At 38.3% G+C, this 144,179-nt stretch overlaps 1 protein-coding gene and 1 long non-coding RNA gene across 2 annotated transcripts; one reads left to right on the top strand and one right to left on the bottom strand.

The window, feature by feature from the left end:
- Nucleotides 1-23,320: 23,320 nt before the first annotated feature.
- Nucleotides 23,321-109,075, top strand: LOC128314533 (uncharacterized). The gene is made up of 5 exons (XR_008296279.1): nucleotides 23,321-23,360; nucleotides 34,067-34,140; nucleotides 38,119-38,243; nucleotides 42,340-42,472; nucleotides 106,710-109,075. It is a non-coding gene; the product is annotated as an uncharacterized LOC128314533 (long non-coding RNA).
- GC (GC vitamin D binding protein) lies at nucleotides 108,898-140,446 on the bottom strand. The gene is made up of 13 exons (XM_027058158.2): nucleotides 140,233-140,446; nucleotides 127,520-127,589; nucleotides 126,833-126,965; nucleotides 124,378-124,589; nucleotides 123,122-123,254; nucleotides 122,735-122,829; nucleotides 119,502-119,631; nucleotides 118,215-118,417; nucleotides 117,355-117,484; nucleotides 116,805-116,902; nucleotides 114,892-115,024; nucleotides 111,303-111,357; nucleotides 108,898-109,072 (listed from the first exon to the last, which is right to left on the bottom strand). Exons 1-12 carry the CDS (start codon nucleotides 140,288-140,290, stop codon nucleotides 111,328-111,330), a joined length of 1,425 nt encoding a protein of 474 aa, XP_026913959.1. The 5' UTR covers nucleotides 140,291-140,446; the 3' UTR covers nucleotides 108,898-109,072; nucleotides 111,303-111,327.
- Nucleotides 140,447-144,179: the final 3,733 nt, after the last annotated feature.

Genomic DNA, 144,179 nt, shown 5'->3' with positions numbered 1-144,179 from the left:
TTATTATTACAATCCCAGAAGAGATTATCTCCCTTTCCCACAGCTGTTTGTGGTTGCTTAGTTAAGTACAACACGGCGAGGGTAACTAATCTCACCACTTCTATTCAACTTGATACTGGAAAGCCTAGGCAGGGCCAGTAGGTAAGAAAAATGAATAAAATGCATCCAAATTGGAAGGTAAGAAGTAAAATTGTTTGTAGATGACATGATCTTGCATATAGAAAACCCTAAAGACTTCCCCCCACCCCAAACTGCTACAACTAAGAAATGAATTCAGTAAAGCTGCAGGATACAAAATCAGCATAGGAAAATAAATTGTGTTTCTGTACACTAATAATGAATTATCTGAAAGGGGAATTAGGAAAACACTTTCATTTACAACAGTAGCAAAAAGAATAAAATGCTTATGAATAAATTTAACCAATGAGGTCAAAGATCGGCACACTGAAAACTACCAATAAGTGATGGATGAAATTAAACAAACACAAACAAATGGAAAGATATCCCATTTTTGTGGATTAGAACATTCAATATTGTTTAAATGTGCACACTTCCCAGAGTAATTTACAGATTCAATGCAATCTCTATCAAAAACTCAATATCATTTTGTACAGAAATAAAAAAGAACATTTCTAAAATTCATATGGAGCCACAAAAAGCCTGAATAGTCAAAACAATCTTGAAAAAGAACAAATCTGGAGACATCTCATTTCTTATTTCAAAATATATTATAGAGCTATAGTAATTGAAAAATATGGTGTCAATATGAAGATAGACACATGGACCAACGGAACAGAATAGAGAGCCTAGAAGAAAATTCACACATTTATAGTTAACTCACCTTCAACAAGGGAGCCAAGAGTACACAATAGGGAAAGGATAGTCTCTTCCATAAATGGCAAGGGGAAACTGGATATCCATCTGCAAGGGAACGCAAGTGGACCCTTGTCTTCTACCACACATAACAACCAATTCAAAGTGGGTTAAAGACTTAAACACAAGACCTGACAATATAAAACTCCTAGAAGAAACAGGAAAATCTCCATGACATAGGTCTTGACAATAATTTAATAGATATGATACCACAAGCATAGGCAACAAAAAAGCAAAATTAGACAACTGGATCTACATCAAATTAAAAAGCTTTTGTGAATTAAAGGAAATAATCAACGAAGCAAAAAGGCAACCTGCAGAATGTTTTCAATATCTATAATAAGGGATTAATTTCTAAAATATATAAGGAACTCCAAAACTCAAAAGCAAAAAATCTAATAACTCAATTTAACAAATGGTCTAAAGACTTGACTAGACATTTCTCCAAAAAAGACGTACAAATGGCCAACAGTCAAATGACAAGACGTTCCACATCACTAGTTATCAGAAAAATGTAAGTCAAAACCACAATAAGCTATCCCATCACATCTATTAGGATGGCCATTATAAAAAAATAAAAGACACCAAGTGTTCATAAGAATGTGGACAAATTGGAGTATTATACACTATTGGTGGGAATGCAAATGGTGCAACTGCTATGAAAAACAGTATGGAGTCCCTCAGAAAGAACTAAAAATAAAACTGCTAAATGATGCAGCAATCCCACTTATGGGTATTTATCCCAAGAATTGAAATCAAGACCTCAAAGAAATATAAGCACTCCCAAATTCACTGAATCACTATTCACAATAGCCAAGATATGGACACAAACTGCCACCCAACAGATGAATGGATAAAGAAAATGTGGTGTATGTACAATAGAGTATTATCAGTCTTAAAAAAGAAGGAAATCCTACGGTATGAGACAACATGGAAGAACTTTGAGAAAATTATGCTGAGTGAAATAAGCCAGCCACAAAAGGACAAATACTGCATAATTCACCTTATATGAGATATCTAGAACTTATAGATAATATATATAAATACAGGTAAATGGAAGTTGACAGAGACTGGGGGAAGGAGGAAAGAAGAGTTGCTAATCAGCAGGTGTAAAGATTCAGAAGTGCAAGATGAGTAAGTTTTAAGATCCGATGTACAACATAGTAGATACCACAGCTGTATTGTACACTTAAAAATATGTTCAGAGGGTAGATGATATATTAAGCATTCATAAATAAATAAGTAAATCCATACATAAATATAAAATTGGGCAGTTTTAAATGTGGTAAAGAATAGTTTAACAGCAAGATAATAAAGAATTTTTGATGTACCAGACAATTCTCTTAGTATTTTCCACACACCAACTCCTTTATTCCTCACAACGCCAGGATGACATTCTATTATTGTCATTCCTTTTAAAGATGAGCATTATGAAACTGAGAATGATTAAATAAATTAAACAATTATTAAAGTGGTGGGAGAGGAGAAACTGAGATTCAGCCAAAAAGTTCAAAGCAGGATTCTGGTTCTTAATCAGTACTACACGGGGCCTCTCAGGAGACAACAGAGATCCAAACTGAGAGCAACCAGTAAAAAGATTTTGTTTAAGACAACAATGTCAAAGAAGACTTCTCGGCAGCGATGAAGAAGAGATTACAATGACCAGTGATAGTTGTTGACTACTCACACACATTGCATCGAGAGGTCAGTAAAAAATAATCATTTCATTTACTGGATTCAAATTATAGGGTTCTATATTTCCCTCATTGTCCTTTCCAACATTTTTAGACGTCAGGATTGGGTACATGAGCGGTTCATGTTCTCTCTTCTTATTTGCTGGAGTTCATTCTTCCATCCCTCTAGCCCTAACCTCCCCTCCCCCTCCCCCTCCCCCACCCCCACCCCTAACCCTAACCCTAACCATAACCCTAACCTAACCTAACCTTAACCCTAACCTAACCCTAACCATAACCCTACCCTACCCTACCCTAACCCTAACCCTCTCACAGAAGTGGCCATGTTAACCCTTAGACAGTCTCACAGCACCCCCCAGCAGGGATATTAAGAAATTGAAAGGTGGACTTAAACTATAATTCCCAAATTTATGTGAGTGGCATGGTTCCAAGAAAATATACAAAATGTCTTCCTGATCTAGGCTACTGAGAGATGAGGTAGGGGGGAAGCAAACTCACATTTCCTTGACTTCACACTTCCGCTGAAGGGCAGCTAGGGCCATGCTGCTCGCACTCATTTTGTATGGAGTGGTGCTCACCCCACAGGATGCTGGCTGCAGACCTAGGGTTAAGAACAAGATAAATGAGGCAGCAACAAACTGGGTAGCTCAAACAAGCAATTGTGTCCCTCAGAAAGAAATCATTTAAAATTAGAATTATCGGACTTCGAATTAGTTTGGGTCTAAAAGGGAAAGGAATGTCTGCACAGAAGCTCGAGACGTACTATTTCTCTCTTGAGGTCGACAATTTTAAGATTAGTTGGGGCAATACAAGTAGACTTTAATACTTCTCATTTGTTCTGTCCAATAAATATTTGTTTGGCATTTGCTGTGTGAGGAGACCTCTCTTTGAGGGGCTCACAGTCTAATGGGGGAAGACAGATCTGAGCACACACTGCAGTAATAGATATTACCTTAGCTCTAAGTAATACCATTTCATCTGGGCTAAAGGCGGCTAGGAAAGCTTTCTGTCTTTGCTTATAATTCCAGAAAGCAAGCATGAGTTCCGGACTTCCTCATGCACAAGTCGGCTAGTATATATTTGTATATATGCATCTAAATATAGACTTGAAAATTTGCTTGACTATCTCTAAGCCTGTTGCCACTATTACAGTCCTTATCTTTACCCACCTTCCCAAACACCTTCTTCTATAATACCCCTCACCCCACCTTCCTAATTACCATACTCTGTCTCTGATTTGTTAGAATTCCTACGAAAGGGAATTTTCTGATAACTAAACCCCTTTCCAACGTATGTTCAGAGATTCTCTTCATCAATAACCTTTGTTTTATTAGTGGCTTTGCTTTAAGTTTTCCTTAATTTCAAGATTCTGAAGTGGTTCAAAGTGGTCAGGTTGTTGGCTCTCTGTGTGCTCCTCGCCTTAAAAGAGAATGCTGTGTTTACTTTTCCCAGCAGCTTGAGACCGGTTATCTTTGTGATGTTGATTCTGCTAAGAGAAACATGGTATACTTTTCCAATTACTCATTCCAGCCCATTGTTTCTGATTTCTAGAGTTCCCTTCCAAGCATCAGTGATCACGTGTGGCAAGACAATGAGGATATCTACATGGTGTGTTACTCAGATTCACCCCCCCCGTTGGAGTCTGCTTGAGACGTGACAAGGTGAGAGGACTCAGAGGGTCTGTTCCTTCCCTTGAGTGCACAGACTCCATATATAGGTGACTCTCATAGATGTCATGTCCCTTTACTTCATGATGATCATTCTTGCTCTGTGTTGCAAATTATCCCTAAACCCTCCACAAATGCCCCCCCAAATCTAGGTAATAGTATCTATGATTGCCCCTAATCACTGTTTACTTCATTTGCATGTGGTTTTCTTATCAGGAAGCCATTACAATGAGTGTTGATGCTAGGGCTGGAGTGACTCAGGCTTGAACACGGGCAGGACAGTCTTTTTTTTTTTTTTTTAAACGTTTACTTATTTTTGAGAGACAGAGACAGAGTACAAGAAGCGGAGGGGCAGAGAGACAGGGAGACACAGAAACTGAAGCAGGCTCCAGGCTCCAAGCTGTCATCACAGAGCCCGATGAGGGACTTGAACTCATGAACTGTGAGATCATGACCTGAGCCAAAGTAGGATGGCTTAATCGACTGAACCACCCAGGTGCCCCCGCCGCAGGACAGTTTTGATGGACATTTAACTCAGGCTGGACTCTTCTTGGCTACTCTATTGTGATTAAAGGTTACAAATGATTCTTCCTGATTTCTCTCTTTGTTTATCTCTCTCGCTTCCTGAGTTCTGGATGGCTGGCACAGTGCCTCCTGGATTTAGTAATCAACTCTTTCTATGGCTGACGTTGATACATTTCTACTTCTTCTATAGCATAGATGCCCCCTCTGACGTTTTCTTCACAGAAAATTGTGGGGAGTCTGTGATTTACTCTAGTGTTTACTCTCTATTGTTACCCTCAACTGTAATAGAACCGAGACTCTGAATAAATGCCATGTTTTTAATATAGCCAATCACTGACACTTTAATCACTTAAGGCTGTTTCCTTGAAATTTTTAAATAACTAAACCTGTAACACATTTAAATCATTTGACTCTGCTGAGAAGTGCACAGGAAAGCCCTGGACAAGGAGTTAGAGGCTTGGATTTGAAATCCACTTCTGGCAATCATTGCCTGTAGCTTTGGAAATTTGGACATGTTTCTTAAAACTCTTTGAGCCATGCTAGGATCATCTGTAAAGGTAAATAACAAAACCTGCATCACAGAAACTGTGTGTGTTGGAAATGAATGGGAAATATATGTGCAGGGTACCTTAGGTGATGATATTGCAGCTAATATATTCAGGCAGTTGAATGCATGGAATTTGTTGTCACACCAGGGTTTGATTCCTGGCAATGCCATTCAATGGTTAGGTGACCTTGAGGCAGGTGTTTTTTTTTTTTAAGTTTATTCATTTGAGAGAGTGAGAGGGGAGAGGAAGCATTAGGAGGGGAGGGGCAGAGAGAGAGGGAGAGAGAGTATCCTAAGCAGGCTACACGCTGACCACACAGAGCCCAACACCAGACTTGATCCCACGAACCATGAGATCATGACCTGACCTGAAACCAAGAGAGTCGGATGCTGAACTGACTGGGCCACCCAGGTGCCCTGAGAGAACTATTTATCTTCCTTCTGCTTCAGTGTTCTCATGTATTAAATGGGAATAAGATTTCCTGTGCGCTAAGGCTGTTGTATGGATTCAATCAGATGATGAAAGTGCTTATATTTAGCACAGTGCCCACCAATTTAGTAAATGCTCAATAAATGTTAGCTGTGTTAATGGGATAAGTTATTCCACATCTACCATTAACAGTAGTTCAATAAATGTAGTTACACCTAAATTTCACAAAAAGAAGCTTCTCTGAGAAAAAAAAAAGATTCTTTTGAAACACAAACAGGAGGCACTGTGAACGATCTGACCAGGAAAAATACTCAATTAGGCAGCCTAGCCCATGATCATGAATCATTTTACAAGGAACTTCCACAAATCTTAGAAAAATCAGCATTGAGAGAGAGTCATAGAGGTTTGCTTGCTTTTGCTTTTGCACTAGGATGAAACCAGAGACGCATCTTGTGGCTGGTGTTCCAATATTTGTGAAATACTTGCTGTTGTATAGCATGTGGGTCTTTGAAAAAGTTTCAAATGTATTTATCAAAATATATCTTTATTTCACATGGGTGGCAGGCATCAGGGTATGCTATTTTCCTTGGCAAAGACAGACTTAACAACAAAGTTATTTTTCCATAAATGACCTGAGGAAAGGCTGATATGGAATTTGCTCCAAATGAAATACCATGGTATACAGGTAATGTTTTTACAGAATTATCTGAATGTAGATTTTTTTTTTCTTTTCTTGGAACATGTGAATATTATTTTCCTCTATTAGAATGCTTGCAAAGTGAGTAAATGCCATGTAAAAAAAATTCCAAAACTCTACTTGGAACAGTCTGAAAGCAGGTGGAAGTTTTAAAAAAACCTTTTTTTTTTTTTTTTTTTAACCTTAAAGCTTTTCATTTTCTTGTCATGGGATAGCTAATGTGTAATTGTAGTTAAGAGACGACTTTAATCCCAGAATTTTGTTCATGAAAAACCATTGTAAAAGTTAATATCCCTGCTGTTTTTATAGACACTACTTGTTGGTTGCACTCACAGGGAATAAATCGGTCTTGCAGTAGCACAGCGGGTCTGTCCTCTGCACCCTTTGTCTTCCTAACCCCAGTCCTGTGGGCAAAAGCTCCCATTCAAGAGTTTCTGGTAAATATTTAACACCCTGCTTTCAGGAAAATTAAAAAAAGTATTGGGTTGTGGTGTATGCTGATTTCTATTGTGTAAACATTCCCACCATGGCTGACTTCAAGCCAACGCCCCTAAAGCTGGGAAGAGCTGCACAGTCCATGCCCAGTGAGCTAGAGCTGGCCCAACCCACATCACTGCTCCTACTCCTTACCCAACATGGACTCTGATGGGACCGACATTAGCGACACGAATGAATAAGACAGAGTAGACAAACGGATGAGACAGAGCCAATCTTTGTGTGACTGGCTACATATATTACAAAACTATTAAAGTGGTGATTTAGAAGTGTAATAATTCACACTTGTTTTTTCTATAATTACCATGAATTTTATTCAAGAATTTTTAAAAGTTCCTAATAAATGCTGGGGCACCTGGGTGGCTCAGTCGGTTGAGCGCCTGACTTCGGCGCGGGTCATTATCTCGCAGTCTGTGAGTTCAAGCCCCATGTCGGGCTCTGTGCTAACAGCTCAGAGCCTGGAGCCTCCTTCAGATTCTGTGTCTCCTTCTCTCTGTGCCCCCACCCCTCCACTCCCTGTCTCTGTCTCTGTCTCTCTCTCAAAAATAAACATTAAAAAAAAAATAAAAAAAATAAAAGTTCCTAATAATGCTTATGGATTAAAGTCCTATGATTTCTATGGCTTTTGGATCCCCCTGTCCCTTGAAAATTATCACTTAAGTGGGCCAAATGATCCATACCATGGACATATTAATTTTTCATTAAGATGGAAATATACATATACAAAACACCCACAAGTAACCTCAGACCCCAACCTGAGTTGAAGACATAGAGACCTAGAGAAATAATGGATAGAGATAACTACATTGTTTTCAAAAACCAAAACCAAAACCAAAAATCCCTTCTCCCAATACTGTACACATTATCTTAGAACATCTGTTTCCATGGCTGCTCTGATAGCTATATGATTCTTCTGGTGTCAGAAGTTGGGATTTTGATTCCAAAAATGTCCACAAATACCTCTTGCACATTTTTATTTATTAAAAAAGCCACCACAAAGGTCTGAATGGTGAGGCACTGTTGCATCGTGCTTCAGAGTCATGGCTGAGTCTGCGCTGTGGCTCAGCATCTCCAAGCTCTGTGACTTTGGCTTAAGTATTTAACTTAAAAAAAAATTTTTTTTTAATGTGTATTTATTTTTGAGAGAGAGAGAGAGAGAGCGAACGCAAGTGGGAAAGGGACACAGGGAGAGGGAGACGTAGAATCCGAAGCAGGCTCCAGCCTCTGTGCTGACAGCACAGAGCGCAACACAGGGCTGGAACCCGCGAACTGTGAGATCATGACCTGATGCTTAAGCACCAAGTCAGATGCTTAACCGACTGAGCCACCCAGGGGCCCTGGTAAGTATTTAACTTTAAGAATCCGTTGCCTTACATGTCAAATGAGAATATCTATATCCTAGGATGTTATGTTTTCATCTGCCCTGCAACCATGCCAGCACTTTTTCTGAAAATTTCCCTTTCCTACCTGTCATGTATGTGACTGTCCTAGAAATTGCCAAAGTGGTAAATAAGGGTGAGTTTTCCCACTCTTCAGCCCACTCAGATACCACTCAGAAAAGGGCTTTCCCTTTTCTACCACTGCTGTATTTGGGGAGTCCAGTTTCCTATGTTCTGTTTTGGGGTACTTATGAGGGTCCTGGACTGATGGTAAAGATAGTGCCCACAAGAGGCTTTGCAGAGTTTTGGGCACAGATGGATGCCCATATGCTGGGTAATACATTGCTGAAGTAGAGGCAGCTGACACTGACAACCATTCTCTACCCAATAGCGATGACAACCACTGACATGGCTTTTCTGTAAGCACAAGGAAAGTCCATTATCTTGGCTTCCACTCTGCTTCCTAGAGCTGGCCACTTTATGATGCTTGGCCATAATTTCATGCTAACTTTTCCCTCTCATCCCTAATTCCCCTGTGATCCTCCTGGCCTGGGGATTCTGTCTTCTTCTGAAGTCTTGGCTCCACCAGTCCCTTTATTCTTTCTCTCTCTCAGCCCAGGTAACCCTCAACCATCTCCATTCCAAGTGTACGAGTTGGTGTTTTAATCTTTGTAATGTAAACTCTTTGGCCCACTTTCTTCAGGGACTTCCTTTTGAGTCTCAAGAAATTAGTTAGGAAGCATTAAAAAACAAAACAAAACAAAATCCAACCAACCAACAACAATTAAGCCAAACCTACAAATGAATGTCAGTGTATTTTTTCTTTAAAAAATTTTTTTTTCAAAGTTTATTTATTTTTGAGAGAGAGAGATAGAGTGTGAGTGGGGGAGGGGCAGAAAGCGAAGGAGACCCAGAATCCAAGCAGGCTCCAGACTCTGAGCTATCAGCACAGAGCCTGATGTGGGGCTCGAACTCACAAACTGTGAGATCATGACCTGAGCCAAAGTTGGACACTTAACCAACTGAGCCACCCAGGCACCCCTGTATTTTTTCTTTTTACTTTTCTTGTAGAAAAATGCTAAAGCTTCTGGATTCCTCTAACTGGGAGAAGGATGAAAGTGTATGAAAGAATGTAAAATAAAAAAGATTGACATTTCAGACATGACCTACGGAATACTGTTGATGTGGTGTTAGGCATCTGAATAAATCTTGGCTGATAGTGTCCTTTCCAGGAATATTAGAATTGCAACTCAGAAAGAATAGCCTTTCTTTGGAATTAAAAATTTAGGATGTAAAACTTGAGAATTATTAGCAGTCTTGTTTTCTGTCATAGATACATAGGGACCAGAGGAAATCCATTAATAGACCAAAATAGAAGAATGTGGGAGACTTGCAAAGAGAACAGAGATGATGGACCCAGTGAGGAACTTGATAGCACTTCTAGAAACTGGTGCCTGTGATTTCAGAGTTCTAACTATGTTCTCATTTTACTGGGTGTTACAAGTTGGGTTTCTGTCATTTGGGACCCAGAGCCCTATTACAAATATCCATTTTGTGGGGTTTCTGTGCAATTTAGACACAGTAAGTAAGCTCTTTTGATTTCTCAGTAACTGGCACTTAATAAGCCCATGAGATGTTGTTGTTATTGTTTAAAACAATTCACTTTTGCCATCCGAATTGTGGTATCAAGATTTCCTAGTCACTGCCCATGCTTGTTCAAGACAAAATGGTTTACTTACCATCCATTCTATCCAAGTTTAGGTTAAGAAATTCTTCCTGTTATTTTTCAGCATTACAAACCCTTAGGAACTATTACCTACTTAGGGCAGCGTCTGGCGCATAGAAAGCAGTGAATTCATTTGGGATATGATGTAGGAATAACTGATTAATTTATGTGATTTAAGAACAAGCAAACTAAAATATCACTCCTAACTGTTGCCATGTATATTGAAATCAAAGTTTAGTGTTAATGAAAAAAATTCTTTCATTTCCTTGAAAATGTCTGATAAAACTTGTATTGAACAGACGATACTTTGGTTTTGTACTAATTCAGAGAACTGACCTACTCCTGAAAACTTGGAATTATTTAATTAAAATCCACAAAAGGTTATCACGTGCTGAACTTGTCTTAACCTAATGAAGGAAGATCAGCTTTACTAGGAATAAAAGGTGCAGAATATCACCATTTAACAAAGTTTGCCCTATATCTTTTACTAACACATTATGTATTTAAACTTCCTTGTTTGCAGATTTTAAGAGATATTTCAAAAATGACCCATGTTGTGCATTTGTTATGTGATTTATGGTAAGGAGAGGATCATTTTCTAGGAAACCATGTTAATATTAACCTCGACTATTTGAGAGAAATGTTGACCTAGCCAAGGTAGTTTCCTTATGATTTACCTGGCTTGACATTCCATTATGATTCCACCTAATACTATAGAAGGAACACATTATTTATCAGAAAGTTTTGTATGTTATTTTAGTGTTCCAATGTGGACATAAATATCTCTAAAGAGACTTAGACCTTGGCTTTTGTACTTCCTTTAAAACCATTCCTCTCAACTGTTATTCTTCCCAGTGAGGCCTTGTTTGTCTTTCTTTTGGAGAAGAGAATGTCAGGGTGTTACCTAATGAAAGCCTTCAAGAATAAATTATATAAACACAAGGAAAAAACTGTGCTCGGTCTTATCTGAAGACAGATGGAGAAGATCCAGAGTTTAAATTATGGAATGAAAGAATAAAGACTGGCTTTAAAGCAGTGAAAGTTTGTTTTGTGATGCTTTTGTTTGCCATGGATGCCTTCGAGAAACTGCTGAAAACTGAGTCCACTCCCTAGAGAAATCTGTACATCAATACATAGAAAATTCATGACATTTCTGAGTTCACAAACACGCTGAAACTCTTCTATGAATTCTATGTTAAAAACATTTGCTCTAAGGAACAAGTTCCAGGTTATAAAGACTGTTTAATACTTAACGAAGTTGTGTTCACAAAGCTTTGTTCAAACAGGAAATATGGCCTTTGTTGTTTTACTTTGGAACTTAATATCTGTAGCCACACTAAAGTCACTCTCTGCTCTGAGTCTTTGAAAGATATGCTTTTTGTGAAATGCATATCTCACATTCATATTACAAATGCATTCATATTACAAATACTGAAACTGACGGAAGCATCTGCTCTGTCTGAAATAGCACCTGCTATAATGGGACTTGCATCATAATTTTGGTGGGGGGTGAATTTGTAGAGAGGTGACTACATAGGTTTGGATGGAAACTTAAATTTAGGCCTGTTAATCATAAAGAGTCAATGCACTGACATTTTCTAAGTATTATCCTCGAATACCATAAATAAAATTGGGGTGAATTATTGTTTCACATGAGCTAGTAAATCGAGAACACAAAAGTGGCCTGGGGAAATTTGTTGCTATTTTATGGCCAGAAGACCTCTATGGGTGGTCATGAGTTTGTACATGGTTTCCAAGAATGTTAATCCACAGGGGCAGCTCAGCCCCTCCAACAATATGTATTTTTAAAAACGTGAATGAACATCACGGTAAACAAAGGATATTTGATGTTTTTCTTCACTAGTGTATGCTTAGAACAAAAGCACATTATGTAAATATATATAGATAGATAGATAGATGCAGATATAGATATATATGATATATATGATAATATAAGTATGCATAAGGTGCTTCTGGCATAGATACTAGCAATAAATAGTTACCTTTGATGATACACACTAAAATTTAAGAAGCCCAATTACTTTATTATGAGATCATTAGATCCAATTTCCTCCTCTTCGATTACCATCATTATAAAACACCATTATCTCTCTCACTGTCATCTTCCAGTCAGTGTTCTTATTTAAACACATCCATCCAAAGAATTTTAACCCAGTGTCTCCTACTTTAACTTGAAAAGCACACAATACATGCCCTTTAGATTCTTGCCTGAGATGCTACACGCAACTGTTTGCTTTTGGTTCTCAGATCAGAGAAGACTGATATTTTCACGTGAATTTTCATATTTTCATGTGAATTTTTCATGTGAAGCCCAGAGTAAAGATATGTATGTATGACTTGTACTACATGTAAACATAAAAATAAAAATGTCTGAAAAATATGCTTATGCTTACCATCTGTATTATTTAAATATGTATTTAAATAAAGTGCAATCCATTATTAACATTTAGTATTCTTTCTATTTTATTTTAATCTCTTGCATAAAAAATGCTGTTCCCCAAATTGATTTCCCAACCCATGAAGAATGAAAACAGTTTAAAACCTCCTACTGAAAGTTAAAGTTTCTCAAAATTTGGTGTGTAAAAGAAAACCTCAAGGAGCTCTTTCAAAATGCAGATTATTAGGCCCTCTTTCAGAGATTCTGATTCACTAGTGCAGTCCAAACATCCACAATATTTCAGAAGCTTCCAAGGTTATTCTGAGGCAGATTTTGAGATGTAGTTTCTATCTAGTAATCCGTGTCCTATTCTTCGATTAAACTAGATCAGCTAAAAATTATACACTGGCACTAGGCTGTGTTGGCTGACTGCAGGGTTACTTTTATGGACGCAAGCTTTGGTGTCCTACCCTCAGTCCTATCCTTCACTGCAGGATGCAAGAAAAAATTTAATATTGCACTTTCGTAAGCATGTCATTAAGACAAAAGTCTTCATAGCATAGCAGGGTTGCCTATGGAAAGCCTAAAGTAAAATTATTTTCAATACTATACATGTAGGAAGGCTTCACTTCCCTTAAAGACTTGCTATTTTCTCTTATTATCAAGAGAATCTCATAACTGACTATTTTGTGTCATGACAGCCAAGACTTTGTTCTGTTTTAACTCTCATATTCCTAGCACCTAGAACAATGGTTGGCTCATAGGAGAAACTAACAAAATAAATATTTGTTGAATTGAATTAAATTGAATTGAATTGAATGCTTCCCTTTCACAATGGCTTCCAATGATATCGGAGACAAATTCATAACTCAATCTCGACCTATGTATTTGCACATTTACTACCTTTGTACTTTTTGGCAATCTATGCCTATTTGTGTCCTTCTGGGCTTTATGTGGTAAACTTATTTACGTGGCAGTTTCTATATAAACATCACCAACAACTATTATGTTGTATAATATTATGTATAATACATAATATTTTGAACTTATTTTCATGTGTATAACCTTTTCTCCTCATAAGAAGTTAATACAAAAAAAATGGTTTTCCTGATTTATCCAATTCAGACTAATACTTCTGCCTATATGACTACTCATAGTCCTTGCCGTATGCTGGGGTTGGCAAATACCAACCATGGGCCAGTTCCTGTTTTTGTGTGGCCCATAAGCCATACAAAACATTTTTAACTGATTAAAAAACATTCAAGGAAGACTAATATCTTATGCCATGTGGAAACTCTAAGACTTAAACTTCAGGGTTCATAGCTACAGTTTTATTGGAGCAAGACCACACCCATTTGTTTACATACTGTCTATGGCTTCTTCCAAGCTATAATGGTAGGGGGGACTAGTTGCTACAGAGGCCAGATACCATATGTGTGACCTGCAAAACCCAAGATATTTACATCTGCAACTTTATGGAAAACTTCGCCAACCCCTGCATTTAACCTCCTGCTTCAACCAACCTACTTCTTCCTGGGAAAATGTTGACTTGCAAAAGAGGAGCCGCAGGTATGGTGGCTGTCTGTAAATGAGAATACTTACCCTGATTTTAGATAAGCTTCATAAAGAAATCTCTGCTCAAGTGTAAATTCATTCTGTTGGGGTTTTTTAAATTTTTAAACACTATTCCTTTCTGTTCAATGTATTGTGCTGGCCAAAATTTAAGCAATTTCACATTCTTCAGTTAATAGCCATCGTTCAAATACATTGACATTCCTTTTAATCTTAGTGGGTCTATGCTTTAGTATTTTCTCTAGGGGTGGTCTAGTTTCTATAACTTGACCTAATGTGTAAAGATAATCATGTTATCCTCTGAGCTACACATCGTTCCCAGTCTATCCTTCACATCAGGTCTATGGAGAGCACAGAGGCTGGGAGGGTCTGAATAGGGTTATCAGTCTTGAAACGTAGAGTTTCTCTTCTTTTGACCCTTTTAATATAGTCTCAACCTCATCATAGGAGGGAGGGAAAGAGGGATGGGGAGTAGAAAGAGGGAGTGAGACTAAAGAAAAAGGTGGAGACGGTTAGAGAGAGCTGAACAAGTGATACCCAACTCGTCTTCGTTAACTCCTATCGAAGTTTGGAGCTCTGGCCTTTACATGTGGAAATAAACTGTGTAAAGTAGTATTTACTCAAGGTCACAATCCCTGCTGCTCCTGAGTTCTTGGTTTCTACAGGCTACCCCTCTGCTATGTGTGTCTGTCATGAAACTCATAATCCTCTCAAGCCTTCAGGAGGGGCTGAGGACTTTGATGAAACCATTACAAGAACAGCATAAGCCTGCGGTCATAGAGTATTTGTTTCCCTACAATGTTGTGGAAACTTAGCCATTCAAGTTTGCTGCGGAGATAGAGCTGGAGACTGTAGTATGTGTCTAATTGTGCTCCAAACCTGTCTTCAGAATCTGTCCCCCTCCCTGCTCCCCATTTTGTGTGGAAGCACGTAAAAATAATGCCTTGTTATGCAATAATCTGGTGTTCCCAAGAAGAATCACTTAATGATCTGGAAAGATGTGTTATGGTACTGAACGAGATATTTAAAGATGTTAAGTCACAACCAAAAGGGTTGCATCAGAGCAGGAAAGTTAGCACCTGTCTCTGTTTTTCCTGTGTATTTTCCTACACTCTGCCATTAAGGTCTATCTTGTCACTCTAGTCTGAAAAAAGAAGGAATGGGGGTCAGAACTTCTCAATTATTTGGGGGTAATTTTGCCTTGAAAGGGGTTCCAGATCTAACATTCTTTTGGGGAGGCTAGCCTGGGTGTGTCTGAGCCTCAGGGGACTCATCTGCCTCATGGTGGCATACAGTCAAATCGTCCAACTGACCACTCTTACGTAAGTGGTTGTCAATGAACCCATCGTCTTTATTTGCTACGCCATGAATGACTATCAACAGGGAACTTGATGTGGTGGCAGGAAAAAGAAAAGATGGAAGTGAACATTTATCAAGTATTTCCTAAGTTCTGTGCGTTAAGTGCATTTTTTACTTTATTTCAGAACAAATTGCAAATGTGGTTAGCCCCTTGGAAATAGCTCTAGTGGATATTATTATTCTTCACACTTTATGGATGACAAAAACTACTTCTCAGAGAGGTTAAGCAACTTGCCAAAACCACATGCTAATGAGTGGGCAGCATGTTTGTCTAAATTCTTTGTTGCCACCAGGCCACAAACGCTCACAAATCCAAGAGCTGCCGGGGAAAGGCACCTCCACCTTCTCTGAGAGCAATAGTAGTAAATACATTGCTGGGTTGCTGTCATAGATTATCCAAAACTTGTGTATATACTCCTCTGTAGGGAAATTGTATTAGTGTTTCTTTTTCTTGTTCTGTACTGATATAATGAGAGTCTGAGGTTTTAAGTTAAAACCTGTTAAAGCACTGCTTGTGTGTTACATTGCTATTTATTACTATACAACGACCATTCCAGAACTTTTTATTGTACAGACCCTGGTCCCTTTTTAGTGTTAGTTGGTTGGAATATGTATCTGAACTTTCCAGACAGGCGTTTCTTACCTCTTCCCAAAGCATCTGTTTATTGCTTCAGATGCAGGCCTCTGAGTTTCCTCGCAGTTCTATGGACACTGTCCTCCTGACAGACTGTCTATAACATAAAGTAGGGCCCCGGGCTTATGCTACTTCAGAATTCAAGGAAGAAAGCATGAAAGCAAGAAAGGATAAAGGAAAGAAATGGTCTGCTCACTGGCAGAATAAAAAGCACGGATTGTGGTAAGCAGGAACACGTCCGTATTTCAGAGTATTCTTTGAAGCTCAGATATGAAGGCTGGTTATTACTGAACTCAGCATGAGGTTACTTTCCTTCCATCATCTTAGAGATTTACATAACCCCCAATGGCCACCTCTTTTTTTTGGTGGGTGGCTTATTTCTTCTTTATCTGTGTTAATTAAATATGTCATTTGAGTAAATCTCTCAACTGAGATTAAAAATTGATGACCAATGAAAGTGATCCAGTACCTGACTGATCACTAACTGGTAATTTCATTACTGTTCTGGGAATAAATTAGGTAATTATTTCATATTACACATGGTCCAAACCAATGGAGCCCAGAGTAACTTCTATTTTCCTATGCTCTTTAAAGAATGCCCTCACCCAAATTTTCATAAACACATCAAACAAACTAAGTAGTGGGATATCAAAAGACCTTTCAATCTTCATTCTGGAATAGGTAAAAAGTTCAACAATCCCTTTGGAGAAGTAGTAAGCCTTTTGTGACTGTCCTTTTTGGGATTACATAGACACTGGGCTTCTGGACCTTCAACATATGCTTTCCAGGTGAAGTGTGCTTCTATGGACTATTGTCATATCATTTCTGCTGAAGTCGCCTTTCTCTCTGCCCATTAGCACAGAATTCCACAGTAGTATGTTTCTGTGGTAGACAACTTCATTTGATTAAATCAGTTTTGCTAAGGCACTCAAACTTAGAAATATTTCTTTTTTTCTTTCTTTCTTTCCTTCCATTTTTTTTTTTTTTTTGGTAGTAAACATATATTGTGACTCCTGCAGGAATTTGAGGCTGGTGTTTTGAAAAATGTGACCAGTGATGTGTTGATACCAAGAAGCAGTTGCATGATTATGGATGTTTGTTTTTCTGTCTCCTAGCCTCCTTACAGTTTTAGATAAAATTTCTGCATATGATATTAATCATGGCTCTTTAATATCTTCCAATGATCCATTTATGCTGAATTTTAATGGCGAGTTATGAGAGAAAGAATTGAAGTAATTTTTGCCCCCTCAGAGGAAGGCCTTTCATTCATTTTGCCTTTCATTCATTTTGGCTGTGCTCACAGTCCTCAGCCTATTGGCCTCACCTGTTTCCCCATCTTTTCCAGGCCTCTCCCCTTCCTGTTGGAGTAACAATGGCCCTTCCACGTGCATAATTGGTTAGCATGGATCAAAGGAAAAGTAAAGAGGAAAGCAGAGTGTTCTGGGAACTCTCCATGATCCAGATAAAGTAACAAGGCATTAAATCAATACAGAAAGCAACTCAATGTACTTCACCCTTACTCTTTATTCCACAACCTGAAATACCTTCCACCATCTGTGAACATTTCCAGGTTTTATCAACATTTTGTATAATGTCCAGTCATGCTTCTCTTTAGGGCTACCTGAGAAAAGAATGCTCCTTCCAAACCTGAAAGCTAGAAAAGTCTGCCATGGTAGAGATACACTTTTTATACAGCAATATATGGAAATGTCTCACTTCTGCTGAGCTGTAGTCCCAGGTAAGAGAAATTTTGTATCATTTAACTCCAAAACCTTAGAAAATATATTGGCGTCATATAGAGAGAATCCTAGAAATAACTTTACATTTTGTCAATGACTCAACACTATCATTACGAATATTAAATCTCTGTACCTTTCTAAAAGAATTCTCTCTTGATGGATTGGTAAGTAGATCCTATACTAGTAAAGGGAGAAAAAGTACTATTTTCTGATAATATATTGAATTTGTTTGCTAGGACTACCATAAAAAAATAGCAAAGGATGAGTGGCTTAAACAACAGAAATGTATATATTTTCACAGTCTGGGGGCTGGAAGTCTAAGATCAAGGTGTTGGAAGGTTTTGGTTTCTTCTGAAGCCTTTTTCTTTGGTTTTCAGATGACTAGCTTCTCTCTCTGTCCTCACTAATAGGGACACTAAACTGAATGAGGGTTCAGACTGTGGCCTCATTTTAACTTAATCGTCTTTTTAAAGGCCCTCACTCCAAATATGGTCACATCCCAAGGTTGTGGGAGTAGAGGCTTCGACATCTAAATTTTGGAGGGACACAATGTAGCCTTTACCACATACCTACTGTTGAATTCTGACGACTGCGTTTGTAATTTCAAATCAACTCAGGAAAAGTTGTGAATAACTGAGATGTTAGGAAGAGTTGAGGAGAAAAATGCTGACTTGCTCTTTCCTTTAAAAAAGTATTTTTCAGAGTTATCATCTTAGTCTGGCCTTCCTCAAAAATCTGAGCCTCAGACAAGGTAGTTATTTGGGACACGATTCCAGGGGACAGGCGTAGGTAACTGAGACAAATAGAGAAGGAGAGAAAACCAGTACAAGAGTATGTTATTCATTCTGTCACCACCTTGGGCAACCGGGGCTCAGTCTTGCTGGGACCCTCGGAAAAGCCATGCAGAATGACTATTCCTCAGAATTTTCTCTTGGAGGGACAAATGAGGGGAAGAACTACCTAGGTGCTTTGAATCCCCATTGGTTAAGACTTGTCTGTTAGTTCTCTCACTTGTAAATTTTGCGTGCGTGGGTGTGCCTCGCCAAGATGTCAGGGAAGTCCCAGAGAATGCGGTGGAGCTGAGGTGATGAGTTATCAGGGCTCACCTGAAGGAAGCTCGTTGCCTCAGAGGCTGGAGTGAAAGGTAGGTGGAGAGGCTATAAAGTAGGCACAAGAAATATCCAAACCCTTGACAAACACCACCTCCCCCCACCAGCAGTGTCATTATTATTAATATCAACAGGACTGTCAACGTCCTAATATATAGAGACACCTACTGACAAACACACTTGAAATCCCCTATCTGCGGTTTTGCTTCAGCAGTTTAGTTACTGATGTGTGGAAGCAGGTGATCCTCCTTCTGATGAATCGTGGGAAGGTCAATAGTAGCCTAGCTCTGCGTCGAGGTGCCTCCTAGGAGTTTTATCTCCTCACATCGTCACAAGAAGAAGGGTGAGTAAAGTGCAAGGAGATATTTTGAGAGAGATATAGACAGAGAGAGAGCAAGAGCAAGAGAAAGAATGAGCACACTCGTAGAACTTTTATTGCAGCCCACAGACTTACAACATGTTGACTTTAGGATGGTGCTAAAGTGATACGTGTTCAGTAGAAACCCTACTCTAAATTTTGAATTTGGGTCTTTTCCTTGGGCTAGCTGGGTGGCGCCATACTCCCCTTTGAAGCCGGGAGTGGCAGCCGCAGTCGGCCACACCATCACGAGCCTAAGGGACACACTTACAAGCGTTCTGTACCCGTCCAGCCACTCTGTTCTTCCCTTTCCGTGCAGTGTTCACGAAATCACTTGAGATAGTCAACACTTTATTATAAAATAGGCTTTGTGTTAGATGATTGAACCCAGCTCCAGGGTCATGTAAGTGTTCTGGGCACGTTTAAGCTTGGCGAGGCTAGGCTGTGATGTTCTGTAGGTTAGGTGTATTAAAAGCACTTTTGACTTATGATGTTTTCAACTTACAATGGGTTTATCAGGACGTAACTGTATCGTAAGCTGAGGAAGATCTGTATTGTTATACTTGTTTTCTTTTATTATTAGATATTGTTAATTTCTCACTGGGCCTGATTTATAAATTAAACTTTATCCGAGGTGTGTATGTACAGGAATAAAACAGTATATATGGGGCTGGTTACTATCTGTGGTTTCAGGCATCCACTGGGGATCGTGGAATATATCCCTTACTGATAAGGACAGGGACTACTACCTAATTACCACATGCAGAAACTTTGTGCTACAACATTTATTCCTAAACTCTGGAACTCAGAACGTAATCTTACTATTTCAAATTATGTTAGGGGTTTGTATATGATCTACATAATCAGGTATGTTACCCTAACATTCACATACTCACGTGTAAAATCCATTCACACATTCATTTTATCAAATATTTAGGTTCTTCACCTGGTGTTAGGACTATGCGAGTTACAAGACTTAGAAACGGGAAGATCCAGCCAATGCTTCTAAGAACTCACACAGTAACTGTTGGGTTTATTGAATGTGAGCAATAGAAAGATCCCACATGTAGCTTATAGAAGGAACATGGGAGGATCACAAGCTTAAGAACAGGTATTGAGAGAGGCAGTAACCAGGGGCCCTGCAGACAGTAGGAAGGGAAGCATAGCACAGTTCCATAGCAGGTGCTGGTTGGTCAGCAACTGCCGTCATGATGGGCAATGGATCTCCAGTTGTTCCTTCCCTCATTTTCTGAGTCAGTCAAGATTCAGAGCCAGGGAGAAAGCACATAAGGGGCCAAGCTTAGCTTCTAGGCCTGTCCCTTGATTCCTTATGGTGGAGGGGAGACCTGTTTCCTTTGGTCTCCTTTACGAAGCATGGAAGATGGTCCGTCCTACCCAAGACCGCCCATGACCAGTAGGGAAAAAGCAGAGGTGTGCTAGACTGGCATGTACTGCCCATCACAGCCAACTGCTCAATTTTCAGGAAGTTTAAAAGCCACTTGTTAAAAACAATAATTATTTAAAATTAACTGATTTTAACTTACAATTAAATAAATTATATTAAAACAAAAATAGTACTCAAAATTTACCACCTCCTAATTATTTTACTACATTTTACTATTCTTTATGTCCTTAAGGTTATTTACATCTACTGTGGCTGTGGAGTGGAAATATGATACATTGATGTGCTACAAAATTGGCTGGGGTGGGACTGTTTTGTACCATACAAGTTCACAAATGCTACAAAATAGGACTTGATTTATTGTTTTGTTGGTTGTTCAGACTTGAGAAAATGATGGAGAAATAATGCAGATTAAATTTAAAATTGTGTCACAGCTGCAGCCATTACATTAGGAAGAGCTCAAAAAATTGAGGAAATATTTTGCCAGTAGTCAAACACCGTTATGAGATTCAGCAAAGAACTTAGGTCATCGATGAACCAGAAAAGTTCTGACACACCTCTTTGTTGTTTCCCTTTGCCTTACTCATTACACACATGACAAAGCCAGCAACATTTGCGTTGTAATTACACTGTCATCAACTGCAACTGCAGTTTGGCTACTAGAGTTACAAACACGACAAAAGCATTCTGGGAGAATTAATTGCCATACGGAATTTACAATGGAGAGGCAGAGTATTATATTCTTTATTATTATTTATAGATGGTTACATGCTCTTTAAATGAGTAAAAATTTATAGTAAAATGTAAAGTTTATGAATAAAATTTGTAATAGAAATTTATAACAAAATAACATTTTATTATTAAAAATACTATTTAAAAATGTATTGTTTCTCCCCCTGGAGAGCCAGTTTTTAAACATTTATCAGCACACCACTGGGTAGAAGAAATTACCCAAAAGGAAATCGAGGTGCTAAACAGCCAAAAATATAAATAAAAAATGTCTCTTGGAGTGTCCATGAGTAACAGAGTTACAATGTAAAGAAAACAATGTAAGCATAGAGAGAAGAATGAAAGGAGATGAAGACCTGAGTTGTGGGTAGGTTAAAGTCAAAGTTAAAGTCAAACAAGATACATTGTTGATCCTGTATTTCAATTATGACATATGAGACTACATTATATCCTTTGAAACTGTGGGGCGGAGGTGAGGAAGAGGGATTAATGAGAATGGCAAATGTTTGGAAGAGGTTTCCAGGTATCTTTTAGAGGGTGCTATATCGTATTATTTCCTGTAATACCCAGATAATACTTTGTGTATGGTAGCTTCAGTAAATATTTAGCTAATGGACGTATAAACCCACCATCACGTGTGTTATATAGTGACCCTCGATTTGCTATTTGCTAGCCGAGTGTCACTGGGCAAATGAATCTCCCCATCCCTCAATTTTCTCATCTGCAAAATGGGGATAATAATCTTAGCTAATTTGCTGTGTGGCTTTGAAAATTAAAAATGTTTGGTGTATGTAAGGCCTTAGAATCAGCAGCCTGTTTACTGCTGTTGCCGCTTCTTTTCTTCCTCTCCCCTCCTCCTCCTCCCCCTTTTCCCTCTCCTTCTTTCTCTTCCTCTCTTCCTCCTCTTCCTTCTCCTTCTCCTCCTCCTTCTTTTAGTTCCATGTTTTCTTCCCTGCAGTGGTTACTTCCTCTGTTTACAGTGTCTTCCTCTTACAGGCCTACTTATCCCCTATTTTTTTTTTTTTTAGTTTATTTATTTATTTTGAGAAAGAGCTAGACAGAGAGAGAGAGCATGTAGAGTGGGGGAGGGGCAGAGAGGGAGAGAGAGAGAGAATCCCAAGCAGGCTCCACACTGTTAGTGCAGAGCCCAGTGTGGGGCTCAGTCTCATGAACTATGAGATCATGACCTGAGCCGAGATCAGAGTTTGGACTGATTGAGCCACCCAAGAGCCCCTCTCCTACATTTTTGGTGAGAAATTGAAAAATAGTCCTGATGACAACCAGACCACAATGTTCTAGATAGAACATGACCGTTGCTAAGAACAGGCCATAGACAGGCCACTACATGACCGCAGAAATGACTAAACACCTCCCTCTTCTGACTAACGTGTATGATTGCTGGTTCTTTACCAATGACGATTCTAGGCTTGCCTAAATCCTCCATTTCTTAGACAAAAAATGTTAGGATTCCCAATCACTGAATTTCCCCTGCTTCTTGATGGCTTCCAATCCAGAATTTGTCCCTGCTCTTTTAACTCCTTAGAATCATCCAGCAGAAACTCAAATTCCATTAAAAGCCTTTCTCAACTCCCACTTACTGAGATACTCCTGTGGTTCCTGTGGGGTGCCTTGTCCTTTGCTACAGCAAGCTAAATACACTCACTTTATTTTTTTTACTTTATTTTATTTTATTTTATTATTTTATTTTATTTTATTTTAATTTTAGTGTGCTTCTAGTAATCTTGGTCTATCAACCTCAACCATGGTTATATAATATATATAATTGGCTGAAAGATTGAAAACCAAGTATAATTTGTTAAGAACTGTGTAAGTGAGAATGAACGTGACTTTTAGTAAGTTGCTAAGGGAAGTAATACATTGCCAGGAGTTCAAAAGACAAAGATCCACCTGTGGCTTGAGTTCAAGCTAAATTCTGGAGAATTGAGCTGATATAGAAATGTGATACTATTGTTTGCTTTTTTCTTTATTTAGAAGAAAAATCAACTCTCAGAAATGTTGGATCTACAGTAAGTACAAAGAACTTCGTTTTTCCTGAACCTATTTTTGAGTACGTTGCTGATATTATGCTTGAGCACCCTGAATATTTGCATGTGAATTTTCTATAAGAAGGGCATAACCCCAGTGCAACCTTCAGAATTAGGAAATTAACATTGATACCTTACTGCCATCTCATCCCCAGATCACATTTAAGTAATATCCTTCATAGTGAAAGGATGAAGCTCAAAATCACATTGCATTTACTGGTCACGTCTCTTTAGTCTCTGTCCTCTGGAGCAGCTCCTCAGCCTTTCCTTGACTAATGATCCTGACACATTTGAAGATTGCAGGCCAGTCATTTTACAGAATGTCCTTCTATTTAGGTTTGTCTAATATTTCCTTTTCTTTAACTTTTTTTTTAATGTTTATTTTTCAGAGAGAGAGAGACAGACAGAGTGCAAGCAGGGGAGGGGCAGAGAGAGGGAGACACAGAATCCGAAGCAAACTCCAGGCTCTGAGCTATCAGCACAGAGCCCAACACGGGGCTCAAACCCACGAACCGAACCATGAGATCATGACCTGAAGTGAAGTGGGATGATTAACCGACTGAGCCACCTAGAAAAGATATTTTGAGAAGATGTAAAATCCCTGGTCTCATCATAGTTTCGATTTGTTCAATGGATTATTTCCTATTTAATTTAATTTATTTTAAGATAATTATTTTTTAGAATAGTTTTAGGTTCACAGCAAAACTGAAAGGAAGGTACAAAGATTTACTATATACCCCTTGCCCCCACACATGCATAATGTCCTCCATCACCAACATCCCTCACCAGAGTGGTACATTTGTTACAAATGTACTTAATTTAATTGGTTATTATCTGTTACTTTGTATTTATTTTGACCTTGAAATTATCTCTGACTTGGCTGGTGGGAGCCCCTCCAACCTAGCTTTTGTGGCTTTTGACAAGTCCCCATTATTTTTTGAATGCTTTCTCGCTTTCAGACACAATAAAATACTATACTCTCACCTTGTACCTTTTCTTTCCCAGCCTTGGAATCTTCTGTTTCTTCAAAGAAGCTCTTTTTCCAGTGGGTAAAGGTCTTTAGAAACCAAGGTCTGAGTGCTAGGTGTGCGTATGGCTCTTGCCCTTATCATGCCCTTGCAGTGGACAGAACTAGAAAATATATGTAAACACGCACACCACACATGCACAAGCACAGACATCTACAGTAACATCCCCTTGTCTGCAGCTTTCCTTTCCATGGTTTCAGTCACCAGGTTCAACCAACAGCAGTCTGGAAGAGGATGATCTTCCTTCTGATATTGTCAAAATGTCAATAGTAACCTAACAACCCTGTCACAAGGCCTGTCATTCACTTCCCTTCATCTCATCACATTTATTTTATCACAGCATTGCAAGGAGAGTGAGCAAAGTACAGAAAGATTTTTTTAAGTTTATTTATTTTGAGAGAGAGAGAGAGAGCATGGACATGTAAATGACGGGGAGGGGCAGAAAGAGGAAGAATCTCAAGCAGGCTCCATGCTGTCAGTACAGAGCCTGATGCAAGGATCAATATCACGAACTGTGAGATTACTACCTGAGCCCAAATCAAGAGCCTCCCAGGTGCCCCAGTACAGAAAGTTTTTTTTTAAGTTTATTTATTTTAACACACACACAGAGCAAATCCCAAGCAGGCTTCAAAACTGTCAGCGAGGAGCCTGACACTGGGGCCTCGAACACACGAACTGGGAGATAGTGACTTGAGCTGAGATCAGGAATTGGACGCTTAACCGACTGAGCTACCCAGGTGCCCCTAGAAAGATGTTTTGAGGGAGAAAGAGAGACACCACATTCACAGAACTTTTATTACAGCATATTGTTATAATTGTTCTATTTTATTATTAGTTATCATTGTTAATCTCTGATGTATAAATTAAACTTTATCATACATATATATGACAGGAGAATACATGATCTATCTATCTATCTATCTATCTCGTGGTTTGGTACTAACTGCAGTTTCAGGCAGTTCCCTGGGGGTCTTGGGACATATCCCCTGTGGATAAGGGGAGACTACTGTATATTTATTTCTCTATCATATAAGTAATTTTATAAATTACTGAGTTTATAAATTACTGAGTTTATAAATCCCTGAGCTTACATTGAACTCTTCAAATTCCAATCAATTAGGATTCCTTTCCATATTTATGATTCTATTCTCTGGCAGTAGAAACCCTGCACCATTATTTTTAGCACACTTAATGTATGCTAAATATACTTAAGTCTACAGTGTATTTAACTCACTCCTGTCACCTCTCCTGCCCCTTCCCTCCCAGGGATATCTTCCTCATTCCATTTGGGTTTTAAGTCCTCATGCTAGGTACCTTCTTTATTCCAACTGGACTCTTACACCCTACATTGGGCCACTCTCCCACACAGAAACATTCCTCACCTCTCCTGGGCTCTGACAGCCTACACTGAATCACCTTCCACCTTCATACCTAGGCTTCCTCCTCACCCAGCTTGGGCTCCAATTCCCCACACCCAACCACCCTTCCCTCACAGATGCCCTCACCATTCTGCTTGGGCTTTGACACCCTGTGCTAGACACCCTTCCTCATGGATGTCGTCCTTACCCTCCTTAGCTATGATATCCTGTACTGGGCTGTGATCTGTGGAAATACTCAGGCTCTGACACCTTATGCCCATCCCCTGTGGATGGACCCTATGGAATCCCCATCCCCTACGTGGATGTCTTCTCACCCTTCTGGAGCACTGACATCCTACCCTGGGCTGCCTGTCTGAGTGGGAATACTCATTGCACACTGATCTCAGTCCAAAATCACACTCTGGATCCCTGTGGCTGTCCTTTGCTGAGTGGGACCCACCCCTACCATGTACCTGTTTATCTGGGACTGATATGTCCAAGCAAGTGAATGGAGTAGGAAGAGGGCTGTGGGTTTATTTTAATTAGGAATTTCTAACAGCTGACTTTAATTATCCATATGCTTTAATAAGTCTGGCGCTTTTGTTTTCCTGTGGTAGAATCTGTAGACTTAGCTTTTTAATACACAGGAAGTACATGGAATCTTTTTATTTTTGTTAGACCAAAACTATCACTGGCTTTCCCTTGATCAGATTAGATTTAATGCAGGCCTTTCTTAATCTGATCCCAGCCTATTTCTTTTGCATCCTTTCCTTGTTCTTTCTGCCCTGTGACTGAGCGCTTTACCTCCTCTGAACTCCTTGGCTCTACCACAAATATGCTGTCCCCTTCACACACACGCATCTGCTTTTCCTTCTTTCTGGCATACCCTCACCCGCTTTTCTGTCTGGAAACCTCCGACCCATTCTTTAAGACACAGATAAAATTGTTACTTTTCAGTGAAATTTTTCCCAACTTCCCAAGGACGAGTATGTCCTTTCTGCTTCTATAGGGAGTAGAGCTTGTGTATTAAACTTCTGCCACTGATTGGTTGTGTAACCTTGGGTGACTGCTTGACCTTGCTGAGTCAGTTTCTTCATCTGGAAAGTGGGGATAAAAACACAACTGTACCAACTTTGTAGCATTGTTGTGAAGATGAATTTTGACGATATATAACCCATCATGAATCCACAGAATGCTAATTATTGCTATTAGGATGATGATCTGATTGTGTCTCCCAGAAAAGAACATGTGTTCTTAGATACAGTTCCAGAACTTATTCCAACATCCAAAACATGATGTGATAAACGTTTTCTGAAGGAATTTATTCATTATGCAAATGTTGAAAATTTTCATTCTGTGCAAGGCATGTCTTATTCAATATTGTGACCAAAATAGGGATGCTCTCTGACCTCGTGGGATTCATAGTCTAGTGGGAAATGGAGAATTTAGCAAATAATCATACAAATGTATAAATAAATAAATGCAAATTGTGATCAGCCTCAAGATGAATAATAATTGTAAGACCAGTAGGAGAATGAAGAGGTTGCTAATTTAGAGTAGAAGGTAGAAAAATGTTTCTGAAAAAGTGATATTTGCCTGAGACTTGAAGGCTGAGTATAAATTAAACAGGTGAGAAGTGCACATAAGAGGAACAGTAAGAGGGGAGGTGTGACGCAAGTAAGGACTTGACTCCATCACGCCAGGAATGAGGATGAGGGGGAGTACATTATAAGATTTAAGAGGTGGCCGGGGCTATGCCATTTTGAACTAAAGGAATTTTGTGGACTATAAAGCCTACAATAGAAGTCATTGAACTTTTTAATCAGAGGTATGACGTAATTCTTTTTTCCCTCACAGCATATTCTGACAGGAAGCTAGAGCAGGGGCACCTTTAAAAAGAAATGGCAGCCTCAGAAAGATGTAGACCAGGTCGGGGCAGTGGAGACAGAGAGAAGGTGAGAGATCGGAAATGCACTGGGGAGATAGAGTAGACAGGTCTGGTGATGGTTTGGGTGCAGTTTGGTGAGTGGGAGGAGTCATTCAGGATGACCAAGGCTCAGGATTGAGTGGGAGAAAGAGCAGGAACAGAGGGGCAGTTTACTCTCAGATGGTGGAAACTGGAGGAGGAAGAGTTTTTTAAGGGCAGATGAAGAGTTCAGTTTTGGACATGCGGAGTGCATTTGAGATGATGGCACACTCTCTCAGAGGAAATGTCAAGGACACTGCTGTCAACATAGAGAATGGAATCCCCATCCCCCACCCCCTTCTTCTCTCACTATTGACAGACCATCAGTCTTATTTACTATGATCTTTCTGGATAATTGTCATATTAAGTGTAATGTATAGATGAGTTGCATTTGCAGAAAGCTAGTGGCCTTCTCTGAAGTGTAATACAGTCAGTTCTGCTGTAACACCATTTACGCAGTCCCCAAAATGAAAGTGCTATGAAAATTGTGCCAAAACCACGGGGTTTATGGGAAAAATGTGTCACAACACTTCAAGACTTCATCAGTGACATGTTTAAAAACAAAAATAAGAGCCGAATAAAAACGGTAGCATAGTTTTGCACATGTTAAATGTTTAGGAAATGCGTAAGTACTACAATCAATACGGCAATTTATTTTGAGAAGGACTTGAAGTTTTAAATGTTTTAATGTTTGTTTATTTATTTTGAGCGAGAGAGAAAAAGAGAGAGAAAGAATCCCAAGCAGGCTCTGTGTTACCAGCACAGAGCCTGATGTGGGGCTCAAACTCACAGACTGTGAGATCATGACCTGACCTGAAATCAAGAGTCAGAAGCCCCAGGCGCCCCAGGATCTGAATTTTTATGTTCACAACCTTAAATACTGGGGCATGTTTTTCTGTCTTTGAAAATTGTTTGAGGCTTTCTTATTTGTAACTTACGGCTTGAGCAAACAGCCAACAACTTTGGAAATTCAAACCATGTTTAAAATCATTCAACATGCCACTAAAAGGAGTGGTTGGCCTAAAGGGAGTCACTTACTGGGTTTGGTGATTTCTGTGTAAGGTCCTTGTATATAGATAGCATTTTCTCTCTCTCCTCTTTAAATGGAATTCTCATATTTGGATGACTGGGAGAAAATGACAGTAAAACAATTTTAAGGGATTCCCTGCTCTGATCAGAAATCTTTACATCTTAGCCAAGGGTGGTGGTCAGAAAAGAGCTTAGAAAATGTGCTGTATCTTTGATTGTGAAAAAGATTGTTTCTGTTTATGATTTTCTTCTTATGTGGTCTTCAATCCATGTGTTTCACAATCTTCCTATGTTTTCTGCTTCTTGAGGCCTTATTATTGAAGTTGTTCCAAGCATAGGTTTTTCTTTTCTTTTCTCATGTTGTCTCTGGTTCTTGGGAAATAGCACATGTTCTCTGATTTCTGTCAAAATGCTTTATCATGTCAAGTTTCTCTTCTATCCTTCAAGCTCTCCTTTTGCGTGCACAGGTTGGCACTTTGAACTATTTAGGTCTATCTAAGACGATGAATAGATTTTTCTTTTAAATAGACAATTTACAAATGCAAAAGAACACCCATTAACTGAGTCACATCCATTAGCTGAGGTCCTTAGTAGATGTTCAAGGTCTGGTTGTATATGCATTTGGTGCATGTGACTTGTCTCAGGTCAGTTGGATGCAGGTTTGGGTGTTTGTTTTGTTTTATTGCCTTATGTAGTGTTTTCTGCAGATAAAATCATGCACAAACAGATGTAAAATTCATATTATACTCAAACTGTTTGCTAATATATAAGTTACCTTGGAACAAATTTGCATTTTCAAAACAAGCATTATAAAAGAAATGACTCTATTGACTCTTATTCTTAGTTTTTCCCAGGAGAATATCCAGGGTTTGTAATAGCCTGGGAAACAAGTTCCACTCCTGAAAATTTGTAGTGAATCCATCCTTGATGAGATGGAAAATGGTGGTGAAATGGGTAGTAAGTGGCTTAATGGTTTGTTTATACTCTAGATCTTGAGTGACTTTTTTTTTCACCTCAGCTTCACAATAGTTTAATTGGATTTCAGGAAATGACAGTTTTTGGTTTATGCATGTATCACAAAAAACTGTCTCTCTAGTCTCTTCTTTTCCTTCCTCATTACCTACCTATCTATCTATCCATCATCTATTTACCCATTTGCCTTGTTCCAACTCAGTCTAAATAGAGGTACATATGTAACAAATATATGAGCCCCAGAAGAACTTTTTAGATCATTTTAATTAAAAGCAACCTCATTTTTAGGTGTGGAAGTAACCTAAACATAGAACTGAAAAAAAAATCTATTAACTCTTATGCAAACTATATATTTATTTTACGCATATTTCTATAAAGGATCTGGTGTTTTAATTCTGGATATGGTGACAAATAAACATTGGTTGCTGTACATGACAAGGTTTATTCTGCTTGGTAAGTACCAAAATTAGAATCTTTAACAGCTGACGGTGAAAAATTCACAACTTATTTTCAGAAAAATTACAGATTATTTATTTCCACCATCAAATGAGTCCAAGTTCAGGAAAACTAAAAGCGAATGCAAATCTCACATGCACACACATACACACACACCCATGTGCACACACAAACATACGGAGCAATGGGGCATTACCATTTATAATCCTGAAAAGGCAATTCTTTTTAAAGGTGATTTTTAGAAGGAGAGATTACGGGTGCCTGGGTGGCTCAGTCAGTTGAGCAGCTGACTCTTGATTTCAGCTCAGGTCATGGTCTCACAGTCTGTGAGATCAAGCCCTGTGTCAGGCTCTGCACTGACAGCACAGAGCCTGCTAGGGATTCTCTCTCTCTCTGTCTGTCTCTGCCCCTCCCCTGCTCTCTCTCTTTCTCAAAATAAATACGTAAACATTTTTTACAAAGGAGAGATTACATAGCTTTTGCATCAATAGTGACAGTCAAACAGGTTTCAATTGCTAAAGAACATTCCCAGGACCCAAAGTGATAGTGTTTTCAAATCTGGAGTTTTGTTAAAAAAGAATACAATATAGCCACAGCATTAAAGTAAAAATATTTCACTTTAATACATAGTCCAAACCTGTCTCACATTAGTAGTCCACAGTGGCCAGTAGGAGCTTCAATTTTCCCATCTTTGTAAAAGGCTAGATGGATGCAATTGTTCCCTTAGATCAAGAACCACTGACATGCGTACTGACACCTCAGAATCAAGAAGACTAAAACGGAGTCTTGGTTATGGTATTTTATTTCATGTAGCCACAGTCTTGCTGTGTAATCACCACCGATGCTGTTGATACTGTATGCTTTACTTGTAAAACTGTAGATTTGAAAACACCGTCACCTGGGTCCTGGGAATGTTCTTTAGCAATTGAAACCTGTTTGACTGTCACTACTGGCATCACCAATGGCAGAAGGGTCCCATGAAGATTAGGTCCAAATCATCAGTCTCACTGTTATCAATAAACAATGCTAACAAGCTGGTACAAACTTCCCCGAAACTTTTGGTACCCATGGGGACAAAGCAATATTATAATCGTATGTTTCATGCTTTGACCAGGGATGAAAGATTTTTGGTAGCTCTTTTATTTGATAAAATAACTCAGGCCAATTCTAGTCTTGCTGGAATCAAGTCTTGAACAGTCTGAAATATTAGAAGGAGTTGGCCTGGCATGGAGATGTGACATTAGATTTGGGATGACTGTTTTTTCAAAACAATGGTGAGCTATCAGTAGCCCTTCATAGAATGACTGATCCATTAACAGATGCAGCTTTTAGTGTGCTGTTGACTACATATCCATCTTGCCACTACTACTGCGTATGTGCATAGAGAATCTATCAGGAGCATCCTGGGACTCGAAGGACATACTTGTGAATTGTTCATTTAAATGCAAATTAGACTCACCAGCTGTTGTTGCTACTAATATTACCAATCTTAAGGAGACATTTCGTCCAAGCAACCAGAGAGGATAATAGGTAATAAATTTCACTTGTATAAGAAAAAGAAAAATGGTCAGAAAGCATAGGAGCAATATTTCATTCAAATTCATCTATTTCACAACAAGAAGCCTTCTAAACAGAATTTAAGAAGGCCACAACCAATTGCTTCAAAAGATTTTAGCGAAGTAACTGTCATCACCAAATGGATGAGTCAACAGTGTACAACAATATTTGCTAGGTTTTTTTTTTCCCCAGGCAGTAATTTTGTTTCATAAGTTAACAGAAACTGAATGAGTGGAGTCAATAATTTAACTTTCTAGCTTAAACTCACCAGTGTTGATAAAGCCAAATTTGCATGGATGATCTTTCATTTAGCCAAAATTATTTTTAGGTTATCAGCTGGGTCTTCTATTTTGCATGGCAAATATTTATTTCATAGTCAATGTTCCTCTTGGGAAATTACTATAAAAATATTTTAAATCACTTTAGCTTCTGCTGAATGAACTCTTGACGTGTAGGGACTGATTCTCACTTTACCACAAGCAAGCTGTCTTTGTATCATATTCTTGGTAAAAATTTACTGAATTAAATTCAAATATCATTTGATTTAGCATCAAGTTGTATCATTTATCTAGGCTGTTCTTGAAACTTCACTTTCTGGAGTCCAAGGCTTAATCATTACAATTTTCATAAGTAATATTTATGACAGTTTTCTACAGAGAACACATTTATGCAAAAAATTAGTTCTTTTTAGAATGTCTAGAAGTATTTTTGTGAGTATATTTAAACACATTGTGTCTTTTAGCATACTGATCCCATAGCAAAACTCAGGTAGGTAGGTAGGTAAGTAGGTAGATTGATAGATACTTTTTTTTTTTTTCCCCAAGAGGCTTTTGCCACTTTGGAATTTTCCTAAAACCTCAAAGGGAAAACTTCATTATTTGTTACCACATGTTTTTCAGAGTTGTACATGTTCTAAACCTGCCACACAAAATCACTACTATATATTTTCTAATTTATTGTTCTGGGTCTCAGTTTTGGTATGGATGAAGTAAAAACAAAAAAATAAGTGTTCAAGTGGGTCTCCATAATTTTATTTCTTATAAAAGTGTGAGTGACTTATCACAATTTCTCAGTTATCTGGGTTGGTCTGGAAAAAAGCTAAGTTATTCATGCAATCATGGTATTTTATATAAAAAATTTTTTTTTAACGTTTATTTATTTTTGAGACAGAGAGAGACAGAGGGTGAATGGGGGAGGGACAGAGAGAGAGGGAGACACAGAATCTGAAACAGGCCCCAGGCTCTGAGCTGTCAGCACAGAGCCTGACGCGGGGCTCGAACTCACAGACTGTGAGATCATGACCCGAGCTGAAGTCGGACGCTCAACTGACTGAGCTACTCAGGCGCCCCTCAATCAGGGTATTTTAATCAATATTTCTAAAGCCTAAATTGTCAAGTTATTATCAAGTAAAATTATTGGGTTCGTTTGACTTTCACCTTTTTTTTTTTCCTGTCAGCCTTAAGTGGATGATCAAGGTAGAATTCAGGAGAAGGATATAAAGGATTTATGTAATTCATAAAAGAAGACATAATCTGACCATTCCCTGAGTGACTGAGAAATAGATATGTAAGGGGTGACTAAAACAAGTCTTGGTGACGAGAATCAGATGATACAGGACCAATTCTTCCTTGCATTTAGAATATATAATCTCTTCAGAACATGTTGCCACTCCCAACTGTGTGAAGATGTACCCACCTCTGCCTGTCTTGGGGATTTTGAGATCCTTACATTTAAGTCCTTCTAAGTCATACACACCAACTTTTTAGCTCCTTGGGGGCTGATTATACAGTTGAAAGGTGACCCAGGCTGGTAAGATAGTTCTGTGGTCAAGTCATTTTAAGAAACACCGGGTAGGTAATTCTAAATAAGTTTTCACTCTGGGACTTGTTATTGGGCTAATGTGTTTGGACAACCTCTAAGAAAAGGATAGAGTACACAATAAAAGGATATAGTGTTTCTCAAAACTTCTATTTCCTTTTTAAAAAATGTTTTATTTATTTACTTATTTATTTATTTATTTATTTATTTATTTATATTTGAGAGAGAGAGAGAGAGAGAGAGAGAGAGAGAGAGAGAATGAGAGTGTGAGCAGGGGAAGGGCAGACAGAAAGTAAGAGAGACTCTCAGGCAGGCTCTGTGCTGTCACTGCAGAGCTTGATGCAGGGCTCAGACTCACAAACCATGAGATCATGACCTGAGCCGAAATCAAGAAGCGGCCACTTGACTGACTGAGCCACCCAGGCACCCCTCAAAACTTCTATTTCAACATAATTCAACCATCCTCTTTTTACAAGAGTCCCATTGTTCTTGTGTCCTGTACAGGTGCTGGAACTGCCTCCCACTTCTGCGTGAAAGCTGATTGTGTGTGTCACCTCCCAGCTCCTCAGTGACATCATGTAGGTAGCTTGAAATTGGCCATCGTGGGAGTATTTGCACCATGGGAATCAGTGAGGTCTGCAAACCAGAGCTTTTCATGCTGAAGAACGGGTTGTTAAATATTTACCACTGTTGTGTTCATCAGACACACTTTGTCTTATTCACTGCTATATTCCTAGCATTCATAGAAAGTGGCAGTCACATATAAAATAGATACTCCATAAATATTTGTTGAATGAATTACAGCTACACTAAATATAGAAATATTTAGAAATAAATGTTTAGAAATAAACAGTTGGTTTTTACTCTTCTTGAAGATCTTTCTAGGATATAAATTTTACCATCACTCTATCCCTAAAATGTCAGTAACTTCTCTCATACAGTTCTTTTTCTGGTTAAATGTAAGGATATTGGTTGTAACCTTTTTAACCATTAGGAAGCTAGAGAAGAAGTGGCATCTTTTTGTTACAAACTATTTGCTACAAGAAATCCTCACACAAAGTTGGAAGACATGTAGTCCCCTGTTGAATGGTGCATTAATCAGTCCCCCAGGTGGAAAGAATGTGTCATATCTGGTTTGTGTTAGTGCCATGGCAATCAGGTTGTTCCATATTGTGAATTTAATATGGGGCAATTAATAAGTTTGAATGGCCAATTATAAACCCATCCTGTTTCATTCTGGAGCTGCCTCAGGTGATAGTCATTCAGGGCTTATTAGAAACAGAGTAGGGAGCACTTAGGTTTTGGCATTTGGATTTAGAATCATGCAATTCTTTTCTCAGCTCACCCCCTTTTGCCGTAAAGTTCTGCTCAGAATGCTGTCTGACAATAGTTACTGTGCCATCTGGCTTTTTGCCAAGGTAGTTAGTGGAAGGATGATAGCCATACAGTTAAACTTTTGATTCATACTAATAAGACTTTATAAATTTCCAGATAGAAAATGTTAACCTAAAGTGAATGATATTCTGGGAATTGTTAACTAGACACCAGTTAACGACACTCAGATCTCATAAGGAATTCTAGTAGTATCATATTGGGCAGTGATTCTCAAACTCGAGGGCATCAAAATCACCTATGGAGTTAGTTTAAAATTCAGTAGGAAGAATTTCTACTAGATTTTTCTGAAGTTATCTGTAATTCCTCTTTAACTTGATTGCTGTTAAGTATTTAACATGTATAATTAAAAGAAGGGGAAATATATTAACTATATTTTTAATGCATCCACTCTTCTAATTATCATTTTCTGTCATTGAGTCCTAACAAATTCTCATTAAGACCTTTCAAAACTGTCCCCTTCTCCATTCCAACCATAGCTACTGCCTGGGTTAATGCTCTGAAGATTCTAATAGCCTCCCAACTGGTTTCCATACGTAAACGTACATGCATACATATACATATACGTATGCGTGTACGTATACATACATGTGCGCGTGTACATGTATGTGTACACATACATATACCTGTCTTTCTTTCAATCTCTATTATATAGTTATCATATCAATATACAATTATATACATAACTATATAATATAAAATATCTATATCTATATAGAACTATATCCATAAATCACAAGTCTTCAGTAATTATTCATTATAATCTTTCCAATCTGGGGATTGTGCTAGTGGAATACAACAAGATTTTTAGGTAGGACATGGACAAACATTTAACAAATATTAAAGATTTATTTTCATGTGTATTAAAAATTTAATTGGCACCCTCTTTCAGAGACAGGTTTTCAGTACATGGTAGCATAGCAGATGCTGTCACTACCCTGCTCGCATTTCCTTGGCCTGAATGGATCTCACGTACAGCTACTATGGGCAATAAAAACCCATTATTTCTGCCTAACTAGCTGAGCAAGCATGTTTGACCTGTGCCTGAATGGGGCAGAGGGTTAAGTCCTCTCAGAGCAACCGATACGTGGGGAGAGTCAGGAGTTTGTGGATAACTTCCTTGCCCCTTGGTGATTCAATTCTGAGGTATATTCTACAGTTTCTCAGAGAATATCAGTTGCCTGCCATGATAATCTGTTCTCTGACATTCTGTTTATTTGCTTTCCTCCATTTCCTTTCACAATTGCCTACTCCCTTCCCATGCTTCCTGGAATTACTTCCCAAGGAAATTACTTACACCCAGATCTTTGACTCAGGGCCTGCGTTTTAGGAAGCCCAATCTAAAACACTTGGTAGCAAAAGTGGTCTTAGAAAACAGACCCTTAGAATGAGTCTGTAATTTGATCATTCTCTGATAAAAGAAAGATCCCATTGCTGATACTATTTGGGATGGTGGTAATCCTGGCATGTTGTAGCATTGCTGTTAAAAGCTTTTCAGGAACCCTAAAGGTCTACAGAGGCAGCCCTTCTCTCCAGCTGGCAGCTTCTGTCACCTGGAAGCTGCGCAAAGGCTTCACTTGAAGACTTTCAGAAATGATGCTTGCCTTCTTCAAGATCTGCTTACACCTTTTCTCATTGTTCCTGGGCCAATAAGTAGGGTCAAGTCTTAGCATGGAAGCAGAACAGAAATATAGTCTCTGCTATTGGAAGAAGTGAATTGTTAATTAAAGAGCTGAGGTACATGGCTAATAACTGATAAGACCTGGGGGAAGAGTATGGAAATAGTGTAGGATGGTGGTGGGCACAAACCATAAAACTGTGGAGGGAAGAGTTTATTGCTATGGAGACGCTTTCTTATAACTCAGGGTTAATATACAGGCAATAATGCCTGGATCTGGTCCTAATATGCTGCTTGGATCTCTCCTTGAAACCATGGAGATGATGATCGCCTAGTAAATGAGATGGAGATGCTGTAACTGCCTTGGTAGACAATTGGGCAAGGGATCAGAAGCTCAAAACAGTGGCCAAGCTAGAATAAATTTATTACGTAAAACAGCTATGTGCCCCTGTTGTGTGCAGATGACACTTCCTTCACTTAAGCAATGAAGAATGCACTGGTAAAGGGGACATTAGCATCACTTTTGACTGTCCTCTGTAAGCAAGTTGATATAGGAGTTGCTACTTTGGAATTAACTGTAGTATCAATGGGGGTGATAGGATTCTAGACTAGAGGAGGTTCAATGGTGGGCTTAACCACCAGAGGTAGCGTGGTCATAATTAATGGAATAAGCAGCACAGTTGGATAACAACCATGGGATCTATGCACAGGATCTGTGACAATGGCTGATGGTACATGGTTTCTTAAGCACAATAGAGATGGGCAGCCAAAGAGCTTGAATTATATAACCAAATATTAAGATCTTGCAAGTAAAAGATTGAAGTCAACTTCTGCAATAGAAAAAAAAAAAAAATCATCCCTACCCATTTTCCAGACCTGAGCCTATTGACTGAAAAGAAAAGGCCAGTCTCCTCGAGGAAGAACTATGTATCTCTTCAACAAGTATTTCCAGAAGCTGTTTACCAGTTTATTATCAAAGGGCTCTATGGCCATTTACTAATACACTTTATACTAGGGTTGGGGAATGCCAGATGCCTCATGTCACTCTGTCATGGATTCCTTATTAGAATTGCTAAATGTGAGGGCCAAGAAACAGATGGAATCCTGGCCCAATGTCAACTTACAGCAGGTCCAGTCCACAACCCTTCTGTGGTCCTTTCTTAAGTTCCTGAGGGTATAATCATGGTTACACTCAGCCACTGGCAGAATCATCACTTTGGTTTCCTCGCCTGTGCAGTGAGAACCATTCTGATAGGGAAAACAAGTGGAAGCCTCTGAAATTCCTCCCCCAAACCTTCCAACTTCCACCCTATACTCTGGTGAAGGTAGTAAACCAGAGAACTACCACAATACTCCATCCCAGGAGGAATTGCAGGAATTCTACCAAAGACTAAGAAGATGTGGGAGTAGCTCTCTCTACCATATCAAAGTTGAATTCATCTATATAGCCTTTATGAAAAACCAGATGGATCACAGCAAATACAGGTGAACTACAAAATGGAGCAGTTGTAGCCTGTGTTAGTCATTATTATTGTTTTTATTGCAGTTATGCTGGAAGTGGAATGAAAAAACTGTTTCCAGGAAAAGGAAGTGATCATCGATGTCGTGTGCTGCTGATATGTCAACTAAAATGAGAACTGAGACTTGACTATTGGGCTTAATAGCCTGAAGGTAACTGTTGACCTTGACATGAGCTATTTTGGGTAAAGTTGTGGTGGCAAAAGCTTGGCTGGGTAGGATTCAAGGAAGAGTGAAGGCGAATATCGGGAGCTAAGAAATATAGGCAACTGTTTTGAAAATTTTTTCTATAAGGGGAAGAGAGGCTAGAGGGGATGTGAGGTGAAAAGGGTTTATTTTTTAATGGGAGAAATTGTAGTATTTTTATATAGATAGGAAATGTTCAGGAAAAAGGACAGAGTTATGTGGGTTAGGGAAGAGTTGCAGCAACAATTTCCTTGAGTAGGTAAAAAGAGTTGGAATCCAGTGTACAGCAAAGGGATTCAATTTTTTTAAATTGCTTTTGAACAGATGAGGTAGTGTGTAAATGAATGAAATTAATGAAAAGTTTTCTCTCTAGATAACTGTGGTTGGTTAGTAGTAGGTAAACATGGCTTCAGAGAGCAGCACTCTGGGGAATTTTTAAAAACTTAAGCATCTTATTATCTATAATTGGTCAAGTTTTGAAAGTTGGAGATGTAGTGCTGTACTTATGTTTACTTTCAACTTAAATAAGTGGCTGGGCCTTTTCCATTCACTAAATGTAAAAGGTAAGTACTTTTACCCTTTAATTTTTTTTATATTTCCCTAACACATATTTCAAGGGAAACTACCGTGGAATTCTAACAATCCAGATGAGATGAGACTAATATTTTTCTACATACATATGAGCATTTGTGTAACCATAACTCTTATGATTTCATGTTCCCTTGTTAATTTTTAAGCTATGTGTCCAGTTTTCAAGAGCAAATCTCTGAGAAGTGATAAGGTTCATGGTGGTTTTGTGTAAGTTTAAAGTAGACAGGGGAAGGAGAAAATCTCAGGAAGGTTGAGCATCTGTAAAAGCACTGAGAAACAGACTTTTCTGAAATCTGAAATTTCTCAGAAATCATCTCATTCAACTCCTTGAGTTTGCAGAGGAGGAGAGTCAGGATGATTAAGTGATTCACCCTAAATGACATGATTAAATAATGGCAGAGCCAGAGTTACAGGCAAGGTTCTAGAGTTCTATCTACTATACCTTTCTTTTTGAATGCAGGAGATTTGCAACAAAGTCAGTGTGTCAAATTTTAGGATATACATAATTATTTTTAAAATGAGAAGGAGTTTATATAAATGACCCATCAACAGTTTCTGTTATACAAACATAATTTTTATTTTAGAATAAAATAACTTAGATTTTTGGAAAATGGTGTTAATTAGTTTTGTCAAAGAGTAAGCAGGTCAAGAGATATTTTTCCTGTTTTGTTAGATGTAGGATGTTAGAGGCTAGGAAACTGTATTGTTTTAAATTGAAGAAGAAAGCAAAAATGCTTTTCATCAGCCTGTATGGTTAGATCACTAAGCAAGGATTTGCCTTTATCATGTAATCTTTCCAAAAGCTTTATGAATAGGCATTATTTCCAATGTACACGTAAGGTAACAAGCTCACAAAGGTAAGCAATGGTTCCAAGGTAAAAATATCCAGAAAGTGAGGAACTGATATTTCACTCAAGAAAACTTTATGAAAGAAAGGAAAACATTACTGATCTCACAATTCTATGCAGGTCTAGCTGTTCTATATGAATTTGCTCATATTTACTGTGAATAATGGCATAGTGATAAAAATAGACAAATATGGGCAGTCAATGAGGTGATAGATTGATTGGTTGTCTGCTGTATTTTCTTTCACCACCTTCTTTGTGACTGTAGAAAAGTCACTTACCTTCTCTTTGTCCTCATCTAATTTTTCAGATCAATTTCATGTTCCAATATTTATGAGTCTATGGGCTCATAAATCTCCTGACAATTTAAAATTTTCATAGAATAGATATAACCTTTGTACCATTGAAAATTTTGGTGACTATTCTGATTCTATTTCTATTGAAGAAATATTTGGACATTATACAAGCTAGTAATTTGATAGATGCATTGACTGATTCATATGCAATTTAAAGAGACACTGATAAGTAATGTAGAAACAAAATATATGTGTGTGGGTTTTTTGTGAAAAGGAGAAGGAACAGAAATATATCTAATTTTTTAAAATGATATAATATATAGTAATTTCCCAAAATTTTCTATTATAAGAAAACAGCTAGTGTCTGGGAACCCAAAGGGACACTGGACCAGAAATCAATATGAAAGTTTTGGTGAAAACTCTTTTAAAATTTGGTGATATACAGATATCAATATCCCTGACTTTTTCTTTAAGTTTATTTATTTATTTTGGGAGAGAAAGAGTGTGAGTGAAAGAGGGGCAGAGAGAGAGAGAGAGAGAGAGAGAGAGAGAGTCCTAAGCAGGCTCCATGCCATCAGCATGGAGCCTAAGTGGGGCTCAAGCTCAGAAGCATGAGATCATGACCTGAGCTGAAATCAAGAGCCAGACGCTTTAACCAACAGAGCCACCCAGGTGCTGCAATATGCCAAACTTTTACTAGCACTTTAGCCAGTTTAGGATATAGTCAGTGATAACATTAAAAACTATAGGAAAAGAAATGAAACTGAGAAGCCATTCAACCTTGAAGTGCTACTTTATGAACCTATTTTAAGAACTCTTTCTAGGACAAATCATGAAAAATGGAAAATGTACCTTCAAAATATTTTTCCTCCTCTTCTTCAACATATAGTTCTGTAAAGCATCTCTCATACAAGGCTTGGTGTTATTAGGTGCTCTGAGCAATTTTTGAAAATGGAAGAGACATTACTATCCTCAGATGACTTAGGGTTTAGTAGAGTGAATAAGACAAATATACATATAAATGTGACGCAAGTGAGAAAATTTGAAAATCCCAGAAAAGTAGTAAAAAAATCTGACTGGAATTATGGTTGAGATGACCTTGAAATTATAGATGTAGAGTCACCCAACCATGAACATGTAGTATCTATTCCATAAAGTTCTTGTACATTCCTTGTAAGATTAATTCCAGTTCACACTACTATTATGAATGGATCTTTATTTTGTAGTTGGTAATTGCTGGTGGGGAAGAAAGCTTTTGATTTTACAAATCGATTCAATAGAATTTGCTGATTTATTTAAATTGCTATTGGGGCACCTGGGTGTCTCAGTTGGTTAAGCATCTGACTCTTGATTTCGGCTCAGGTCATGATCTCACGGTCATGAGATTGAGCCCCACATTAGGCTCCCCACTGAGTGTGGAGCCTACTCAAGACTGTCTCTTTCTCTTCCTCTGCCCCCTCCCCCGCTTGCTGTCTCTTTCTCAAAGAAATAAGTAAATAAACAAAGAAACAAACAAATAAATAAAATTGCTCTAATGGTTGCTAATATTGGTATAGAATTTTGGTGGTCAGGCCTTAGGAAACTAAGAAAGTTCCAAGTTTTGGGGTACCTGGATGAATTACCTGGTTATTCATTTTGTCTCTTGGTTTTGGCTCAGGTCATGATATCATAGTTTGTGAGTTCGAGCCCTGTATGAGGCTTTGTGCTGACCGTGGGGAACCTGCTGGGATCCTCCCTTTCCTTCTCTCTCTGCCCCTCCCATGTTCTCTCTGTCTCAAAATAAATAAATTAAAAAAAGAGAAAGTTCCAAGTTTCTAGTCTTAGTCTCAGGAGATATTTTCCTTTAGTTTAGTTTTTAATTAATAATGTCAAATATTGTTCTGTATCATTGGAGAAATCACATGATTGTCCAGTTTGCATTCACTGATTTGGTGAATAATTGGTAGACTTTTCTGTTATTCAATAATTTTTTTTCAATCCTGGGTTAAACTTTACCTGATTGTTATTTTCAAATACACTATTGAAGTTAGTAGACTAATATGCTATTATGAATTTTGGCATCTATGTTCATAAGTGAAATGGTTGTAATAATTTTCTCTTATTATACAGTCACAAACTAATTCTGGAATCAAGGATATATTAGCATCCTAAAATCTATTAGGCAACATCCTCCTCAACCACGTTTAAAATTACATTGGTATAATATTAATCTAAATTATTCAATTTTTAATAGAATTGTTCAAGTTATCTGTTTATTATTTTAAAAACCTCTATTATGTCTATACTTATTTTCCCTTGTTTCTTCATTATTTTTGTATTTTAATCTTTCAGAAAAGAGAAAAGAGAAAAAGACAATTGCTTTAGGAGGCTAACAAAGGCTTCATGGATCAGTTGCCTTGGGGGAAGGCAAGATTGTAAGAACAAGGTGATATAAGTAGACAGATATATGTGAGCAGTCACATAGGTGAGAAAATTGTGTGTGTGTGTGTGTGTGTGTGTGTTTTAATTAAAGGAGTGGAGAATATTGTTCAAAATGCTTGGAGTGTAGAATACATTTATAAGGAAAGGACCTGGATGAAAATGCCTTAAATAGAGATTTGGCACTTGGACTAGAGCAAAAGAACTTATCTAGGGATTAGTTCAAGAGGTAATGACCAATGGAAGTTTTTTGACAAAGAAAGTAACATGACTAGAGGTAAGGATTTACCTGGCATAGGTTGTGGAATAACTGAACAGGGGACAACCAAAGAAGGACATTAGTCATTCATGCTTGGTTATGAGTTATCTTAATTCAATAATTAAGAACCTCCTGAGTTAAAAAAAAAAAAAAAGTTTAGACTGCACTTACCTCATATAGCACTTACTGTTTGCTGAAGTTTTTGCTATCTGGTTTCTACCCCAACTGTTCAATATATCAAAGACATCATGGACCCACTGTGGCCAAGTCAAATAACATGTTTCTATTTTTCATCCTATTGGAAATTCTGTTAGTCTTCAATGCTATGACATTAAGGCAATTTTCTCTTATCTTAGCTTCTGTGAGACTTGGTTATTTTGGTTTTCTTCTTTTCTGTAATTACTCACTGTGTGGCTCCAGCTTTTACCTTCTCCTCCTCTACCCCTGCATGTTAATATTTACTAAGAGTTTGCTTTTGGGCAGTTAGGGTTGGGTAAAGGATTCTAGGCAATTTTATTTCTTCTCATAGTGTCAGTCATAACTTTTACTCTGATAGCTCCCAAATCTAGACTGTGAACTTACTGAGAGACTGGTCCATACCTTCTTCACCATTGTAGGTCCTTGGCCTAGCATTCATTCAATAAGTAGGTTCCAGGAGCCTGCATTAAACCAGGAATCTGATTGATACTAGACATACAATGTCAACAAGATGGTCACAACCCCTGAAAAGATGATAGTAATAAACAGTTCTTGAATGGATGAGTGAATACTTCAGTCTTAGTCTCACTTTTTTTTTTTAAGTTTTTTATTTATTTTGAGAGTGCAAGTGGGAGAGGGACAGAGAGAGAGAGGGAGAGGAAGAATACCAAACAGGCTCCATGCTGTCAGCACAGATCGTGACATGTGGCTCAAACTCTCGAACCGTGAGATCATGACCTGAGCTGAAATCAAGAGTCTGACACTTAACCAACTCAGCCACCCAGGTGCCCCAGCCTTTAGTCTCACTTTTAAGCTCCACACCTGTCAGATATTTTTATCTGGGTATTCATGCTGAGGTATCAAGGAAAACATATCTAAAACTAGTGAATCATCTTTTCTAAATATTTCCTCTTGTGTATTTTTATTTCAGATGATTATACTACCCTTTTCCAGGTCTATTAAGTTAAAAAATGCCAATCATCTTTGATTTTTTTTTCTTTTTTGACTCTCCACAGCCAGCTAATTGCTAAGTTCTTACTGATATGATACTTTTCTGGATCAAACAATTGTCATGCATTCACAAACATCCAAAGAATTTGCTAATGGATTTTCCTCCATTCAATTTTTGCCCTTAGTATGTCCCATTCATTGCTACAAATTGATAGTTCCAAAGCCGAGCCCTGAACACGTTACTTCACTGTTTGAACACCATTACTGACTATAACCACTGCCAATTAAATCTCTATTAGCTTTCTCTTTTTACTGTCCTACAGGTACTCTGTGTTCTAGCCATCCAACTATTTAAATATGTTCCACACATTCCTCTCTCTAGACCTTTACTTTCAATGTTTCACCCACTTGAGATGTCTAGGTAGCTCTGTCTTTACACGTTTAAATCTTTTCAGTGTTCACAGCCTACTTTAAATGAAACTTCTTTCATAAAAACTTTTTTCTTAAGTTTTTTTTAATGTTTGTTTATTTTTGAGGGAGAGACAGAGGACAAGTGGGGGAGGGGCAGAAAGAGAGAGGGAGGCAGAATCTAAAGCAGGCTCCAGGCTCCAGGCTGTCAGCCCAGAACCCGATGCAGGGCTCGAACTCATGAACTGTGCGATCATGACCTGGGCCAAAGTCAGACGCTTAACAGACTTAGCCACCCAGGCACCCCAAAACCTTTTTCTTCTGTGATGCCCTGGCTTTTTATCTCTCCTGAGTTACACAGGCCATTATTAACATGTCATTTATATCATCTAACACTTTCTAAATTGAATTACAGTAAGTTTTATATCCATATATTATAGTTTGAATTATTGCCCAGCAAATAGTCACTCCCTTCCTCCCCTACTTTTGGATGGAATATATTTCTCTGCTCCATCAATGTTGGGTTTGACTATATCACTTGTTTGGGCCAAGGAATGCTAGTGGACCTGATATGAGTAGAGGCCGTAAATGTGTTTGTGTGGTTTGGCTTGGATCTTGTGCTTCTGCCTTTGCTATGAGATCACGTCTTGAGGAAAACATACAAAGCTGACTTGAATGCAGTATTTAGCCTAAAGTCAAGCATAGTTGAACTATAGCCTAAGGCAGAGCCACTCAACTGAGCCTCGACTAGATTACCTGCAGACCCTAGAGTATGAACTGGAATCAACCTGCAGATCCATGAATGTGAGAAAAAAGATGTGTATGTTGCAGGCCTCTTAAGATTTATTTGGTTGTTTGTTATGAAGCAAAAGCTAATTAAGATACTATCCTATACAATACATTTTGATTGAAAACCTGCTATGTCCCAAGGGCTAAGCTAAGCAAAATTAAGCATGATTCCTGTTCCCGTGGAAATTACAGTCTATTAGAGGAGACAGTAATTAATATAATTATGTACTTCTGGGGGAAAAAAAAGCATACTTTGGAACATATAAGAAGTGAACCTCATCTACCTACGGACCTCAAAGATTTCCTGAGGAATCAGTTGAATCTGAGACTTGAATAAAAAGTAGAGGTTGATGAAGTGAAAATCATGGTGTAAGCATGGATGAACTGAGGTTTGGGGTTTGGGATCTGGGGGAGATAGACTGAGTGGGAAAAATATTCTTGAATTTCATACAGAGATAGTAGTCAGTGTAGCAACCATGGTGAATAGGCATGTAGCATGTCCAGGACCATAAAAAAAGACCAGTATGACTGGAGCCCATAGGATAGAGGTGTTATAGACATAGGATAATGCAAGGCCTCGACAAAGATTTTGGGTTTTATTCTAAAAACTTTTAGAAGCCATGGAAAGGTCTTTAAATAGTGGCATGATCAGATAAGTGTTTTGGAAAGAAATAGTCTCTGGTTGGAGAGTAGATTGGGCAGGGGCTCTAGATTTGATTGTGGAGAGACCAACTAGGCAAATATTGCATGTGATGGGGCTAGAGGTGATGGTAGTTGCATTAGTGGAGGCGTGGACATAGAAGAAAGCAGATAATTTCAAGGTATCTATAGGAAGTAAATGTAGCAGGAAAACATGATGGTTTGTATAAGGTCTGAGGGAAAATGAAATTTCTAGGCGGTTCCTTGGGCTTCTTATTTGCCCACCTCAATAAAATCTGGTTCCTTTCTGGAAGGTTAGAATGCGTTTGTGGAGGAGTGTTCGCTTGGTCATGAAGCACCAGGGAATCACTACAGGTAACATCAAAGTTGGGGTATTGAGTAGAAGTCTGGAGCTCACCTGCTGACCTCACTCCAAGACAACCACCCTTCTGAACTTTGTGTTCACCATTCCTTGAGAGTAGGTTTATTATTATCTTTTAAGCAGAGAGTGGGGAAGAATAGTTTGGAAGTGACAATGGGGCACAAGGAGATCTTAACCCTGACTGCTGATGTGGAGGCTACTGGGAACATAGGGTCCTAAATGAAGAACCACAAGTTAAGGCAAAGAAGTGAAAGCGTGCTCAGAAAAAAGAAGGGGAAGGTAGAGGAAGATTTTCTGACACTGGAGCAATGGTTCCAGAAAGCACAGATTCTCTCTTATACTGAAATTTCAGCCAATTGAGGCAAAGGATTAGATTACTGTAAACATACTGTAAACATATTAGGGAGTAAATCACCAAGGTCATATTCAGACACATTATTTTCATCTGTTTTACCACAATACTTCATTAGAGAATAATAATAATAATTTTTAAAAAGCTTGGATAAAGTATGATGACAGCTTTCAATGTCCTTGGAAAGAATATGCAATATACCATTGACCTTGCTTTCATGACAAAAAAAAAAATTAGGATTAAAAGAGTATTTTTATGTTTTCTCAGAATCTGAATTTCAAGATATTTAATTATGCTATGGTTACTTAAAGGAGAAGTCTGAATGAAATTTGGGAGAAAAATTGGTTCACGTTTGTTAGAAAAACATCCTTCCTCCTAGAGATTGCATGTCCCCACTAGCTTTAGGTACAAAACTTCAAGAAGTCCACTCATTTTAAATTCAAACCTGTCTTTCCAGCTTTAGATTCCTTTGAGGAAACTAAAAGGCTGATACCAACCAGAGAAGGGGGCTGGGACCCTGTGGGGAGAAATTACCTATAGGCAATCAGGATAGAGAATCAGGGAAACTTCTGAGCATATGGTAGAGGGGTCCCTGTGTAGGGCCAGACCTCTATCTCTATCATTTCTTGAGGTTTTCTTTTCTGTTCTTACTAAAACAAGCAAACAAAAATTATCTGATTCCTCTAGTTTGTTTTCTATTAGGCACTAAAACAACAGAAAAGATTTTTGATAATTTTTTGCAGTAACTAATTTATCCTTGAGACCATTTAAAACCTACGTTGATCAAAGAGCTCCTCATGTTTCATGAACTGCTTTTGATGTTCCAGAAATACATTATGGTTTTAAAAATGTTTCGTGGTCAAATAAGTTTGGCTAACACAGATATACCACATCCTTCCAGCATCTGAGATCGACCACATCAAGCCCACATTTCTATTCAAGACTTCAAGATAAGCCATCTTTATGTGAATGCTTATTTTCAAACTGCCCTGTATCTCTCTTAACCTGCTCCATCAACCTTCCCCCCCACTCCCTGTGACCTTCCAGAATTTTCCACTGGTGGCCTCCAGAACTCATGGCCTATCACCAATCCAGATGTAAATCCAGGCTTACATTTTCAGTCTTCTCCATGAACTTCCCTTTCACCTTCTCACTCTAACTAAAAGCTTCTCTGACATTAGTGTTCTCCCTGTGATTTTTGTCCCCACACTAAATACCGCAGAACCTGGAGTTGGGGTCAGTATCCTTGGTGACTCACTTTTTTGTGAAGATATTATTCATTATTTCTTCCCTTCCCCTTTATTTGCACAACTACCCTAATTTGAACTCATTAAATGCCTCTAGATCCTTCAATAGTCCTCTAACTGCATTTCCTGTCCCCAGTGTGGCCTTCCTTCAATCCGCTCTCCACACACTGGTATGGTATTGATCTTTTTAATCATGCCATTTCCTTGCTTAAAATCCTTCAATAGCTCCCCACAGCTTTCAAGGATCAAGTTCAGATTCTTTCATTTAGTGTATAAGGCCTTTTGTGACCCCATTTCTTTCTATATTATCAGCTTTATTGTCTGCCACTCCTTCATATTCACCCTTTGCTCCAGCCATACAGAGCAATTTTTAGTCCTCCGCAGTTTCCCAGAGAACCGGACAACTTTCCAGGGCCACTCCCTCCCAGGAAGACCATGCACTATGCCCGTGCTCCTCACACCCTCTCCATCTCCATCCATCTATCACACACTTATTGCACTGTGCGTGGTCTTTAGTTTGCAACTTCTCGAGGGTGAATACCATGTCTCAGTCAGATTTGAATCTCTGGTACTGATAGGGGTTTGTTGGATAAATGAATAAAGGAAGGGATAACCAGAGAGGCTCTACCAATATTCATGGAGCATAATTTTGAGTTGGTCTATTCCCTTCAGAAGTGGAACTGACTTATGTTGACTTGTTTATTTTCTTTCTGTTGGTTTCTATGAAGTGAAGTATTATATGTGTATGTTGGCTGGTGTTGGTGATGATGGAGAGAGTATGTGCCTGTGTGTGCTATGTGTGCTTGTGGAGGAGAAGACTGAAGGAAAAAGTGACTTTCCTGAAGACACCCTCAAAAACCTGGCTCTCAGGAACAGTGGAGAATAAATCCCTAGGACTAGCTATTGAATAAATTTCTGGAATGACTTGTCTCTTGTAAATGCCCTTATAGGGTTTAGGATTAAAGTCTTTTAGGGTTCTTCACTCTACTTTCTCTTAGCACATTCTTTTGGCAAGCCATCAAATTAACATGAGGTTCTCATTAACATCAAGACCTAATCAACCAAATTTACTGTTCACAGAAATAACCCTCCTAGATTTGACATGGACTAACCAGTTAATGAGGGTAATGTGCTTTAAAATCAGACTGACTGAAAAATTAGGCAGTGAAGGTGTCTTTCATGCTCTTCCCTTAGCTGGGATGTCCTCTCCTTGCTTATCTGTTTGGCAAACTCTGATTTGTTCTGCAAGACTTCCTTAAGTGGCCTTGACTGATGTAAGCATCTTTCCATGTTTTCCCCGCATCCTATGATGCTTATAGCGCTGACTGAACTGTAAGTTCTTCAAGAACAGGCACTGTGTGTGTGTGTGTGTGTGTGTGTATCCCATTTCTAATATTGTGTCTAAAGCATAGTAGAAGCCAGCTAATATTGCTTAATTTCTGGATCTCAGGAGACAACAAAATCTGATGATGGCTATATGGCTTCACCAGAGAAATTACTTGCGTATGCATATAGTACTTATACACTTGTTTGTGTGACAATAGCAGACGCTACTTATAGAGAATTTGGGATACATATAAACATATGAAAAAAGAAATTTAAATTCCCTATAATCTTCACATCTACTCAGGATCAATCACTGTGAACAACCTGAATACTTTACTTCTGTGTACACACAAAATTTGAGGTTCTAATTTAAATATTTATGACACTTTTAAACATTTAGCTTAACTTCAGATTGAATCAAGAATCATAAAATGTGATGCACTACTAAGAAATCAAATACTCCTTGCGGCAAAGCAGTTTCAAGGACGGGAGGGACATGGGAGATTAAAAAAAGGAAGTTCAATTTAGGGAACCATTTAGCCTTGAAGGAGCTATTTACCCTGTACGAGTGAGCATTTTATTCTGAAACCAGATTTTATTTATATAGGATTAGTCTTCTAATTTTTTCCTACTCTTCTAAATCTGTTTTGTAAAGATTGAAGAATTAGTTATTCTAATCTACAGGGACTTGTTTCTCTAGCTTACTAGCTGTGGGGTAGCTGGCAGCCAAGATGAAGACAAATGATTGTGAAACTTTGAGTAGAGATTCCCAGGTGGCTCTTGGCTTCCAGCCCCTGCAGTGATGCCCCAATTAATTATTCCTAATATTTCTAGGTAAATCCTGACTCCTCAAAATTTGGTTTGCAGACCAGTAGCAGTGACATCACTTGAGCATTTGTTAGATATGTGGAAGCTTTACCCACTGAAAATCTACTGACCCAGAAACTACACTATAACAAACAATATTGCCAGGTGACCCTAAGCACAGTAAGAAGGAGGGACTAGTACACAATAGTACTATAGCTTATTGGAAGGCAGCTATGCTCACCACTATCCCACCAATGCTAGCTACAGCGTATCAGAATCCTTGGAATTACAGTGGCATATTACTCATATTTGATGCTTTTGACTTTTAAGCCATCATCCAGATCTGAATTTGTAAACAGGGGCCCGTGTTGCTGTCTAGAGAAGTTGATTAATGGCCACTTTTTCTTTTCTCCTACATACAACCCGATTATGTTGTCTGCTGCTGATTCCATCATTGCTGCACCTTGTATAAACCTTTGGTCATGTTGAAATTCCTGGCTTTCTTATTCTAGAAATTTCACAGATGAAATACTTTCCCATTGGTCTTCTATAGTCAGCAACTATCTTTTACCTCCAGATGGCATCACTGTTGTGATGCTGTTGTTCTTTTGTCTTGTTTCTCCTCTTTCCTTGTGTGCTTGGAGCTCCACCCATCTGACTGTGTGAGATGAGGCTGTATAATTGCTATTCTCATTCTATAGATGAGACAAGTGAGGTTTGGAGGAGATACACAAGTTCCCCAAATTCACATGGCTCTTAACTGACAGAGCCAGAACTGAAACTGACATCAACAAAGCATCCTAAAAACACTTAGAGGTAGCTGGCCTCCAAATTGGCCTGCTTCAATCTCTGCCTCCTGGAATTTACACTCCTGTGTAATTCCTTCCCGCTTTGTATGAGGGTTGGTCTGTGTGACCAACTGAATATGACAGCAGTGATGGTAGGTCACTTCAGAGATTAGGTTATAAAAGACACTGTAGCTTCTGTCTTGGTTTCTCTCTCTCTTGGATCATTCACTTGAAGAGAGTCAGCTATCATGCCATGAGCAGCCCTATGGAGAGGCCTGGCTATTGAGCAACTGAAGCCTCCTGCTAACAGCCATGGGGGTGAATTTGGAAGCAGGCCCTCCATCCCTGTCAAGGCTTCAAATGACTGCAGACCCAGCTCACACCTTGACCGCATCCCAGTGAGGTACCGTGAGCTAGATGTACCCAGCTAAGCCGCTGTCTCTGAAACTATGTGAGATTACAACTGTTTGTCATTTAAGTCACTACTAGAGCAATTTTTTAATGCAGCAATAGATATCTAATATGTGTTCCGTATTTTCTTTTTTCTCTATCAAAATACAAACACTCTGAGGACTTTGAACAGTCATAGTGGCCATATAATTTAACTGAACCGCAAGCATTATGGGAGAAAAAAAACATAGAATTTTCAAGAACTAAGATAAGTAATCTAGGATTAGGACCAGAACTAGTGCCTGCACATGCACCCCCCTCAGAGGAAGTGCCTCCCTCAGTGTTGCATCCCAAGTGCCTCGCCTGACTCACTGTCCTCCCTTGACGTCTAGGATCAAGATACAATAATAAAATTGCTATAAAAGTGTTCACATCAAACTTTAGAAAATCCCAAATCTTAAAGCTCTAAAAATTAAAAGAAGCTTACCATGGAAAGAGAAGCTAATATTTAGTGAATATCTTTCATGTGCCACACACTCTGGAGAGCGTTACCCTATTTGCTGTGTCTTAGTTGGCTCGCACTGCTATAGCAAAGTACCAGAGACTGGGTGTCTTATAATCCACAAAATTTATCTTTCATAGTTCTGGAGGTTCGAAGTCTGAGGTCAGTGTGCCAGTGTGGTTGGTTTCTGTCAAGAGCCCTCTTCCAAGTTGCAGGGAGGGAGGAAAGAGCAGAGAGCTTTGTGGGGTCTTTTGATAAGGGCACTAGTCCCATTTGTAAAGTCCTCATGACCTAATCATGACCTAATCATCCCTGAAGGCCCCACCTCCTTATACCATCATGTTGGAAGTTAGGATTTAACATGTCAATTTTAGGGGGACACAAATACTCAACTCATGGCATTCCACCTCTACCCCCCACCCAAATTCATGTTCTTCTCACATGGAAAGCACATTTATTCAATCCCAATAGCCCAGAGTCTTATCTTGTTCCAGCATCAACTTTGTAGTCTAAAATCCCATCTAAATCAGATGGGAGTGAGACTCAAAGTACAATTCACCCTGAGGCAAATTGCTCTCTAGCTGTGAACCTGTGAAACCATCATGTTATGTACTTCCAAAACAGTATGGTGGGACAGGCCTAGGACAGACATTACCATTCCACATTACCATTCCTATAGGAAAGGAGAAAGTATTAACAGGTCTCAATTAAGTCTAAATTACAAGGCAAACTCAATGAGATCCTAAGGCTGGAGAATAATCCTCTAGCTCAATGTTCAGGCTCAGTGGAGTGCAGGTCCTACTTTCCAGACACAATGGAGTTGGAGGGGGGGCATCCTGCCTTCTGGACACACTGAGGCAGCAGTCCTGCCCCCACAGCTTTGGGGCCCCCAAACATTTTAGATGGCTTGCCCCTCTGATGGTTCTCTGCCTGGGCCCCACTGCTGTCTGGGCTGAAATCTCAAGCTTGCTGCTCTGCCAGAAAGTCCTGCCCTTTGAAATCTAGGTGGAGGCAGTCATGCTCCCATGGTTCTACCAGGAGCAGCCCATGCTGCACCAGGGCCCATCAGAGCTATGCTGACAAGGGTGGCCAAGAAACTGAGAGTGGAGCCTGTGATGTGATGTGGCCCAAGAAGGGTGCACTGAGGTCCCATGGGCACTGGTGGTCCCTCCTGTGAAGCCACTCTGTGCCCTGGGGCCCTTGTACTCTGGGTCTGTGGTGGGAGTGACAAATCTGGTGATCTTTGAATTGCCTTCATGTCATTCTTCTCTTTGTTTTGGACAATAGTTCCTAACCACTATTGAGATTGGCAGATCCATGCTAATCTCCTTATCAAGTGGTTACTTGGCCTTACCCTTACCATTCTCTTTGGACCAGCTTTCTCATATTTTTACAATATAGATAGGCTGAGAATTTTCCAAATCTTTCAGTTCTGCTGTCTTTTGCCTAACAATTCTATTTTAAAATCATTTCTCTCTTCTCATATTTCACTATAATTAGTCAGGAGGAACCAGCTTGCTCCCTCAACATTTTGCTTAGAAATTTCTTCAGTCAATTCTACAATGTCATCATTCACAAGTTCTACCTTCCACAAAACACTAAGGCACAAACGTAAGTCAGCCAAGATCTTTGCCAGTTTATTACAAGATCACCTTTCGTCTAGTGATCTTATACAATATACATACATCTGATTTCTATCTAAGACTTCATCAGAATTTGTGTCAACATTCTGTTCAGGATTGCCTTGTTACTCTCTAAGAAGATGGAGGCTTTCTCCACTGCTTTCCTCTCTCCTTTGTGAGCTCTCACCAGAATTGTTCTTAATGTTCATTCAAGGCAGTGTTCAGTGTTTCCAACATGCATCTCAAAACTCTTTCAGCCTCTGTCCCTTGATTCAGGTCCACAGCTATGTCCGTGTTTTTAGGTATTTGTTTCAGCAGCACCCACTTCTTGATACCAATTTCTGTATTAGTCTGTTCACGCTGCTAAAATAGAACACCATAGACTGGATGGCTTGTGGACAACAAAGATTTGTTCCTCACAGTTCTGGAAGATAAGCAGTCCAAGAAGAAAGTGCTGGCAGGTTTGGTGTCTGGTTCATAGACAACCACCTCTTCAGCTTTTCACTGTGTCCTCACATGGTGGAAGGGGCAAGGGAGCTCTCTGATGTCTCTTTACAAGGGCACCAATCCCACTCATCAGGGCTCATCCTCATGACCCAATCAGCTCCCAAAGACCCACCTCCAAAGGCCCCACTCCTAACATTGGGAGTTAGGGTTTAATACACAAATTGGGGGTGGGAGGCACATTCAGTCTACAGAAAGCTTATTGAATCCTCATAATTTTGAGAGTAAGTTATTATTAGGTTCATTTTAGAGGTGAGAAAATTAAGGTTCGGAAGTGTTAATGTCTTTCAAGTTCTCACAAGAATTTGGGAGAGAGTTTGATTCCAAGGTTTTATGTACCCTCAGCACTTTCACTCCTTCTGCCCTTGCAGGTTAAGTCTCTAGCTCGGTGAATACTAATTAAAGGCAACATTTCATTGCATGAATATTTAGTGATAAGATCTATAGAAGAGAGAAACAGTGTAGATAATCTAAACAAATTTATAGTTGATTTGGAGGCAAACCATTTTCTGGGGGTCCTACCTTCCAACTTTTATATTCCTTCTGATACTATTAAAATTTAGTTTGTTTACTATCCACTGAGTGATAGGAGTTGTTGACAAAGAAACATGTTGTTGCAAAGGTAAAGAAAAACCTGACTTGCCAATAAAAATTATTTTAGATAAATGCTGGCATAAACAGGTGTGGAGAAGTAATTTGAAGCTAGTGTCACAAATTCTTCTAAAATGTCTACGTTTGAGACAACTCATCTTAAACATGGGAAACAGAGTCCCATGACTTAAAAAGCACAATTTTATTGGGGTTTAATGAATTTTGAGCCACACTGTGACCAAATTAGATAGGTTTAATTAATGCAAATGTGCTACAGTGTAATTCTTCTCATAAAAGCAGCTTTATTAATAGAACTTGTACAAATTAAAGTTGAAGAACAGTTTGAGTGAATAACCAATAGTCTATGGAACTTGATCTCTAACCACTAATACATAGGCTATAGAGTCATTGAATTTCACGTTGAACCATCACAAGGGTGAACACACATTCAGTCAGCATTTAAACACTTCATGATCATTAATTAATTGATATTATATCCTATTTGATGGGAAAAATGAATTTCCTCCTTTAAAAGACAAATTGAGCTAAATTTGATTCTTTGAGCTAATACTGCCTTTATTTTTTTTAATATGAAATTTATTGTTGAATTAGTTTCCATACAACACCCACTGCTCATCCCAACAGGTACCCTCCTCAATACCTATCACCCACCCTCCCCTCCCTTCTACCCCCCATCAACCCTCAGTTTATTCTCAGTTTTTAAGAGTCTCTTATGGTTTGGCTCCCTCCCTCTCTAACTTTTTTTTCCCCTTCCCCTCCCCCATGGTCTTTTGTTAAGTTTCTCAGGATCCACATAAGAGTGAAAACATATGGTATCTGTCTTTCTCTGTATGACTTATTTCACATTATTCTGAGGCAAAATTGAGGCTAAGAATGGAGATGTTGGGCTTTCGGTATAGGAAAGAAATAAAAATTAGATTGCCTATTAGGTTACCTGCAATGTTAGATCTCTTGATTAAAAGAGAAAGTGTAACTATCAAAGAAATTGAAGAATGATAAAAAGTGAGTTTTTTTTGTTAACATGAACACATCTAGTATACTTATTTAATACCCAGCCATGCATTATTTTTTGTTATTAGTTTCTCTTTCATTTAAATTTGTAATCCTCTAGCTGGAAAGACTATATTTCTTGGATTTACCACGGTTCCAACACATTATCAAATATTACATATAATAAATATCTTAGGAATCACTACAGAAAAAAAATCCATGAAATTATAAGTGGGTATCTATCTCACTGTGTTGGATGCTGTACAAAGCAAATGACTTAATGATGCAGTTCTGTATTTTCTAACCTGAGAAATAGCATCAAAACCAGAAAAATCAAATTACTTGTTTGCTTATAAAATCATTCTGGGAATTTTATAACAAAAATGTGAATATTTTTCCCATTCTGGTTCTCAGTGATGTTTGAGGTGATTACATTCACAACAGAGAAAAAGCCTGATCCAAGAATAGTTTCAAGGGGAGGAAAAGTACCCCACAAAATACGATTAAAAGCAGAGATAACTAGAAAGATTGTTTCAAAGAAGAAACAAGTTCTTCCTTAATTCTCAATTTCCTTTTAAGCCCCCCTTTTGCTCAGGAAATGTAATATCCCTCATCCCACAGTTAAGACCAAAATCAATAGAAACCTTAGGCAGTTATATCTCATCTTGAGTCCAATGTCATTAAGTTCACCTAGAACCTTCTTCTGTAGCCAATTCGGGTACATAGAGTCATCTAAGGGTAGGAGGATTTTTGTGTGTGTGTAAAGAAAGCAATATGTGAAAAATATCAATATCCCATCATTGAGTTATTTGTTCTTTCAGCACATATTTATCATTCCAAATGCTAAATATGAACAAAACTGACCAAAAAACTTTTTTTCCCAACTTCGTTGTGTTTACATTGTGGGGAGAAATATAATAAACAAGTAAAATACAAAGTATGTCGAATATTGATAAGAAGACAAATAGAGCAGGGAGAGATGATAAAAGATGCCAGGTGGTGCGTATTAGGGGTTTGCCATTTTATGTAGGGTTGTCGGAAGACCTCAGTGAGAAACTGACATGGAGCAGGGATCTAACAAAAGTGAGGGATGAGACGTGTGGATAATTGTGCAATGTATGGTCCAGTCAGAAGAAACCTCACATGCAAAGGCCCTGAGGTAGAAGTGGATTTTGCATGCAGGAGGAACAGTAAGGAGTCTCACTTTTAGAAGTGGAGGTAAGTGAGGGCAAGAGAAGTGGGAGGTGAAGTTAGAGATATGAGATGGACCAGGGCCAGGAAGTCCATTTTGAGTACTGTGGTTTTCCCTGACAGTGAGATGGGTTTGAACAGAAAAAAAGTGTAATTTACTTTATGTTGTAATATAGTCACTTTAATTGAGGTTTTGAGAAGAGGCTATGGAAGATCTGGTTGTGTTTGAATCCCAGTTGTGAAATCCAAAGGAAATCTCTCCTCCCTGGGCAGTTGAGACCCAATGTGACTGCTGGCTGCATCTATGGATGGTGCTGATGTCTCTACAGTAGAGCTGACAAGAACACAAGCTTCCATGTCAGACAGACCTGTGTTTGATGTTGGCCCTTCGTTTATTTACTGAATGATGTTTGCAAGTAATTTAATCTCAGTGAGTCTTAGTTTCCTCATCTGTAAGACAGAGCTTAGTGTGGAGTTCTTAGTGTAGCATTGTCACGTAGTAGGCCCACAGTGAATATCAAAATTCTTGTGGTCCTTTCCCCTGTTACACCAAGCCTTGTTGCTTCCTCATGCTTCAGTCTGGCCCCCGACCTGTGCTCCAAATCACTCTCCCTTTACTGGTGCCTGCTATGGGGAGGCCAGTGCGCCGGCCTCCTCCCTCCTGACACCTCACAAAGTGAGATGGTGACGGTGTGGCACTGGGCTGAAACCCCAGCCCGAGAAAGGAGGCACAACTTTGGTCTGTGCCTCTCAGGGTTTCTTTTTAAATCTGTGCACTCTAACTTGGGGCACCGGGGAGAAAAGAAAAGCTTTTGGTTTGCAACATTCTCTACACCCCCTCCAACTAAATGTACTAAAAAGAAGTTGCCTAGACCAATGATTCATAAACTTTTTCATGGCACACATAGAAAATAATGACCTTTGCATAGGCCATCTGGGTAAATGGATCAAGCCCCCAGTGGCTAGAAGTTATGGATCCAGGAACATCAACTCCAGGTTCTGCCCCGTTATCTCTAGGCAGACCCAGTCATCTTATAGCACTGGGGTCAACAATCTTGGTTTATATACATCTTAGGAGTTTTCTAAGACGTGAGATTTTCGGTGCCAAAAAGTCTCAGTGGGGAAGTCTCAGCCAAACCGGGACATGTTTGTCACAGATGTGTCTGCTGGGAAGCTTTGGACTAGACCACAGCCTGTACCATTTGCCTAGTGTGTGGAAGAAACGAGTAAATGAGAAAGGTGGAGACTCTAGAGCCAGCTGGGATCACCCTGGAAAGGGCAGAGAGTCACTGGTGGAAGAGGTCTGGCAGGGAAGAGGAAAGGAGCCAAGAATTTTAAGATGCCTTTTGGGATGCATTCTAGAGAGACTACTTTGTGTGGAGAGCTTAGAGCGGAATAAAAGGAGACCTTGAGAACAGATGTTTTCCAACTATTTTTGGATCCTGGCACCTGTTCGCGTGACTGGGCCTCATGGTGACTCAGTTGCGTATAGGTAACCCTGGGAAGTAGACAGGAGGCTGTGAGAGACGGGTTAGGGGTTATCAGAGAAACCGGCTCTGTGAGCTTCTCAACATTGCGTTTTACTCTGATTTTGAAACGTTTTCTTTCAACTTGTGTCGCTGATTCTTACTTTCATGACGATATAGCATTTTGTTCTCAAGATGAGCCTTAGTTTGAAGCAAATGAAGTCCTGTTTCATCTGCTTTCCTCCTCCAGTGTCTTGAGTCCCCACTATGATACAGCCCAGGAGCTTGCTGGCCCTTTCCACAGCTCTCCCTCCTCCCACATTCAGCCTTTGTTTCCCCAGGTGAAGATGCTGCTTTGGGATTTTAAGAGGCCTTATTAACTTCCTTCAAATGTTCTTTTTAAAAAAAATTTTTTTTAAATTTTTTTTAATGTTTATTTATTTTTGAGACAGAGAGAGACAGAGCATGAATGGGGGAGGGGCAGAGAGAGAGGGAGACACAGAATCGGAAGCAGGCTCCAGGCTCTGAGCCATCAGCCCAGAGCCTGACGCGGGGCTCGAACTCACGACCTGCGAGATCATGACCTGAGCTGAAGTCGGATGCTTAACCGACTGAGCCACCCAGGCGCCCCTTAAAAATTTTTTTAACTTTTTTTTCTTTTTCTTTTTGAGAGAGAGAGAGAGAGAGAGAGAGAGAGAGAGAGTATGAGCAGGGGAGGATCAGAGAGAGGGAACAGAGGATCCGAAGCAGGCTCTGCACTGTCAGCACAGAGCCCGACGCTTAGCTTGAACCCACAAACCGCAAGACCATGACCTGAGCTGAAGTCAGGCGCTCAACAGACCAAGCCACCCAGGCGCCCCTAAATATTTATATATATATTTTTCCATGTTTTTCCATGTCCGTTGCTTAACTTTAACACTCCTGACCCGACCAAAGGAGGGAATTACTGAACAGTCAGTTTTGTGATTCACAATAAATTCTGCCTTACTTCTCTTCACTTATTTTGTTTTCTCTGGGCTTGGGGTACTCTAGGAAGGCTGCAGTGGCACTGACACCCAGCCAGGCTGTTTCTGGCCAGCAGTTCACCCCTCTGGTAAGGAGGAGAGAGTTGTGCAAGATTAACACCATTTACTAAGTAGGAAAAATGGTGGCAGCTGCCGGAACAATTTCTAAAACCTCAGGTCCTGGAAATTAGGTTGTACTTGCTGTTGGTTTCCTTGTAGTACTGTAAGATTTATTGAAAGCAGTTAACACACTGACCTTCTTCTCCCTTTAGGAGGTGGTTGGTGGCATTAAGTTGGATGGAGAGATGGTAATGCAGGAGATAAAGATAGGGTTTAAGGAAATGTGACAGGTCTGAGTGAAAGGACAAAGGGAAAAATTTAAAACAGGGAGCAAAGGAATGCTAATGTGGGAAGGAGAAAAGACATCCCTCACATTCAGGGAGAAGGGATAGAAATCAATTATTGGGGGTGTGACAGAAAAAGATCTTGGGGTCTTAGCAGACGGTAAGGTAAAGGGAAGTTGCGATTTTATACTGTCACTTAATGTGTTAGTTTTTCTCTCAAAATGTGTGAGTTTAAGCTGATAAAAGTCTGGTGGCATTTTCAGTAGGACACTTGATAACTTGTTGGCCTTTGCTAAAGTGGCCCTGAGTACTTTCTTCAGTGTTGGCTGAGAATATTTCCCATCAGCATCAGCTTTGCATTCCCTAATTCTTTCATAAAGGACGTGATAAGTCTGCTCCCTTTCTCTTCTGGTTTGTTTATTTCATAAAAATAATTCCTTCTGGCTGAACCCAAAGAGCTATTGGGGACCTTTGTCCTCTGATGAAGAGCAAGTCCTGAGGAGAGGAAATTCATTAATTCTTATTACACATTAAGGTATAGTTTCAGTGTGAGGAAATTCGAGATCATTTCCTGAAAGCAGCCTAGGAAGGTAGGAGAGAGAAGGCAGCATGAGGACAGGGCCTCAGGACACAGAAGGGAGGAGACAAACTATTCCAGAAGGTAGGCTTTGTGCCACATCAGTTTTGCCAGCCTTCTCTGCCTGCCCTAGCCGAAACAGAAACCTCTGGATATCTCCCACGTGTTTTCTGCCTTCATTTTAGCTTTGCCATATTTTCTGCATAGTTCTCAATGTTTTTAGGCTTTGTTTCAAAATGGTATTTTAAATAATTATTTAAAACAATCTAGCACAAATGTGTTTTTATGCAGATACCAAAAGGGAACAGGTTTTTGTGGGGTTCCCAAACTCTTCTACCTAGAAAAGTTACGTCAATGTGATTTTGGGATCCGTGAAAATGTTTTTAAAGGAACGTGAGCATACCCAAACTTATAGGTCAAAGACAATGCAGGAAAACCAGGCTCTCGAAAGGGCAGAAGTTCATTCTTGAAGACTGAGGGGTGGGCATGGCTACCAAAACTCTGTGCGGCTGGTAGAAAGGAAGCAGGCAAACTTCCCTGGGCCAGGCAGACTTTCCGGTACAGAGTTCTTTATTTGGTTGCTATAAATATCGCTGTTCTTCCCTGGGGAAATCTGTCTAGTGTGGAAGAGAAAGTGACAGGGGGGGTTGGTGGTGGATTTGAAGATTGAGGTAGGATGAGGCTATAGATGACATATTATAAGATTTTCTCTCTTGGATTTATTATGGGAAACTAGAAATAGTGTGTGGGGCTTGTGGTCAAACATAATTTCCTCAGAGCTGCTTTAGATTAGAGGCAATGCCAGAATGAAAAGGGAGCCAGGATAAAAATGTTTAATAATTCTTCCTGTTATGAAATGTCTTTTTGCATATTTATTCTAGCCAATCTTGAAGAAAATACTCTATTCACTTCTGAAATTCAACCTGTTTTGGGTTGAAAAGAAAGAAATCCCATTCTCTTTCATTTAATCAGTAGATCAGACAATGGCTCATTAAAAAGCTATTTGGGTGCCTACTAAGTGCCTACTAAGGCATGATGCTAGACATGGAGAAACAAAAATCATGTCCATCATATACTGTTCTAAGGAATTTAGGTTTTATCCTATAAGCTCTGGGGAGCCATAAAATATTTTTTTATGCAACATTTTTTTAAGTTTATTTATTTTTGAGAGAGAGAGAGATAGAGTGTGAGTAGGGGAGGGGCAGAGAGAGAGGGAGACACAGAAACCAAAGCAGGCTCCAGGCTCCAGGCTCCGAGCGCTCAGCCCAGAGCCCTATGCAGGGCTCGAACCCACGGACTGCGAGGTCATGACCTGAGCTGAAGTCGGACGCTCAACCAAATGAGCCACCCAGGCGCCCCGGTCATAAAATATTTTTTAAGTGGGTAAATTACATGATCAAATCTATAATTTGGAAAAGTCACTTGGGTGGCAGAGAACACACTGTAGGAGGGCAAGACCATTATAGTATTTGAGACCAATTTGGAAAGAATTGTTACTTAAACAATATTGAATCTTCCAATCCAAAATCATAGTATATATCTTCATTTCTTTTGATCTTCTTTAGTTTTTCTTAGCAGTGTTTTGCTGTTTTCATTAAACAGTTCTTACACATATTTTATTACATTTATTCCTCAGCATTTCATGTTTCTGATTCTACTATAAATGTTACTGTTTTTTACATTTCAATTTCCAATTACTTGTTACTTGTATATTGAAATGCAGTTGAAATTTATGTATATTAACATTGTACCCTTTGATCATGCTAAGCTAGATTATTGGTTCTAAGAGCTTTCTTTAAATGGATTCCTGGGGCGGCTGGGTGGCTCAGTTGGTTAAATGTCCAACTCTTTATTTCGGCTCAGGTCATGATCTCATGGTTCAAGAGATTGAGCCCCTTATCACTTGTCAGTATGGAGCCTGCTTAAGATTCTCTCTCTCTCTCTCTCTCTCTCTCTTTCTGTCTTTCTCTCCCTCTGCCTCTTCGTTGCTGGTGTGTGCTCTCCCTCCCTCTTTCAAAATAAATAAATCAACTTAAAAAAAAAAACCCATAAATGGATTCCTTAAGAGTCTAAAAAATGAACATGATTATGTTTTTGGTAAAGAGTTTTTCTTTTCTTTCAAAATTGCTTATCTTTTTTATTTCTTACCTTTTACACTAAAAATGACAAAATTTTGAGTAGAAGAGGTAGTGGACATTCTCACTTTCTTCCTGAATTTAGTGGGGAAGAATTTAGCTTTTTACTATTAAGTATTAGGCTTATTCTGGCCTCTTAAGATCACTAAACAGTTCTTTTGTGTGTGTATATGTCAAACTCTGCTTCATTCTAATAGTGAAAATAAGTAACAGTAATCGTACTTGGTACTGGCAGCTCTAGATCCCCTGTCCCCATCCCTCTCAGCCCCAAGGCTTGGGGTACTCATTCCTGCCCTCATTGGACTCTCTTACTAGTTTGGACCAGGAGAGGCCTCCACTTTGGAAAACTACACTGGGTAAGATCTTCCAGTGTGCACCAGCTTCATGATTAGTGACAAACTCTCTCAGTGGCAGCAACAGCAACGAGCCTGGACTTTACATTTCAGGAAAGGATGCATAAAAAAAAGGAAGTCAGACTCACAGCACAATGTATTAACAACAGTTCCGCTGCAGAAGACATGACACTGGTGTGCCTGGCCGGGCCAGACCAGGAACAGGAGACACGCCCAGAGGAGGCTGAGGACGTATAGACAGCCATGGAGGGGCCCTACACTATCACTCCCAGTATTGGAAAGAACTAACTGAGTACCTATGTTTACATTCTCTGGAAAGACGATCAACTTGGGAGTTAATTCTATTTACTGAAAAAGTACATATAAGATTGATATTATTTTTCTGAATGTTCAAAGAATTCACTAGTGCAGTCATTGGGACTTGAGTCTTCTCTATGGGAAGAATTCTATATATATATTATTATATTATATACTAAGTTCTTTAATAGACTTAGGGTTATTGAGATTTTCTATTGCTTCTTTTTTTTCTTTAATGTTTTATTTTTATTTTTGAGAGAGAGAGAGAGAGAGAGAGTGCACAGGCAGGGGAGGGACAGAGAGAGAGGGAGACACAGAATCCAAAGCAAGCTTCAGGCTCTGAGCTGTCAGCACAGAGCCTGACTCAGGGCCTGAGCCCAGGAACTGTGAAATCATGACCTGAGCAGAAGTTGGATGCTTAAATGACTGAGCCACCCAGGTGCCCCTAGATTTTCTATTGCTTATTAAGGCAGTTTTTGGTGGTTTGTGTTTTTCAGGAAATTTGCCTATTTCATCTAAGTTGTCAATATTTTGCCAAATGTTTTTTGTGATATTCTCTTTTTATCCTTTTAATGTGTACAGAATTTATTTGTTTGTTTATTTTTGTTGGTTACTTAAAAAATTTTTTTAGTTTACTTATTTTTGAGGGGGGGGGGGCGGTGAGCAGGGGAGGGGTGAAAAGAGAGGGAAAGAGAGAATCCCAAGCAGGTTCTGCGCTATCAGCACAAAGCCCAATGCAGGGCTGGAACTCATGAACCATGAGATGATGAACTGAGCCAAAATCAAGAGTTGGTTGCTTAACCAGTTGAGCCACCTAGACATGCCTAATGTGTGAAGAATTTATAGTAATGTCCTCTGTTTCATTTTGACATTGGTAATTTGCCCTCTTTTTTTTCCCTAATAAGTTTCAGCCATAAGTTTTTCAATTTCATTGATTTTTTTTCAAGCTACTTCCTTTTAGTTTTGTTGATTTTCTCTATTTGCTTGACACATTTCTATTTTTCCCGATTTCTACTCTTTATTCTTTTCATCCTTCTCCTTATCTTGGGTTTAATGTGTTCTTGTTCTTATTTTCTAACTTAAATCTTAATGATGATGCTTTGGCCATTCATTTGAGATCTTTTCTAATGCAATCGATTAAGGTTATAAATTCCTCTCTAAGCAGTTTTAGCTGAATCCCACAGATTCCAGTGTGCCACTTTTTATTTTCATTTACTTTAAAACATTTTCTTATTTCTCTTGTGATTTGTTCTTTTACCAATATGTTGCTTAAAAGTTTAATTTTCAGATATTTGGGGATTTTCTAGATTTTTTTTTCTTTTCATTTTTAATTTAACTTGGTGTGGTAAAGTAATATATATGATATGATTTTAGACCTCTTAAATTTTTGGGGGCTCCTTGGTGGCTCAGTCGGTTGAGCATCCGACTTTGGCTCAGGTCATGATCTTGCGGTTGATGAGTTTGAGCCCTGCATTGGGCTCTGTGCTGACAGCTCAGAGCCTAGAGCCTGCTTTGGATTCTGTGTCTTCCTCTCTCTCTGTCCCTCCCTCACTCATGCTTTGTCTCTCTCTATCTCAAAAATAAATAAACATTAAAAAAAGTTTCAAACCTCTTAAATTTCTTGAAACTAGATTTTATGGCATGATGTTTGGTCTACCTTGATGAACGTTCCATGTGTACTTTTGTATAATAACATTTCATGATAACATTACAATGTTCACTTTGCTATTAATATAGCCATTCCTACTTTGTTATCATTAATGTTTGCATGCTATGCCTTTCTTCCATCCTTTAAATTTTAACCTATCTTTGTCTTATCTTTAAAATAGGTTTTTGGTAAACAGTATATAGTTGAGTCTTATTTTATGATCTGGTCTGACAATCTCTGTCTAACAATTAAAATATTTAGACTATTTGCATGTAATGTAATTACCGATGATTGAGTTTAAATCTACCATTTTGGTATTTGTTTTCTCTGTTTTCATTTTTTTCTGCCTTGTCTTGGCTTGACTCAATATTTTTAAGGTTCCATTTTACCTCCACTAGTGGTTTATTCATTAGATTCTCTCAGCTTTCATTTTTCTGATAAAATTTTAATTTTTCCTTTTCCCCCCAAGGATATTTTCACTGGATGTAGATTGCCTGTTGATAGTTTTCTTCTCTTTGCGTTGTCCCATAGCTTGCTTAGTTTCTGACAGGATGTTTATAGACATTCTTGTTGTTTCTCTATGTATGTGTGTTTTTTTCCCCCTGTGATTCCTTTAAAATGTTCTCTTTAATACTTGCTGTCAGCAGTTTGATCATAATATGCTTTGTGTTGTTTTCTTTATGCTCACCCTGCTTGGGTGTCTTTGAGTTTCTTGGATCTGTTTGTTGATAGAATTTGTCAAATTTGGAAAACATCTGGCCATTTACTATTCAAATGATTTTTTCTCCCACTCTTCAGACTCTAGTCATATCCATGTTAAACTACTTTATATTATTCTATAGATCACTGAGGTTCTGTTGATTTTTTAGTCTTTTTTTTTTTATTTTTGTGTTTCATTTGGATAGGTTTTGTTGCTACGGCCCAATTTCACTGAGTTTTCATCTATAGTGTTTAAAGTACTATTAATTGCTTTTAGTAGATTATTAATTTTAATTACTGCAGTTTTCACTTCTACATGTCCCATATGGTTCTCTTGTATGTCTTTTTTTTTTTCATTATTATGCTCATTTCCTCCATTTGCATCCTTGAGTATGTGGAGCAAATGTATGATATCATTTTAAGCTCTCAATCTTCTAATTCTGTTATTTCTGGGAGTTTCTATTGACTGATTCTTCTGGTCACCTGTCAAATTTTCCTGCTTTTGCATATTTAACTTATTTTTTTAAGTTTACTTATTTATTTTGAGAGAGAGAGAGAGAGAGAGAGAGAGAGAATAAGTCAGGGAGAGGCAGAGAGAGAGGGAGAGAGAGAATCCCAAGCAGGCTCTCATTGTCCGCATAGAGTGCAACACAGGGCCCAATTCTACTAACCATGAGTTCATGAACTGAGCCTGAATCAAGAGTTTGATGCTCAACTGACTGAGCCACCCACGTGCCTCTCTAACTTCTTTTAAATGACCTCTGATTTTATGTTGTTGAGTGCCAGATATTTTTGTTAATTTAATGAGTTTTGAATTTTTTCTGAAGAAAGTTAAGTCACTTGTGGATAGTTTGATCATTTCATAGCTCCTTTTTAAGTGCTTTTATCTTGTGTGAATATAGAGTAGTTTCTATTCTGTAACTAAATTTATTTCCACCTTTAAGGCATGGTCCTTGTACAGTCTACTGGATGATGTATGTATCTGGCAAAGTCTCTCCATTCTGGATGGAGGGAATTCAAGCTGTTCCTGAATGGTTCTTAACTCTAGGAACTATTCCTCTTTAGCTCTCTGGTGATGACTTTTTCCTCAGAAATTGTTCTTGTCTGTCCTTATGAGATTTCACTTTATAAACAGGCAGATTGCTGTGTAGTTGAAGATTCAAGGTGAACCTTAGACAGATTTCTGAAGCTTCACATATGTGATTTTGTATTCTGAGGTATGTTGCCTTGCAAATTCTAGCAAGTCTGGCCTCCCTGAACTCCAAGCTGTGTTTGCTCTTTGCTCAACACAGTGAGATTGATTTTCCTCCCTGTATCACTTCAGTGATGGTAATGTTCACCTAGTTCCCCACTCAGTGCTTCCATTTTCTCAAGAGTTGTACATGGTTGTGCAGTAACTGAAAATAGTTATTTCTTGTTTCTTTTTTTTTTTCTAGTTTCCTACTGGCATGGAGGGTAATTCCAGACTGCTATAACTCTCTTATGGACAGAAATAGAAGTGTATTTTGCCTCTTAGCCTGTTCCCTGTTGTCATCTTCTTTTTTCCACTATCTAGGCCACCACCATTTGTTTTTATCTTACTTTTTTGGGTGAGAGTGGTAGAAAGGGCTTAGAACTTGTGCACAAGTAAAGATCAATAAGGAGAGGAGAGCAAAGTATCAAAGCAGGCAAATGTTTCTCCTTCTAAGATTGGTTCCTCCATTAACAAGATTTTCAATCATTATTGTGCTAAAGGATTCTCTGCCCCCTTTTCAGCCTTTCTTAATATTGCTAAGATTGTCTTCTTCTCATAAGTCTGGTATATTATTATGCTAAAAGAGTCTCTGATTTTTTTTCTTCTGTTTTAACACAACTTTTTTGTTTTGTTTTGTTTAGTTTCTTACGGCTTAATATCCCAGAAGGAGACCCCAGAATATAATGAAGAGTGGAGAAAGCCCTAAGATATTACAAAAGTGGGAGAAAAACTGGGTCTTGGGCACTGTGGTTATGAGAACATTCTTCTTGCAGTTAATGTTTGCTTCTCATGGAAGCATAGTTTTAGTGTCTGCCCACAATCATTTATCATTCATATTTCTACCTGGGAGAGTATTTATTTAAGAGCTAGGGAGGCCAGCATGAATACCCTGGGGAACGGACCAAGAAGATAAAGTAAATTTTTCCCATATGACCTGTTTTTTGTTATTTTTTATTTTATGACTTTGACATAACTGGTTCTTCCTTTATTTATCTCAAAATATACTAAGGTTATTTTTCATAGGCACTGTTTTCTTTAGGTAGAAAGAAGTCACTTTATAAACTTGTTAAACACAATATTTATAATATTTCCACACTTCTGTGTTTTAAGAAAATGATAGTTAATATTGACAAATTGTCTTTAAACTATGTTGTAATTTTATTTTATGTAGTACCTCTTATCATGCTATGTACTCAACCAGTTCTTACAGAGTTACTCCTGCTCCCCTGCAGCCTGTCCTGTTTGATCTACACCATCTCTTCCAGGTTTACTCTCTACCCTTTGCTGCCCTGCTTTGCCCCCCAGGTTTATAAAAACATTGTCTGGCTCTCTTGCCTTGATGGTTGGATCTGAAAAATTAAGAGCCCAAGTACAAGATTGGAGGGAGAAAGAGAGAAAGGAAAGTATATTTATTTTGCCCCCTCTTCCTTCTCACAGTCTGGCAGTGGCTCTTGAAGAGTCATTTTCTTCTCTTGCTTCAACTCTCCCAGGGTTCAGGTACCTTCTATTTGTCCCTTCAAGTGTTAGGGTAATATCAGCTCCTCTCTGTTGTAGTCCCTAGGCAATTCATTAATGCACTGACTCCCTCAGTTCTACTTGTGCCTCTATAAGTAGTCCCTTCATTAAACTCCCTTCAGTTAAACTCTTTTGAGTGTGGCTCTTTTTCTTATAGGGACCCTGACTGATATAAATCCCTTTCCATATATTGTTCAGAGATGGCTTTTTAAAACCTAAGTCAATAACATTACTCCTCTCTTCCAAACTCTTTAAAGATTTTATTTATTTATGTATTTATTTATTTATTTATTTACAGTTGGAATCAAATTCAAGTTCCTTGATAGAACCTCATGATCTTAACTCTCCAATTTCATCTCATTCCAAGGTCTTTCTATCTTAACCTGCTCTAGCCACATGGTCCTCTTTCTTTCCCATGAACATTCTAAGCTTATTCATGCCTTGGTGCCTGTACAAGTTACCATTCTCTCAATGTGGTAAAGCCTTCCCTTGGGTCTTTACACGACTGACCCCTTCTCATCATTCATGTTTCTCCTCAATTTTCACCTCCTTAGAGAGACCTTCATTGATCAACTTATCTAAATCAATCTCCTCCTCTAATATTCTAAATCCTATAACCCCACTATTTGTTATTTTCAAATAACAATTGTTACTCTTAGAAATAATTTAACTTTCAAGTTGTTTATTATCTGTTTATCCTCACTAAAGTATAAGCAACTATATTCAAGACCTTTGTATGCTTTGTTCACCATTGTATCTTCAGTCTTAAACCAGTGTGTGGGCACATCATGTACGTTCAATAAATGTTTATTGATGAGTGAATAAAGGGTTAATTTAAGGAAAGACTGAAATAATAAATAAAACTGAAAACGTCAAAGATTTCTTAATCCCCTGGAAAGTGAATTGAGTATATAAATCTAGTCTTAAAAGATGTATCCTGTTCCATCTATAGTTCTGGATAAAGGAACAGAACCATTGGTATCAGTGCAAGCCAGTCAGACTTGGAAGAAGAAAAGAGGACTGAGAAGAATGGAGCTGAGAATGTGGCAAAGACTGTGCGCAGGAGACTGATCATGGACCAATGCTTTAGTGAGCATAATTGCCCTGTTGTAAAGGGGAAAATGCAATAGAAAATAAAATCAAGCTGGATCCAGAATGGGCTGTCTCAGTAAAGGCCAAGAAGAGCAACAGGAGCCATAAAATCAACCTGATGTGAAGTCATTGGAATAGCTAACCTCATGGGAATATGAGAGAAATACCCACATAAAACCCAGACAAACATTACCTTAGATGTTGTAAGTGTAGTTCTGTAGTTCTTTGCTTCTCCAGTCTAGCATCTGTGCTTAGGAGATGTTCCCTCTCAAGTCATTTGGTCCCCTGCAACTATCTTGATCACCTAGATATCAGCAAGGAAGACTTGGAATTTCTCAGTGGGATTTGTCAATGAGTGCCTTCCCCCACCCCCCTCCACCCCTGGCAGGGTCAACAATTCTAGCAGAGGGATTCCTTCTCTTGAGATGCTACCCCTCTGTTTGAAACTCAGTGTACCTGTACATATGGACTAATTCAAGAGCAGAGCCATGGTGTCTCTGTAGAGTGAAGTATGCTACCTTTTTACCTCCCATTTGAAAGTCAGTTTTTCTGCCTGGCTACATCAGACTCTCAAACTCTGGTTCTTCTCAGTCATACCAAACATTATGCTGACTGTTAGGTCCATCCTGTCTTTCTACAAAAGGGTGGTTCATCCCTTCTCTAAGCCCATTGCTTATTTATCCAGAGGCTATTAGGCTACTTCACTGTCCTAAAATTTAATCTCATTAGTCAAGAATATCAGATCAACTAAAGATACCAATAAAATATGTTGATTACTTATCCTGATACCAAGTGAAACTGAGCCCCCCTCAGTGGCTCCTAAAGTTCTTAATTGCCTGGAGAACAGTCTTTAAGCCTCTTTGGTAGGAGTGAGGAAAAGCTATGCTCAAGGAGTCAAATTCCAATACTTCCTCTCCACACCAAAGGTAGTAGAATTACTTTTAAAACTCAGGTAAATATGTTTCCCTGAAGGAATTCTTCTAGAACAGCACTGTTTAGTATGACCTTCTCTGATGATAGAAATGTTCTATATCTGTAGTGTCCACTGCAGAAACTACTAGTCACATATGGCTGTTGAGCATGTAAAATGTAGGTAGTGTGGTGAGGAACTAAATTTTAGATTTTATTCAAATATAAATATATTTTTAAATGTTCATTTATTTTAAGAGAGAGACAGAAAGAGTGTGCAACAGAAGGGAAGGGGGGGCGGGGAGAGAGAGAGAATCCCAAGCAGGCTCCCAGCTGTCAACACAGAGCCTGATGTGGGGTTCAAACTCACAAACCATGAGATTATGACCTGAGATGAAACAAAGAGTCAGATGATTGATTGACTGAGCCACCCAGGTGCCCCAATAATTTAATTTTAAATTCAAAAAGCCACATGTGGCTGGTGGCTACCATATTTGACAACTCAGTTATAGAATCTGTCTACAAATACACCACAATACAAGTACAAAAATTTGTGCTTCCACTTGTTTATGAAGGATGATTCAGTGAAGGGATTGGCAAGAATCAGAACTATGTTGGAAGGGCACCACACATAAACAAGAATATATCTTGTTCAGGCACCAATTTATAAAGGATGTGACTTCTTATTCTATTCAGTCTGGAAACCATACTAAATAGAGCCAAATAATGTGTTTCTAGTATTAATCCCCAATTAATTTTTTATGTGGTATTAGTAAAACTTGTAGTCAATTTGGTTAAGGAAGTCTATGACATTTTTTCTTTGTTTTGAGATGGCACTCCCAATTCACTCTCAACTAAACCCCATGCTAATTCTTCAATATACATGCGTGCTTGAAAAGTGAGTGTAATTCTGAAAAATCCAACTGCTGTTATCTCTCTCTAACATTTTTCAAAGCCCATCCTTTAAAGTACAGAGCCACCCTGCATTGGTTGTAGAGTTGCATTAACTATAGTCTAAAACTTTAGCTGACTCTGTTAATATTTCATGAGTTTTATAATGCTGGTCTCTGTCTCTTTCCCTGTGTGAATGGACTCTACTTATGCTGTCTATAAAAGTTTCACTCAGTGTCCTTCAAGAAGCAGACACCAAGATGGGATTAAACATGCATATCAGGGTTATATCAGGGGAAGGTGCTTATGTGAAAGAAAGTAGGGAGGTACCCAGAGAAGGCTGGGAGAACCATCTGACCACTATTCAAGTTTAACCCAGAGAGAAAGAATGTTGGGTGGAGTGCCACACAGTTTCAACAAAGTCATCAGGGAATCTCCCAAAGTTAGCCAACAAAAATCTCATGTCTCTCTGGAATGGGATCTGTCTTAGTATCACTACTGTACTCAGTCACTGGCTGGAAATGCATGGAAAAAGCCCATGGAGGAAGCAGCTTTAAAGCAAATACTCGTATGGATTTCCAAGCTAGGGCCATTGGTTAATTACACTCGCACATTGTCATGGCCCCCACACCTTGTACAATACTTGTACAGTGCTTGCTTCAGTTATGATGGATAGACAAGAAAATGAAAGATGAAAGATAGGATGGCTAGAAAATAAAAAAGTCTGAACATTGCATAGGAAACTCTACTCCATGACTCAGAATTATACCGCCTCCCTTTTCCCCTAAGGTTAATTCCAATTCTTCTTTATCAAATGTTTCCATTGGCTCTAAAACTAGGGTTAGCAGCCAACTTCTCACCATCTTTCTGGGCTTTTCAGTTAAACTGTTAACATACCCATTTGCAAATGGATCACAGTGGGTCTGGCCAAGCAGGGCTACATTAGTAATGCTTAGGGATGGAAAAACTGAACCAATATTATTTTTAAGTCACTTCTGTCCAATTCTAGCTTTTTTTTTTTTAATTTCCAGAATATACCAAAGAGAAGTTTTTTCTTTTTTTGTGTTCTACTTGCAAGCTACTATTGTCAATTTACCTGTAGTTTTGAGGTCTTCGAAGGAGGCTAATAAATAGTAGCCTGCTTCCTCATTCAGTTTCAGAATAATTGAGAAATAAGAAGAAAGTCAGTAGATAGAGGTCAAAAAATGCACTTAATTACTGATAAACCTACCATTGGAGAGTTTGACTTATATCTGTGGACAAATTGGTTTCTTAATGTTGACTCTAAATGAGGAGGTTCACCTGTTCAGCTTTGCTTGCACTAGAACAGAGCAGAAATCCCTGTTGCCAAATGTATAATCTACACAAACTGTAGAAGAGAAATGTGTTTCCTGAAAGCCCTCACAGTTTCTCTCTCACATTCAACAATACAGTTAAGTCACTCCTACTCTACCAGGACTGAATTAAAGAGGCAGAGAAGTGGGGAGTGGGGGTGCCTGGGTGGCTTAATTGGTTAAGCATCCAACTTTGGCTCAGGTCATTATCTCCTGGTTCATGGGTTCAAGCCCCGCATTGGGCTCTGCGCTGACAACTCAGAGCCTGGAGCCTGTTCTGGATTCTGTGTCCCTCTCTCTGCCCCTCCCCTGCTTGTGCTCTATCTCTCTCAGTCTCTCAAAAATAAATAAATGTTAAAAAAAAAAAAAAAAAAGAGGCAGAGAGGGGCCAAGAGTGTCAAATTAATGGAAGGCAAGGTCAGTGGTGAGAAGATGCATGCCTTCCCCAACATGAAAGACAAAGTACCATAGTGACACAGGTGGGGGAATACACAGATTCAGTAATGAAACAGAGGCCAATTATTCTCTTGTTTTGGGGTGTTCTTAAAATTATTTTGAGAATACCGCATTCAGCTAATAGTTATATTTATATACCTTTCTCTCTAGACCCTTGAAAATATATTTTCCTTTTCTGTTTTGGCTCAAAATTTTGGGTCAAAGTGTTTTTAGAGAAGCTCATGAGAGCTATGGATTCTTCCTACCAAAAATGTATGCAAACTCAACTTCTGCCTCAGTGGTTAAAAAACAGATTGGTTTCTTTCTTGACTGAAAACTCCAGGTCTCTTTTCTTTTTCTTTTCTTTTTTCTTTTTTTTTTTTATGTTTTATTTATTTTTGAGAGAGAGAGACAGGCAGACAGAGAGACAGTGAGGGCATGAGCAGGGGAAGGGCAGAGAGAGAGGGAGACACAGAATCCGAAGCAGGCTCCAGGCTCTGAGCTGTCATCATAGAACCCAATATGGGGCTGGAACCCATGAACCGTGAGACTATGACCTGAGCCAAAGTCGGATGCCCAACCAACTGAGCCACCCAGGCGCCCCTCCAGGTCTCTTTTCTACACTGTTTTTATTTTGAATTCACACACACACACACACACACACACACACACACACACTGGACTTGAGGTTCTAAAGGCCCTTTCTTTCATTTCTGCTTTTCTTAAGCTCACTTGAGAGGCGCCAAAATCACTGTAATCCTGACTTTTGACCTTGGGGAGCTTATGTGAAATGGCCCATAAACTCATTCTAAGAAAAGATTACTTAATGCCATTTCTGTATTATTGTGGAATTAAATCCTCTTTCTCAAACTCATTTTTACATTATCTTTCTCAGGTCAGAAGCTTAACCTGAATTTTATGGATTTGGGGAAAAATTATAGCCAGTAAGACATTCTATATTGTGAGATAGTATAATGCATTGGGTAGGAACTCATAGCTATACTTAAATCCTAGCTCTTTGACCTTGTTCATACTACCAGACCTCCCTGTGACTTAAGTTCTTCATGAAACGAGGACAAAGACAGTAGCTATGTTACAGGGCTATGGTGAGGCTTATAGAAGAGGATGTATGTAAAGCATTTAGTATGGTGCCTGGATATAATCAGCAGGCAATAAGAATAAGCTGTTCTTATTGTTACTATTATTTTTATTCAAATTTACATTAACATCATCTGCCACAACAGTTGACACAGAATAAGCACTCAAGAAATATTTACGAAATGAATGACTAGGACAAGTGTAGTCAGTTTGTTCTTTCTGTGCCCTAGAGTAGAAGCCTTACTATAGTTTAGGTCATTCTATGATAGAATTCAAAATAGACTTGCTACTCTTTAGTCCTTCTGTGACCAGAAGAATCCATCTGAAAATATGATACTAAATAATGTAGTATCTCTAGCTGTTATCCTATTGAAAGACTATCTGTTGCACTCACATTTACTCAGAAACTTCTCTTTAAAATAAAATGCTTGCACACACTCACTGAGTGAACACACTCAGAACTCTATTGCAGAGAGATTTCTGATCTATTTGTTGGAGCAGATTCTTTTCAAGAATTGGTGCAATTTGTTGAGAGTTAAAAGTCAAACTAAGTTAGGATTGACTTGACAGTAGAAATAATCATTTCTAGAATCACTTGCTCTTTTTTTTCCTTTTTACAGATATATCCATATCTATAAAGAAGATAAATGATAGATAGATAGATAGATAGATGATAGATAGGTAGATATGCATGTTTTGAGATTAACTTTTACTATTCCATAGATTATGGATAATTATCACCAAGCCTCTCACCTCAGGACATCAGAAGTTTTCATATCAGTAAACACAGGTTAAATAAGTGTCTTTTTAAAAAACTGCCCTGTTCTGTCAGTGTTCTTTCTCACATGATTTCCCTCCTCTGCCTTGTTGGACAGATAGAATCTTATGAGAATGTCAGCTTGCCAAATAATTGAAATTCTTTTCAGTAATATAGGATCCAAATCAAAAACATTCCTGGAGACTAGTAAATTTACAAATGTTATTGCTTATACAGATGTGTGTTGGAATGAAATAAAATGTTAGGTATGACAACAACAAATTATAGAAGTATGAGGCTGCCTTCAGGCACATGAATATATACATGAGGGTAGAAATATTTTGGTGGGAATTATTACTAAGGATGTGGGATCTTTGAAACAATATTTGGGAACAGAGGATTCCAAGTTAAAATCAAGGGGCCTAGTCAATAAATATTTCTTGAGCACTAATTATGTGCCAATCACAGATGATATAGCTGCGAATGAGACACACACAGTCCTACTCTGGGCTTATAGCCAGATGCAGAAGACAGACATTAAGTAAGCAAATAAATAATTCAGGAGTGTGCAGTGCTCTAAAGAAGTTCAGGGTCCTGTTGGATTTATGGTAAATGTAGGTTAGGGAGGAGAGGGATCTTGCTTAGTCTGGGAGGCTAAGAAAGGTTTCTTTCTCAAGGAAATGGTGCTTACAATAGGACTTAAGGATGTCATGGCTAGGAAAGAAGGGTAATTTCTCTGGCTAGGTGAAGAGTACAGCATTGACAAAGACCCATGTGGAGAGTTGAGAGAAATCTAGTACATTAGCTTGCTAGAGCTGTCGTAACAAAGAACCGCACACTGGATGGCTTAAACAACAGAAATTTATTGTCTCACAGTTCTGGAGTCTAGAAGTCCAAGATCAAGGCATAGGCAGGGTTAGTTCCCTCTAAGGACTATGAGGGAGAATCTGTTCCATGTTTCTTTCTGTTCATGCTGGTAGATTGCTAGCAATCTCTGGTGTTTTTTTGGCTTGTGGAAACAGCACTCTGATTTCTGCCTGTCTCTTCACATGGTGTTCTCTGTGTGTGTGTTTATGTCCAAATTTCCCCCTTCTGTAAGAACACTAGTCATATTGGATTAGAGGCCCACCCTGCTTCAGAGTGACCTCGTCTTAACTAATTATGTGTGCAATGGCCTTATATCCAAAGAAGGTATTCTGAGGTACTGGGAGTTAGAACTTCAACATATGGCATTTTAGGGGAACGCAATTCAGCCCATAATGCCCAGCAGGCCTAGCCTGGGGAGAGGAACAAGGATTGTGTTTTGATGTGGTATCAGAAAGATAATTAGGGTCCAGGCACATAATGCGTTTTTAGGTCAGGTTAAGATTTTGTACATTTTTCTAAGGGCCATGGTAAGCCATTTATCAATTAGTTTTTAAAATTAAAAAAAAATTTTTTAATGTTTACTTATTTTTGAGAGAGAGAGAGAGAGAGAGACAGAGTGTGAGCAGTGGAGGGGCACAGAGAGAGAGGGAGACTCAGAATCCAAAGCAGACTTCAGGCTCTGAGCTGTCAGCACAGAGCCGATGCAGGGCTAGAACCCACAAACTGGGAGATCATGACCTGAACCGAAGTCAGACCCTCAACCAACAGAGCCACCCTGGCACCCCTATCAGTTAGTTTTAAGTAGGGAAATGAAAACTATCAGATTTGTGTTTTTAAAGGATTGCTCTGGCTTCAGGGTGGGAGACCGATTAGTAGGCGGGTGAGACACTAATTATATCACATCCCTCCACTTCTCCCCTTTGGAATCCCTTTAGTTCTTCCCTTAGATCTATTTCTCCCTACCCTGATGCCATGAATGCCATTTACCTGGTCTTTGGGGTGCCCAAATCTCTTCCTTGTGGGAAATGCTGTCTTGGGAAACTTTCTATGTTACTGACTTCATCTGTATTATAAAGTTTAGCTTGGCACAAATAATTTAATTAACTCTTGATCTTTCGAGATCACTGATACTTCGCATTGAAACTCTGATGAACATACTGCTAATAAAAGTGTTTCACAATTAATAAAAAGACAATTTGTGTGTGGTTATTAAATTCATATAAAATCAAGTATTTAAGTCTGGGCTTTTACAAAGCTATGGGAAGGTTCCATGAGTTCCTTTTTGGTCAATGACTTGCATAAGCAGAAAGCAAGTCTGATTCAGGTGACTTTCCCAGAGCTCCTTCTGGCTGCCCCATGTAAGCTGCAGGATTTCGGGTTTCAAACCCCACATCATCTGCAAGCCCTCGTGGGTACTTTATGCTGATAGGCAGAAAACTACTTTTAGTGATCTAATCTTCTCATAGGATTATGCATGGGGATAATAAAACTTTACTAAATGCCCGTGGGAATTTAAAGATAGCCTTTGTAGTGGAGGTAATCTATTGTCATATTGCATGGTAGTAAATTGGAAGGATATTGAAAGTGATTAACAGAGCAATTAAAAGGTATAATGAAGGGGCCCGTGAATCTAAATTGCTAAGACAGAAGAAAGAACTATTATTTAAAAATTGATTTGAAACCTTAACATGTGCTTCTGTGATCATCACTGTCAGGATACATGCTTTACTCTTTTTGTTTTGTTCCTAAAACAAAACCTCTCTGTTTCTTCTGTTACATGCGTTGACACTCAGAACTGGAACATATTGAGCAGTTATTTGTTCAGGACCTTCTGTGTTAGACAGGGGTCATGTTATAAGCTAACTTAACAAAGAGAACCCAAGCAGAGAAGTGCTTTTTCTTTTCTCTCCCATAGGTTGTGATGTAGGTCCAGAGGTAAGTGATGTAAGTTGTTGGACTTTGATGTTCAGTGATGTTCATGATGTAAGTGGTTGGACTTCGATGTTCAGTGATGTCCATCAAGAGCCCAGGATGGTGGGGAGGCTCTACTATCCCCATCCCGTGGTTCCCAAGCTGGGTCTAAGGTAGTGATTGCAGTTGTCATTTCCCAACCAGTGGGAGCAGGAAGAGTACAGGTCAAGTGGCTTTGAAGAAATGATATAAGGATTTTGGTATTCATGACCACTCCTAGCTAAAACAGGGTCTCACTGGGCACCTCTGTGCCTAAATAAAACATGGGGGGGGGGTTATTACTAAAAAGAATTCTGGGGGAATTAATGGTTTACACTGCACTTTCATCCTATGATAGGGGAATTAAGACCCAGAGAGGGGAAGTGATGAGGCAAAAGTCCTATGGCTATTGAAACTTAGATTTCCAGACTCTCAGTAGGGGCCAAACTTGACTAAAAGTCTCTGGGAATTGGCCCTTGTCCCCTTGCATTCATGTTGCTGATATATTTTTTTTTTAATGGTGGACAAAGGTCAGGAGTTTGTCATTTGATTTTCAGGGATTTATAGGAATTAATTAATTAAAAAATTTTTTAATGTGTATTTATTTTTGAGAGAGAGACAGAGCGTGAGTGAGGGAGGGGCAGAAAGAGAGGGAGGCCCAGAATCTGAAGCAGGCTCCAGGCTCTGAGCTGTCAGCACAGAGCCTGACGTGGGACTCCAACTCACAAATTGTGAGATCATGACTTGAGCCGAAGTCAGACACTTAACTGACTGAGCCACCCAAGCGCCCCAGGAATTAATTAATTTTAAGGATTGGTCTGAAAGGTCTTTCAATGTACTGAGTTGTTTGTCAGAATAGAAAGATAATGGTAAGCTTTTCTTTACTTGCTTTAGAATAGTTTTCTCCATACCAATGTGCTGCTCTCAACCCTAAATTCATATTGACCCATCTTGCTTCTTTTACACATTTTCAAATTAAAATCTAGCTTTCTGAGGAAGTCTGTCCTTGATGACCCTAGTTAGCATTTTCACATATTGTCTTTCATTCTGATATTATCACACCATTTATTCAGATAAACAAAGTATGGGTAACCTGATATAGAATGTGATCACTCTATTTCTATTAATAGAAACCCTCAATTCTTACTTTCATAGATCTCTTCTCCACCACGTCACTGAGGGAAACATGGATCAAGCAAACTGAATAGGCAAGTATTGGGTATGAGATTTTGTGAGTGTGGAGACAAAGAACTACGTTTCATTGTGTTGTTAATATCAGTATTGTAATAATCAGTATTGTAAGTAATACTTTTCAAAAAGATCTAATTTATCCCTGTTTGGTTCTTAGAATCGTACTGCCTTTGAGGGAGTTTCTGATTAATGTTAAAAAAAATCTGTGTCTAAAGGTGGTGCTTCAGATTCTCTTGGGCTTTGTCAGGTAATAAGATTTCAGTTTCTGTTTTCTCTTGATCAGTTCTGGGCAAGATTGCTTCCTCTTTACAGCATAGCAACACTTTAGCTCCAGAGATGATATCTGTCTCAGTTACACACTGGAGAAAGCCTGCGGTTGTTATTTTTCTGCGATGAAGATGCTTTAATACTACATATCCCCTTATACAACTATTCAGGATGTGTTTGTGACTAAATATTAAGACTTTAGAAGGCCCTTAGGAGAACACGCGTTAGGAATGAAGTTGTTTTCTTTAGATATAGTAAAGGTAGTTTTTCTTGTCTTTTTCTTAAATTTCCTAAATTTGTTTATCAAGTCTTGCCAACTCTAAGAATAATGTACAAAGGGGAGAGTGAGAATGCAGGTACTCAAAATAATGCTTGGATTATTTTATTCCTAAATTCAAACATTTGAAATTTTATTTTTCTTATATTGGTTCTTTTTTATTTAAGAGAACTTTGTTCTGTAACTTCCTTGCCCCACCTCCAAACAAACCGATAATTTTCTACCCTCTCTTTTCTCACTTATATATTTCTATTACATACTCCCTTATTCAGACCTAGACACATCATGATTGTTTGTCTCTGTTTAAGTAGGAACCACATAAAAACCCAAGAGGTGAGACAGGAAGCTGGCAAAATGGAAAACTTCTGCTTGTTACTGGTACCCAGGAACTGCACTCACAGACTAGCCATGTTATCATCTTCTGCTTCATAGACGTTCCTATTTGCTCTGAACTGATTCTTGACCCCTTGTCTGGTAGCCTTTGTCTACTAGAATAAGTGCATCCTTCCACTGCCCATGGTTCATAGGGTTTCAAAACACCTTAACTTATATGCTCTGGACCCCTTCCTGAGTCTGACCCAATTCAATACACCATCCTAGGTCCTTAGCCTTGTCTCAGCTATCCTAGTGATCTCATGTCCATGATCAATATCATTTCTTCTTTAAAAGGCTATGAGCAAGCACCTATGCCATGTCAGAAATATCAAAAGGAACGCCTAGGTGGCTCAGTTGGTTAAGCGTCCAACTCTTGATTTCAGCTCAGCTCGCGATCGCATGCATGAGGCCTGCTGGGGATTCTCTCTTCCTCTCTTTGTGCCCCTCCCCTGCTTGTGCACTCTCTCTCTCTCTCTCAAATTAATTAAATAAACTTAAAAAAAAGAAATTTCAAGAATTCAAGGAATATACAATAATATTGCTCATTCCAGCAAAAGCATAACAACAAAATCAAAACACATTAATTTAATTTAATTATGTATATATAATTCATTTAATTACATGCATGGTGTTTATTGGGCTAGGAATAACATTTTAATAGTAAACTATTTATTCAAATGAAAATAGTAATATTTCTATACAGCTAAGGTAAATATGATAGTCTAGAAAGTGGTTCAGAGATGGGAGGATACAAGTCTGTTACTTTAGTTTTCTTTTGTTTTGATCAATTTCTTCTTCCCCAAATCCCAAGGTATTATTTTAAGACAGTTTGTGCCCTTACTCAAGCATTTACTTTGAAAACTCCCAGGACAAGACAAGAAATCATTATCTACCTGTTCTAGATTTCTATAAGCTAGGGTAGGTAAACAAGTCAGCCAAGAATTAAAAATTTAAGCTATGCTCAGTTTGGTTTTCCAAGAAACAAAAGGAGAATTGCCTCCTTAGAGAAACTCATTCAGATGGTTAGAAAGCTAAGTTGGCAGGTGGTAATAAAGAAGGAAAAGAAATGCATGTCTATTGGAGTATTTTTTTAAATTTTTTAATGTTTATTTTATTTTTGAGAAAAAGAGAGACAGAGCGTGAGCAGGGGAGGGATAGAGAGAGAGAGAGGGGGAGACACAGAATCTGGAGCAGGCTTCAGGCTCTGAGCTGTCAGCACAGGGGCTCAAACTCACAAACTGCGAGATCATGACCTGAACTAAAGTCAATGTTTAACCAGCTGAGCCACCCAGGTGCCCCTGTTTTTTTTTCAGTCTATTTTTATTTTTATTTTTTTTTCCTTTTTTTTCTTTTCCTGAAATTTATTGTCAAATTGGTTTCCATACAACACCCAGTGCTCATCCCAACAGGTGTCCTCCTCAATGTCCATTGCCCACTTTCCCCTCCCTCCCACCCCCCATCAACCCTCAGTTTATTCTCAGTTTTTAAGAGTCTCTTATGGTTTGGTTCTCTCCCTCTCTAACCGTTTTTTTTTCCCTTTCCCTCCCCCATGGTCTTCTGTTAAGTTTCTCAGGATCCACATAAGAGTGAAAACATATGGTATCTGTCTTTCTCTGTATGACTTATTTCACTTAGCATAACACTCTCCAGTTCCAACCACGTTGCTACAAGAGGCCATATTTCATTCTTTCTCATTGCCAAGTAGTATTCCATTGTATATATAAACCACAATTTCTTTATCTATTCATCAGTTTATGGACATTTAGGCTCTTTCCATAATCTGACCTCAGCTGCAGCAATTTCTTACTTGACACATCTCCAAAGGCAAGGGAATTGAAAGAAAAAATGAACTATTGGGACCTCATGAAGATAAAAAAGCTTCTGCACTGCAAAGGAAACAATCAACAAAACTAAAAGGCAACCAACGGAATGGGAAAAGATATTTGCAAATGACATATTGGACAAAGGGCTAGTATCCAAAATCTATAAAGAGCTCACTAAACTCCACACCCAAAAAACAAATAACCCAGTGAAGAAATGTGCAGAAAACATCAATAGACACTTCTCTAAAGACGACATCCAGATGGCCAACAGGCACATGAAAAGATGCTCAACATCACTCCTCATCAGGGAAATACAAATCAAAACCACACTCAGATACCATCTCATGCCAGTCAGAGTGGCTAACATGAACAAGTCAGGAGACTATAGATGCTGGAGAGGATGTGGAGAAACGGGAAACCTCTTGCACTGTTGGTGGGAATGCAAGCTGGTGCAGTTGCTCTGGAAAACAGTGTGGGGGTTCCTCAAAAAATTAAAAATAGATCTACCCTATGACTCAGCAATAGCACTGCTAGGAATTTACCCAAGGGATACAGGAGTGCTGATGCATAGGGGCACTTATACCCCCAATGTTTATAGCAGCACTTTCAACAATAGCCAAATTTAAGTCTATTTTTAAAAGTAATGTTTTCATTTTGATTGTAATTTCAAATTATCATTAAAAATTAGAAAATACAAAAACAAAAAGGAAAATGTCATGCACAGAGTACTACCGTTGTGGGGAATTTTAATCTTAAGAACTGAAGAAGGAGGTGACATGTCATTGGGAAATAAAGATGCAGTAAAGATGCAGGGCACAAAAATAGCATTTTTACAACACTGTCAACAACCATTCAATCAGATTGCTTTCCTAAAACCAGCCCTTAAATATGGAAGTGTCGATGAGTAAAGAGGTAATTTTGGTAGGCAGAGTATAGAATTAAGAATCTTTTTTTCTATAAGGATACATTTTTTTAATTTTAATTTTTAAAAAATGTTTATTTATTTTGAGAGAGCAAGGGAGTGCAAATAGGGGAGGGGCAGAAAGAGAGGGAGAAAGGAAATCCCAAGCAGGTTCCATGCTGTTAGCACAGGGCCCGACACAGGGCTCAATCCCTCGTCCCTGGGATTATGACCTGAGCTGAAATCAAGAGCTGAATGCTCAATAGACTGAGGCACCCAAGCATTCCAGGATTAGGAATTTTTATGGATAGAATCGTGAATGTGCCATGGAAGGGAGCCCAGAGACTGGAGGCAGTGGAAGCAAACTACCCCTATTTGGAAAGGTTGCTTGTTACTCTAGGCCTTGCTCACTCTCCTCTTAGACACTTAGATATCTAATTCTTTTCAGGTCAGTTCTTATACTACTTCTTCCTCTTTTTAGTACTGTCTCCTACACAACTCTTCCACAACCTTGGCTCTCACAGAAATAATAATAATAACAACAACAACAATAATAATAATGCCTAAAGCAACTACTATTTATATAGCACGTTACAGCTTACAAATGCTTTCAAATATATATTCTCACTTAATATGTGTATTAGCATTCATTCATTCAACTAACATGTAAAAATCAGTGGCTAACTTTCTAAGTGAAATGAAAAGGCCTAATGAAATAGGTGTTATAATCCTTTTTCTGTACATGAGGAAATAGGAAGAAGACCTGGCTTTTATTTAAATCTAGGATTCAACTCTAGGACTTCCTACTCTAAGTATTCTATTTTTTTTCCATGGTGCCTTGAATACTGAACTAAAGGATTAGTGAGCTTGAGTTTCTGTAACCAGGATCTTTAGTGCTCTATAGAAATAATTTGTTTCTGATGAAATTTTAAGCCCAGACATTTGTTTGGACCTAATTTTTAATGGATACCGTGTCCTAACTTCATTTGTATGTAAATATCTTATGCCAATAGACACTGAAGAATTTCTTTGATTCAGACATGATATCTTGCTGTACAAAATCCAGGGGGCTTTTCTAAGATCTATGGACAAGAATAGTAAATATCCTACACAAAACAGCACACTTTAATTTCTTACTCCTTATTTTTGAATATACTATATATAAATTTCATTAGAGCAAGGCTTTGTATGTTTTACTCAGAGCTGTGTTCCCAGTATCTAGAACAGTGATCCATAGAATATGTTCAATAAATACTTGCTGAACGAGGGAAGACACATTGCTCTTTGTTGGTAAGGAGGTAAAGATGAATGCAGAGCATTTTGCATACATTATCTACTCAACATGTTAATCACCTGGCCAGGCACTGCGCTAGAAACTGAGGATTAAAGATAGATTGTGACCTGGTCACATGATTTTTTTAAGTCATAACTTTTCAATCGTAGGTGATGGAAATACAATAAACTTTCTTAATCAAAAAGAAGAAATGTGTTGGCTCAGGTAGCTGGAAAGTTTGAGAAATGTGGCTTTAGGTAGGGTTTACTAAGAGGTTTGTGTACTACGAGAGGTATCTGCTTGCTCTTCACTTTTGTGTTCTGCTTTCTTTGTGACAGCTTTATTTTTAGGTAGGCTACCCTAAAAGGACAGCAAGGAAGGAAAACAGTAGCCCTACACTATACTTCTGACATACATTTAGGTAGTGACTGCAGCCTCTTTCTAGGGTGGCTGTGATAGAGATGAGAGATAATGATGATCTGAACTGGATTAATATCAATTAGAATGATAAAAAGTGAACTGATTTGAACAATATTTACAAAATAGAACTGATTGGATACAGAGGAAGAAGAAGGAAAAGTCTAGGATGGCTCCAGGTTTTCAACCAGGAAAACCAGTAAGCCATTTGCTGAGACCAGAAATACTGAAGATAGTCTGAATATTTTGAAGAAGAAAGGTTTAGTTTGGAAGATACTGAAGTTGAGTTTTCAATAAAAAACTTAAAAAAGGGTAGTCTTCTGACCTGAACACGAGGAACGAAATCTGGGTTGGAGACATCTAGTTGGAAGCCATCAGCATGAAGATGGTAATTGATGCCATGGTAGTAGATGAGATTATGTAGGAAAGGTTAGGAGAGTGTGAACAGCAAAATTCTTAATACACAGCCTTAAAGAACACTTATGAATAAAGGATGGTTAAAGGAGGAGAAGCCTACCAAGAATATGGAGGAAGAATAACCAGAAACTTAGAATGTGGTATCATATCTCTATTGCATTGTTGGTGGGAATGCAAGCTGGTGCAGCCACTCGGAAAACAGTATGGAGGCTCCTCAAAAAACTAAAAATAGAACTACCCTACGATCCAGCAATTGCACTACTAGGCATTTATCCAAGGTATACAGGAGTGCTGTTTCGAAGGGACACATGTACCCCCATGTTTATAGCAGCACTATCAACAATAGCCAAAGTATGGAAAGAGCCCAAATGTCCATCGATGGATGAATGGATAAAGAAGATGTGGTATAAATATACAATGGAGTATTACTCGGCAATCAAAAAGAATGAAATCTTGCCATTTGCAACTACGTGGATGAAACTGGAGGGTATTATGCTAAGTGAAATGAGTCAGTCAGAGAAAGACAAAAATCATATGACTTCACTCATATGAGGACTTTAAGAGACAAAACAGATGAACATAAGGGAAGGGAAACAAAAATAATATAGAAACAGGGAGGGGGACAAAACAGAAGACACTCATAAATATGGAGAACAAACTGAGGGTTACTGGAGGGGTTGTGGGAGGGGGGATGGGCTAAATGGGTAAGGGGCATTAAGGACTCTACTCCTGAAATCATTGCTTCACTATATGCTAACTAATTTGGATGCAAAATTTTAAAAAGTAAAAAATAAAGTTAAAAAAAAGAGTGTGTTAGGGAGCTAACTGAAAAAAAAAAAAAGAATGTGGTATCATAAAAGGGGAGAAAGTATGGAGAAAGAGAGCACTACCTCTCAAAATTATCAAATGTTGTTGAGAATTTAAGAAATACGAGGACTAAAATACATTGGAAACAGTGCTTGAGATCTTGTTCAGAACACTGGTGATCTTGTCAAAAGCACCTCAGTGGAATGGTGGGGGTGGAAATCAGACTGCAGAGTGTAGACGTGTAGCTAAAATTGAGAAAACAAGTGGGAAACTTCCAATGCATTTTTCTGTAAATAAGAGGCAAAAATAGGATAATGTCAGAGCAGGACACGGGATTGAGGAAGGACTTTTGTTTTTAATGAGAAGAGACTGAAGAATATCTAAATGTCAATGAAAAGGAACCAGTAGAGAGAGAAGTTGGAGACAAGAGAGAAAGGACTGAAAAGTTGACAAGGTGAGAGGAGATGGGTCAAGAGCATAAGCAGAGGGATGTGCCATTAATAGAAGAGGCAATACGTTTTTCACTCTAACAGAAGCCAAGAAAAAAGAGATGGGTGCAGATATAGGTGGGCATTAGTTCAGCTTGGTGATTGGAAATTGAGGCACTGTCTTTATAATTAAAGTAACTGTGTGTCTTAGTTTTGGAAAATCTTGGTTGATACCTATTGTCCTGGTGTAATTATAAGAGTTTCCTGCTTACTCTCAAAATTGTTTCACTTTGGATGAAAAATTATATAGTCATCCTACTTAGGTTGGCTTCTTTTTTCCTTAGTAGCATTGGAGGTGAGGTGTGGGCACAGGTTCGAGGAGAGGGAAAAGGTATGGAGTAGTAGCTATGGAGGATGGAGAATAAGCTGACTAGAGCCAAAAAGGCTGTAAGATGGCATTTTAGGCCCAACTGAATTGGGGTTTGATTTTCTAGAAGCACCACTATATCTCTATCACTGTACGATAACCTTCTAAGACTTGTGTTAATGTGCCTATTTCCAGGTCTGAAAGCTGACTCAGAGAGGTCATATAACTTGCTCATATTCACAGTAATAAGAAGTAGAGCTTGGATTTGAACCCACATCCTTCTGATTCCAAGATCCGTATACTTAACTATGCCTTGTATCATCACTAAAACTCTTGGGATTTTAGATAGTATGAAGCACTACTTATGCTACCAATTGCTGTGCTATATTGTGTAAGCTCTCTTCATTTACAATATACAGTTATTATTGCTTTGATTATATACATGTATGTGCTTTCTATTCCAAATCTGTATATATTTTGGAAAATGTTCCTGTCACAGCATGACTAAGTTTGGAAACAAAGCTAGGAGAGAGAAGATCTTAGGTTATAAGGACTGCCTTGTGCTTTCAGCTGAAATGTCATAACACACTGGATGGACCATTGGTTTTGGGGGAAGATCAGTGGTGAATAGGTTGCTAATAACAGTCTCATATGGCAGTTTGTATACAACTTACTTTTAAAAATAAAAAGAATTAGAGGATATTCAAAATTATTTTTGCATGTATGTGGTAGGTCAGGGGCTGGGGAGAAGCATGACCGCTGTGATTCCAGAAACAGACAAATTATCTCTTTCCCTTCTCTTAACAATGAGTTGGGAAACATTTTCCACTGGCAAGGCTGCTGTGTGTGTGTAGGGGTGGGGCTGGGGAAGGCAGAGAACTCATCTGGATTCTTTGCAGTGTTAAAGGAAAAAAATCCTGGAACTTCAAAGCTCTCATTGGTACTTTGTGTTGCTAAAGATAAGTTTCTTATCATTTTGGGGATAGATATAGATATAATTATAGATGTAGATGTAGGCGTAGATGTAGGTGTAGGTGTAGGTGTAGGGGTAGATGTAGGTGTAGAAGTAGATGTAGATATAGATAGATGTCATTTTGGTTTGGGGAGTAAACATTTGCATGAACCTGTAGTTAAACAAAGGTAAAATAATAAGATCCTATTTGAGAACACTGGATTTGGAATAAAAGAAACCCAACTGCTCTACAAAGCAACGCCAATGACTGTTTTCTGTGGTCAATAAGAGCATTTCTGTAAGATTATTATGGGATTAACTGGTTTGATTTCTCCTGAGCAGCCAGAACAAAGTAAAGGTGGCATTTTCCTCAGTGGAAAGAATGAATGGGTCCTAGGAATTCAGTTGAGAGTTGAGGAGTGACTTACAGAGTTTAGGAGGAGCATTTCCTGCTCTTTTGCACCGTAATTGCCTTAAGTCTCCAAAAACTTTGCAACAGCCCTTTACAACCATTTACTATGGGTCAGGTAACGTTGTAGGTGTTTGAGATACCTCATGGACAAAACAAAGATCTCCAAATGAGGGTAACTTATAGCAGGACTCCTTTAGTCACGCCATTTGAAGAATAAAGTCTCATGTCAGCTGTGTTTTGGAGAAAGGAAGGCAGTTTCTAGTTTCGGAGTAAGGCAGAGCAGAGACAACTTCACTAGTATGGAGACTAGTTATTAGATGGTGGGGGTGGGGAAAAGTGGTGAGGAAGCCTGGCATAGCCCAAACCAGAAGAACATAAGCTCCATTTGCGGATTCTCAGAGCTTCTAAAGGGGCACTTTGGGTAGTCACACATAATGGAGACCCAGATGGTAATTATCACAATATTGGAAAGAGAGAATCCAATAGAGTAGTGAGCTCCTGTGTTATGCCTATAATAACATGAATTTAATTCTCAAATTGTTGACCATATTACCTGGAGTGGAAGAAAGAGGTGGCGTCAGAAATAACGTACAGGGAATTGAGCTTAAATCTCATTTACGTCCATTTCATGTCTGAATGCTGTCATGTCTCATGAGTAACCTCTGTGGAAGAAAGGTTGAGAATCATTGGTGTATCTGCCCCCCAGGAATATACTTACTAATATGGAGTAACTGTCACTTGTCAATATAGTTTATTGACAAGTAACATAGATGTCCTTTATCTAATAGAATTCTAGATTACATTTCTCATTAGCTATTGCCAGATGGAGATGTTTTTATTTTCAACCCTAGGGTACTGTCCTTGTAAACATTGCTTCCATTCATCCTATATGGTCGTAATTATATGCTTAATCAAATGATTGTTCTTCAAAAACACACATTGTGTAAGAATAATTTTGGTAATTATGGTATTTTTCTATCCATTATTCTATTTTCTTCTCAGAGTTTTCCTCCACTAATGAAATTATATTCATTTTATTTCAGGTACATCAATACGTTATGCCTTTTTGTGTTCTCTGATTACACTTATCATGTTAAGCTGCACTTCTAAATTCAGTTTAGGCTTATATTTTAAAATATGTGATGCACTCATTCAGTTTCCTAACCACACAGAACACCAAATGGACTTTTAATTCAACCTCATGCTTATGGAGTTATTGACCTAAAATAGTTATTGATCTTTCGGGTCATGTTAATGAGATATGGAGAATCTATAAGAACAACATTAAAAAAATCAGTTTTTAATCAGCTTCTTTGGCTGTATGAAACTCTTCCTTAGCTTCAGCTTTGCCTTAACTCTCCCAAAATCTTTTCAATTCCATGTCAGATTCTTTTTTTAAAAAAAAATTAATGTTTATTTATATTTGAGAGAGAAAGAGAGAGAGGAGACAGACTCTGAAGCAGGCTCCAGGCTCTGAGCTGTCAGCACAGAGCCTGATGCAGGGCTTGAACTCACTAGCTATGAGATCATGACCTGAGCCAAAGTCGGATGCCTAACCGACTGAGCCACCCAGGAGCCCCTCCAGATTCTTAAAATTCATGTTAGTAAGGTTTGCTATGCCAGACACAATAATGGCCCCCCAAAGATGTCCATGTCCTAATCCCCAGAACCTGTGAATATGTTAAATTACATAGCAAGGGGGAATTAGGGTTGCAAATGGAATTAGTTGCTAATCAGGGGGATTTAAAATAGGAGATTATCCTGGATTATCTAGGTGGGCCCAATGTGATCACAAGGGTCCTTAAAAACTGAGAAGGAAGCAGAAGAGTCAGAGGGAAATGTAATTACAGACCAAAGACACAGGGAGATACAAGGTTGGGGCTGGCTTTGAAGATGCAGGAAAAGGGCCATGAGCCAAGGAATGTGGGTGGCCTCTAAAAGCTGGAAGGGGCTACATAAAGGATTCACCTCTTGAGTTTAGGAAAGGAATACAGACCTGCCAATGATTTTGGCTTCTGACCTCCAGAATGGCTTCATCTTGGACAAATTTAGATAGTATGTGGTTTTTGAGCAATTAATTTATTTTATCTATGTTGTCAATTTCGTGTGCCTAGACATCTGTGTGGTATCCCCTAATTCTTCTTTCAGTGTCTACAGAGTCTGTAGTGACATCCCCTCTTTCAGTCCTATTTTCTAGGTCTTTACAGTCCTGTTTGGGTCTGACCTGTGCCTTTACCATGTTTGCAAGTCTGGGACCTGGGCAATGATCTAACTTTTAGTTTTTGAGTCTTTTGAGTCTTTCCTAGGCCACCTGAGGTCAGATCCATGCACGCATAGCTTGGAGGTGAGCCCAGCAGTGTACAGCCAACTCTGTAGGATTGCTTCCCTGAGCTCCTCCCTCTCTGTAATTTCTCCATTACTTCCATTTCCCCAAGGTCCCTCTTTTCAGTCCTGCCGCCAGAAATCTGAAATTTGACTTACTCTGTTCTGCCAACATTTCTGGTGACTCCAGCAGTGTTTGTGGCTTGGTGGTTGAAAGATAGGGAGAACAACTGTAAGATTTTACCCTTCTCTCCCCACTCTCTTAGGTCTTAGGACCACAGCTTTTCCAACTGGCAAGGAAGTGTTTTCTCCTTCAGAGTTTTAGGCCTCTGTGGTACCTCTTGCACTGTACTGCCAGGTGACTCCTTAGCCACTACATAAGCCTAAACTAGAGCTCTTTTTCTGGAACCTTTTCTGCCTTCACAGGTGCTTACTTCTAGGTTTTAGGCAGGTTGGTGGTTAGGCATGGTGACAGCAGTGGTAAAAAAAGGTAAATACACTACTGTTTCAGTGGTACTCCAAATCTTGTCTTTCTTCCTAATCTACCTGCTCTGTTCTTCAAGGAGCCCCTCAATGAATCCTGTCTTGGTTATTAGCTACATTCAGTAGGAGAAACAGAACAGAATGTTTATCCTGTCATACTCCAAATTGGGACTGGCTAGAAAGCTTTTATTAGACTGGAAGGTAGCACACTATAAAGCAATGAACGTTTGCAGTTGTAAATTTGGTGGAGGACACTCGCGCCCTGATGGGATGGTGGTGATGGGCAGGTATGACTGAACGTTAAATGGCTTTTTTTCATGACTTCACCCAGGCTGCCTCAGTTTCCAAATTCATCATCCCCTATCCCTGCCCCTCCTTGCAGGCCCCACCTTAAAGGGTAGGAGTCCCTTTCAGCCCTGGGACACTGTTTACCATCAGACCCTGTGTCACAGGAGTGCAAACTGAGCATCCCAGAATTCCCCCTCCAGGGGTCTATTTCCCCGCATCCGTTGTCTTCTGATGATTTCAGTTGTCAACATTTGCCCAATTCATCATCATTCTCATGTGACATCTGTGGTAAACTTAAAGACTATTACATATAACATACCTTGGAACAAGTATAAGGATCCTTATATTTTTATAGCTTCACTTTAAACTGTTTTACGTTTCGTGCCCCCAGCCTGTTGGTTAACCAGTTCAGGGACATGTTGGAGCGGTGAGAGTTCACACTGCTCTTGAGCACACAGAAAGATGATTACATGGAATTTGCTGGAATCCTCCTTGAGTTTATGTCACTAGTAAATCTCCTGTAAGCAGTTTAGTCGTTCACACACTGAAAAGTATGTGGATTAGGGAGAGTAAAAGACTGTGTGGGAATTTATACAAATCAGGAATGCTGGCTGGCCCTTGTTGAATCCAATTTTCTCTTCTTCATGATCAGCTTAGAGTCAGAATATTATTGCTGAAATGGACTATTATTGCTGAAATTAGACTGTTAGTCTAACTGATGAAAAAAAAATTAAATGACTTGCTTCACACAGCTAGTGGATGCCAAGACTAGGTGTGGGCTATCGGTCTTTGGACTAGCAGCCTATTGTATCGTGTTTATGAAGCAATTCTAAAGAATTCACCAGTAGTGGGAATGGTGTTCAGGGTGCCAGCGGCCCCCAGTTGTAACAGGCATGTAGGGAGTTTATGTCCTTTGAAGCCTATATCCTGATTTCACTTGTTTGGGGCGATTGCATTCTTTTGCATACTTGTATATGCACTCAGCTTAAAGAACAGCAGAGGGCTAAAAATCAGAGAGTTTATGATTCTACACTTTGGTCACTCAGCAGGACACCACCACATACTTTTGCTTTTGGTGTATACTCGGTCGGTCATCTCCAACAGTAACAAAGTAACAGTAAACAGTCATTGAGAGCATATGAGTGCAAAGCACCAGACTGGTCTCTGGTGATAAAAAGGGCAGGCTAGGTTTGATCTCTGCCCTTAATGAGATCAGTGTAGTATGGTCTATACCAGAAGAATTGTTTTCTGAGCTAAAGAATATGTAATTGGAGGTGGGCCTTTTCTCCCCCTCCACTTCTCTTCTATTTTGTGCTCATTATTCTTTCTAAATGTGGGATATGCACTGAACTATTTCAGTCTTAACTTGCCTTTTCGAAGGCCCTTTGGCATCATTGGTGTAAGCAGATAGATTGTTAATACTGCCTCATTGACAGTATAACCAATCTTCTTCTGGTTTCTCCAATAGCCCAGCAGCTTCAGATCTTGGAATACTCCAAAGGCTCTAGGTTCTTGTCCTCATCCCTTCTGGGTGTTCTAGATCCAGCTCATGCCTAGTTCTGCTTTCTCATCACCTACTCTGGTCTTGGGTGGCTGGGTCATGTTCTGTAATTCACCACTGCCTGTTAGCACTGGTATCTTGACTGGACTCACCCTGTTACACAGAACAAGCTATCAACATATATCTGTATATAGAGATATATATAAATAAATTATGTATATTAAACACAGAATTACAGAAAAAAAAAACCCAGAAATTTGTGACAGTGTAGTTCTTTAGAAAAAGAGATGAGGCAGTTAGGGGATGGTTCCTGGTAGTAACTATAACTAGTTGTGCTTTGCTTTCCACCTTAATTCTGCTAGGTTATAACATTAAATATATTCTTTAAAATTTTTTTAATGTTATTTTTATTTTTGAGAGAGAGACAGAGACAGAGAGAGAGAGAGTGTGTGTCTCTCTCAGAGGGGCAGAGAGAGAGGGAGACACAGAATTTGAAGCAGGCTCCAGGCTCTGAGCTGTCAGCACAGAGCCTGATACGGGGCTCGAACTCCCCAACCGTGAGATCACGACCTAAACCAAAGTGGGATGCCTAACCGACTGAGCCACCCAGGCACCCCTACATTAAATATTTTCAAAGTGATGATAGCCAATGAGGTCAAAGAAGCACAGTGACTCTTAGGAATTTAGTTTCAATGACTTGATGCGTTTGGCATCCTCAGTATTTTATATATTCAAGGCCATAAACCAATATCTGAGAGAATGTGGCAACTCTTGTCACATAATATATAACACAATGTTTTAACACAGAAGTAATGTAATTGATGATTGTGGTGAATAAAGAGAGCCAGTTTAAGGAGGAACCAGATACACTGGCGTCTGTGATCTAGGTTAGAGGTATCTTTCAGTTACTAGTCTTTGCAGTGTTTTGCTAAGATTGGAAACTCACTGGGCTTGCCTGGTGACCTTCAGGTTGACTGCATTTCTTAAGGAGGAATCCAAGAGACTACGGGTTACAACTCCATATCAGAGGGCCCTTAGAGGACTCTTTCAAGAAGTTTTAGTGAGGATTGACTGAGACAGAACACCTAGACTCCTTCAGGACTTAGAGATCCAAGGCCTGGAACTTTTTGTAGCAACTTACACTAACATGAGAAAATTCTGTAAGGTATTTCTGGACACATGTGCTGTTCTGTGCAGACTCTGAACCTGTGAGTGAGAATCAGGCTAAAACCACTGGTGTATACCCTCAAATATCAGGAGAAAGGGGTAGTATGAAATGGTCTGCAAAAATCCAGATGCCATGGAACAAAACCATAATAATAAAAAAAATATTATGACTACTGTTTATGTCATATCTATTTACTCATTACAATACCCCTTAAAGATACTATTTTTCTCACTTTACAGATGAGGAAACAAAAATATTGTTAATTGTCCAAGGACTTAAATAGAGAAAATGGAATTTTTCTTTAGGCCAAATGGAGATGGTTTGAATGGCTTAAAGCAGGATAAGAGAACATTACTATTTAAAGGTATCATGTTTGTGCTATGGAAACAAAATTCAATCATAGTGTTAGATCTGGAAGGTGCCCTTTGATTTTGTGGCAGGTAATCAGAAACCTTAATGGGCTCATTTGCCCAAGGTCATCCAATTAATAAATAGCAGAGGTGACAGTAAAACTCTAATCTTTCAACAACCAAAGTCCTTCCATTAACTTTCTGATAGTGGAATTCAGAATGATGTGAAAGTTGGCTTGGCTGCCTGCAATCTTACAGTAGTCAGGATTCTGCTACCATCTAGTGGGTCAACTGAGTAATATTTTCACAGTTTTCAGATCTGAGCTGCATCAAACACACACAGTATATACTGTTGTCTGAAATACAAGGTGAAGAAGGAGTTGTAGAGGCTATCTAGTGTGCTGGGAACATTTTTGCAGATGAGAGTATGGAAGGATTGAATGAAACTTCCAAGGTCGCACAGTGTGATGGGGAGACTGAGGTAAAACCCTGGTCTCTTCACTTTCATTTAGTTCAGTGCTCTTTTCCTCTGGTACTCCACTAATGGGAAACAAAAGTTCCTTTCAATTTACAGAATCCAAAATCCGTGTATTTGCCTGAAGTGCTGTGAGGCTTTCAGCACATGCCAGGTCAGTCAACTTTCTCTTTTGGCAATCAGTTCTTAGTTATATAAGGGAAATATATGGTGGGAAATATATATGGAAATATATAAGGGAAAACTGGTGTATGTAATATGGACATACATCTACGTCTCCATATCTCTATATATGGCTATGTCTCTACCTCGATCTAGAACTATAATCTTTTTTTTTATGCTAACACTAGAATAAATTTCCATTTCTTGGGCACTTGATTACCTATGATAACCTAGAAGTACACTGGATGGCAGTAGACGGCTGGTCAGCATTTTCTAAAAAGTTAATTCGATTAAAAAAAGGTTAATAGAGCACACATAATAGAATATACAGTATAAATTAATAAAATATATTTTATGCCATTATGGGCATAGCCGTAGAGGAGTTTCATAGCAAATTTCAAAGATGCTTATTTCAAAAATAGATTTGTGTTTCTACTTCTGATAAGTTCATTTTGCATATCAGGTACCATACAAGGTCTACCACAATAAGCCTTTAAATATTCTTTAAGAATTAGTTTGTTGAATCTATGCATGAAATGGACAGTGAGTGAAAATGGTGACTCCTTCTCTCTTTGTCATGTTTCCTCATTTGTTTCTTCAATTCTTTTACCTAAAACAATGTACTGAGTATCTGGGGAAGAAAGAACTATTTATTTGGTGATATTGTTTTTGAAAAACTGTATGGGAGCTGGGACAGAGAAAAAAAGACTTCTGTCTGGAAAAAGGAGTTCTTGTCATTTTTGGATGATCTAGGCCATAGGGGAGATTTTAGAGATTTTCTTGATTTTTACCTCTTTACTATATGTTCTAGATATAATTCTCCAACAGGTGGAAAACAACATCAAGTTTATTATTTGGTATCATCTTCAATTTTGCAAAATGCTTGACACATTTAAAAAATTCCACCATATCTTTAGCAATGTTATAACAGTACTGGAGAGGCAAGAAAGAAGGGAGAGATGGTGGAAGGAAACTAAAATCTTCACACCCAAACAAAAATATATAAAATGTACCTGGCTATTAGAATATATAGGTAGAATAGACTGGGTGGCCTCAGTTGGTTAAGCATCTGACTTTGGCTTAGGTCATGATCTTGTGGTTCATGGGTTCGAGCCCCACGTTGGGCTCTGTGCTGACAGCTCAGAGCCTGGATCCTGCTTTGGATTGTGTGTATCCACCCCCCACCCCGCCCCTCCCCTGTTCTCAATCTGTTTCTTTCTCAAAGATAAATAAACATAAAAAAAAAAAGAATATATTGGAGAAAATGCCTTTCTGGCCAAACATAAATGTTTCTTTTATCATAACTTTGGGCATAATTTAGAGAAGCTGCTTTTTTCTTAACCATTATGCCCAGTGGACACAGACAATGAGGTGTACAAGTTGAGTACATGGGCTCTGAGGTCAGACTGCCTAGCTTTGAATCCCAGCTCCACCACCATTTACTAAAGTACCATTTAGCCAGTCACTTAATCTCATATGTGTCAATTTTCTGCTTTATAAAATTGGTATAATTACTATAGCTTTTTCATAGAGCTTTTGTGTGTGTGTTGGAATGAGATAGTGCAGTTAAAGTGTTTTCAACAATGCTTTGCACATAGTAAACACTAATCTTCAGCTATTAAAATAATTGTTATTAATGGCTCCAGAGATCTTGAAGAAATTAAAGTCTAGGCTAAACTCAGTGGAACCATGAATCAGATAACATTTCTCTTGGACCAATCTCCATTTTAACCACTTCGAACTAATTCTGTTCCTTGGAGAATAGTTCTTCAGTGTCTTGAAAAGATCATAGTTTCCTCTGAATGTGTTGAATCTGGCTCCACTCTGTACTTAATGTGGGGGCTAGGATACTACAGCAGGACTCCAACTGGGGAAGTCATTATCCCTTTTCTTTCTCAGCAGTTGTCAGAATTGGTTGGTATTACAAGAGTAAATGACAATGTAGGCTACTCTTCAACAGCACATGGAAGATGCTAAGTTTTGGCCTACTCATTGGCTTACTGGTCCCTGGGCAGGAGACTATGGACACACCTGATCTCCGAGAGTGATATCTTTATGAAATGTTGGGCCTGTGCCAAGGAGGCATGGGTATTGGGGCCCTGGATGATTTACACTGGAGAATATTTTGAATACACATAATATCTTCCTCATCTCCCTCACAATTATCACAGACCATGGGAGAGCTCTTGGAAAAGCCATGGATAGTATGGAGCTAGACTATATTTCACTTATAGGAATGAGGAAGTCTTGGTATCACATTTTGAGATTTCAGGTCTCAACTATATATCTTAGTTGGAATCTTTCTGCTTTCTCATTGGATCTCAAGGATAGAAGGTAGTTAATGATGTTAATCATACTTTTCAGTTAACATACATTATCATCTTTGGTTCATGTAAGGCTCAGCGTTTAATATATCCCCATAACCCCATATCCCTCTGCCTATGACTAATCATTCTATGTGCTTCCTATGTATACTTTCACTATGTATCTGTTCTTGTGAAATATAAAAATTTTGTTTTGCAGGTATGTATTTTTCATTGGAATAGATGGTATTGTGTAAAAAAATGTCATTGTTTTTTTTTTTTTATTTTTTTGTGTGAGCACTATGATTTTAAGATCCATCCATGTTGCTATATGCACATTGTTTGGTGTTTTTAATGTCTGTGTAATAGTCCATGGTGTGGGTCCATTACATTCTACCTGTTTATTCTTCTAGGCTAGGGCTGGATAGGCAGTTTTTGTTTGACTCTCTACCTCCACAAACAGCACTACAAAAGCATCCTCCTCCATGTTCTTTTTCAGACCCACGTGATAATTTTAAATGTATTTATATGTTTATGTATTTATCTCCAAGTACAGAATGTGGAATCAGAGTTTACGTCTATGAGTAATTGGCTAAGGGCCTCTAGATTCCTCCCACAACATATACACCAGACTGCACTCCAACCAGCAGTGCATGAGGGGTCCTTTGTCCTCAGATCTTCACCAACTCTTGTCATTACACAGCTTTCCAAGTTTCTTCAGTCTCACAGAGGTAAAGTGATAATCTCATTGTGATATCTCATTGATATCTCATTGATTGCTTTTCTCCAATAATTAATGAGTGTGATTATCTCTTTATATGCTCACAAGTCTTTTGGGTTTCCTCATCTGTATTTTGTTTATTTAATTTTTTATTAATAGGTTAAATTTTTTTTTATTACTAGGCTTTATCTTTTAGGGCAGTTTTAGATTTAGAGAAAAACTGAGCCAATAGTACAGTTCCCATACTTCCTCCCCAACTCCCATATTGTTGCCCCTCTTCACACCTTACATTTGTATGATACATTGGTTACAATTAGTGAACCATAGTTTATTTAGATTTCTTTAGTTTTTACCTAGTACACTTTCTTGGTTCAGGATGCCAACCAGGGTACCCCATTGTATTAATTTTGATGTCTCCTTGGGCCCCCCTTGGCTGTGACAGCTTCTCAGACTTTTCTTGGTTTTGATGACCTTGAGAATTTTGAGGAGTACTGGCCCAGGTATTTTGTAGAACGTCTTTCTATTGGAATTTGTCTGATGTTTTTCTCATTAATAAACTGAGTTTATGGATTTTTAGGAGAAAGACCACTGAAGTAAAGTTTCATGTTCATTCGATCATTATCAAGAGTACATTCTATCTACATGACTTATGACTATTGATGTTGATTTTTATTACTTGGCTGAAGCAGTGTTTTTTAGGTTTCTTTCCTGTAAAGTCTCTTTTTTCCCCCCTTTTTACATAGTATACTCTTTGGAAGAAAGTCACTATTCAAAGTCCATACAGAAGGAGTGGGGAGTTATGCTCCCCCTCTTTTAGGGGGAGAATATTTACAGAATTCATTGTAATGCTTTTGCAAGGAAGTTTGTCTCTCCTCATTTACTAATTTATACAATAATTTATTTATATTGGTATGGACTAACTTATCGACATTTATTTATACTTTGAGCTATAATCCAATACTACTGTGTCTATTTTGTTCTAGTTTTGACCACTAGAAACTCCTTACATTGACTCCTGTGTCCTTTTAACTTATCCCAGTGTTCATGGTCCACCCACCATACTTTTTTTTTTTTTTTAGCACTTCCATTCTTTCTGGAGATTTTCTCACTTTGAATATTTTCTCCCTTGGTTTTGGGATAGCCATTTCTCCAAGGGTGCCTAGCTCCTTTTATTGGAGGTTGGTATTAGAAACTAAGATCAGAGTGCTAGGTATTTTCATTGCTTCTGGGTTATGGTTTCTTTTAGGCCTTCTCAGCTGACAGAACAAGCACACACATGTGTGTGTATATACAAATATATATATACATATATATGTATATATATATATATATGTATATATATGTATATATTTGCCCTTAGTTTTACAGACTTTGTTTCTAAATTAAAAAAAAAATGTCTACTTATTTTTGAGAGACAGAGAGAAAGGGCGCAAGCTGGGGAAGGGCAGAGAGAGAGGGAGACATGGAATCTGAAGCAGGCTCCAGGCTCTGAGGTGTCAGCACAGACCCGACATGGGACTCTAACTCATGAACAGTGAGATCATGACCTGAGCCAAAGTCAGACACTTAACAGACTGAGCCATCCAGGTGCCCCCAGACTTTGTTTCTAAAGTTATCTAAGTTGACACCTTTTCCCCTAACTATGTTGGTGAAGTTGTTTCTTCTCTTGTCATAGTCTGGATTCTTCCCTGTGGTCCTTGACCTCGTAAATGATGTTTTTAAAGTTGCATACATTAAGGTTCACCATTTGGGTTGTACAGTTCTGTGGATTTTGACAAATGCATAATGTCATTTATCCACTATTACAGAATCATACAGAATAGCTTCACTACCCTAAAAATGCCCTGTGGTTCCCCTAGTCATTTGATTGACAGATTTTTATTTTTTCCTTTATGCATTTTGTCTGCATGTGTCTGTGAAGTTTACTCAGGGTATACTTTGTTGAACAGCATTCTTTAACCTTTATGTAATAAAATCCATCACTATTTTGCCTATGATTTGTCCTTTTTGAATATTTTTTAAAGTAGGCTGTTCCTGATATCATGTTATGAATATGTTTGCTTACATTTTTCTCTATCAACTTCAGAGTGTTATAATTTTATCTTAAAGACTTTAGTCCATTTGTATCTTTACATATGTTGTTTGATAGCATTCAGATTTAATTTTTCTACACATTGAAGAAAAATTCCAGACCATGTACAAAATAATCTAATGTTTTCACATTGATTTATGATGCCATTACTATAGTTTTCAGTTCCCATATATGCCTGGATTTATATTCTACTCTGCTTAACTATTTGTATGTTATTATATTGTTTATTATTTGTATGGCTTTGTATTATGTCTTTTTTATTTATTTATTTATTTGTTTTTTTAAATTTTTTTAACGTTTATTTATTTTTGGGACAGAGAGAGACAGAGCATGAACGGGGGAGGGGCAGAGAGAGAGGGAGACACAGAATCGGAAGCAGGCTCCAGGCTCTGAGCCATCAGCCCAGAGCCTGATGCGGGGCTCGAACTCATGGACCGCGAGATCGTGACCTGAGCTGAAGTCAGATGCTTAACCGACTGAGCCACCCAGGCGTCCCTTTGTATTATGTCTTAATATCTGCTTATGCACATTCCCAGACATTACTCTTCTTTTTTTAGGCTTTTTTGTTATAGATGTTTTAAAATTTCTACATATATTTTCCAACAAGGATTTTGAATGATTCTTTAAAAAAATTCACCTGGAATTTTAATGGGGGATTGCATTTAATTTATAGATAAATTTGAAGAAAATTTATATTTTTATGACAGTCATTCACTTCAAGAGCATAGACTATCTTTTCACTTATTCAGCCCACCTTTAATGGTTTTATCAGACTTTTAAACTTTTCTGAATGCATGAGCAGAGTTTAGAAGCTTTCTGCTGCGTACTTTGCCCGAGGTTGAATCCACTACAATTCAACCTTCTTCCCCTACTATGTTCCCAAATTCAAGACAGCCTTTAGAGAATTCTCCAGCCTTCAGACTCTCCAAACGTTCTCATAATTATTGTTATCATGGCGGTTAGTTCTTCAAATCATTTTAGTTTCCTTTCACATTTAGAGTTGTTCAGGTTTGGAGGAAAGAGTCAGCAGCTTGCTTTAAGTCACCATCCTGATAAGCCTGGTGCAATTTTGTTGTTAAAGGGGCCTGAATAAGGCTGTGTATTGCTTTTGTGTGTGGAGGGAGGGGAGGGGCGGAGGGAAGAAGTCTCTTACTTGATCCATTTTGGTACCTGTAAAATACAGACCTGACCTGAAAAACTGCAGGCCCACGTGGAGGAGCACAAATGGAGGCCCACATAGCATATGTCTAAATATTTGAAGGTTTGAAAGCAATCTGACAAACTGTTAAATAAATAAAACATGTTGTATCCTCCTTGTTTGGCAAACATACTTTTATAACAACCTGAAAATCCAGGTTTAAGCTTAAAATCCTTAGATTCCTCTGAATTCTGTAACAGAACTTGGTAAAATGCAAAAAGCCAGCGTCTACCCAGTGGCCTGTCTCTGTCCACCTCCGTGGTGATCTCACACATATGCATATGCAGACCTTGGTCCACAAATCTAACCCCTGTCCACGTCCTCTAGAGACAACTGCCTCTTGGGCCACCAGTGTGGTCTTTCTAGTGAGGAGGGCTGTGCAGGTGCTGCAATGGAATGGAATTCTGGCATCCTGGGTACTAGATTGAGGTGTGGAAGGAGGAAGAGTAGATTCTAGGGTTGGCATATTCCTTTGGCTCCATGGATGTCTGGCTCCATGGTGCCATGGGAGAGTCCTGGCTAGGCAAGGCAAGAACAAGGTACCCTAAAGTGTGGTGCCCAGAGCTGGAGTTCTGTGTGCCTAGGTCTAAGGGAGGTAGTGGTCAAGTACTGTTACTTTTTTTAGGCTTAGGCTTTGAAGAAATATCATCCATTCCATTTCAGTTCTGAAGAGGTATAGTTGTTGCCTAACCTGATATAGGGGAGAACTTTCTGTTTTGGGGGTAAAATGAACTATGGATTATGAGAAGAAAGACATCTCCTCCCAAATTGCTTTTCTTCCTGTTCTACCTGCAGAATGTAGATATGAATCACAAGTTTGCTCTTAGCCTGGCTCCTAAAAGAGCATGGACTGACTTAAAACAGAGGCTGGAAAGTGTGGATGGTGACTTGGGAAAGCAAGCCCTCTTTTATTTATTTTATTTTATTTTATTTTATTTTATCTAAAAAAATTTTTTTAATGTTTTATTTATTATTTTCGAGAGACAGAGGGAGACAGGCAGAGCATGAGCAGGGGAGGGATAGAGAGAGAGGGAGACACAGAATCCGAAGCAGGCTCTAGGCTCTGAGCTGTCAGCACAGAGCCCCACGGGGGGGCTCGAACTCAAAAACTGTGAGATCATGACCTGAGCCAAAGTCAGATGCTTAACTGACTGAGCCACCCAGGTGCCCAACAAGCCTGCTTTTAATGAGACTTCACTAAGGATGGATCATATAGTTGTTTTGAAGTTGTGTTATGGTTAGGATTAAAATCAAATAATGTGTTTCCTTAATTATCTGTGCATAGAAAAAAGGGCTCAATCCTGAAAAGTCCACATCACTGATGTTCTTAGCATTTTATGTAATGGGATAAAAACAGTCTTTTATTAAGGAGGGGAGGGTGAAGAGGACAAGATGCAATCTTTGTTCCTCTTTTGTAAGGGCTGTGCTCTGGACTGGCAGAGTCATGAATCAATCTCTGCTTGGGAGGGGTGAACAGTACTGTATTTTGCATAAAGTAGCAGAAAAGGTGCAAATCTCAGAGGTACACAAGTCAGAGAGACAGTGGAGTTTAAACGACTGGTTACTTCCGGTTCCTGTTGTGTCTCAAATCTTCGTGAAGTCGATGAATGATAAATAGTGATGGCCTCATCGCACTTGCAGCACAAGGGATGGGTGGGTCTAGGTCGTGCCACTGGTGTGCTCTGATCACCTGAGTTTCTAGGTAGAAGTCCAGTCCTTTCATGTTTTCTACATACGGCTCGTAAATGTAAGCAGTGGAGTGGAGGCAGTGACCAGTTTCATAGACAGGTGCTCCTGAGGGAAGTGTCTTCTTTTTAGTTATGTATTAAACCACAGTACATCCTGCCTTCGTGGCTGTTTTCCAGGAACAGCTAAGAAATAGAAGAAAGATCTGGGAGGTCTATTTTCACAAACAATGATCTGGTCTAAATTTACGGCAACAATGATGCGGTTCTAAAATTTTTAACATGTCAGAAAATTTTACTCAATGTTTGCATGATATAGCCATGGAAGTGCTTAGAGCAACCATTTTGAAATACAGTTGTGCTAATTAAAAATTATATAATCGACTATATATAATTGCTAATTGGTGACGTTGATTTTATTTGAACCAAAATTAATCACAGATTTCATTATTGCAGTCTTTTGAGTTAATAACTGATGATGCTTCACTATATAATTCTGTGCTTTTTACATAGAGACATTCTATTAGAAGTTAGATTAATAGCTGAGTGTATTTGTCAGCTTGACTTGAATATATTAGACATCATAATTGGGAACATATGAATGACAATGAGCCAAATATGATAAACTGGATGAGAAAAACTCATTGTAGACTGTAATTCACGTTTTTCAATGGTAAGTTTGTAGTAGTTTTGACCTTATTCTGAGTTTATATTAGTTTCTTATTTTCATCTGAGTAATTTTATAATATCTAAATTTATTCTATGCACTACTTCTCAGATTACTGATCTAGAAAGTAATTTTTTAAAAATGGTGATTTTCTTTCTGCTCAGCAAATCTATATTTGGCTTAGACTCCTATTTACATGATTTCTCCAACCTTAGGAGTGCTTTGTCATATTCTGCATAGCCATTGCCAATGACAAATAGTTTGATCTACAAATTTTATCTGGAGGGTGGTTTTAAAACGTTTGCAAATTATTTGATACTTCATTCAACAACAAATGCAGTCTATCTCATCTTGTCTTGAAGCACTGCCTGTTAAAATAGAATGCAGTGGAAAGAGAAACTCAACAGGTGAACACAGGGGAAAGGAAGGAAAAATAAGATAAAAACAGAGAGGGAGGCAAACCATAAGAGACTCTTAAATACAGGGAACAGACTGAGGGTTGCTGGAGGGGTGTTGGGTGGAGAGATGGGCTAAATGGGTAATGGGCATTAAGGAGGACACTTGCTGGGATGAGCACTGGGTGTTATATGTAAGTGATAAATCACTGGGTTGTACTACTGAAGCCAAGACTATACCGTATGTTATGAATATAAATAAAAAAAAAATAAGTAAAAAAAAATGCAGTGGGAAGGATGCTGCCTGACATCGAAGGGTTGATTAGAAAGGGCAGTTTCCAGGGACACCTGGGTGGCTCAGTCCAACTTCAGTCCAGGTCATGATCTCAGTTCACGAGTTGGAGCCCCGCATGGGACTCTGCTGACAGCTCAGAGCCTGGAGCCTGCTTCAGATTCTGTGTCTCCCTCTCTCTCTGCCCCTCCCCAGCTCTCTCTCTCTCAAAAATAAATAAAAACATTAAAAAAAAAAAGAAAGAAAGGACAGCTTCCACCATTATGTCTTAAAAACTCAGGAATCTGTAGCCACCTAAGAAAGGTCTGGCTGTCCTGAGGCTGCCTGAGAAGACCACCTGACCAGACTACCTCGAGCCCGCCCTCTGGTTCCTTTTGGGCCCAGTCCAGCTTATGTGAATGGAACCACCTTCAGGATGGGCCCCACTGCTGCCTGACTGCAACTGCACGAGAGACCCTGAGCTCAGTCAACTCGGATAGACGTGAGCAAACTTTTAATGATTGCAATTGTCTTCAGCTGCTCTGTCAGGGTGGCTTTTGATTAAGCCATAGTAAGTGGCACACTTACCAAGTAGTACATGCTGTACCTGACTTACGGGAAGTGCTTAGTGCATGTTCAGTATTGCTAGATCAGTCTTTGCTGTTAGCTTGTGTTCATCTCACCAAACCCATGTTACCTGTAAATTAGATGTATTAGGATCTGGATTATCTGCCTCATGTAAATGTGAAGATTAGATGAGATCATAGAGGAAAGTTTCCAAAAAAGTAACATCAAAACTGCTTAAAAGCATGAAGTTGAACAAAAATCAAGATGGCTGCACTATTCTTCAGAGGAGCTTGATTTTAAAGTAACCTTTTTCCTGTCTTCCCCAAACCTCTCCTCCTCTTTTGGTCTTTTGTTTCAGGAACCACACAGCCTGAAAAACCACTAAGGAGGCTGGCACACACACACAATTTGTGTAGAAACCGACTAGGTCCTGTATTTCCCTACCCACCCCTCCGCATCGTCAAGCCCCTTCCTCTGGGTAGGCTTGCAGTTTCTGAAGACCTTAGCCTGCTTCAGTCTCCTTGCCCCACTAAGCAATACACCTCTTGTTCCTCTTTATCCCAAACTCTGTTTTCGAGTTATATTTTGGCCCCGAAGCACACAGGTCAGTTATAGACAACGATACAGTGTGTAAAAAGTGAAGTATCATACTAGTTTTTTTTTTTTTTTACATGTTCTTACCTAATTCTTACTCCATCACTTATGCTATATTTAAAGAGAGAAAAATTGCTTAATTTTTTTTTCTCAAAATTTTAAACATTCTCAGGAACTAAATGAAAAAATTAGACTGATCATTTGGTTGTGTTGTGTACAAAGTTGCCAAATTGACACAGTTGTTAAAATCTCTGAGAATAAAAGTTGAAACTTCTGTATCTTGTTAACTTGGCTTTTCATGTTGTTCTAAATAGAGCTGTAGCACAAAGTAAGCATATTCCAGGTGATTAGTACTGTCCGTTTTATGAAAATCTGATTTCAGAATAGATTTCTGCACGGCCATCTGTCTTTAGGCCTGTCAACCACAAGGTGGAGGCAAAGATTTTTATTTGAAACAGGCATGCCTTCCAGAGGCTTTTCATGGTGCAACACACAATGTGACAAAGATCCATATTTCTGATATTGAAGCGTGGGAAGAGACACTAGTTCATTGTTGGAAACTTTCTTACTGGGGTAGAAACAATACAGGACTTCTAAACCGCTCATCTGTGGATGGGTAAGTAGGTACTATTGTTAATTGCAAACTAGAATTTGCTGAAAAGCATTAGTTATACAACAGGGAGATTTGTGGTGGTGGGTGCAGTGCAAGGAATAATTAGGTACTTTTCTTGGCCTAATAGGGAAAAAAAAGCTCAGATCCTGGAAGAAATGGAGAAGGATGGAATAGCTTCTGGAAAGGGGCATCTTTTGACTTGATTATCTATGACTAGGTTTCTTTCTTTCTTTCTTTCTTTCTTTCTTTCTTTCTTTCTTTCTTTCTTTCTCTCAAGTTTATTTATTTATTTTGAGAAAGAGAGAGAACACATGACAGCACAAACCGTGAGGGGCCAGAAGAGAGGGAATAGAGAGAGAATCCCAAGCAGGCTCTGCACTGACAGTACAGAGCCCCACGCAGGGCTCAAACTCACGAACTGTGAGATCATGACCTGAGCAGAAACCAAGAATCCTCCCCACGACTGGGTTTCTTTAATGGGAGACAAAAATTTCACTGAATAATTAAAAAAAAAATGTTTATTTACTTTTGAGAAAGAGAGGGAGAGAGTGAGCAGGGGAAGGGGCAGAGAGAGAGAGAGGGAGACACAGATTCCGAAGCAGGGTCCAGTGTCCCCACTATCAGCACTGAGCCCCATGCAGGGCCTAAGCCCAGGAACCATGAGATCATGACCTGAGTTAAAGTCAGCCGCTTAACAGACTGAGACACTAAGGCGCCCCGCGTTGTATACTTGACAACATTTTCCTAATGCAATGGCAGACCGAGAGAAAATGATGTTAGAAATTTACCCTTGCCCCGGGTACCTGGGTGGCTCAGTTGGCTAAGCATCTGACTCTTGATTTCGGCTCAGGTCATGATTTCACAGTTAGTGAGTTCAAGCCCCGAGTAGGGCTCTATAGTCACAGTGCTGAGCCTGGCTGGGATTCTCTCTTTCTCTCTCTCTCCCTTTCTCTCTGCCCCTCCCCTGCTCTCTCTCTCTCTCTCTCTAAAATAAATTTAAAAAACAAATAAATTTACCCTTAACCAAAAGGTCCTTAACTGGTTAATTTCAGATGTCTCCCTTTTCCTAATGTGGGTGAGGGTGTCAAGCTTCCAAGGCAGTGATTTGCAGGCTTTTGCACTTCAGGTTCCACTCAAGACCTATTACCCATCTACTCTCCCACCCACCTCCCTCCATCAATCCCCAGTTTGTTCTCTATCTTTAAGAGTCCTGTGGCTTATTTTCCTTGCTCTCTCCCACCACCAATCCTCCTTAGGTTCATCTGTTTTGTTTCTTAAATTCCACATATGAGTGAAATCATATGGTATTTGTCTTTTTGATGAATCACTGAATTCTACTCCTGAAACCAATATTACACTATGTGTTAACTAACTAGAATTTAAATAAAAATTCGAAAAGAAAAGAAAAAAAAGACTAGTTAAATCTGTGTCTCTGGGAATTGTTGGTCTCTCATTTGGGTGAAGGTGAGGCTTTCGTGGTCGGAAGATCAGAGTCATAAAAACACAAGCTTCTAAGCCTTCAGATTTATTTTTAGCTATTTGGAATTTGGGTACACTGTCAAGTTGACCGAATTCTTGTTTCATGAGAGTTTATTGCTGTTGAATTAAATGACATCATAGACACAATCCCTTTGCTATGTTTTTAAATTAAAATCTCCATAAAAAAGAGCTTTGTTTTTGTTGAAGGATTTCCAGGAAAAGGTATTGATGGCGTAGACCAATTAAGGTGATGGTTCTCAGGTGACAGTTCGAGAATCACCTGTGAAATGACTTAGGCATCTAGAAAAGCACAGGAGGTTAGTACTACAATTTGAAAGACAGTAAGCCTGATAAAGGACAGTGCAAATAAAAGAAGTTTTGTGTGATGGCTACCCTTTTTTGTGTCAGTTTGGCTAGGTTATGGGGGCCATTTGTTTAGTCAAATGTTAGTCTAGACATTTCTGTAAATGTATTTTGCAGATGTGATTGACATCTACCATCAGCTGACATGAAGTAAAGGAGATTACTCTTGATGATATGCAAATGCCTCATCCAATCAGTCAAAGGCTTTAAAAGGAAAAACTGAGACTTTCCAGAGGAGACTTTTACCTCCAAGCTGCAGCACGGAAACAAATCCTTTGTGGTTTCCACACTGTTGGCCTGCCTTGTGGACTTCAGGCTTGCTGGCTCCATGACTATGTAAGCCAATTCTATAAAATCTCTTCATTTTTCTATCTCCTCTTAGTTCTATTTTCTTGGAGAACCCTTATCAATATAGTGTGTAAATGCCATTTTTAGAAATACACAGTTTTGCTTATCATGGTGAGTATCTGGTTTCTGGAAGAAGGTGATAGGCAATGCATAAAAAACTGAGGATTATTTAATAGACACAAGTAAATTCAGCTATGGTTGACAGTAGATGGAAATTCAAAAGCATGTCTTTAACGATGAGAAGCACTTAGGAAGTAAGTGTAAGTTTTGGCAATATCTTCTCAAAAGACCTCTGCTTCCCATAAAGTGGAACAAATACAGGCATAATTATGCATATAAAGTCTAAAATTAAAATTCTTGTATTAGAATGATGGTGTATTTGGGTCAGATATGCTTAATATAAAAAAATAATGAAAGGTGTTCAGAGTTGGCTGGAAAATCTATCCACAGGAGCCCTGAAAACACTACTTCAGCCCATCATGTAATACTTATTGAATACTTAGTGGCAAAAAAACACCCGGTGCTGCTTGGTCAGGCATAAAAATGCTTGACCAAAATTGACTTGTTTGTAGTGATTAATGAACATTTTGTGAATGTAATTTCTCAAATAAGAACAGAGTAGAATTTTCCAAGATTAAATTTACAGAGAGATAATTCTGGGTGACATCCAAAGAAAAAGGGGTCTGTGGTTAAATTTAGGGAATACTGAATTGTACACAGTAAACTGTGCCTCTTCAAGGGCGCTAACCTAGATTGTTTCCAGAAGTAGTTTAGTTAAGGAACACATTCTTCAAGTATGCCCACTAATCTTGCATGGCATACTGGACCTTGAAAACGAAGTCTCTTCTTTATTGTTGCATTGGGCCATTCATTTGCCTTTTTGGAGTTTCATTCTCTCATTTTTATCAGTGATGTTTACATATCAGAATTGGTTTTGAAACTTCAGCAAGGTACTTTCAGAAATGATAAAGAACTTTAAGAAATCTAAAATACTGCCTAAGTATGTAGCACATAGTTGGTTGCCTCTTTTTTTTTCTTCATTGTATCTAAAGAACTCATTTGAGGTTAATTTCCTAACATTAGGGAATATTTGTGTAAGGTAGGACTCAACCTTCTACCGACACTGCAAAGGGACAGGCATTTTACTTCCCAGATACTGGCAGCTAAAGTCTTGAGCATTTGACCTTGACTTAGTTAATGAAATTCTCCCTGCTGGGACTTAGAATCTTGAGGAGTGACCAGGGATGATTTTGGTTAATGTGACTCCAGTTACATTTGCTATAAAATCTATATCTCTACCATAGAACTCTATATCTACCATGAGATAAATGTAAAGTCCTTCAGGTAATTAATTATAAATATAGACGTTTTCCTTGGCTTGTATTGGTTTGAGAGGTATTTATTTGAAAGGTATGATCTTTTTTTTCAAAACTAAATATGTTGAGTTAGAACACCTTCACTTTCCCTGAGCAAAGAAAGCACATAGAAATATTCTCTACAGTGTACACATGATAAATTGGATTAAGCTGAAATCAGGTTTTTAGAATTTTGACCCAATAAATTGCTCTGAGGAGTCATCTTTAACAAAAACTTGTTCAGGCCACAGAGATTTTCTTTTTGTAAGGTAGATGTTACTTAATCCCATACAACCTGCACCTGGGAGCAAGGTTTTCTCCAGAAGGTGGTGGTGATGGTGATGGTTCTTAAGGAAGTGAGTAATCCCAGGCTATTTATGATAGAAGCCTGGCTAACTTTTCCTTAATGGTACCTATTAGGCCTGAGGAGCAATTAAGAAATGGAACTTTGTGTACTGGGAATTTGAAAGTGGATACTTAACGTTGTGAATCTTCTAGAAATAGATAGAAAACCGGTGCTTGTAAGGTGGGGGCTGCCTATCTCAGCATTTTTGTGAAAATCACAGGGACAGTGCCGAAGATCAATGTGGTGACATCCTTGGTGACATTTATGATCTGCATTGTTTTTATTTTATAGCAAATTATCATACTTCTCATTGTATAAAGATACTGTAGTTAATAAAAAGCAGGAAGTATTCTACTGGTCTCCCCAGGAGCTCTGGTTTTGCTTAGGTAAGGCCATCAGATGTTGTTCCCAGGGTGGTTCCAGCACTAGATCTATGAGAACAAGGCAAATAAATGTTAGACAAACAGCTAATGGGCACAATCATAATACTGCTCAGCAGAAGTTTATAAGATCAGGTTATTTTTATGTTTTAAGAGAAACCTGTCTAGCATGACCCATATATCCACTGTGACCCACCTGATGGGTCCAGAATAAAAATGTAAGAAATTCCCAAAACCTGTACATAAGGCCATCACTGTTGTTATGCCAAGGTATATCATAGCTTTTCTTTTCTTCTTTGAACTAAGGATGTATGTAGCTTTGTGCTCTGAGAATGTTCTCTGCCATAGCAAAAAACACAGCAACCATGAGGCTTCTTAGTCATGGGATTGAGATGATAGTTTTTTATTTTAGTAAAACACTTAGTGTAAGTTCTTATCAAATCCCCTTCTACATTGTAATGAGCCAAATGTGTCTCCGTTTTGATTCCCGCCCACCCAAGATACTACAGCAGTTATACCATAGTTCTATTTGCACCGTGCAAGAAATTCTACCTTTCATTGTCCTGTGTGAGGTTATGTCTGAGGATGAGACAGACACACCTGTGTTTTCCTCACTTGTTTCTTTCAAAGTGTAATCACCTGGCTATGCTGAGTTCTTAGGTTTCTCTCATGTAAGCACCTGCTGAGTGTAATTCTGGTAGTGCTTTCTACCCAACTTGAATCTTCAATGTGGACCAAATCCTTTATCTGTTGGCAACTCGGGGAACACCATTTCCAAAGCTGAAGGAAAAAGATAACTAGATTTATGGGATTTATTAAGAGACCATAATTCTCCAGTGAGACCTACACATGTGGCCACAATCCATCAATTTTGGGGCTTGAAGAAAGAAAGTGATCAAGGGGACCACTAACTGTCCAGATGACAACTCAGGTTTACAATGGTTTTAGTTAATCAAATAGCATCACACTGTTGACTGGAAGACCTGAATCATAGGTGTCCTTGAGGATGAGAACACCTTGAGACAAAGGCTTCTACTTCTACAAGGCCAAATCTCTGACGAGATGAAGGCTTTCACTGAGAAGACCGGCAGGGCTAGCCAGTTGGTTTAACAGTTGTAGGAACTGCTTCCTACTAAACAATATGTGCCACTTCGGTCATTGGAGAGCTGATGTGTTCTAGTAAGAGAAAAATCAAAAGAAAATGGATCTATTCTAGAGCAATTTAAAATCTGAAAAGACTCTCTGGGGGAAACTTGTTTTAGTTTAGATTTACATCTGTAATAGAAGCAACTGTAGCAACTTTGCTAATGGTATTTCTTGGCATTTTATACACATCACCTCACCTTCATCGTTACAACAATGCTGGGAGGAGCAGTTGTAATTTTCTTTTTACAAAAAAGGTAACCGAGCTTTAGGGGGTATAGATAACTTGCTCACAGAGATGGATAGTTGGAGTGGAGATTCTAATGTAGACTGGGTAATTCCCCAAATTTCTGTGACCCCCTCCATTGTACTGCCTCTGAGTGTTAATTTTCTTTTTTACTGTTTCAGATGCAAATAGTTTATATTGAAAGCCTGAATGTGGTAGAAGAATTTAATTTCCTTAGTCAATGGTTTTTGCTTCCACATCATTCTTAGGAATGTTGTCAGTAAATTAGCAAAATAAAAATCTTACAGTGGTGAAAAGCCTCAGTTCAAGTAAGGTCTGAGATAGACCCAAATGATTGTTTTCATCACTTTAAATCTCAGAAGTAATCTCTTTAAAATGAATATAATTAAATCTGGAGAGAATAATTTTGTTAATTTGCAGAGCTGAGGTCACCTTCAGTTTAAAGTATGGGGTTCTAGCTTCTGTTCTTAGCCTCTTCATGTATTTTTTAATGGGTAATAAGCGAGTGAGAATATTTCAAACATGCTTTAATTTGAAAAATGCCTTTCTCCTCCTAAGAGCCCTGTGGTCTTTAAGACTTGATGAACTCGGTCTTTAAATATTTAAACTTTTAATTCATCAAAATCCTTGAAATGATCTCTATGCTGTCATTACCTTAGATGTGAGGTTGTAATAGGTACGTATCAAGCTGGAGACCTGGTTTCTAGTCCTAGACAGGTCAGAAGTTGGTTGTGTATGCTTGTATAAGCTCTTTAACTTTTTCACATACTTAATATTTTCATCTGTAAAATCAGCTTGAATAGCTAATAGAAAGGAGACTATTCAAATGCTGATTTTTAAAATACATTGTGTAAATGTACATTCTTTGCTGCCTTCAAAAACTATACTTACCTAAGACAATACACATGCATCAGGACTATAGGGTATTTTTCATTTCAGCCTCAATCTGCAATGAAAAAAATGTCTTCTAAGTCATAAAGTATTTTGTAGACTGTTGCAGATGGTATACAAAAATGTGAAACTTGCTTGGGGAAAAGATTCTTGTCAAAATGTCGTTTCATATTTATTTATTGGCCATCATTCACGTTTGGTTCTATACTGTCCCTGCTCTTAAAATTTACAGTGTCCCAGGAAAAACAGACCAGAAAAAAAGTCAATAGCTAATAAGATCTAATTATTGGGTGTGCACAGAGTACAAAGAGAAAACAGAAGAGCTTGAGTGTCAGGGAAGGACTCCCAGAGGAGGTGAGGTTTAAATTGTATCCTGAAACTTGAAAAATTTAGTCAGGATGAAGTAGAAGGATTAGGCAATAGGGGATGAGTCATAATGTGCAAAATCCTTGAGGTAAGAGCAAGCTTAAGGTACTTGAAAACTTGCAAATAGTTCAGGAGAGTCAAAGGAGGAAGAACAAGAAGTAATGGTAGATCTGACTGAAGGGACAAAGGTCCAAACTCTATTTAAAAACAAAACAAAACTTTAGATGCAATGGAGAGCAATTATAGGAATGTATTAACTATTTGGTATTTTACAAAGATTATTCTGATCTCTGTATAGAGAAGAGGTTAGGTGTAAGAAAAGGAAGGGGGGTGGGGATACAACCAATCGGGATGCTGTAATCCAGGCAAAGGATTGCCTCAATTTAAGTACCAGTAACTTAGAAGTAGATAGGGAGACCAAGATACTGAGGTGTTAGAATCATAGAATCAGTAGGATTTGGAATTTGGACGCATATGGAAAACAGGTGAAATACAATAGTATTTGTTATCTTAGACAGTGGGTGAATTGTGATATTCATAAATTTAGGAAATACAAGAGGAGGTTTTTAAGGGGAAGATTTGGGGCACGTTGAATTTGAATTTCTTCTGGAACAAGAGAGCCCCATAAAGTTGGATAAAATGCTCAGTGCTGAAGGAAGAGATCTTGGCCTGAAGTTAGGGATTTGGAGATTAAAGGCATGTCTTTGGATGAGAATGCTCAAGGAAAATGTACTATAAGGATCAAGGAAGAAAACTCTGGAAAGGAGGTAAAGGATGGCTAGAAGAGGACAGTATAAAACAGTATGAGAAGGGAAAACTCCTAGAAGGACAAAAGGTAGAAAATGTTGATACAGATGCCAAAGAAATTGTTTCAAGAAGGAAGGAATAGTTGTGGGTGTCAAGTGTTTTTGCAGAGAAAGCAGGTAAGAAAAGGACTGAAAAACGTTGGTTAGATTTAGCAAGAAGGAGATGGTCAGTGTAATGTTATTGTTATGGTACCATCAGAAGTTCTGTGAAGAACTAAAGAATTAACAGGTGTGAGGAAAGAGAACATACTATTTCAAAAATCTCGGCTGTAAGGGGAGGAGAAAAGAAAAATAATGAGGGAGTAGTGTCTAAAATGTCTTATTTAAGGTCAGGAGAGAAGTAACTTTAAATTGGATGAAGCCAGTAAAAAAGGATTGTTGAAGCAAAATAAGTATAACTAATGGAAGAAGAGCAAGGTAGTGGGATGGGTGGCATTCAGATGGACAAAGCTGACCCAGCACAATTTTTGTCCAGCTTCAGAAATAATTTTGGATTTCAGTCAATAATTATGTCTTTTGGTATCTATACTTTGATTTTTTTTATCATTATTAGCTAAGTTGGGGCTGAAGTCTATGACCATGCCTGGAGTGAGAGTAATGGACTGCAAAGGAATAAACATGATTTTCCTAACATCTGGTAATCTTTGCATATTTCCTTAGACCCATCTGTAAAAGGGAAATTAAAAATAGTACCTTTCACTTAGAAAGGTTTTAGATTATTTTATAAATACATGCACGTAAGGCTATTATCCTTCACATTTAATAATGGCTTAATAAATGCTAGCTATGATGTTGAGGATCATAAAAGCTACTTCTAAGAGCTAGGATAAGCTGTAGTGGATATGCCAGTCTCCCCTGTAGTATGGGCGAAAGAAAGGGGGAGGAGAGAGTCTGTCTCCTCCTTGCCTCGCTCCCACTTGGCCACTTGCGGTTGTCTTTGTTGTCAAAATTGTAATGACCAACTCCAGCATGTAACAGAGCCTTTCTGAAACTTTCTGAAACCATATTTAATGCCCCTAGCACTCTGTTGGGATCTTAGAGGAGCATAGTAATGAGTTCTCAGAAGAATCCTTGGTAGTGCCTGGACTGAATGATGGGTGGAGAGGAAAAAAATTAGAGTCTAATTTTACAACTGTTTCTGCAGCTAATGAGTTTCTATGAGATAATAATATAATAGAACTAGTTCTGAGGGTACCATGGTGAAGCTAAAAGACAATTACACTGGTGGCTATTTGCTGGTCATTTCAAGATCAGGGTGAGGGGTAGGGATAGGTCAACTCCTAATGTTAATTTAGTCTGGTTCAGAAGCCCCTTTGCCGTTCTAGTGGCTGTGCCAAGTATATTTAGAATGGCAGATAGAGGCAGATCCCTGGATATAAATGACTTTGGAGTCAGTGTAGTAGATAGGCATTAATTTTCAGGAAAAATTTGTCAAATATAGGACAAGGGGATTTAATAAATTATACCCCAAATATTACAGAGTCACAGGACAAATATGCATACCAAGCATTGAGAATCAAAGCACATGCTGTTGTAAGTTGAAGTCAGAAAGTAGAGGCAGCTTGGTTACCCAGCTGTGAGATGAGTGTGGAAAGACCATCTAAAAGGCTCATACAAATAGCAGAGGTCTCATCTGAGTGCTCCAGACCATCAAATATGCGTAAGTGCCTCAACTCCATTTATCTCCCTCTTTGCTAGCAATTACTGAAAGACTGGTTGCCCAGCAGCACTGCTCCACACTTACTGGTTATAAAGCAAGAAAATAGTTACAAACCTGCCTTTTCATCATTGTAATTGAAAATACAAAGGTTTTAAATGGCAATATGTTATAGAAAGTAATGGAAAAGCAAGTCAAATGAAAAGCAAGAGACTTGAAGGAAGCCTGTGTTGTGTGCAGTTCAGTTTGTCTTGGATGATGTCAAAAAGGAAAGTGTAATTGGATAAGCAGATAAGAGGGACTAGGAAAGGGTTGTAGAATTGCTATTTTTTGACAGAATGTAAAAGAAAAATATCTCTTAAAATTGAATGAGACTCTCAGAGCAAAATTTGCTGATAACAACTCCTAAGTAAGGTAACTTTATTTTCCTAGGATAAGGCAACCTAATGCAGCTGTTGTATCACCAGCCCCCCCCCTCTCAAAAATAAACATTAAAAAGCTGTTAATATGTTACCACCTACAGTTGGGAAAAACCCTGCACTGTACTTTGTTGTATTCACAAACCTTTTGTTAAAAAAGTTTAACTGCCTCATTTGCTTTTAAATTGGCGTAACCAGGAAACAACTTTTGTCTTTACAATGAAAGTATCAGGAAAAGTCTGCCACATACGGGCATTTCAATAACAAAGGAATGAGTAAATCTGAGTACACAAGTTCTTAAAATACTGTTGGGTGATAAGGAGGGGGTTAAATTTTCTTACCTCTAAATCACAGTAGAGAGGAGGTGAGTTTATGGAACAGCACTTGGAGGCAAAGTCTGAACGCTTGTCAATCAGCCCTTGGAGTTCCAGGGCACTGACGTCAGGCAATTTTGCTCTTAATCGTTCTGCTAGTCTGAAAAACCATATTTATGTAAGGTTTCCATACTTGTATTTTATAAACCTTTCTCATACAAAATGATAACCCACTTCTGGTCTTTTACAATACAAAGATGGAAATAATTGTTCTTAAATTACGGGTCTGTGGAGTGATTCTTAGCGACTCAATTTGAGGTTAGAAAATGAAATCTCCAGCTCTTCTCAGATCCTAAAAGTAAATTTACAAATTGCTGCTAGATTTGAACTCCAGGCTTTCCCCCTTCATTTGCTCCATTATATCAACATAGAAGACTTCCTCTCCTATTCTTGCTGACGTTCTATCTTCTCTCCTGTACTACATTTCAAGTTCCTTAAAAAGACTTTCCCTGTCAGGACTTTATGCCACCTTAATCTTTTTTCTCTTTACTCACTTTATACAACTTCCCCCTCAGCGTGCCTACTTTCCAACTGGCTATGTTGGAAAACACAAAGAAGGTCAGAAACGGGCTCTTGTTCTTAGCTCTACTATCCATTATGTCTCCACCTCACTTTCAAGATGGTGCTAGGACTTGAGTTCTCTAGATTCTCTCCCAATTTGAATGGTCTATAATCTTGGTATCTCTCTATTGTTATAATGGGCAATTCAGTCTGGTTTTCTGACCTCCAGGAACGGTTTGCCAGCCCAGTTGTGGGCAATGGGAGGTAGTAGAAGCCCGAATTTATCTAGTTGGGGTAAGGTGGATCCTGGGAAAACACAAGATGAGGGGGGCTGGTTTGCTTATAAAAGCATTACTGAAATGAGTTGGTCCCAGCTGGAAGGGGAGGCAAGTCAGACCAGGAGGAACTCCGAGGATGGAGAAAGTATGTGCGCGCGCGCGCGTGTGTGCGTAAGCTGGTGCAGTGTTTCAAATACCTAGACTCCGTAGTCTGTCTTGTGATTTTATAACCCTACATGTCAATTCCACTATATTGATAATTTCTATAATCTCAGTATGTTAAAAATATCAGTAATTGCCCCATGCGACCCTGGAGTACAAAACTTGGATTATCTGTTTTATGTTATTCTATACTATTTTTTTATAATTGGGAAATATTTTGAACTTCAGGCTTTCACAGTTTTTCATTTTAGAACTTTGCTAAAGTAGACTTCATTGGGGTCCTACTTTTGGGGATTCTTTGGTCTTTTTGTGGAGTTCCATTTGTGCTTGCTTTAGGCCTATGTTGAGCAAGATGATTTGAAATGGATGTTAGCAATCTACTTAATGAAACTAGGAATGCAATGGGTCTTTAGGAACCCAGCAAAATTTCTTTCACTTTTATGGCCGTTCTTGAGAAATAGGACTACTGACTATTGTACAACATTATTGATGATTAATTAACATTTGTATCTTCAATTTATAGAGAATACATGCTGGTCATGGGTGGTACTACACTTGATTGAAAGTTTGGGTTGTTTGTCAGACCATCTGCCATGAAGTTAGATAACTTCAGTAGTTTTACAGTTCCTCAATCATTGATAGCAATTTCTACATATGGCTTTAGGGCAAAAATGTTGATGAACTGTGGGCTAATCTGTTTTTGTTTTTTTTATGAAGTTCCTATAGGTCTTATAAATATACTTTTGTGCTGTGTTCTAACTGATATCTCACCTGATACACATGACCATTTTTCCCCTCCAAAAAGAACTCCATTTAGATAGAACTCCATATAAATATCAGATTCTACTTTTAAAGTCTCAAGCCTTCAACTATACTTTCAAATCATAATACCATGCTAATATTTTTGATAAATGTGGAGGAAACAGAAAATTTCCTTACTTCTTCTTAAACTCTGTGAAAGTGTTTTCTGAATAATCTGCACACAGTTTCTGTCCCTTGTCAATGAAAGAAGATAATTCCTTTTTCAGTTGAGGGCCCTGTAAGAAAACAATTACATAACAAAATTATTTGTCTTGAAGCACTGCTCTACGAGGCATTAATCAGAATTCTGTGTAATGTGTTATTATGTGTGTTTATTATCTACACCAGATATTGGCAAACATTTTCTACATAAAACCAGATAGTAGATATTTTAGGTTTTGTAAACCAGATAGTCTCTTTTATAATTATTCAACTCTGCCAATAGGACACAAAAGCAGCTATAAACAATGTGTAAACAAGGAGTGAGGCTGTGTTCTAATGAAACACTATGAATCCTGAATTTTGAGTTTCACATTTTAATGTGTCATAAAATTAAAAAAAATAGAAGACCATTCTTGGCTCATGGGTCATGTGAACACAGATATGGGGTCAGATTTGGCCCATGAGCTACAGTTTTCCAACTCTTGACCTAAACCAAGGTTGCTGAAGAAAATAGAGCATATAGTACCTGTGTATTAATGCAGGCAGCAGAGTCCTCAGACTCACAACATTCAGCAAGGCTTTTCAGGGTTGGCTCAAGGATTTTACTGAGGAATACTTCTGGAAGAGGAGTTCTCCTACTTAGTTCAAATATATATCTGGTATGAGAGAGAAAGGAGAGAATGCTCTTTAACATGTGTAGCTTTGTGTAAATGTTCTCTGTATTATAAAAAGGCAGATCACCTGACTTCTGCATCTTAACTAAAAATAAAAGATTTAAGTAAATGTGACTCCAAATTGACAGATTTTGGATTAATATTCTCATTGAAATGCAAATTATTAGCAGTTGCTTTGTAACTATTCTGACTAGTTCATAATGAATTAAAGCTCTGTGTGTACTATATATGCATATGTATATGTTCTATATAAACCTATCTATTTCAAAATAACATGGAACTAGCTTTTGTGCAACTATAACACCATGAATCTCACATAAACCATCAAGTAAAAGCCTTAATTGGCTTTTCTATGAAAACAGATTTCTATAAATTCTTCCATTGTTTTATTCCATTGTTACGCATTTATAAAAATCGTACTTGGACAAATACAGACTTCCAGCCTAAAGTTAGTCTCCATTCTGCTCTCTAATATTGATAATTTTCTGACCTGTTAATACAACCTATTTGTGAAGTATTTCTATGCAATGAATATGCATATACTTATAGCTTATGCAACTTAGGGTATATGCAGCAAGGGTGTATTTTTAGTTTTTGTTGGATCAAAACAGATAAAGGTTTACCCTTTCTTCCATTTAATTTCTTTGTCATTTAATGCTAGTGAATATCCATACTGTCAAGAAAGAAAGTTACTCCAGTTAACTCTACTTACTGATCTATGGCTTTGGTGTTTCCTTTATCACATACGTCTTGACCTGTGGGCAGCTCGACAGCTGGCAGCTCTGGTGTTGGGGCAGCAGGCATGAAGTAAGCGCACATGAAAACGTCCATGGGCGTTTTTTCTTGACAACAGTCCTTAAACTTAGAATTCTTTGTGGCTAAGTTGTCACAGATCTTTACTGTGTATTCAGGCAGCTACAAAAGCAATTGTGAGTTTGTGCATTGTTAGTTTCTTGGTTGGCCTAATTAAAAACAAGGAAGGCTTGGGTGCCTGGGTGGCTCAGTCGGACTTTGGTTCAGGTCATGATCTCGCAGTTCACAAGTTCAAGTCCTGTGTTGGGCTCTGTGCTGATAGCTCAGAGCCTGGAGCCTGCATCAGATTCTAGATCTCCCTCTTTCTCTGCCCCTCCCCTGCTTATGCTCTATCTGTCTCTCTTTCAAAAACAAATATTAAAAAAAAAGAGGAAGTCTTATGTAGGCTTACAAACCTTGGCATGATATAGATGAAAAGTTATAAGTCCGGTTATAGAAAAACACCTATTAATGGAGACCTGTTTTCTTAGGTTGTTATCATCTGGTTTTTTTCCACTATTATTTCTAAAGCTGTCCAGACTTGGGGTGACCCTTATCTAAAGCACCAGTTCAAATTCCTATCTAAAGGATTATGTAAATAAAAAATGATGAAAAAAATTGACCATCAAATTATAACAGGTATAAACATGAGCAGCTTTGAATGATAATTGTTGCAGTATTGTTCAGTAGAACTTTGAAATGATCTGTATCTATGCTGTCTTATGCTATTGTACGTTTAAAATGTGGCTAGTAGGGTGCCTGGTTGGCTCAGTCAGTAGAGTATGTGGCTCTTGATCTCAGGGTCATGAGTTGGAGACCCATGTTGGGTATATAGATTAAGTAAACTTTGTTAAAAATTTTTTTTTTTCTTATGTGGCTAGTGTATTGAGGAACTCAAGTCTAAATATTATTTAAGACATTAAAATTAAGTTAAATAAGTGAAGTTTAATGATAATTAAACTGCATTGGGTTGTGCAGGAAGAGTAAGGGATTCTTAGGAATTAGATAATCTTGTCCTTGTGTGTGGACTTTGCCATTTACTATTTGCAAGACTTCAAGTTATTCATCCCTGTTAATCATTACTCATCTGTAAAACGGAGTTAATGACACACTTAAATTTCATGAGGATTCACTGAGTTGATGTATGTAACCAGCAATTTAGAGTGCTTGCCACACAGTACATGGTACATGATGATGATTCTCTTACCTCCTTGGCCATACAGTCCTCAGAGGTAGACTCACAGCACTTGGAGAGGATTGTGGTGATCTCTTCAGCTAGTGGCAAAACATCCTCCAGATCAGCAGTAGGCACTTTCTGGGCTAATTTTACGAGATGGCTAAATGGATAAAAATGGATTGTTAGGTTACCCATATTCTGTTCTCTTTTTCCCTATGAACATACAGTCTGGAGGAAAATTACCATGGCTTCAAACCTTTGTCCTTGATAGCTGCGTGGAACACATCTGCTATGCAATGCTTCCTATGTGCTAGAGCCGCTAATCAAAATTCAGTCATCCTAAATAAATCGTTTTGTATTTTTAGTACTGATACGCAGCTTTTCTTCTTGTCCCATCCACTACTCGAAGCACGCCTTTAAAATGTTAGATCTACGACAACAATAAAGCACTAAGTCCCTATTCATAAGACCAATAGCCTATTTTTGTGGCCCCTCATTGTACTTTTAAAAATAGTTTATAAATTCTCTTAGAAACTACAGATAAAAGAAATATGAAGACTTATAGCCCTAGATCATAGAATTAACAAATGCTGGTATTTTGGTATATAACCCTGAAGCATTTCATCAGGTTTACCAAGTATTTCATAAAGGATTCTGCTCTGCTACACTATTTATATATTTGCCTTTTTCACTTAACGATACAGAAAACATTCCTGATCTACAAGTATTCTTTTAAAATTTTGGCAAAAACACATAATAGCGTTTGCATCTTAACTATTTGAGCATATAATTCAGTAATGTTAAGTATATTTACTGTAAGTAAATATCTGTAAATACAGCAGATTTCAGAATCTTTTCACCTTGCTAAATTGAAGCTCTGTACCCATTGAAAATTGACTGCCTCCACTCCAATCTTGTGGCAACCACATTTTTCCTTTTGTTTCTATGATTTTTCACTGCTTTAGATACTACAAAGTGGAATCACACAGTATTTGTCCTCTTGTGACTGCTTATTTTGCTTAGCATAAGACATTTAGGTTTCTTCTACTTCTTGGCAATTGTGAATACTGCAATGAACGTGGGTGTGCAAATATCTCCTTGAGATTCTACTTTGAATGCGAAAGTGGGATTACTGGATCATACGACTCTATTTTAAAATTTTTGAGAACTCCATATTGTATTTCATAATGGCTACACCATTTTGCATTCCCATTAATAGTGCACAAGGATTTCAATTTCTCCACATTCTTGCCAACACTCATTTAGAAAGTGGCCATCCTAAAGGGTATGAGATGATCTCTTATTGTGGTTTTGGTTTGCATTTCTCTTATGATTAGTGATATTGAAAATCTCTTCATGTGCTTGTTGGCCATTTCTATATCTCTTGGAGAACTGTTTAAATAACTTGATTAGACAGAATTGAATACTTTGTTATTGTTGAGTTACGGAAGTTCCTTAAACAGAAGCTTATGTTTGATGTAGTTCCATTTATCTATTTTTGCTTTTGTTGTCTATTCTTGGTCATTTCCAAAAAATCCTTGTCAAATTCAGTGTTCTGAAGCTTTTCCTTTTGTCTTCTAAGAGTTTTATAGTCTTAGGCCTTACGTTTAATCCATCTTGAATATTCAAATCTGTTGTAAGAGTTCAATTTAATTCCTTAGCATGTGGATATCCAATTTTTTCAGCACTATTTGAGAGTGTCCTTTCCACATTGTGTAGTCCCAGCACCTTTGTTGAAAACAATTTGGCCAATCTGGCCAATTTGGATCTGTTCCATTGATCTACCTACATATATATAAATTTATACATTTATAAATTTATATATCTAAACATTTATATATATGTATTTATGCCAGTGCCATAGCATCCTGATCATTATTGCTATTAGTGTGTTTTGAAATTATAAAGTGTGAGGCCTCCAACTTTGTTTTTCTTTAAGATTGTTAGGCCTGTATAGAGTCCCTTGGCATTCTATATGAATTATGAATTTTAGGATGCCTTTTTTTTTTCTGCTGCTGTCAAAAATGTCACTGGGGTATCGATAGGGATTGCATTATATCTGTAGATTGTTTTGAATAGTAGGAGCATTTTAACCATATTCTTACATTAATGATCATGGAATATCTTTCTATTTATTTGTATCTTCAATATCTTTTACTAGTAATCTATAGTTTGTTTTAATTATATTGTAATAAGATATTTAATCCAAACTATGGCATTATCCTATGGATATACCACAATTGATATAAGTATTCTCTATTTTAGGGAAATTTTGGAAGTTTCTAATCTATTCATATTTAAAAAGAAATGTTGCAGCAACATATCTACTAAATCTTCATGTTCAATGCTATTTCTGTGGGATAAATTCCTAGACACAAATGCAAGTATAAACTAATGATTAAGATCTAATACATATATATTATATATATAATATATATTATAGGTGGTTTTATATTATAAATCCTTATGTTCTACTTCCTAAATATATTACCTTAATGCAAAAGGAAAACTAAAGGGAAGGTCTAGAGAAAATGCCATTTAGTATTTGAGTATTTCTATTGGAAGATTCTTTTTAAAGGACTCATGAAAGTAGTTTCTATTACCATTAGAGAACGTTAGGATCTGATGCCAACACAAAATAGGCTTTTTCATTACCATTAGAGAAAAAAGTCTTGTGAATTAGACTGTAAATACTGAAAAGATAAACCGCAAAGTCTAGAAGTCTGGGGAGATGAGAAAAGTGTTAACCTAGAAACTGTCAGAATTAAAATATAGTGTTAACAGTAGCCACACAAAAATCAAAGTGAAGGTTATAAATAAAGTAGCTAACTAATTAGAATATATTCATTAAACTTAAGAGACATGCATGATATATAGCACAAAGCTTCATATAATAAGAATTGAGGAAGTCTCATCCCAAGAAAAAAACAGGTCAAGGACATAACAGGTGATGAGTAAAAAGAGTTTTTGTGTTTGTAATATATGCTAATATGAATACTGAAGAAACCATTTCTAGTGGTCTACCAGTTTTCCCATAAGTATATGGAAAAGGTTGATTAAAAGTAAATGTCATATTTAACAATGTATACTTGTTCTTGATTCATATTTCATGTAGAGAAAAAGAACCGGACTATATTTTTGAGAATTACAGGAACATAAGACTATAGTCTATATATTCTATCACAAATATTCTTAGAGAATTCTAATATTCTAGATCGTGTAGACACAAACAGCTAAACATACTGTTAGTGCTTAATCTTTACCTGAGCCTTGATTTCTCCTTCCCATAAGCAGCATATTGTGAACAGACTCTGTTTGACATAGTGGTGAGAAGTGATAAATGTTTCATCTGGAGTCTCTAGGAAATAAGTGAGAGAACCTTATTAGATGGTCAAGATCCATTGAAAGCAGTTTGCAGAAATGGAAAAAAGAAACTACTATCTTATATGACTATAAAACTGAATTCTGACCAAAGGAACTTACTGATATATCTTTCCTAGAGGTGGTTATATTTTTTTCCAATGAATGAAATGCAAAGGAGGCATTTTAGAAAGTTTCTCCTTCCAGAATCTGAACTACTATTACTTAAATTCAATGGCATTAATAGAGGAAAAAAATAGAACATAACTACATAATAAAATGATACCTACCTCTTTCAAAAAGCATACTGTTGGGCTTGGTGAGGTACAGCAGGACCCTACCATAGAGAGATAACTCTTAGTATAACCGACTAAGAGTGGTAGAGGAGCTTGTCCATAATTAATGGAATATTCATACATAAACCTGTGGGAGGGGAAAATAGTATTGGTCAACATTTGTGGGAAGCAGAATCTACTTTTTCATTAGTTTGGTGGAAAAAGGATGTGTTACATTAGTTCAATTTCAATATCTAAGGCTCACTAAGGACTTAGAGATAGGATACTAGTTCCTTTTAATCAGTATTTTTAGTAAAGTAGTTTCTTAAATTTCCAAATGGATTGAGAGGAGGGGCCATTTGTCTCTTTATCATTTAGTGTCTACTAAGTGCATGGCCCATGATAGTTGCTTATTAATATTGAACAAACTAAAATGAAACACCTTTACCTTTCATCATCTATCCCAGTTGACTTATTCTCCACAATTGCTATTTGTAGGCTTATTTCTTGAAATGTTTTTTAATTGTTAGGAGTATAAGCCATAAGGGTCTATATGAGACTCTGAAATGTTGGGCAAAATCCTGATTATTTACAGGGATGAGCAAGCCAACCAATTTTTATAAAATCATGACCTTAATTTCAAATCTGAGGCCAATCTGAGCCACATTGCATTTGACTCTTGGACATGTATTTTGCCATTATCCTAAATAGAATTGTATAGCTGTGTACACTTTAAATGTTTAATTTTCAGAAAAGCATGTTTTTTTATTCTCATATCCCTAGAAACAGTTGCGAACATGATGTGTTCTACCACATAAGTGAACATGTAATTTGATGATCTCCTTGATTAACATTCATGAGGAGCCAGATGATATATTGATTCTTCTATTAGTCTTGGAAGATCACAAAAATTAACATAAATGGAAAGAAAAAAATCTATCTGATGGAGTATGCAAGGATCCCTAGCATAAGGGGAATCACGGTAGCTGTCCAATATTTGAAAATGTCACATAGACAGGGTATCCAAGTGATTCTGCTTCAGGTGATAGAACTAAGTTTGGAAGTTTTAGAAAGTTGACTTTATCTCTGTCTGAGAAAAGCATTTATAATAATCAGCACTGACTGAAATGAGAAGTCTTCGGGAAGAGTCAAGTTCTTAATGGAAATTTCCTGGTTGCTGTAGAAGAGGCGTTTATATAGACTAGGGGGTTAGATTTGACACACTTCTGATTATTTTATGCCCTGAAGTTTTACTTATGAAAGCAGCTTACTGCTCAGCAAAGTCTTTGGGATCTTTCCTGAATGCCTCACAGATTTCATCATTTGTTGGCTCTACGTAGGTAGGAAATTCTTGTGGCTGGTGCTTCAGGGCTGCCATACAGAGTTTCTGTTCAAGGCCCTCTTTGGTACAGCACTCAGCAGTTCCCGGGTGCACTGGGAATGGAGAGTCACTTTCACAGGACTTAGCAGACAATGCTGAGGTCTAGAATGAGAAAAGAAAAACAAGTCAATTTCTATATGGAAGTTTCCAGGCTTGTAATTCTCCATGGAGCATGACCTGTTAGTCTTTAAATCTAAAAATTCTCATCGGTAACAAACTGTCCATGCCAAAAACTCTACTGGATGACTTATCAACATGACAATTTACATAGTTACAGGCAAATACAGGGTCTTATGTTAATTACTCATTAACGGAAATAGAACCTTCATTAACAAGTGGACTGTGTTTGCAGCTGTTAGAGGTGGTTTTGTTTGTTTGTTTGTTTTGTTTTTAGCTCAATGTTTCTATACGTAAATATTAACATATCTCGGGGTAAGTGAGGTCATTTGAAAAACTTCACTGGTGATTCTGCTATGATCTCCCACCCGCTTTCTGCTGCAAATACCCCAGGGAGAAGGGTCACATCCTTCTATTAAATGAGCAGACTCTTCTTAACTGTTTTAGTCTTCTGCATTTGTTTGCATTCTCTTACCTGCTGGTGCTGGAGCCTGCTTTTGCATCAGGATCAGAGCCCAGATGCCTGGGTTTTACAAGGCAGAAACTGATTCATTAATTCAAAGAGGCAGCCTGAGGATCTGTTTCCTAAAGCCCCAGTATTTATTCTCCTGTGCAGTACAGATTGAACACCACTGGTGCAATTTAATTTACTGCCTCAACACTGTTCACTGATAACATGTGGGCAGACTAAGCCCATAGTAAGGGCACCACTAAAGCAATTGCAGCAGCAAAATGTTCTTTTTGGAAAGACTTTGATACTTGGAATAAATGTAAAATAGAGTCCCCATGGGAAAAACTTTCTGGGGATTTACTTAGGGAAAACTGCCTAGACATCCCTACACTTATGTTGGTCATCTTTTTAAAAACTTCTAAAGATCATTTCCTGTAAATGAAGGAAAGCAACATGATGAATTAATTACATAAGCCAAAAGTAAACCTCTCCTCCTTATCTCCTCCTCAGACTCTCAGAATTTAGGAATTCTTAGAAACTCCTTTTCATCCTTATCTCTTGTTGGTGAATTTTTTTTTCCTTTCCATTTCTTTCCCTGGCAATTGTCCTTTTTTTTTTTTTTCTTCTTTCCAAAAAAAGTTTGTAAAGAAAGTATCAACATGGTTTTAAAAATGCTTCCCATCCCTGACAAAGGCAATGCCATCTCTGTTTCATGTGATCTGTCTCTATAATCCTGGGGCTTATCTCAGGTCAAGGGGTCAGTTAACTAATGCATGAAATAAAATGTAAATAAGATAAAAACGCGTTCTGTTATTGATCATGGTTGGTAGTTTATTTTACAGTGGTATAGAAGGTCTGGTTGAAATGATAGGTATTTATGGAATTGATGGTGGGGGAAAAATTGATTTAAAATTCTTAGAACATATACAAGGGCCCAATGAAGCAATTAATAGGTAAGACTAATCATTGTGTAGGATTAAAAAAAATTTTTTTTCATGTTTGTTTACTTTTGAAAGAGACAGAGGCAGAGCATGAGTGGGGGAGAGGAGAGCGAAGGAGAGACCCAGAATCTTAAGTAGGCTCCAGGCTCTGAGCTGTCAGCATAGAGCCCAATGTGGGGCTAGAACCCATGAACCATCTGAGCCTCCCAGGCACCCCTGTTTAGGATATATTCAAATCAGATCTTTGGAGCATGATTTCTGCAGGCTTGAACAAAGAGAGTTTGGTCGGTAGAAGCCTCTATCAAGATGCATCTAAATGTCCTTTGCATGAGGCCTGATAACTGTGTTAGTAAATTGCTAGACACACCTGTATTTTTACCTTTTTCAGGTCCTGTCTACATTTCGAATCCTGTCAGTTCAGCATTTTAACTTCTGCGTTTATACTTAAAGGGAGAAAACCCAGAACCTAGTGTATGTATATAAGGCAGTTTTTGAAACCCAAAATAACTTGAGGCCAACACTAAACTATTCTGGGACAGTTGTACCTGTCTTAACATGATAAATGGATAGGTATGGGTAGGCTTTTAAGGTACACAGAATGCATTATTTCAAGGGGTTCATGAACTAATAGATATCCCAGTCTTTTCATTTGAACCTTGTAGGACTAATGGGCAAAACTGATTCATTATACTAGAATAGGTCTGGGCTGGGGGTAATTCTCTCAAACTTGGAGTAGGTGGAGTTGATGTCTAAGATTTCCCCAAGATACAGCATAAAGGCCTATCTTGGCTTCTTTCTGTGACTCTGTAAGGACATGGGCAGCCACATGAACCTACCCTGAGGTCATAGCAATCCGGGTCAGCCCCTTCAGCACAGCAGGCTTCTGTCAAGGAGACAACTTCATTCACAAGGTGACTGATCTGTTCAAATGTGCTACTGGGAAACTTTCTGCTGTATGAGACCATTGATCTGAGGAAAACAGTAGGTTGATATATTTAGAATTTTAAGAAACTTCACATTTGCACATATTAAAACATGAAATTTGTTCAGTCTTTAACCAGAATATTGCATACATTGATTAGGGAAAAGAACCTGAGGTTCACTTTTAAAAAATAGTTTTTGTTCTAGGCAAATGTTCCTTGTAAAATGGAAGTTGGATTTGGGGGTTTTATCCAAGGAGTCTTCTATTCTTTCCTTTCTCAAGCCTCCCCAGTAATCCTGTTCTATGTCTTGTTTTTGTTTGCCACAGCCCTTGTATATACTCTTTGCATTTTATTTTATCTTAAGCTGTGCTTGTTCTCTTAATAACCTTACTGCTAACAAATTCTTAGACTCTAGTAACAATAATCCAACTGGATTCTTTGGATGTCCTCCACTGGCCTAACACCTGTGCCCACATTGGTCTTGGGTTCTCACAATGTGCAGAGAGTGGTTCAGCCCTCCCTGCTGAATTGAAGTTCTCTCACATGTGGTTTCATTCAAGGTCAAGTAACCAAGAGAGTGAGTGAATACCTCGTACTTACAAAGATGTGAAGTCATCTTTTCCTAGATTGGCAAGTTCCTTGCAAACTTTATCCTTCTCATAATCTCGGCCTAGGAACCAGAAATAGAAAAATTGGTATCTTTTCCTTTCTAATGAATGTAATGTTATATGTATAGGTCTTCCACATGATGCATCTATGGTGAAGGTAGCATTTTCTCAATATCTATATACAATTTCATTTTGGGGTGCCTTTCTAGCTGGGTTCCTACAGATCAATTTTATGGCCTGCTATGCATTGTAATGAACAGCAGAACAAACGCCCTAATACTGAAAGCAGAGAAGTCAAATGTCAGAACTTACTGATAGGGCAATCAGTCTCTTATGTCACTTCTTTATAATAATGCTAAAAATGTAACTTTTAATCCTTCCCTTATTTGTCTCCATTTCACTACGGTCTGGAAAGAAACAAGAACAAAACATAAATGGTGAGCATATGCCCATACACACTTAGTGAAGAGCTAGCCCCTCTAATGCAGGACTTTAAAGGAGATTTGTGGCTTGGTGTTGCCACCATAACTCCATTACCCACTGCAAATTCTATCAGGGAAGGCTAGGAATTCAGCTTAGGGGGGAAAATGGAAATTTGGCAATTTTCTCCCCCCCCCCCCCAAAAAAAGATTAGCCTTTGAGGTGGGTTTGGAGAAATGGTGGAAAGCACTTCCCTTGCTTCACGCACTGAGAGAGGCTTAAAGGAAAACAGTCAGACCTTGATAGTGACCCCTGGGGTTTGGGGTACAATGGCAGGTATCTGATTCAGAATAGAGCATATTAGAGGGTGAGAGGGGCTAGTGAAGTGGCCTGGGGCAGCAAAGGTGAGGGCTTTGAGTGGGAAGCTGTGTTGTGGTCTGTGGACCTTATATAGATCAAGCAGGAGAGCAATCTGACCTGGAGTTGTCTTAATTTGGGGGGAGGAAGGGGTGGCCTGTCTAGAGGGCAGTGTGCTGCCAACAGTGGGACATCTCTGTGTGGAGTCTGACAACTTGAAAGTCAGAGGCCCAAGGGGAAGTTTTAAGGTGCCAGCTGGATGTCAGAGATTCCAGAAATGTTGCAAAGAGCTTTCCAATGAACCCATAAAGTGTCAACTTTTGAATATTTCCCATAACTAGTGGAAACACTAGCTCACAAAACTGTCCATTGAATTAATGTTCCTGCTGCTTGCTTTTCCTGCTAGCTTGTCCCTTTTCTGTTAACCTTGGAAGAGGTAAAAGCAGTTGAGTGAGCATGAGGAAGGAGAAGAGAATAAGCAGAGAAGAAACTGTACATGTCTCTTGTTGCCACCAGAGGCAAAAGGACTGAAACAGTCCTGATCTGGGGGGGGAGTAGTTTCAACTTCAAAAGAACTTACAAATATTTGACCATTAAACAAACCAGCCTTTCCCATGACTTTTATGAGGTAGTTGTTTTGAGGTTCAAAAGGATCAGAGGGACCTCTTTAAGGGAACAGAAAAATCAAATGAACCCACTCTCAGGTCCATTCAAGTGGCTGGGAAGAGCTCGTTCCCACAGGAGAAGAATTCTTTACAGATTAAGACCCACTTGCTCAACATCCCTACTACATAACACAATAGGGTAGATGTGTGGAAGTGGTCCATGGTGTCCTTCCCTGACTCATTTATGCAAGTAAGTCTAGGAAACCTTCAACATTTAATGATACATCTTTTGGAAAGAAATGTAGGAAGTATATAAACTGTCTAGTTTTAAGTGTGTTAAGGGTTAGCAACTTCTCCTGGACTGTAAATACTGAGAAAACCATCTCAGGTGATACAATGGCAACTTCTGTCATGCATTTACCCTCCCACATGCCCTTGCCTCTCAGTTAGGGCTTTGAAAGCATGAACATAAGGAAGCCAGGGTAGAAATTGGTCTTCTATGGTTTGCTGTGGAGGTGGTGGTGCATGGATATAGACTAGGGAAAATTTTTTCTTTTGAAAAGTTCTCTTTAGGATTTTAGATTTAATGGCAAAGACCTCCTGCAGAAGAAGCTGTTGCCCCCTATATCTTTCAGGTGGACTGTTCAAAGTATATTACTGCAGTGGGAAGAGTCAGAACAACTGGGGGACAGATATTGCTAAGCAGTACTTTGAGTCGCCCCCTTATTACAAATACCATCAAAATCAGAGTGGGAAAGAAACTACATGTTCAAATCTCACATCCTCTTGGAAACCAGGACAAGACAGTAGGATTGATAAACAGTCAATGGAGTATAAAAAGCCACTTGCAGTGAACTTGTTACAGCTGAGAACCTTCACATCTAGTACATTTTCTGAAATGTATTGACAAGTTTGCAAGGTCAGATATTGTCACCATTTCAAAGGGCTGAAAGCTTCCATTAATCATTAATGATATTCAATGAGACTGACCATTAGGGCATGGGGGAAAGAATCTAGGGGAAAGCTGCCATCCTATAATGAAGGATATAACATTAGGATGTCCACAGTTGTTTTATGTTGTTCCTGAGGTAGGATGTCCAGGCTTTTATGTTGTTCCTAAGGTAGAGCTAAGAAAAACTGGTGGCAGATTTTAGTTCAATGTGTGAGAACTTTATTATAGCCATGACTGATAACTGAAATGATGAATACCTTTTTGAGGAGGGGAGTTTTTCCTGGAAATAATCAAATGGAATTTAAATAACCATATGTATTAAATTCCTAAATTTAGTACAAGATTATATCCTTGTATCTATAAGATCACATACAAGGGATTACAAAAGAATTCCTTTTAGAAATATTAAGAATATTTCTAATAATATTAGAAATAATAATAATGTTTTTAATATTTAGAAATATTAAATGGAATCTTCCCCTGCCCCCCAGAACTTACCGTGTTTTGAACCACAAAAAATAACTCCAATAAGAACTTTTCTGTTTAATGCATAAGGGCTAATTTTGTTTAATGTTCCCTATAAAAATACAGAAGTCCATTTTTGTTGATATTGCTGAACATTCAATAACATGCAAAGTGAGAGCCTATATTCAAAGGGCATACCTCTGATGAACATTTAAAGAAATATTTTTTCTGGCCTTCCAGATTCAGATTTCTCACTTCATCCAAAAAAGTTTCACTCAGTGCATTATGGGAATGTGAGTACATGTGATATAAGCAGATACTACAGATTAGCCCCTGTTAAGTAGCTTTAATTAAATCAACTGGTGTTTGTACCGAAATGCATGAGAATCCACAGGTGTTAGGTACTAAGTGAAATAAAGATAAATATCATATGATTTCACTCATAGGAGGAATTTAAGAAACAAAACAGATGAGCATAAGGGAAGGAAAAATAAAAGGGAGGCAAACCATAAGAGACTCTTAAATACAGAGAACAAACTGAGGTTGCTGGAGGAGTGTTGGGTGGGGGATGGGCTAAATCGGTGATGGGCATTAAGGAGGACACTTGTTGGGATGAACACTGGGTGTTATATGCAAGTGATGAATCACTAAATTCTCGTGAAACCAATGCTACACTATATGTTAAGTAACTTGGATTTGACTAAAACTTAAAAATTAAAAAAAAATTCAAAATAACGATGCAAAAAAAGGGAGGGAAATTAGATCAACTACATAAGATTTAAAATGGTTTTAGAACCATTTTTTCTAGAAATTCAACCTTGGGCATGATAGAAGCAAGGGAGGCAGCTCAAAAGAGTCAACTGAGAAAGTTTAGAATTAAGGGTAAAAAGCTCTCAAATAACCTGTAGAGGAAGCTGTTGTACCATGTATCTTACAGATAGACTACTCAAAATATGTTTCTGATTAAAAAAAAAATGTTCACTTATTTATCCAGAGAATACCTATATCTTATAAGCCTAAGCAGATGTTAATCATTTTCTAATGGTTGAAAAAAACAAATACTGAAGTTAACTTGCAATATGATTATTACAAATTGATTCCTTACTCCAGGGAGTGCTGTTAAATGTTTTCATACCAGTTGAACCCACTTTGATTCATGTAATTAAATACTATCTAGAATGAATGATAAATGACAGTCTGTTCTTGAATGTTCCATGTGGTTATAAAGAAGGCAATCTGGACTTTGATACAGCCCCAGTAAATATTGGCATAATCTCAGTGACTCTGGTGAAATCACTTTGACATCAAGTGACCCCTAAGCACTAAATGTTTACAAATTAATGGAATTTTTGCTTTTTGCAATAGCCTGTCCCATTTCTTTCTATATTGTGAAATATTCTGGTAAGTTGTGTCTAATTCTATCTAGACTTCTGAAAACTTGATTTATTTTCAGGAAATTGGTATTGCTTTATGTACCTCCTCTCTCTCAACAGAGCTAGTAGTATTAATAAATGAAACAGATATGTTTTGAAGACCTACTCTGTACTAGGTGGTTGGATTCAGTAGTGAATATACAATGGAGAGCAAAATACTCCTTCTGCCCTCATGGAATTTTCAATCTAGTTGAAAATAGACAGACCATAAGGTACTACTGTCCTGGTACAAACTTTGCTAAAAAATGTATTTTGAATGCTTGAACTACTGCTACAGTATTTCTCTAAAACAAATTCGGTCCCCTATAAAAGCCATTTATATACCAGGAGCAATGGCTGTACCCTAAATAACATTGAATTGAATAAATGCTTATGTAGGATGCTAGAAACCGTATTAATGTTGCTATTTTCCTTTTTTGTTTTGGAGAATCATAGGTATTCAGAGCTCCATGGAGCATTATATATTGTTTTAATTTTATTCCTTTGGCATTTTCATTTCCATCATGCACTGACAGACTCATTGGTGTCAGAAAATGTCCATATATTTGGGGGGGGAGGTGTGTGAGTGTGAACTTAGAAATATGATTTGTAGCATTTACTTAAACTAAGCAGACTATATATTGATTTCAGAATAGTGATTTTGCTTGAGAAATTGAGCCTTGCTGGACAGGTTTAGGAAGCTTCCCTAGTTATTGGAGATAAAACTACTGATTTATTGCTAGAATCCCTGTTAATGAAGCAGTGGCGAATTAAAACTTGATTTCATTTTTTCAGGCTTTTTTGGTTCTCATTTCTATGGCTTTTTTTAATCGTAAAACACTGATCTGGTCTTTCACATTGATAATGATTATAGGCCAGTGTGCAGTTTTCTGGGTTTGAGTCCATAGAAAGAAATTCAATCCTTCTAATACTAAACCTAGAACTCTACATGACCTCTATAGATTAAACAATTTAGAGGAAATGAAATGTCCTTCTTAGGATGCCATCAGAAGAACAAATAAAGCTTCATTTTATATTTTGAAAATTAAACAGTAGGAGATACGGGGTCAGTGAGTCAGTTCTCTAGAAACGACAGTTGTGGTAGAGAGTGGCCTCATGGACTTCACTCATATTTAACGTCCATGGGTCTACTGTAGTGGTCTCACCAAAGTCTCAAAGGAGGGCATTCTTTCTACATCTCCTTGCACTGCCCCTTCCCTTTATAAGTTGGGCACCTTGTCATCTACAAATGCTTTTGCAGGGGTGAAGATCAGGGAGCAAGTTTCATATTCCCACTTTTGGGATACTTGAGGGCGATATGTTCTACATCTTGATGTGGAAATTTGGAATGCATTGTATAGCCTACAGGAATAAAAAGGTGCTATGCCAAAACTCAGAAGACCCCGATACTTAAGGAACTGAAGTCTGGTGGTAGAGATAAGCATGTCATACCAGTAGTGATCATTGCCCAAGAAGAGACTGAAACAAAGCATTATGAAACTTGAGAATGGAAGGGAGAGCTTTTAGAAAGTCTCAAGAAAGGAACTATTACCTGAAGTGAATCATGAATAATAGGCAGGATTTTAACAGGAGTAAATGAATTGGGAGAAGTATTTGTGTGGAGGGTACAACTTGAAGAGCTGTCTTACGTTAGAAAATCATAAATCCTACTTGGAAAATGAATAGTCCAATAAGAGAACCGAAGTATGAGACTTAAACACAGACTTAATAGTCATAGTTTTAATTTTAAGGTATGGGGTATCCATTGAAATCTATTCCTGTAGGGGAATTCAAGAAAGAGTAATCTTGGGCTTAAGGTAATCAATAGTATCTTTTTCATAAGGTTCTTCTACATTAATCTATGTAAAAATGCTTAGCACCTCTCCTGCCTAATGTGTTAAATGCTCAGTGTTAAAAACTTTTTATAGCAAAATTCAACTTTTCATAGCAAAATCCAATTATGGTATATATTATCAGATATTCTCTACTCTGGTGATATAGATATTCTGTGATTTGTTCCAGTCCTCCTTGCAGGAGATAGGTTAAGTTACTTTCTGGTAAAAGGAATATGAAAGAGAAGATAAAAATAGAAACTAAGAAATCAGCGAAATGAGTCAACGTGCACCCCAGTCATCTCCTGGCCAGCTTTCACTGGATCTGACAAATAAAATGGTAGCTCATCAACCGTGAGATGCCTTGCCTCACTTCTCGTTTTCTCTGGGAAGTCTCAACTCGTCACAGGGCCCAGAAACCTGCTATATGAGACTTCTTTTGCTACTGTAACAAACTACCACAAATTTAGTGGTTTAATCAACACAAACTTACTGCCTTATAGTTCTGTTAGGTAGTCTGGCCAAGGTCTCCTTGGGCTAAAATCAAAGTGTCAATAGGACTATGTTCTTCCTGGAGGTTTAAGGAGATCATCTGTTTCCTTTTCTATTCTGGCTTCTAGAGGCAGTCAACATTTCTTGGGACCAGGCCGTCCTCTCCATTTTCAAAGCTAGAATTTTGCATCTTTTTTTCCTTAGTCACCCCTTCCTCTGACTCTTCTGCTTTTCTTCTACCATAAGCACCTTGTGATTGCATTGACCCCACCGGGTAATCCAGCATTATTTTTCTATTTGAAGGTCAGCTGATTAGCAACCTTTTTTCCATCTGCAACCTTCATTCCCTTTTGTGATGTAACCTACCTATTTACTCACAGGTTCTGGACCTTAGGATCTAGACATTTTTAGAGGGCTCCATTCTGCCTACCATTTGCTTACTCCTATTTCAGCCTGAACTTGTACTTACCATTAGGTGGCTTTAAACAGACTAGAATTGGGGTGGATTTATATTAGATAGCCTGATCCCTGAAATCCTACCAGCTGGCTGTACAAGCTCAAATTGATCATTTCATTAATCTCTCAGTAGTGATCCTGACTTTTATGTAATTCATCTTTTGGACTCCAGTTATCAGATTGTCAGGTTGTGTATTTTGTATTCTAATATGAACCAAGTGGGGAAGAGATAAGAGGTAGGGATTTGGTCAGAAGCCATTACAATAACCATGCAAAGGGGAACAAGGGCCTGGACAAAGACCGTATATGGAAATGTAGATATGAGAGGTAGTGTTCACACGGTTTGAGCTTAAATACACATAGGAGGTAAAAGAGAGGCAAAAGGGAGTATGGAGGAGGTTCCTATAGTGGAATGCTCTGTATAAGGCTGATTTACTTCAGGGCTGAAATTGGTAGAATATGGACATGATTGAATATAGATAACAAAAATGAAAACAACAAAACTCAGGAAGTCTCTGCAGGATTGGACATCAAGCAATTCCAAGGTTATGGTACTGGGAAAACAGGGAAGTTAGAAGACAGAGCCAGTCCTATGGAGTATGGATGAACTAGAGTTTGGATCAGTTCTGGATGACCATAGTAGGCAGAGTGAATTTGACTTAATTCCCCCTAAACAGGTGCTAATGAACTGTTTTTCTCTTTTGTCCTTAGGTTAGTGAGAGATTGTTTAGATACCTGTCCCATGAGAGGCAACAAAACCATGATTTCAAGCATTATCTTTGTAAACCTAACTAATCTAGGTAAAATTCTGATTCTGCCACTTATTAGCTTATTTTCCTTGGATAATTTCTCTCGCTTTCAAAGTGGGGATAATAGTACTGAGTTGATCAGGGTGTTGTAAAGATGAAATTTATTCAAAAGATTTTGAACATGCTGACACATTATGAATATTGGCTATATTTAGTGCATAGACTCTAATGTTTCACATTGGATACTTTATAAATCTTATTTTATAATTTTACAGAGTTTACTATTTCCAGGATATCTATTATATGTCCTAGTTGACGTTTAATTTTCCTTAAATAATCAAAACTACCTAACAATCCTAACTTTCTGATTTTACGCAAAAAATCTGTTGAACACATATTACATGTCAAGTAGTCTTCTAAAACTTGGAATTAAGCAAGGAACAAAAATAAACTCCTTGATTTCCTAGAGGTTGGGTTCTACATTTTACATTTATTATAATACACAGCTGGTGATCAGATAAGGTAAGGAGTACTAAAAAGAAATCAAGGTAAAGGGATAAGGAAAAATGGAATAGTCAGTGCTATTTGAGATAGGTTGGTCAGGGAAGCCTCTTATGTACATGAACTTGGAGCAGACACTTGAAAGGAGGTGAGGAAGGGAGCCATGTGGATATCAGGTGGATCAGTGTTCTAAGAGGAGGGGGGGAGCTAGCACAAGCTCCTTAGGTGCAGAGCACATAGTGTGTGGGATAGTGTGGATGTCAGTGTGACTTTAGCAGAGGAACTGGAAGGGGTGGGGGACAGAGCAGTGTAGTGGTGGGCAGAAAAAAATAGGTTAAGTGGCCATAGACACCCAGGGAGAAGGGTAATAGATGCCTATTAAGGATTGTTCATCTCTTGGGGCACCTGAGTGGCTCAATTGGCTGAGCGTCCAAATTTGGCCAAGGTCATGATCTCATGGTTAGGTTCGTGAGTTCAAGCCCCTCATTGGGCTCGCTGGTGCCCTCTCAGAGACCACTTTGGATCCTCTGCCACCATCCCCCTCTGCCATCCGGTGTCCCTACCTCGCTCATGCTTTCTCTCTCAAAAATGAATAAACATTAAAAAAAATTCTTCATCTCTTCCTCCTAGATTAACCTCATGTCTGCTTAAAGCATACATACTTCTCCCTATAGTAGCCATATGGTGGTGAGTGTGTACCTGGCTTTGTACCTAACAACAGTGGAGTGTAACTTTGCTATTAATTTCCAGGGAAGTTAACAGTGCCTTTGTGATAAAGTTAGCTACCTCTTTGACTTCAGCTCCTCCTCCTTTTCCCTCAAAAAGAGCTAAGCCTCTTTTGTGCTTTTTCTCTGGCTGCTTTGTGAACTTGATTCAGGCCATACTTGTTCCTAAGACTTTTATACCTCTGTTCCTTCACCTTGAAACACACTTCTAGATCTTTTCATGGCTGGCTCCTTTTCATCATGTAGACCTCCTATCCTGGGTCACCCCCTCAATAACCATTTATGTAGGTTTTGCAGAGAGGATACAAAGACCTATATGAGAAAACAGAGAAGATCTCTACGTATCCTAAATTACTTCTCTGACATTCTGCGCAGCGATGCTCCTGAATCAAACTTAGAGCAACTTATTTTTAATATGGCTACTGATGAAGGCTGAGCTTGTGGAAAAGAGAAATGGTGATTCAATGGTGATTTGGGAAATTGGGATAACCCACATTGTCTAGGGGTGTTCTGACAGGCAAGCGGGAGAAGGATAAATGCAGCTCCCCCACAACTCAAAGAACTTACTTTCTTCTTGCTATTTGATACCCCATCTAGTAACAGTACATATGTTGAGAATGAGATGCTTCAAGCAAAAAGGAAAATGTTTGTAATAATAGATCCCGCTCTTGCCAACAGCTCCTATAAAATGCAGAGGCTTATTTCCCGTAGCATTATTTCCTTAGTAATTGTGTAGCTATGTCAGCCTTCCTGCTGCTTTCTTGGGGAGAGGGAGAGATAGATTTTAGATTTCAGTCCTGAGGAAAGAAACTTGAGTGGAGAGGTGATTGGCATACACAGACTTCTTGCCTCTCATGGGGTAGCTAATGTGGAGGTATTTTTAGGACTCCATCCGGATTTGGCATACTTGGTAAGCCCTTTTCTCCCAAGATGTACCCAAGGGCTTGTGCACTAAATCTCCAGGGCCATTTGATAGGACAGGATTTGTCCGACTGGAGCCGCTATTCATGTTGAGCTGCAGCAGTATCCATCTTAAACCTGAGCTTTCCCAAAGAATACTTCCATGGTGTCTGGACACTTTAGGAAAGAGCCCGTGTGTTTGGGAAACTGGGTGAAGTAAGGTTTCTTTCTTGTGTGACTTCTTGGAACCTTTAGGGTAACAAAGACATGGATTGTAAACCAGCCAAGAAAGACTAATGTATGGCTTATTTCTTATGTGTTTGGCCATAAAACTTCTCCTAACATGAGTCTTGAATGAAATATACTTTGGAAAAAGGTCTTCTAGTTACATGTTGTGGATTGTTGATCAGCTCTCTAGAACTATAATAGAACTGCAACACATACCTATTGTCTACTATCCAAGCCTCCTCTCAACTCCATTTATTTTATATACATACAAATATATGTGTGTGTGTGTATATATATGTGTGTGTATATATATGTGTGTGTATATATATGTGTGTGTATATATGTGTGTGTGTGTATATATGTGTGTGTGTGTATATATGTGTGTGTGTGTATATATGTGTGTGTGTGTGTATATATGTGTGTGTGTGTATATATGTGTGTGTGTGTATATATGTGTGTGTGTGTATATATGTGTGTGTGTGTATATATGTGTGTGTGTGTATATATGTGTGTGTGTATATATATGTGTGTGTGTGTGTGTGTGTATATATATATATTATATATATATATATATATATATATATATATAATATAGTAACTTTCTGCTAGAAGAGAGCCTACCTAGCTCCCAGGTAAATCATTGACTTGGTCATTTGGGTCATGCTCAGGACTGGTGGGTCAGGAGTACTATTTCCAAATATTGGACATTTATTACTTATAAATGTATTTTATGTCTTGGGGGTTATCATCTGACCTTTGGAATCTAAGTAATCTGAAGTTCATTGTTAAGCTTCCTTTAAGGTCTGAACTTAATTGAAGTTCTCAGGATCCATTTCATTAGAGCCTGAGAGAATGCTGAAAGTCAAAATAGAAGTTGCAAAATGTCCTTTTCCAGAGGACATTTGTGATCCTTTGGGAAGCCAATATGCACTTTCAGAGTCAGCAGTCCAAAATGATGACCCCTGCCCTATGCTGGGCATCCACATACAATCCCAGGACCTAGCCATTACTAGATCTTCTGTGTTTTGAAGATCTTGATGTGAACGTATTTCGGTAGGATTTCTCAGGTTCGTATATGCCCCAGGGAAACCATAGGCAAAGGAGTAAGCTTTCAGGGTTTCCTGGGACGTGGCCTATTTAGGGCTCTTGTAAAGGACACAATTTATACCCCATGAGATCTCAGACTTTGTAGTCGAGCATAGGATCTGTAGTTTACTTAAAAATCTATAAATGAGGTGTGCCTGGGTGGCTCAGTTGGTTAAGCATCCGACTTCAGCTCAGGTCATGATCCCATGGCTTCTGGGTTCAAGTCCCACGTGGGGCTCTATGCTGACAGCTCAGATCCTGGAGCCTGTTTCAGATTCTGTGTTTCCCTCTCTCTCTTTGCTCCTATCCCACTCTCAAAAATAAACATCTATCTATCTATCTATCTATCTATCTATCTATCTATCTATAACTTAAAATGTAAAATAACTTGGATAAAAGATCAAGGAAAAGTGAATGTACAGAGAAGAGGAATAAAGTTGTTCATGTCACAGTAACTGGTAATTTCTGGGTTATACATCTTAGTCTATTGGTTAGATATGTTGTTAATATGAATACTACCACATGACTTGAGTGAGGCTGCTCACGGATAGCACTAAATGTAAGTTTCACTTCTCCAAGATGAATGCAGATTTCCTTAGAAGCACTAAAGAATCAGCCAGAGAAGGAAATTGGAAAGGATTATGAATTTGAAGCTTGGAAACTTTTCATGAAGTCGCATGCTTCTATTTCAGCTTCTATCATTTAAAAACATTTTTAAACATTGCTCAAAGACGAGATGCCATTTGGAGAATATTTAAAAAAAATTTAATGTTTATTTTGAGAGTGAGCCAGCAATTGGGGGAGGGGCAGAGAGAGAGAGAGAGTGGGAGAGAGGGAGAATCTCTGTGCAGAGCCCAATGCAGGCCTGGATCTCACAAATCATGAATCATGACCCTTGCCTATACCAAGAGTCAGACGTTTAACTGACTGAGCCATCTAGGTGCCCCTCCCATTTAAAGAATATTAATGAAAAATCTAAAACATGGTTATCAAGATAATTAAGCTATATTCTTTCATGTGGATGTTTTAGAAACTATAATGCACTTTCAAATATTAAACATACACAGAATTCCTTAAAGAGGATCTAGGATCTTTGCTGACTTCATGCATCATTGATAGAACATATTATGCTCTCAAAGACCATAAATCTTTGAAGTCTAGGGGGAAAAGTGCTCATTGATTGACCACAGCTTCCATTTGCATTATCTTCTAACAACTGAATTTCTAATTTCAAGTGATTCTCTCCAAATCTTGGCTCTCAAAAAAATCAAAGAAGGACAATTATCTTTTCAATTTTCTTTTCTGAGATTCTTGATTTCTTGTCTATTTCAATTAAATGCTATATGCCACATTTGAGCTCACATTAGTGCCTTTTTGATTCTATCCTTTCTCAACATGTTTACCAACTCTCTGTTCTTGTATACCAACTCTCTGTTCTCTAATTTTTGTATAACTTTTCAAAAGGGTAATGGAAAATCAGACTACTAAGAGTTTTTATAAATGATCACACCAATGGAAGTCTTACCTCTTTCTAGAGCATGCACAAATGCTACAGCAAGCAGAAGAACCAGAATTCTCTTCATTTTTCTGCTGGTGAGTTCTGCAGCACCTTGTCTCCTGTACGTCACCCAGTAAAAATGACAGCCCAAAGTAACCAATTCCCTTTTACTAAGATTCCTGACTATGAACCAATCAATTATTAATCTCTACACAGAAGCAAGGGCAGTCATCCTTGGACCATAAGAGATAAAATAATATCAATCAAGACAAATAGACACCCTGGGGGAAAATGTAGAAGATTTTAATCATTAACTTTGTCAAACTGCAAGAGTCAGGGTATATATAGAATTTTTTCCCCCACTGCTGCTTTTTACTAAAATGTACTTAATGTATTAATGGGCACATTTCCCACCTGCCCTGTGAGTTAAGCATCTTGGGACTGTCTCTACCCTTCTCATGTATAAATGGAAACTTGGAGGTTTCTCTCTATTGGTCTGCCTTTCTTTAAATGTACTACAAGTAAGGATTATCTTTAAAATATCACAGACTAGTTGTTTTTAAGTCCTAAGGGGGCAGGGAGAGAATGAGAAGCCAACTTATCACCCATTCCATAATTTAATGTTTTAAAATTTTATTGAATACGGTGGGATAGTACTTCATGTCCTATATTACACTTTTTAAAGCACTGACCTACATATTAAAAATAACCCTTGAAGGGCAAATAACTAGGGGTGATGGAGGTGGTGGTAAATGCCCCAAATCACAAAAGTTAGTGGCAAATGTTGGACTCCCTGGAGCTCATTTAAAGTTCTTTCTACAAACACTCTACAATTAATATGTTTGGGAATAGTATAACTTGAGAGTTCATAGTGGCCTTGCAGGATGCAGAAGAGGGAACCAAGCCCCAGATAGGTTTTGTAAATTACCCAGAAAGGCATAGTTATCATTATTCCATCATTGGAATCAGGTCAGTCCCTGGGTCTTGGTGTAGCCCTCTTTTCAGGAAACTGAGTCAGGTAAGGGTTGGGTACATAAGCTATGAAATCAAATCCTCCCTCAGCTCCTATTGGCCCTATAGCCTTGGGAAGTTTTGTTTAAGCCTGATTTTTTTCTCCTATGCAAAGTAGTGATAACTCTTAGTACCTTTGTCACAAGATTGTTGTGAGCTTAATGAAGATAATCCATGTACAGAGTTTACCATGACATCAAACCCATGATAACATTAATGTTCTCTATTACTGTTGTTTACATTAGCTATTACTCTTATTTTAGCTGTTGTCCAATTTCTTTGCTGGCAGAGCTCTCCAAACTGAGAAGATCACTGGAACTCAGCAGAATATTTTAAAGCCAACACTGTATCTTGGCTTTAGGACCATCACAGACAAGTAATTTAGAATTTCAGTAATGATTTAGTAGCAAAGGATTAATTACATGGGCAGATTCCTTCCAAATCTTGGTAAACTGCACTAAACAGTTACATTTTTAGTCTGATCCACCATCTATATTGAAAATAGTAGGGTTTTAGGTTCAGAAAATGGAGTCATGTTAGTTGGAAAAAGATCTCTGCTTTGATCTTGTTTAGTTACTGCGGTAAGGCCAATGGACATCTATGTGGTAAAGGAGATTAAAAGATACTGCAAACCTTGCTAGAGACCATATGGGAAGATAGTCTTGCACTTCAAGAACCAACTCTATACTGTTGGAAGATGAATTTTCTGCCACCTCAAAATCTTCTAAACTTTTCCTTTGGCTAAACTACTGGTTTATTTTGTAAGTTAATTAAAAAATGTTTTAGTCTTACTGTGAATTATTTGGAAATCCACTCTAAATTAGGGCCAAAGAGTTTAAAAATAACTGAGAAGCCCAGACTTGAGAATAACTGATAAGTTCCATTAAGATAACACAACATACATTCTTAGTTTACTTAACAGTATTTCAATTTTGATTCATTCAAAGATAAACTATATTGTTTCCTATTAAATTTGCCACAGAGTTTAAGATCAGCCTGTTCTTTCACTTAAAAAATAACTTTATCTCTGCTTTTGCAATAACCTCTATCACTTCTGTTTAATGACAAACTACATGTAACAAGAATTGCAACATCTCATTTAGGAGTCCTCTTGAGTAATCTCTACACAAGCTGCCAAAAGCATTCTCTTGGTTGAGTTTCTTTTTCTAACTGAAAATTAGCTCTCACCTGCTAATAGCTAAATATATGAGCCTTTGCTCAGTATTATTTGTGTATCACTCTTTAATCTTTCAAGTGTTCATTGCTTATAACTATTCTAAAACTGGGAAGAAATAATCATAATTGGCTTAAATGAGAAGTCTCATGTCGCAATGACTACTAGTAAGTCAGATGGGGACAAAAGGTGAAAACAGCCAACTGAAATCTGCTACTGTGTTATAGTAGCAGTTGTGGCCACTTAAATTTATTATTGAAATATATTTTTAAATGAATTTATTAAATATTTAAGTAGAATTTTACAGTAGTTGTCTTGCCTATAAAGAATTGGTTGGGGCACTTGACTGGCTCAGCTGGTAGAGCATGTGACTTTTGATTTCAGGGTCATAAGTTTGAACCCTACATTGGGTATAGAAACGACTTAAAATCTTAAACACTACTTTTTTTTATCTTGTCACTGGATTTAGAAGGAATGTAGGTTTTTCACCAAAAAAAAAAAAAAAATAGTTCTAGGCAAAATTGTGAGACAAAGCCCATCTTTGCTTCTTTACCTATTATTCTCTTTTACTAACTGTTAGGCCATATACTCTTTACCAGAGCAGTATCTTGAACATTTTCATGATCCTACAGGCTGTTTAGAAACTGTACCATTATAGTATGATAGTACAAATGACCTTCTTCAGAATGATTTCATTTCCCAGAGAGTTCTTTTCATTTAGATTCTCTTTAATAGTATACAGTGCATTATCAGTATCTTGCCCTGATGAATGACCTGATGAGATGGATGTTAGTAGCATAAAGTATGTATTATCCTTAAAGTTGATGTGCAGAGTAGGAATTGAACACAACCTAGATTGCAGGGTATTTTTTTTATTAAACTCTTTAATTTCAGTATAAATACAGTATTAGAGTAGTTTCAGGTGTTCAATATAGTGATCCAACAATTCAATATATCACCCAGTGCCCATCACCAGAAGTGTACTCCTTAATCTTCATCACCTATTTTACCCATCCCTCCACCCACCTCCCTTCTGGTAACCATCAATTTGTTCCCTGTAGTTAAGAGTCTGTTTCTTGGCTTGTCTCTTTTTCCCCGCTTTGTTCGTTTGTTTTTCAACTTCCACGTATGAGTGAAATCATATGGTATTTGTATTTCTCTAACTTATTTTGCTCATCATGATATTCTCTACCTCCACCCATATTGTAGGAAATGGCATGATTTCATTTTTTTTTCATGTCTGAGTAATATCCTTTTGTGTACATGTACTACATCTTTATCCATTTATCTATTGATGGATATCTGGGCTGCTTCCATAATTTATCTGTTGTAAATAATGCTGCTATAAACATAGGAATACATGTATTCCTTTGAATTCGTGTTTTGGTATTTTGGGGGACAAATATCTAGTAGTACGATTACTGGATTATAGGGTAGTTCTGTTTTTAACTTTTTGAGGAACCTCCGTACTGTTCTCCAGAGTGGCTATACAAGTTTGCATTCCTACCAACAGTGCAAGAGGGTTCCCCTTTGTCTACATCCTTGCCAAAACCTTGTGGTTTCTTGTATTTTTTACTTTAGCCATTCCAACAGGTGTGAGGTGACATCTCATGGTACTTTTGATTCGCCTTTCCCTGATGACAAGTGATGTTGAGCTTCTTTCCATACATCTATTGGCCATCTGTATGTTGTCTTTGGAGAAATGTCTGTTCATGTCTTCTGCCCATTTTTTAATTGAGTTTTGTAGGTTTTTTGTATACTAACCCTTTTTCAGATAGGTCATTTGCAA

This window comes from Acinonyx jubatus, chromosome B1, assembly GCF_027475565.1.
Source record: "Acinonyx jubatus isolate Ajub_Pintada_27869175 chromosome B1, VMU_Ajub_asm_v1.0, whole genome shotgun sequence".
NCBI lineage: Eukaryota > Metazoa > Chordata > Mammalia > Carnivora > Felidae > Acinonyx > Acinonyx jubatus.
The sequence above is the reverse complement of the archived record's forward strand: the minus strand, read 5'-3'. Positions and strand labels throughout refer to the sequence as shown.

Excerpts from the sequence above, each read along its gene's own strand:
- GC (XM_027058158.2), bottom strand. The coding sequence starts at position 140,290 with ATGAAGAGAATTCTGGTTCTTCTGCTTGCTGTAGCATTTGTGCATGCT. Across the intron at positions 116,903-117,354 it reads CTGCCTGCATTAATACACAG|GGCCCTCAACTGAAAAAGGA; the intron begins GTACTATATGCT and ends GTTTTCTTACAG. Across the intron at positions 115,025-116,804 it reads TTCACAGAGTTTAAGAAGAA|ACTAGCAGAACGATTAAGAG; the intron begins GTAAGGAAATTT and ends ATGGTTTTTCAG.